We start from the raw sequence: 137,528 nt of genomic DNA, 5'->3' as shown, positions 1-137,528 counted from the left end.
CACTGACACCTTTTCCATGGTTTAAAAGCCGCCCGTGCAGCCAGTGAAGGGGATTGAATGGGTAATGTGCTGCAGGTGGAGGGTTGGTTCCACAGAGGAAAGTTTTCCACAATACTTAGGAGCCAGTCGAATGGTGAGAATGCAGTTGGTATACATTGGACCTGCTACCAGGAGGAACTAGTCCCTGGAGAAAGGGCATCATGCTTGGAAAAGCAGAGCATCGAAGGATAAAGAGGGAGAACTGGATTGACACCGTGGCTGCAACAATAGGCTCAAAGGCAGCCACTATGGTGGGGCTGGCACGGGACTGGGCAGTGTTTGTGCTGGACTGTCCATCAGGTCCCCATGAGTCAGAACAGGCCTCACCGCATCTTCCAACCAGAGAGGAGCCCCAGTGACACAGCGGATATGCTTTGGGCTGATACCTCAAGGTCAGCAGTTTGAAACCACCAGCTTTCCGAGAGAGGAGGAGGCATTGCATGCTTATACGGAGTACAGTCTTGGAAACCCACAAGGGAAAGTCTACCTTGTCCTATCGGGTCACCGACTCAGAATGAACTCCATGACAATGAATAACAGCAAGATCTGTCTTGAAGTAGGAAGCTCATGACCCAAGGACTGCCTGCATTATATAGATGAGAACAACAGAAACCTCACTGCCACCGAGTCAATGCTGCCTCACAGCATGACAAAGCCTCATCTTTCTCTCTCGGAATAGCCGGTGGATTTGAACCGCTGACCTTGCATTTAGCTGCCCAACAGGTAACCGACTACACCAGGACTCCACGCCTATATTACAGAGGAGGGGAAAAAAGAATCATACAGCAGGCATGACACTGAGAAAATGCTGACCTGGGGAAATAGGACACCGACGAAGGGCCAGTGAAGCCCCATGTCCCCCCAGCTGCCCACTTACCAGTGGCCCCACATTGCCGGGCTCCATCCGGACTCCCTCCAGCAGCAGCACCACCTCTTCCCCGTCCCTGAGTGGCTGGCCCTGCAGCCGGCTCAGGAGATGCGGGGGCAACACGCTCAGGAACTGCTCCAGCACCAGCAGCTCCAGCATCTGCTTCTTGGTGTGCAGGGCCGGCCGCAGCCAGTGGACGCAGAGCTCACGCAACCGGCTCAGAGACGCCCTGGGGCCCATGTCCTCCTGGTACTGGAAGCATCGGAAGAGTTGGTGAGCCACTTCGGGCCGCAGCCTGCTCTCCAGGTGCTTGGGGTCCAGCTGGCCAGCCAGCTCTTCATCCTCCAACTTGACCTCGCCCATCTGCTCCTGCTCCTGGGTGACCACACCAGGTTCTGAAAGCATCCTGGTGGCTCTGGAACACCTCGTGGCAACTGGTTTCTGTCACTCTCAGGTCTCTCTCCTCCCACACCTGTGGAGCTGAAGGCTCTGGGTTAGGATCTGGTCCAGGAGTTACAGGTGCGCCCCCCCCCCCACAGGTGGGTGCTGTTTCCTGGATAACTGATGTTCAAACCAGTGGCCGAGGAATCTGTTCTGACTCGTGGGAACCCCACACGTGTCTGTGTAAAACTGCATTCCACAGGGGTTTTAGTGGCCGTCAGTGCCATGATCAGACCTTTCTTTCTAGGTTCCTGTAGGTGGAACCAAACCTCCAACCTTCTACTTAGCAGGCCAGAGCATTAGCTGTTGGCACAGCCCTGGGACCTCACTCGATGCTGCCTCCCAAGGAAGGAAGTGGGCAGGACTGCTTATGAGCTATGGATCACCAAGGGCAATGGAGTCCCAACCTTCAGCTTGGAGAACAGCACCAGGGAGGATGACCCCCACTCCCTGCAGCAGTTAGAGGCGGGCATCCCTTTACCCTGGTGGAGCCCTGGTAGCATAGTGATTCTGAGTTGGGGTGCTAATTCCAAGGTCAGCAGTTCAAAACCGCCAGCAGCTGTGTGGGAGGCAGATGGAGCTTTCTACCCCCGTAAAGAGTTACGGTCTAGGAAACTCACAGGGACTTCTACCTGTCTTACAGGTCAGCATCGGCTTGATGGCAGTGAGTTTGGTTTTGGTTTTACCATTTTACTTCAGTGGGGAAGCTTGCTGTCCACTGAAGATGCCAGGTAGTTTCTGCCTGCTTGCTGGTAGGGGCCGTGGGAAGCACACACCACCAAAAAGGATGGATTCTTAAAAATGTTTCCTCTCTATCTAGTACTGCCCCTAGACTCAGCTTCCGGTTTGAAGAACATCACAAGGAATATATATGTGTGTGTGTATATATATATATAATTTTCAATTGCCTCATAGGCTGGCAAAAGCTGGGCAGCATGAATAAGGGAGGTGAGTTTGATTTGGTCACTGAATGAGGGTGTTGGCAAAGAATATAGAAGAGAGCAGGGACCACTGGGGGGGAGGCGTTGTTCTTGGAAGAAGCAAAGGTAGAAAGGCCCACCGACGGGAGGACAGCGAGACTTGGTCTCAAGTCCTTTGGACGTGCCCGGTGGCCTGGGCAGGGATCTCCTGCCCTGCCAAGTCAGTGAAGAGTGGAGAGCTCTCAGCGAGATGATCGCACAGCGGCTGCACGGGTGGGCTCGCACACAAGGACTGTGAGGCCGGGGGCGCAGGCAGGCAGCAGCTGTGCATGAGAACTGACTAGAGGGGCCCTGGCAGCAGCAGCAACACGGGGAGTACAGAATAAATCCAACATCCCTCAGATAAATGGTTGAGTGACATCGCCCAAGACAGACTATTCTGTGTCATCTAATCAATGGGTACTTGTAGAGGGGACTGCCCTAGAGCAGCGGTTCTCAACCTGTGGGTCACGACCGCTTTGGAGGTCGAATGACCCTTTCAGAGGGGTGGCCCGATTCGTAACAGTAGCAATGACAGTTACAAGGTAGCAACGAAAATCATTTATGGTTGGGGGCGTCACCACCACATGAGGAACTGTATGAAAGCGTCGCCGCATGAGGAAGGTTGAGGAGCACTGTTCTAGAGGCTGGGCATCACGAATAAGGAAGGTGAATTGATTTGGAAGGTGACTGGCTGGAGAGAAGGCACATCTGGAAATCCTACAACCCCTGATGTCACCTTGTAACTAAGTAACAACTTTGCTCAAGAAGGATGGCTGCCATAACTGTTGTGGGTGGTGGGGGAAGATTTATATAAGACCAACTCCAATGCATGCGACCCTACAGGACAGGGTCGAACTGCTCCTGTGGGTTTCGGAGGCTGTGATTCTTTACTAGAGTATAGAGCCTCATCTTTCTCCCGAGGAGTGGCTGGTGGTTTTGAGCTGTTGACCTTGAGATTAGCAGCCCAACTCGGAGCCACGATGTCACCAGGGCTCCTTAGGTGAGATCAATCGATCCACAACCACTTTAAAACAAAGCCGAGAGAGAAAAAACAAAAACAAAAAACAAAGCCGAGACTGTAAGGGGCCAGAATGGATTGACTGACAACAGTGGCAACAACAATGTACTCAAACACGAGATCAGTTGTGCAGCAGGACCAGGTGGAATTTCGTCCTGTGGTACATTAGGTCACTGTGGTAAGAGCCAATTGGACTGCACCTAACGACCATGTGTGTTTCACTAGGTCTCTATCTTCATGCTCCTTGATGGCTGAGAAGGTGGCTCTCAAAGACCAAGGCCACCAAGCCGACCACCTGGAGCTCAGATTCTCCCTCCCATCGCTGTCCTTCCAGGGTTTAAAGTCAGGGGATCAACTGGGCAGCTGGAACGGGGCTCCCCCAAACCCAAGCCCATGCCCAGAGCTCAAACTAGAAGTCACCCAGGGTCGGTTGGAGAAGTGAGTATTCCTGGGATGAAGACAGGGTTTCTGGGGAGCACAGGGGCAGAAGGTCTTGGTTAGATGAGAGAGATGTTCCCAGGACAAGGCAGGTAAGGATCAGATCTGTCCACTCCCGGCATGCAGTGCTTCTGCCCACAGATCTGAACGAGGAAGCACCCACCGGTGGGCGGTGGCAGGGAGGTGGTCATTTCTCTTGCCTCCTGCCTCCACCCCACCCCTCTTTCTGGAATCCGTCGACCCCCATGCTTCTTCTGAGGAGCCCTTTCTCCCCAAACCCTTGGAGTCTAGCCAGCATTGAAGTGTTTCTAGCTGGCCACCAGGCGGCGCTGGTTCCGTGCTGCTGACACCTCTGCTCCAATCACCCCAGCACTGGGCTGCGGGGGACTTCTCTCCACCCCTCCTTTACAGAGCAGTCAGTTGGCCTCAGCTTCAACCCCACTTGCTGGGAGGAATTCATTCCTTCAACCCCTCCCGGAGCCTTACACGGTGAGAAACAGACTTGTATTGTTGTGATAGGTGCTTTTCTTTTAACTTGGACATTCAGCACTTCACAGTTTGCCGCCCTTCAAATCCCAGTGGATTCTCCTCTGCCCTGTTGGGTCACTGCTAATAGCACCAGGCCTCCCGTTGACCCACTGTACAGCTGAGGACAACAAGGTTCAGAGGGGCTAGTTCATGAGCCTGGCTGAGAGCTTGCAGCTGTTTGGTGAGGCCCCTTGAAAGGCGGGTAGGGTACTCTCTGAATTCCTCCCCTTCTAAGTGTGTGTGTGTGTGTGTGTGTGTGTGTGTGTGTGTTGGGGTAGAAAGAGAAAGGCAACTTGGTATTTAAAATTATGTCACCTCAATTATATGCCAATAAAATGTTTTTTAATAAATAAGTACATACATTTAAGTAAATAAAACCTTACCACCCCAGAGAAAACACACTGCCATCGAGTCAGTTAGGGTTCATGGTGACCCTATAGGGCAGGACAGAACTACCCCAGTGGGTTTCCAAGACGGTCACACTTCAGGGGATAGAAAGAACCTTATCTTCCCACCCCCACAGGACAGCTGGTGGATCCAAAACGCTGACCTTGTGTTAGCAGCCCGACATGTAGCTCACTGTGACCCCAGGTTTCCCACTCTACAGAAGAAATCCCCCCAAAAAATACCACCTCACTGCCATCTGAATAGTTCCAGACTTAGGGTGAGCCCGCGGGACTGAGTGGCTCTGCGCCCTGAGGCTTGTAGAGACTGGAACTCTACATACGCAGACTACCTCCGCTTTCCCCCAAAGACCGGCTGGTGGGTCTGGACGCCAGCCTTTCAGTCAGCAGCCCAGTGCTTAATGCAGGGCACCACACCAGGGCTCCTTCAGCGAAGCCAGAAGCAAACCCAGGGCTTGGGCCTAATTCCTGACCACTGGCTCGGCCCCTCCCCGCTCCCTCAGCAGCTCCCTGACTCTCCCTCCCCCACTAAACCCTCCTCATCTTCCCTCCCGCCCCCCGCAGGTAGCCACGGAGGCAGATCTAAGGTATGGCTGAATGACACGTGTGCTGGGCGCCTTTGGAAAGAAAGAGCAGCGTGGAGGTCTGTCACCCACTGTGAAGATTCCCCAAGTCCAAGTCTACCGCATCACCTAGCTCTGCTGAGTATAGAAAGATTAAAAAAGAAAAGGAAGGAAGGAAAGCAAAGAGAGAGAGAGAGAGAGAGAGAGAGAGAGAGAGAGAGAGAGAGAGAGAGAGAGAGAGAGAGAGAGAGAGAGAGAGAGAGAGAGAGAGAGAGAGAGGAGGCAGGCTGTGGAGCTCATCAGCATGCACCTTTTATGAACGAAAAAGGGACAAGGGACAGATCATGAACTTGGCCAAAGATGAGCCAACTGGAGTTGTGGATTTGAACGAATGGGCAGGAAGGCAAAGTTATCTAACAAATAGATGCCTGGACAAGGTGGCAATTTCAGAGCCATCTCCCATCTCCTCAAGGTCTGCCCCACCCTCCAGGGGGCTCTGCGCCCCTGGGCCTTTATTTTGCGATACCTATTCCTTTCACCACATGTGGGCAGGGGGCCTCCCGTGGGCTCTACCTCGCCTGCGACTCCCCTAGGATTCCTGCGAGCTGTCTTCAGCCAGCATCGGTAGCAAAAATCAAAATCAAACCCAGTGGATCCGGTCTCATGGTGACTAGAACAGCCCCAGCGGCTTCCCAAGGCTATCGATCTTTCAGGAAGCCGACTGCCCCATCTTTCTCCCGCAAGTGCAGCACAGGAGCCACCACCCAATGGTTAGACCGGAAACAAGGACACGATTGTGTGTATTGAGGAAGGCCAGACACGTGTCAGGACAGGAGCCCGGTCAGTTTCAAGAGCAGGGGCCTTTGTTTCCTGGTTTTTAAAGTAACAGCAGCAAAATAAGTAGAGGCTCCATTGCGTATGAAATCAGGAACTGTTATTAACAGCTAGCGGGGTCTGGGGGCATCATATGAAACGCAGTGGGCTTTGGTTCCCTTAGTCCCCCCCCTCTCAGTCTACTGAATATTAAGGTCCCTCCTTTTATAAAAAAAATCATTTTACTGAGGACTCTTAAAACAACCCATCCATCAATTATATCCATCGCATGTTGCCATCACCATTTTCAAAGCAGTTCTTTGTACTTAAGCCCTAAGTCCTCAAAGGCTGAGCCCGGTGAAGCTGGGTCATTTGCTCAAGGTAACTCTGGATGGAGCCAGGATTCAGTGAAGACGAGAACCATGAACTTTTATTGACCACTGTGCTAGCTGGCCTTGACGCAGAAAAGGACAGGATTTCTCTCTGGCACCGTGGGAGGGCCCCAAGCTTAGCTAGTATGCCAGGGGCAGTGTGACTCCAAAGAGCAGCCAGTGGGGGACTCCAACCCCAGACCTTGGACTCGCCGGGGAGATTTCACCAAAGGGTTTTGGAGGTGGCATTCAGGGGGAAGGGTGGCTTCAGCGAGCATCTCCCTCCCCCCTCGCTAGTTTTCCAGGACAAAAGCTGTTAATATGCACTCAGTGGGGGTGGAGGAAGGAAGGCTGCCGGGCTACCTACCAGTATGTGAGCAGCTTAATTTAATTTGGAGGCTGGGAGGACGGGGGAGGGAGGCACTGCCCTGCCCAGCTCAGAATGGAGATCTAGCGGCTCCTAGATCCACTTAAAGAGGATTGCCTAGAAGTGGGGGATAGAGGGTAGGGTGGGCAACAACTGGGGTCCTCAGCTAGGGCCCCCCTTTTTTCCCTGGACATGGTTGGTAGGAGCCTGATTTGCTTCCTCTTTGTGAGTTGGGTTCTCCAGTCCCCAGGGGTCTGACTCCATCCAAAGTTCCAAGCTGTGTTTCTCGTAGACTACTCCCCTCAACCCATGGGGCTCACCTCCTCCTAAGGGGACACAAGAAGTCTGCCTTCCTCATCAGTGGGTACAGGAAGCTTAGCGGCAAACTCCTGCTCCCTCTGCCACATCTGCCACATGACCAAGCACTGGATTCCCCAGCACAACCCCCCACCCACATTCCTTCCAGCCCCCCTCAGCCCTCTCAGACAGTGAGGTCTGAGCCCCTCACTCACCCTTATCTCTTGGAACTGCTGTGAGCCGCCGGTTTGGATTCGTCTAGGCAGCCTGCACCTCAGGGGTCCCTCCAATTCACCACGGAGGTCCCACGTCTTTAGTGGGGTCTTAGAGGGGGTCTCTGACAGTCCCAGGACCAGAGCCTGACTCACCCGCCTGGGGGTAGGACACCGAGAGAATGGGACAGGAAGTTCCCAGCTCAGGTCCTAGCAGGTGAAGAGAAGGGGGTGTCTTAGAGTTAACCCTTCACTTCCCAGTTTGGCAGTAGAGCAGAGGAACTGGCTGGCCCAGAGCAGTGAGGAGGAATCCACATGCTAATGCAGACTTACAGGCTGCCCGGGGTTCACCTACCCCACTGAGCAAGGCCACCTGCCCTGCAAGATCAGGATTGACACACGTGCCCCTCCCCCACATTGTTGTTGGCCAGTCTTTTGGGGGGAGAACATTTCACTCTGGATCCACTGCCCTGGAGTTGATTCCAATTCACAGCGACCCTATAGGACGGAGTGGAACTGCCCTATAGGGTTTCCCAGGCTGCAACTCTGAGGAACTGCTCATGGGTCTGAGCCATTAGCCTTGAGATTCCAAGCCGAGTGCTTAATCATGGCACCCCCAGGGACAACGGCAGGCCACATAAAATGTCCACTGTGCGCTTGGCTCTTTGCTCACGCCTTTCACTGATTCCGCAGATCTGAACCAAGGGCCTTTGGTGTGCCTTCCCTGTTAACTGAGCTGAGGACCTGGACCTAGGCCCTGTGGGGGAGCAGTCAAAGGTGGGTGCTGAGGAAATAGATCAGGATGAAGTGTTGGGGGGCGAGAGAGGGTGCTCCACCCCATGTCCACTACCCCCACCCCCAAGAACTCTCCACGCTGGGTTGTGGCTTGTGTCCAGCACTAACCATGAGGACTCAACTGCCCTCTCCAACGAGGCTGGACCCAGCCCAGGCCCCAAAGCCCAGCCTTTCCCTGGCTCTGAGGGGCCTTCTGGCGTCGTGCCCCCAGCCCCCAACACCACCCCGGGCAGAAACCCCAAAAGCCTGTTCTCTGGGGACATCGGCGGGGCCTCTGGCACGTTCAAGCCCCTGGGGCCCTGCCCAGGGCACCTCCCCGGCTAGGGAGCCAGAGGTCACCTACTGGGTGACCAATTTCCCACTCTTCAGACAGCGGTTCCTAGAAGGCGGCTGCGTGGGGTCTGTGTTCACTGGACTACAAGCGTCACCTGGACAGAAGTCTGTCCCGTTGGTCGCTGCAGCACCCACCCCGACCAGCTGAACCATAGCAGACACTGGAAGCCACCCGAGTGGGTCCGGCCGTCGCCTGGGGCGGGGAGGTGGGTGGGGGAGGGTGTCTTAGGCGGGAGGCCTCCTGAGGCGAAGGGGCGTGGCCTGGGCGTCTGCAGCGGGGCGGGGGCGGGACGCTGGGGGTGGGGTGGGGGTGGGGCCGAGTCCTGACTGCAGGAATGCACGGGTGCACGATCGCAACCTGATGGGCGTAGCCCCAGAAAGCGACCGCCACCCCCATTTTGATTCAGAAAATCCTAAAATCGACTATGCCTGGAGGGAGTAACACACAGTCAATCAACAGGAATAACGTGTCGTTCATTGTCAAAAAAGGATATTGCGAAATCAATCATGAAGTACAATGCTGTCTGTGGTAGGAGTCTATCTATCCGCCTTCCAGGAAATCCAATCAATACAACTCTTACTCAATGGACACAAAAAGCTAGTATGAAGATATTGAAGAATTCCCCAATGGCTTCAGTTGGAACTTGATAAAATATGCAATCAAGATGCATGGATAACTATTGACGATTGGAATGCCAACGTTGGAAACAAATACGGAGTAGTGGGGAAAGATGGATTTGGTGACAGAAAAAAGAAAGCCAACATGACCAAGTGGTTTTCAGACACAATTCTCAACATACAAACATGGAAACACATTTTTAAATGTTCAAGTCAAATGCATGACGACAGTGACTCCAAATTGCCATTAAATATGTTTCGTATTAGGGACACAAAAACCACCCCCTATCCCATGGAATGTTACCTTGACACCTGAGACAGTCAAGTCTTTCCACAATTCAACATCCCCTTATTTTCAGGTTGTACCAAAAAATAAACAACCAGGAAATGATTTTTGTCTCAAAAACAAGGCATTTACACTTAAAAAATGTGATGAAGTGGGATTTCCCCCTTCTTAAAAATGTTTCTAGAGCTACTAAAAACTTGCATTTACAAAACAGTGGATAAAAAATATCTTCCTCTGGATTGGACAAGAAGGGAGGTAACAGGACCCACTGATCAGACCTGACTTCTTGTTCCTTTTTTAATCATTTTATTAGGGGCTCATACCACTCTTATCATAATCCATACATACATCAATTATGTAAAGCTCATTTGTGCATTCATTGCCCTCATCATTCTCAAAACATTTGCTCTCCACTAAAGCCCCTGGCTGATGCTCCTCATTTTTTTCCCTCTCTCCCCACTCTCCCCTCCCTCAGGAACCCTTGTTAATTAATAAATTATTATTTTGTCATATCTTACACTGTCCGATGTCTCCCTTCAGTGAAGGGCCTTCACCCACTTTTCTGTTGTCCGTCCCCCAGGGAGGAGGTTATATGTAGATCCTTGTAATCAATTGGTTCCCCCTTTCCAACCCATTCTCCCTCTTCCCAGTATCACCACTCTCACCACTGGTCCTGAAGGGATTATCCGTCCTGGATTCCCTGTGTTTCCAATTCCTATCTGTACCAGTGTACATCCTTTGGTCTAGCCAGATTTGTCAGGTAGAATTGGGATCATGATGGGGGCGGGAGGGAGGAAGCATTTAGGAACGAGAGGAAAGTTGTATGTTTCATCGGTGCTACACTGCACCCTGACTGGCTCGGCTATTCCCCGAGACCCTTCCGTAAGGGGATGGCCAATTGCTTGGCTTCTTTGTCTCCTGCTTCATTAAAGACAGCACTCTTCTCGTTTTTTTCCTTTCTCCATTTTCCGCAGGCAACTCTTCTCTAGCTTCTCGATTAGCTTCTTCAGCCTGTTTCCCCCTTGCTCCCTCTTTCCCATTGGGTTGCACTGCATTGTCGGAAGATTTATCTTTTCCTGCTGCCTTTTTTGATTTGCACAAAGACATCTTTAGGATTTTGAAAAGCAAAGAGGTGACTTTGAACGCCACCCTCTCACACTGCTGGCTGCCCTTTCCTTGCCCAGCTCCTACAGGTGCATTCCAGGTATTGTTACACATCCCCACTCCTGTCCCGCCTGAGCCATTGCTCAGGCCACACCCCTGTGATTCCTGGGGCTGGGGCTTTTCCAGGCTTTAATTTCTAAAATTCCGTATTATGGATTATCACGTATTTGCCAGCACTGTCGTTCAAATACATGGGTTCTTCTTCCGCCTTCCTTATTGGGGGTCCAAGCAAAAGAAATCCTTAGCCACTTCAACCTGTCCTCCGTTTTTCATCATAACGTCACCCACCCATTGCTCCCATTGTGAGGAGTTTTTGTTAATTGTACACTGAGCTGTGGTCCATTCCGAAGGCTGCAATCCTTGCTTTTCATCAGCATGTGCTCCAAGTCGTCCTCCTCGCTCTCAGCAAGTCGGTGCATTTGAATGACGGTGCTGGAGGAGAATATTGGCAGTGCCTAAACAACAACAACAACTACACACAACAAATCCATCTTAGAAGTACAGCTAGAAGGTTCCTTAGAAGCAAAAATCACGAGACTTCATCTTATGTACTTACGTTGTGGGATCATCGCAAGGGGTCTGAGAGGAGGGCTGTTCCCATAGCCCAAAGAGACCAGGTTGATCTGAGGAATTCCAAGGTCTTTCCTGCCCACACCTGCAGGAGGGACCTGCCTCGGGTCTCCTCTGAGGTGTTTCCTTGATCAGTCCTGGCCCAGCAAGTGAATACACCACAAACAGATTTCTACAATGCTTCTAGGAAGAGATTAGCAGCAGGTGTTTTTTTTAATTTTCTGTTTTCCTATTTATTTTACTATTTTTAATCATTTTATTAGGGGCTCATAGAATTCTTATCACAATCCATACATACATCAATTGTGTCCAGCACATTCATACATATGTTGCCATCATCATTCTCTAAACACCTGTTTTCTACTTGAACCCTTGGCATCAGCTCCTCATTTTTCCCCTCCCTCATTGCTCCCCTCCCCCCTGAATCCTTGATAATTTTATTTTTTTATAGATCATGAACCCTTGATAATTTATGAATTATTATTTTGTCATATCTCACACCATCCGACGTCTCCCTCACCCACTTCTCCGCTGTCCGTCCTCGGGGGAGGAGGTTATATGTAGACCTTGTAATCTGTTCTCCAGCAGCAGGTTTTTACAATGTCACAGGATGCAATTAACACTCTAAGGAGCCCGGTTCTACCATGAGCATCCGGCAATTTTGTGGATCTATGTTCCTCCGGGATCAGTAGATCACCATCCCCTGAAGCTTCATGGGCCCTTGTTCATCCAGATTGCGGTGATCTGTCATGCCTGACAACTTTTCTGACTGATCTTGTTAGCTTCCTTCCCAAATTGGAACATCCCTGCTGCGTAAGTTTAAGAGGAAGTTTTACTGTAAGGGAGGGGACTGTTATGTTTTGAATTTTTAACAAACTAAACCTTAAATTCTATTTCTAGTGTTGATTTTCTCCAGATTACTTGGAGCCTGTTATTGAGAAGAACCAGTCCCTGGAGAAGGACCATCATGCTTGGCAAAGCAGCTGCACAATGAAAAAGAGGAAGACTTCTGAAAGATGGATTAACACAGTGGCTGCAACAAGGGGCTCAATTGTTGAATGTCAGGACGGCGCAGGACCAGGTGCCGTTTCACTCGTTGGGCACAGGGTCTCTATGAACTTGAACCAATTGAAGCACCTGACAACAGCCCAGCCTCTAGCCTACCAGGTGCATGAGCTGTATTCGTTCATTCATGCTGGAATTGCTCAGCTTTCCTACTATGTACTTGATAACCCCTAAATGGGATTAGGGGGCCCCCTGGTGGCGTAGTGAGTTACATGTTGGGCTGCTAACCAAAAGATCAGCAGTTCAAAAGCACTAGTCTTTCTGTGGGAGAGTGTAGTAATAAGGGATGCCCTTATGAGGCGAATGGGTGAAATAGGAGGCTTTCTACTCCTACAAAGAGTAGAAACTCCTACCCAAAGTTCAGAAACTCACAGGGGCAGTTCCACCCTGCCCTACAGGGTTGTTAGGAGTCAGAATTGACTCCATGGCAGGGAGTCTGGAGTTATGGGACTTATGAGACTGCGCAAGACCAGGTCAGCAAATCAGGGTTTCCTTTTGGCTTTTTATTAATTCCGGTTATTTTTCAGCTGGGAAGGGTGAAAGAAGAGGCGAGATTAAAGGCTTTCCAAAACCAACTGTTTTGAATTCCAAGAGAAAATGACCCTGTTGGGCAGAATGGAACGACCCGATGGGGTTTCCAAGACGTTTCGTGTTACGACTGCAATGAGTCCACATTGGCTGGATGGGGCTTGGTTTCCTTAAGTCTTTACTGTAGCAAGAAAGCCACATCTTTCTCCCCCCAAACAGCTCATGAGTTTGAACCACCTACTTAGTGAGGCTAACGGTCAAATGCAAGGACTCCTTAAAAACTCATCCACTATCATCAAGTGGATTCCAACTCATAACAACCCTCTATAGGTGTGTCAGTCCAGGTAGACTAGAGAAACAAATCCATGAACACTCATATGTATATCAGAAAGAGGTTTATATACAAGAGCAATTGAATATTGAGAAAACATTGCAGCCTAGTCCAGATCAAATTCGTAAGTCCAATATTAGCCTACATGTCCGATACCAATCTAGATCACAGGCCAGTGGGTTGGAAGTCTTGTGGATCCAGTGGTGTTGTAAGCATCTCAACACCAGCAGGGTTCTCCACGTAGCTTCTCCAGCTCCAGAGGGCTGGTTGTATCTGGGTATGTCCATGTGGCTTCTCCAGCTCCCAGGGTTTAGCACCCATGTGTCTTGTCAGTAGAGAGTCTCTCAGGGAGTGAGGAGACAGAGAGGTGTCTCCTACCTACAAGGAGGAAATACAGGAGTTCCCAGAATTCTTAGGAGAAGGCCATGTCCACATAAAGGCCTCATTGGTTATATCTTGATTGACAGGCCAGACTCCACCCCTTCACTCCTAATCCTCTCAAATTGACACCAGATTATGTAACCATCACAATAGGCTTCCTGTGACTGCACATTTTTACAGGAGTAGCTGGACTCTTCTTTCTCCTGTAGTGGGTTTGAACTGCAGACCTTGTGGCCAGCAGGCTTACCCAACAGTGCCATCAGGGTTCCTTGTTGTTAGGTGCCGGCGAGTCAGTTCAGCCCCATAACGATGCCATGAACAGCAGAAGGAAACGCCACCTGGTCCCGTGCCCTCTCACCATTGTTCCCGTGTTCTTGCCCATGGTTGCAGCCACTGTGTCCATCCATCTTGTCCAGCGGCTTCCTCTTTTTTGCTGCCCTTCTACTTCACCAAGCAGGATGTCCTTCCCCAGGGACTGCTCTCTCCTGATCACATGTTCAGAGCTCGTGACCTAATTTCTCCCAAGGGGTCCTGGTGACACCGTGGTCAAGGACTCAACGGCTAACCCGAAGATCCATGGTTCCCAGCCCCTGCCTGCTCCACAGGGGGAAGATGGGGAACTCTGCTGGCACAGGGACACGGGGACGGGAGTTTGGAAAAGCTAGTGAAACAGTAGTTTCTATGAGTCAAACTCATTGGCAGTGGGTTTGGGATTTGTCTTGATTTTGGTTGTTTCTGACCAGCTCTGAGGAGGCCAAGAGAAGGCCTGTGTACCTGAGAGGCGGCAGGTATAGCAGAGACTAGGGCGTATTTGCTTGTATTGCTGAGGGAAACTGAGAGAGCTGTCCTGAACTGAAGGGAGGAAGTGTCCACTTCTGGGAAGCCCTCGGACTTTACCTACATGCTTCCTGATCCTGAGTTGTGGCCTGTTGATCCTGATCCCATGTTACACCCTGTGAATCCCGATCCCATCTCACACCCTTAATAAACCTCTTAATTGTATGTTCTCTGAGTTCTGTGTGGCCATTACAATCTACCACCAAACACAAAAGAGACATATAAAAGAGTGCCAACGGCACACCAACTGGTGTCAGAATTGGTAAAAAAAAAAAGGCTGAAGAGAGGCGGTATGTCTGTTCACCTCACAGAAGTCAGACTGAAGCAGATCTTGAGTCAAAGTATCCTCCCTGGAGTTAGACAGGTTTTTCTGATTACACTCCTCCATTAACAAGCTCATTGCTTCTGTCTAATCCAAGAATCCTATCTAATCCTTTGAGTAGCTATTGTAAATGTGATCCCATATAGATAGATCTTAACGGCTCACTGTGCTAAGGAAGACAGTATTTACTACTTAAGTTAAATGAATGTTTAGCTACAAAAAAACCCAAAAATGTTTATTGGCACATAATCCATATATCATAGGATTCAATAGGTCAATCACATCAAGAAGAATTGTACAATCATGACCACAGTCAATTTTAGAATTTTTTTTACATATTATTTTGTTTTTAAAATCATTTTATTGGGGGCCCATACAACTCTTATCACAATCCATAAATCCATCCATTGCATGTGAAGCACATTTGTACATTTGTTGTCCTCATCATTCTCAAAACATTTGCTTTCTACTTACGCCCTTGGCATCAGCTATCAGGCTCATTTTTAAAGGAAATCCTTCCCTTACTTCCTGTAAGATAAATTTGCTAGGCCTTCTAGCAGCCCATGGTAATTTGAATATTCTCTCCCAACACCACAATTAAAACACATCAATCCTGCTCTGGGCTTCCTTATCCATTTGTGATAGTTAGGTTTATTGTACCAACCTGGCCAATGGGGCCATGTGGGCGGAGACTAACCAGGTCACAGTTTGATTGGAGAGTCAAGAGATAAATGGCTCTGCAAGGCCCATTTTAGATCATTTTCTTCTTTCTTGTACTCACTGTTATTAGCTCCCCATCCTCCACGTCCAGGCCACTACTTAGGTTTGAAGGAATCTGGAGAGATTTTTGTTGGTTTCCTTTTTAAAATGATTATATTGCTTTTAAAATGAGTTGTGTAATCACAATCAGTTCTAGAGCTCCTTCCTTCTCGTGTTTTGTTTTTAAAGAGGCATACTGTATATTTTTATAGAGCCCATCTCAAGGGTTGAAATCAACAACAGTATCCTATTAAATCTTCCATCTATGTGGTGCCCCCCCACATCCTTCCTTCCTCTCTCAATATTCTATCCCTCCCTTCTCCCTGTCCACACCCCCATCCATGGCCTCCTCATTGTCATCAAAGTCTTGTCTTTTTTCTGTTTTTCCTTATAACAATGGGGTTATAACAATGGTATCTCTGTAAGTATTACTGAGTTTGCTAAGCATACTAGTCTCTAGTTTTTTCCATGTCTTGCGGTGTTTGAGAGAGTTGTCATTATTTTTTTGATGCATAACGTTTCAGAATATGAATGCATTGGAGCTTGTTTATCCAGTCCTCCATAATTAGGGTTTTTATTGTCTCCATATTTTTGCTACTATGGAAATTTCTACCATAAACATAGGTGTGCATATGTCTGTTTGTGTTGTATTCTTGATTTCTTTTGGGTATATGCTGGATCCAAAGGTGCTTGTATTTGCATTTGCTTAAGGAGGTGCCATCCTGATTCCATAGTGGTTGTACAAATCTGTAGTCGTACAATTTTACAGAGGAGAAAACTACATCATGGTTTTCTCCTCTGTGAAACAAGGTGAAGAGTCGGCTATTGGGCCTGCCGAAGGCTCATCTCCAAGAGTCAAGTCTGGGCCAGCAATGAGAAAGCATTCCTATCTCTCTGCATCCTTTCCAGCATTTAGTTTTTTGCTTTCTTGAATTTTGCCAAAAGTATCCGGGTAAGATGATAGCTTATTGTTGTCTTAATTTGTATTTTTCTTATTGTAAATGATTGTGAACATTTATTCATATGTTTTGTTTAGTTTTTTAGTACTAACGAGGCCCGACCCTGCTTAGCTTCTGAGATCAGAGGAGACTGGGTGCATTCAGGGTGGTATGGCCGTAGACTCTTCCTATGGTCGTGGGGCTACCTGGATGTCATCTTGGATAAATTGTTTATTCATGTCTGGTGCCCTCTTTTGATTGGGTTATTAATAGAACAGAGGAGAACTGCTTTGGGGTTCTGGGATTATAAATCTTTATAGGAGTTAGGCAGCCTCATCTTTTTCAAGGAATGCCCCACCAAACCCCCAAAATCATCAAGACAATTCTGACTCATAGTGGCCCTATGTGACAGGGTAGAACTGTCTGTAGGTTTCTATAGCTCTTGACCTTCTTTCCGGGAGTAGAAAGCCTGGGGTAGAGTAGAAAGTACTTCGCGGCCTGACACATAGCCATTATGCCACCAGGATTCTTTTACATGTATTATCTGATTTTCTCATCAGCATGCCCTATGGAGATCAGAGCTTCATCCCACTTGATAGAGGAGAAAACTTTACACTAGGTTTTCTCCTCTGTAAAATGAGGTGAAAAGCTGGCTATTGTACTGCAGGTTTTAAAGGGCAGCTGCTAAGCCTGTCTGCAAGTAGAGATGTGGGTCTCATTCCCACCCGTAAAGGATGGCCAGTCCCTGTACTCTCCTTCTAGCCGTGAGCCACTAGAATTGAGGAGTGTGGGGTGTGTTTGAGAAATTGGTCGCGGTCTATTTATATGATGAGATATCCCTTTAACAGTAGTCATTAAAAAGGAACAAAGCAATTCTACATGGTGTTCTCTGTTCTATTATTGATCAACCGCTAAGATGCACTTGTACACGTCTTTCTGCGTGTGTGTCATACACAGAGAAGGCAGGTGAGCACGCAGTATATTCTCATTTTTCACAACAAAACCAAGTCCAGGTGGGAGGAGACCTTCAAGGGGGAGGCTAGCCTAGGCTCAGATGGCTCTTTCTTATCACTCCCCAGGGTCCCTGGTCACCAAGGGCAGCTCCAGCGCTCTCCAGTGACGGGATTCTAGTGACAGGCCTCAGTTTCCCTACAGGTGGAAGCCGACTCAGGGGTGGCCCCTCGCCCCGCAGTCCTCGCGCACTGTCTGCTGGCGGGATCCCGGACCCTGCCAAGAAAACTCCTATGCCCGGGTCTGACAGCCGAGGATCCTCCTGGAAGCCGGGAAAACCGGAAACTGACGGACGGGAAACGAGGGGACACGGGTTGGAGGGGGGCGGCGGAGGATGGCGCTGGGAGGGCTGCCCCTGGGGGCGCGGGCGGGACGCGCGCAGGTGAGGGTGTCTTGGCAGTTGGGTTGGATTGGATGAGGGGCGGGGCCAGTGGTGGACTAACCAATCACTGAAATCTCCGCAGCGGGATGGAGGGGCGGGGCGAAGTAGCGTCGTTGCCTGGGTGACGCGCTCCTGGCAGCCTCTGGTCCTCTCGCCCCGTCAGCAACAAAGCCTGGGCGTCCGGCGGGGTCCGAAGTCTGTGTCTGTCCTCCCGCCTGTGGCCACCTGGGCTCGCGGGCTCGATGCCTGCTACGCCGCCAGTTGTTTCTGCTTTGGCTAGCAGCACTGGTGCTTATTTATCTTCTACCTTAATAAAATATATATATTTAAATTTGATGACGTCCCACTTACCTAACGCTTGCACTAGTTTCCTTGTCTTCATTTATTTCCGATGTTTTAGAGTTGCTCCGCTGTAGAGTCTATATTCTTTTTTTTTTTAACAATTTATTAGGGGCTCATACAACTCTTATCACAGTCCATACATATACATACATCAATTGTATAAAGCACATCTGTACATTCTTTGCCCTAATCATCTTCTTTGTTTTTCTCCTCTTTTCTTTTTTTACATTTTATTAGGGACTCATACAACTCTTATCACAATCCATACATATACATACATCAATTGTGTAAAGCACATCCATACATTCCCTGCCCCAATCATTCTCAAAGCATTTGCTCTCCACTTAAGCCCTTTGCATCAGGTCCTCTTTTTTCCCCTCCCTCCCCGCTCCCCCCGAGTCTATATTCTTTCTCTTGCTCATATTCTTTTCTTTCCCTCCTGTAGTCTCTTTCCTTCTCACTGCTAGATCGCTGCAGTATCCCAGTTTTCAAACTTACTGAACCCCCCAAATGAGTACCAGCTTCGAAATAAAAAAATTCTTCCTTACTTGACATCATTCTGCTTTCTAGTTTTTCTATTCCGGAGTGTCCCTGCAGGCCCTTTTAAAGACACAAGTCAAAAGGCAAATCCTGCTAAGGTTCGACCATGATTTATCTCCGAAATGGGGACTCCTCCCCTTCAAGCTCAATGAAGCTACCAGATACCTGGAGCTGGTATCTGCGCATTGTTTCCCATGCCTGCAGTGTTGCTGGATGCTTTCATCCATGTTTAATTCTTGTGCCAGGCTTGGGAGGTAAGTTTCATCTAGAAATCTGTGGCCTTAACACCTGGTGCAGACAGGACCTCTCCACACAGCTGTGCTACCCCTCTCTTCCTCCGTCTGCTCCAATCCCAAAGCCAGCCCTCTATCTGTGTGTTAGACCAGTTAACTAGAGAAATAAGTCATTGACACTCATATATGCGTAAGAGGAAGCTTCATGTCAAGAAGTAATTATGCATTAATAAAACATCCCAGTCCAGTCCAAATCATGTCCATAGTTTGATATGAGCCCATAAGTCCGATATCAGCCCATGCATTCCTCTTCAGACTCACACAGCCCATGCAACGATGCCAAACGCAGGAAGAACACAGGCCGGTGGGTGGTGAGTCCTGTGGGTCCAATGGCAGTGGACACATCTCCAAGGCTCTGGCTGCCTTTAGCGTGGTGCCATGTGGCTTGTCAACAGGAAGGTGAAATGGAGAGAGTGGCCTGCCTCTTCTGAGGGTAGAATAGAAAGGGGGGAAGTTCCCAGAATTCTCATGAGAAGGCCACGCCCATAGGGAGGGATCATCAGGCAGGCTAGCCACCACCCACCATTCTTCGATCAAGTTGACATGAAATTGTATAACCACCACAGTCTGGACCAATTTCCTCTCCTTCCCAAGAAGGATTTAATATCTGTCGTGTACTCGGTGCTCAACAAGTCTCTTCTGAACAATTATATCTATGTTCAGGCTCCAGGTGGCCTCATTTAGTCAAGCTCCTGTGGAACCCAAATGTTTGCCCAGGAATCCAGATATACCATTTTTGGACTCTGTCCTCTGGGAAGGGCAGGGAGCTGAAGAGGTCCGCCAGGAGAATGAGTTCCTTTATCCTGGCTCTGCTCCTCCTCGTGGGCAGAGAAATGCCCTCAGACTGAACTCTTCTTGGCCATGCGCCCTGTCCTGCTTTTTTTTCGGTTGATAACCTGAAAACGTCTTGATGTTTTTTCACACTGACGTAAGTCCCCCTTCCCCTTGGAGATTACAAATACTGACCAGTGATCTCACCCATCCACTGCCACCTAGTTGATGTTGACCCACAGTGACTCCAAAGGACATCTGAGACTAAACCATTACAGGGGCACACAGCCTCCTCTCTCTCCCATGCAGTGACCGGTACAAATGACTTCATGGCTAGCAGCCAATGCCTGACCACTCGCCCTGGACATCATTTTTCCCTCATCAGAATGATTGCAGAATCCATCAGAATCCTGCTTTTGTTACTGTTAGGTACCACCCAGTGAGTTCCAATCCGTAGTGAGGTATGCGCGACAACACCACGAAAGACTGCCTGGTCCTGAGCCAGCCTCACAGCCGTTCGTAGGTTTGAGCTCAAGGTTGCCAAGGGTCTTCCCCTTTACTTTCCTGACGTCCTCCTCCAGGGACTGGTCTCTCTGCTAACATGTCCAAAGTCTGTGAGACAAAGCCTCACCGTCCTTGCCTCTACAGAGCATTCTGGGTTACTTCTTCCAAGACATATTTGCTTATTCTTTCAGCACTCCGTGGTACGTTCCATAGTCTTCCCCAGGACCATCATTCAAAGAAATCAATTCTTCTTCAGTCTTTCTTATTCATCGTCTAACTTTCACATACTATGAGGTGATTAAGAATACTTTGAAAATACAGCTCTTCAAATACCTACGGTTCTTCAAACACGCTGAACTGGAAAATCAGAGTTGCCACTCAATCGCTGCAAAGGTGGGTAAGGAGTGGGTCCCTGGTGGCTCACAGAACTCTATGTTGTGGCTGCAGCAACCCCTGCGTGGAAGATGGACAGGGACAGTGGCCACCTGGTGGGCACATCCCACATATGGCATATGGCCTTAGTATTTGGATTTACCAAACAACCTTTCCCTCCATGGTTCTGGTAAGCAGACTGGGGAAGATACTGATAGGACCGACCTGTGAGTAATTGGAGACAGGATTCCCCGAAGTACCATCCTGCTGCGTATAAAGTGAAACCTTGGAGGAGGAGGAGGAGGAGGAAAAGGAGGAGGACAGGGAGATCTCAATTCCAGCAGAATCCAGGAGTGGAGTGTCCTCATTCATTCATTTATCCAGATCCTGGATCCAGATGACAGCTGTCCCATCAGGGAGCAACAGCAGAACAATGAAGGGGTCAGAGCGCGGAGCGGAGCAGAGTGACGGACTTCCCAGCCCACACAGCAAGGGACGCGATGTTCAGGAAGCATCTTGTGCAGGTGGTGTTCCTCTGAGCCCTTAATCAGGGCAGTTGGACTTGCTGTCCCACGCAAGTGGAGCTGAGCGCCTTTGGACTGAGGCTTATTGGGGCGGGGTGCCTCTGGGCACTTAATTTAGGGAACTGGTTATGCCGTCCCACGAAGCTTAAGCAGAATGCCTTCTGGTTGAGACACATGCAGTGTAGATAGCAGACTTGATAGAACTTTGTAACATGCCTTGATAAACAACTCAACCCTGAGCATTGCTCATCGGCATTACACCTTGTTAACATCCTTAAGAACCCTTGAGTCACGGCTTTTCTGAGTTCTGTGTGGCCCTCACAATGGAACCTCACTCGCTGCCTCTAATTCGATACTGACTTCTAGTGACTCTACAGGGCCGAGTAGAACTGCCCATGCACATTTCCTAGACTGTAGCTGTTGATGGGAGCAGAGAGCCCTGTCTTTCTCCTGCAGTGCCTGGTGATTTCGAACTCCTGACCTTGCAGATCACAGCCTTGCATCGCCAGGGCTCCTTATAATAGAACCCCGAGAAGTAAAACAGAGAACATTCACGTATGAAGTCAGGGACCAGTAGTGTCTCAGCCTTACTGGGTGACGTGGATGCTTCTCAGAGGATACTGATGGGCTGATGGTGGTGGGCATTGAGAATTACCTAGCGGTGGCTATCAAAAGATATAGCATCTGGGGTCTTAAAGGCTTGAAGGTAAACAAGCAGCCATCTAGCTCAGAAGCAGCAAAACCCACATGGAAGAAGCACATCAGTCTTGTAATCATGAGGTGTCAAAGGGATCAGGTATCAGGTATCAAAGAACAAAAAAATCATATCATTGTGACTTAGGGGAAGTGCAGATTGGGGACCCAAAGCCCATCTGTAGGCAACTGGACACCCCCTTACAGAAGGGTTGCGGGGAAGAGACAAGCCAGGTAGGGTACAGTGTAGCAACGATGAAACATACAACTTTCCTCTAGTTCCTAAATGCTTCCTACTCCCCCCCCCCACTATCATGATCCCAATTCTACCTTACAAATCTGGCTGGACCAGAGGATGTACACGGGTACAGATAGGAACTGGAAACACAGGGAATCCAAGACAGATGATCCCTTCAGGACCAGTGCTGAGAGGTGATACCAGGCGGGTGGAGGGAAGGTGGAGTGGAAAGGGAGAACCAATTACAAGGTTTTACATATAACCTCCTCCCTGGGGAATGGACAACAAAAAGTGGGCAAAGGGAGATGCCAGACAGGTAAGAAATGACAAAATAATAATAACTTATACATTATCAAGGTTCATGAAGAAGGTGGGAGCGGGGAAGAAGGGGGAAAATGAGGAGCTGATACCAAGGGCTCAAGCAGAAAGCAAATATTTTGAGAATGATGATGGCAACAAATGTACAAATGTGCTTGACACATGGATGGATGTATGGATTGTGATAAAAGTTGTTCAAGTCCCCAATAAAATGATTTTAAAAAAAAAGAGAATTACCTAGAGGAATCTTCTAGCAACCTGGACACCAGGATGATGCTCACCTTCCCTTTCTTGACACCCAACCCCCATGCTTGGTCCAGAGGAAATGCGTTCCTCACTCCAGACAGTGGAACACAACTCATGTCCTTCCTATCTGGAGAGCCTCCCTCTCCAGGAAGGGAGAAGCTGAGAGAGGGAATCTGAGCAGACCCAACATGGAGAGTGGATTCATCTGGAACAGTGTATGAGTTCACCCCAAGGCTTGAAGGCAGACTTAGGGCATCCTGAATTTGCACAAAGGAGCGATCACTTTAGCATCTCGGAAGAACTTCTGAAGCTCTGGACACTGGAAAGGGTGGTCCTGCCCCCTGCACACAGTGGGGTGCCAACAAAAATGGAGCAGGAGGTAGCTCTACTAGTGACCATTCTCTCTTGGAACTAACAGATGCCCGGGTGGCTTCCACACGTTGGCTTTCTATTTGCCTTTGTTGGCGTCCCTGTTTGGGAAGCACAGCTGTCCTTCTGAATCGGCCACCCGACCAGGGAGTCGCCTCTGGGGGCTGAGAGCGGGGCGGCCGGCTAAGACCCCAGCGGGCCGGAACCTTGAAGCTGGGAACCCTGATAACTTGCAGCTGCGTGGGGACTGGGATCTAGGAGGGACTTCCTGTTGTCCCCAATCCCAGTCTCCACCCAGCTCCCTGCAGCCACCAGGTGCAGGCTGCAGAGACCCCCCTTCCCTTCCCGGAGGTGTGTGGGGTGGGGCGGCGCCTGAGGTGGCCCCTCTGTCCCCTGCACCTCTGTGGGCAGGGCCTCAAGGGGGGCGCCTGGGTCCCCAGGGGCGGCTGCAGCAAGGGCTGGGGTCAAAGCTGGACGGCTTCGGGCTGTCAGGGAGAGAAGGGCCCTGGATCCAGGCAAGGACAAGGACATCGGACATTGTCCCCTGGGACCTCGAGCAGGTTGGACACCTGGGACCCTGGGGTGAAGACAGCTGGGAGCAGGGAGGATGATGGCTGGACTCGTAAGTGGGCGGAGGGTCACGCCGAGTTCGAGCGCAGGGCAGGGGCACCAGCACCTGTTTGGTGGGGTGTCAGTGGAGCGTTCTGCTCTGGGGACAGAGGTGGGGGTTCAGCACAGGCGGGTGGGGCTCCAGCTGCAGCTACAGAGCTTTCGCATCTCTGAAGAACTTCAGAAGCTCTGGGCACTGGAGAGGATGGTCCTGCCCCCTGCACGCAGTGGGGTGCCAACACAAAAGGAACGCAACCACAGGGATAGCAGGGGCGGGGCACCCCATGGAGTGGGGGAGGCATGGGGGTTTCTTAGGGCCCCTCTGCTGATGTCTTGCTGCTCTTCCAGGGCCTTGGCAAGGACAAGAGGGAGACGAGACTTAGCTGAGATTTCCGGCTCTGAAAGAGACAATGTCTGTGGCCTGCATAGGGAGAGTCCTGGCTACCCAGGACCCCAAGGGAGCCCGAGAGGTATGGCTGGGGGTGTGAGGGAAGGACTTGCCGCACAGTCACATTCTGTGACCCTGTCTGGAAGCAAACTGCCACATCTTTGTCCAGAGGAGCAGCTGGGGAGTTCCAACGGCTGCCCTTCTGGACCGCAGAGGAGGCTCCAGGAGCACTGCGGCGGCCCGGTCACCAGGGAGCTTCAGTGGGGATGGGAGGGAGCATTACAGAGAAGGTGGCATGATGGGAAATAGCTCCCACTGGATTCAGAGTGGCTGAATTCAGTAGTCAGTGACCTGCAAGCCACCCGAGGTAGCAAGGAGCCCAGTAAGGTCCTACTGGTGAAGTTTGCTCCCCAAACAGTACTCAACGCACCCAGGAAAAACACACACTACCCGTCTCTGTCTGGGACCACGCCTGCTCGTCTCCCTGGGTCTGAACCCCCACCTCCCCGGAGCCTCTGGGGTGTATGTAATTACAGCCTTCAGAGGGGCTGAGCTTTGCGTTCCAATGGGGTGAGTCAGGTGCATGACCCTAGGCAAGTCCCCTGGTCTCTCAGAACCTGGGGTGTCATCTGTGAAGTGGGGAGATGTGTCTGCTGTGCCCGCCTGTCTGTCTCATCTGGTCCTTGTGACTTAGGAAGGAGAAAGTGGGCCTGCATGTCCTCTGGAACCTGCTCATCAGCCCTTGGCTGTAAAATAGCAATCCCTGTGAACAAAGCAGGCGGAGTCCTGGTGGCGTAGTGATGACTTGTTGGACTACTAACCGCTAAGTCGGCAGTTCAAAACCACCAGCTGCTCCTGGGGAGAAAGATGAGGCTTTCTACTCCCATAAAGAGTTACAGTCTTGGAAACCGACAGGAGCCGTTCTACCCTATCCTGCAGGGTCTCTGTGAGTTGGCATTGACTCAATGGCTTTGACTTTGGTTTGCGTAAACAGAATCCCCACCACAGCCAGACCTCCCCCAGAGAGACCCAGGTCCTCTTGCTGGCTGGTGCCAGTGCATGTGGACAGCGGCAGAAGTGGAGCACAAGTTTTGCCCTTTTGATAGCTCCACAGATAAATTTCCCATCCCGAGTGGCCATGTACGGATGTCCCTCTGCCCAATGACAGGCCCTCACGCACTCAGACTGCCTTGGCATGGTGGCAACCAGGCCTGCTCTGCGTGTCTCCAGAACTTTCAGGAGCGAGTGTTCTCACACTGCCCTGTGCAGGAGGCAGAGCAGCTGCATCTCAGGCAGGCGGCCTGGTGGCACCCAGGGCTGTGTCCATCCTGTGGGATGATGTGGCCTCGCCAGAGGCCTCCGACCCAGCCCACTGCCATCTGGTCGCCTCCAATCCCTAGTGATTGTCTCTAGAGTTTCCTGGCCTGCAGAACTTCATGAGAGCAGGCTGCCTCATCCTGCTCCCACAGAGTTGAGGGTGGGTTTGAACCACCAGCCTTGTGGTGAGAGGCAAAGCACTTCATCAAGTGCACCCCCAGGGCTCCTTGGGGCGCCTCCCCGGGCCTCAGGAAATGAGTTAGCTCTTGAGGGAGTTACGTTTCTTTGCCCAAAAGTGCCAGGAAGGATAAAATGTGGAGCAGAAAGGAGGGCCTTGAGTCCCAGGAGGACTGGGTAAGGCCCTGCTCCTGAAGGACTGAGCGGGGCATCATCGGTGCCACTGGCGCTGCCCTTGGATCAGGTGTGTGTACCGACACCTTTGGTTTCTGCTGTTACTGTGGGCAGTGTTGCCAGGCAGAGCTGGAGTGGACTCTTCCTGCCTGGTGCTGACCTGACAGGGCTGCCTCTCCTAGGTGCCATGTCACCAGCATCCTAGTGGCGACAAGCTTTCCGAGTCAGAGAAGATGGTGCCTTTGGGAGCAGCCCAGAAGTCACCTCTTATCAAGATGGAAGCTGAAGAGCAACTCCCTCAGGTGGTGTCGGCACCAGAAGAGACTCTGCACACTCGGTGGTGGGGCCCCCTGAGCCATGGTCCCAAGGAGAAGGCTCTTCTGCCAGGCGGAGGTGAGGGGGGTTGGGGGCGAGCAGAAAGACAGTGGTGGGGGCAGGGAAGCTCAAAGCCAGGACCATGGTTGCCACCCCCTACCTGGCAGAGGTCTCCTCTTGCGGCCTCAGAGCGCAATGTCCTGAACTGAGGCTCAGGGGAGGTGGAGTTGGAAGGGTTCTGGAGGTGCCAGAGGCCAGGGCTGGGCTGCTTGGAGGTAGCAGGACCCAACATGGGAGCTGGCCCCTGAGGACTTCTTTCTCCGCCAGCCCACCCTTCCTTGAAGGCCCCGGCCATTTCCTGGGAGGGGAGAACTCAAGACCGCCAGATGGCTGCAGCGCTCCTCACCGCCTGGTCCCAGGTAAGTGGTCCCTCTGCCCTGAGCTCAGGAGGGTCCCCCTCCCTGCTCTATGCTGGGTGCCCTGCCCCTGCTCGCTGCCTTGTAAAGGCCCGAGCCACCGACCTGCCCTGAGGAGTTGGCACACTGCTTCATACCCCCTGCAGGGCATCTGGGCACTCACCCTTCATCATGGTGCCCTCTTGTCCCTTCCTTGGTCCCTCTGCTGTGGCCAGGACAGTGATGTGATTGCATCTGTTGTTTCAGATGCCAGTGACCTTTGAGGATGTGGCTTTGTACCTCTCTCGGGAGGAGTGGGGCCACATGGACCACGCTCAACAGAGCTTCAACAGGGAAGTCCTGCAGAAGAGGAATGGGCTGACTTTGGGTGAGTAGCCTCAGGGACATCCCGCTTGCCTTCAGCATTGTTTATCTGGAAGGCTGTCTTGTAGGACTTTCTGGATTGGTGAAAAGGCTGTTCAGCTGCACTAATACGGTAGCTGTTGGCCAGATGTGGCTGCTGTGCTTATGAAATTTACTCAGAGCAACTGGGCGTCTCATTGTATTCGATGGTCATCAGTTCTAGGTGAGGTTTCAGTAGCCGGAGGCTACAGCATTGGGCAATGCCAATGGGGTGGGGTGGGGGGGAAGACAGTTCCCCAGTGCTGATTTCATCCTGAATTCCCACTATCCTCCTGGAAGCTCCCATTACAGAGGTGTTTAACCAGAAAGCCTGGGCCCGAGGTTTGAGGCTGCGTGGCTTGGGTGAGAATGGCCCCGGCTAACCTCCCCACTCCTGTGTCTCTGTTCTCTTTCCAGAGGGCCTCTGTTTTCCTAGACTCTAGTTTCCAGGAGGATCTCATCAGGCTTACAGAGGATTCAGAGCATGAATGCTTTCATCTGCCCATTACCCACCCATCCACTCTTCTATCCATCCATCCATCCATCCTTCCTTCCATCTAACATCCAACTACCCACCCATATATTTACTTATCCATCCATCCACCCATCCACTCACTCTTCTATCCATCCACCGACCCACCCATCTTCCGCACTTCCTTCCATCGTTCTATCCATCACCCACCCACGGCTCCATCCACTCTTCCTTCCTTCCACCCATCCATCCACTCTTCTGTCCATCTATACATCCATTTATCCACCCACCCAGCCATCTACTGATGCCCAGGAAGGCTGCCTGGATCTGGTAGGCTTGGTACCCTTGAGTTGGGCGGGCTGTGGCCCTCCATATCCTTGTAGCCCTGACGGGTCCCAGATTCACAGCTGCTGTCCACTCACCCCTTACATGACCTCAGCGGTGCTCCCAACACATTAACATTCTAGCAAGCCTCGGCAAGTCCTGGAAAGATCACCGGGCCTTGGCACTCCTGAGGGCCTCACACTACACCCTAACCTCCTAACCCTCGGACCCTCCCGCTGCTTGATTGGTCTAGCCATAGAAATTGCTTCTGAAGAGTAATAGACTTCTTGGTGAAAGGGATCGGAGGAATGTTTTCCTTACAGTTCAAATATCCACCACAAAACACACACCAATTAGACAGGTACATATGTCATTCCAGGGACATCGTTTATAATCTTTAAGTCTACAATCATGCTGTCTTTAAAATTTTATAGATAGTGATTTAAGTGAAAGTTTCAGAGCAAGTTGGTTTTCTACTCAGCAATTCATACCCATTTTGTGACACTGTTTGCAGTCCCACAATGCAACAGCGCGCTTCCCACTTCCACCCTGTTCCCTTTGCCCTTTCCTGCTCCTTCCTGCCTTCTAAGCTTTATCCCTGGGCAAATGCTGCCCCTTTGATCTCAGAGGTTGGCTGTTTGGGGGAGGGTGTACCTCCCTAGTGAGACTCTCTCTCCTCTGGCTGAAAGTTCAGCCATGGGGGTGAGGTAAATTCCAGACCAGACCGGTGTCTGAGGGCCATAGTCTTGAGGGTTCCACCAGTCTCTATCAGACCAGGAAGCCTGTTTTTTTTTGCTTTTTATGATTTTGAATTTCCACATCTTTTCCCCACTCTACCCAGGACCTCCTTTAGGGTTCCTTTCTGAGTGGTGGGCAGTGGTCACCTGGCACCCTCTCATTCTTCTGGTCTGGGTGTCCTGGAGGCTGGGAGTCATGTGCCCCATCTGTCCACTGGACTAGTTGCTTCCTTACATCTTGGATGTTCTTCACTCTGTGCTCTGGACAGGGAGTCTTTAGAGTCGTTTCTAAATCACTCCACCACCCTGGGCAAGGACTCGGTGCTCTCTGCAAAGTGCCTCTTTGTGCCTACTGTGTTATACCCTACCTTCCCAAGCCATACCCAAGTCCTCCCCAGTTTTCCCCATCCCTTGTGGGGGGTGCTTGTCTGCAGCTGGATGGTCCAGTGTCTGAGCCTGAGTTTCTCTCTCTCCCAATAGGCTTTCCCATCAGCAGGCCTCTCTGGGCCTCCCAAAGGCAGGGGAAGGTCGAGGCCTTCACCTCCGGACTGCAGAGAGGAGATGAGGAGGAGAAGATGGCCGAGTGCACAGGTGAGGTTAGGGGAGTGGGGGGAGGGGAGGGAGACGGACACTGTTATTCCCAGGACAAGGCCAACCACAGGCTGTCCCTAGGCTGGCCACCGTTGCCCTGCTTTGTAGAGCATGGCTCTCCCTCCCAGAGGGCCTGCCTTTTCTTGTCCTTTCTTATCTCCCAGAACCAGCCCCGCACTTAGTTTGGCCCCCCTCTTCCCTTGGGCCCCTCACGGGACACCCTCTTTCCCCAGAAGTCGTGAAGGTGGACACCGGGACCTCAGCCCCAGCCACCCTTGGGGACATGAAGCCCTTCAGAACCCTGGCGGACAGAGCCCCGGGGGTCGCCCTGCAGTCTGGGCAGGCGGCAGGTGGCAGCCTGGGCTCAGGACAGGCTGAGGCCGAGGGTCCACCCGGGCCTCAGGAGCAGAGACAGTCCCAGGCAGCCTCGCTGGCCTGCTGGGCTCCGGAGACCCAGCCAGGCGGCGCCCCGGAGCAGCTCAGCCAGGAGGAGGGCGGCCCTGCCCCTGGCGCCCAGAGCAGCGCAGAGGGCCTGGCCGCGGAGGGCGATGGCAGCAAGAAGACCTACCGGTGCGAGCAGTGCGGCAAGGCCTTCAGCTGGCACTCGCACCTGGTGACGCACCGGCGCACGCACACGGGCGAGAAGCCCTACGCCTGCACGGACTGCGGCAAGCGCTTCGGCCGCAGCTCGCACCTCATCCAGCACCAGATCATCCACACGGGCGAGAAGCCCTACACTTGCCCCGCCTGCTGGAAGAGCTTCAGCCACCACTCGACGCTCATCCAGCACCAGCGCATCCACACCGGCGAGAAGCCCTACGTGTGCGACCGCTGCGCCAAGCGCTTCACGCGCCGCTCGGACCTGGTCACCCACCAGGGCACCCACACGGGCGCCAAGCCCCACAAGTGCCCCGTCTGCGGCAAGTGCTTCACCCAGAGCTCGGCCCTGGTCACCCACCAGCGCACGCACACTGGCGTCAAGCCCTACCCCTGCCCCGAGTGCGGCAAGTGCTTCAGCCAGCGCTCCAACCTCATTGCCCACAACCGCACCCATACGGGCGAGAAGCCCTACCACTGCCTGGACTGCGGCAAGAGCTTCAGCCACAGCTCCCACCTGACCGCCCACCAGCGCACCCACCGCGGCGTCCGACCCTACGCCTGCCCGCTGTGCGGCAAGAGCTTCAGCCGCCGCTCCAACCTGCACCGGCACGAGAAGATCCACACTTCGGGGCCCAAGGCTCTGGCCATGCTGATGCTGGGGGCGGCGGCGGGGGCCCTAGCAGTACCCCCACCCGCGCCCACTTAGGGGACCAGGAGAGGAGGCAGGAAGCCAAGGAGAAGGGCAGCAGTCTGGGAGCCAGGAGCGCCTGCAAAGGGAGGTGGGAGGCGGCTGGCATGGGGTGGGGCATGGCATCGTGGGAGGAGAGGCACCAGAGGGACTAGCTCCTCAGCTGCAAATTAAAGGCCTTGGAATCGAAGGGATGGCCCGCAGCTCTGTCTCAAGGGCCCTGCGGGGACATGGAGCATGGGGACACCTGCCTGGCCGCAGGTCTTCACCCAGGAGCCGCTGGGTCACACTCCCTTCCCAGACTAGAACTGCTTCCGGGACCCTCTGACAATGTCCAGCCCAGAATGTTGGCCGTGTGACGTCCATCCGCGGCTGAGCTACCTGGATGCACAGGCTTCCCCCGGGAGGCCGGAATTGTGGACCCCGGAAGGGCTGTTGTGGGTCACGTACCCTTCACCCCGGGACAGTTACATCTCCCTTGGCTCCTGTGGATACGTGGGGCAGGGATGTGCCATCTTGGAAACTCAGGTTTCAATGTATGTCACCCCTCGCCCACCTTGCCGCCTGCCTGGCTCTGGGGATTCAGTTGGTTGGGCACTCTCCATCTGCGTCCCCCGCGGCCCAGCCACATCCAGTGAGCAGTCCCCACTCCCGGTCCATTGCACGCTGGTGTGTGCTTTCGCCTCCACTTCTCTCTCTGCCTCGTCACACGTGTCCTCTTGTCCTTTGCCCACCCAACCCTGCCTGTTTCCCGAGTCTTCCCGCCCAGTCTCCACCTCTGCAGCTTCCGGTTTCCGTTCTCTCCCTTCCTTCCCGGGGAGCGGTGGGAGCAGCTGCTCATCCCAAGACCCGATTTCAAGGGGACGCCCGTTGACCTGGAGACCTCTGCACTAAAGAAGCCACTGTGGGTCATAGGGTCAGAAGATACACATTTCTGGTGGAAAGTTCAGATCATACGCTAACCTGGCAGACCATCATTCAGCATTCAGGCTTCGCTGACGCTAAGTCAAACAAATCCGTTGCCACTGTCAATTCGAATTCATAAAGATCCTCTAGGGCTGAGCCGAACTGTCCCATAGCGTTTCAAAGGCCTTCGTCTTCACAGAAGTGGACGCCCGCATCTTTCTCCACTGGACCAGCTAAAGGCCACCAATCTTTCAGATACAGCAGAGCGCCAGTCCCTGTACCATCAGGACTCCTAAGGTCCAGCAGTGAGCCAAACGATTACTTCTGAAAAGGAGAGTAATAATCAGTAGAGGAGGGTGTGATTTTGATTTAAAATTTCTAAGCGTCTATGTTAGATTCAAGGACCATTGAATCAGCTAGGTCATCTGACCCCAAGGAGGAAACAAGCCCATTCAACACTGGCACATCTTGGCATCATTGAGCAAATGGGGTTACTCAGGTTGTCCTGTCGAGGGGTCTACATAGTGAGGACCTGAGGTCTGTCAGCAAACAACAGCCATGTGAGTGAGCCCCTTGCCAGTGTATCATAGAAACCACTTGTATTACTGAGGATTAAGTACCTGCGATTTACTCCGTCACGTACCTGCGATTTACCCCATTTAGATAGACTGTACCAAATGAAAGCTGGTTTGTAGATGAACATGGGAAATAACTATCAGTTGGAAAGAGAACCTTTGCCTTTAGGGTTAGGGTTGCAGTTTTACTTAATCAACATCCAAGTTTACAACCTGAACTTTGTAAATTGACTGAAAAAACCCTGTATGGGCCCAGAGTAGCTTGAATAATGCCCTTCCCCCCAAATTACTAGGTGGTGATCTCTGGAAACATAAGGAATGTTATAAAAAAAAAACCCCACAAATGTAGATGACTAATGATCGTGATACTGGAAGATTATGCTGAGTTATCTGCAAACTGAACCAAACTCATGGTGGGGTTGATTCCAACTCTTGGCTCTTATAGGATTTCCCTATATGGTTTGCAAGTCTATATCTTTTCAAAGCAGACTACTACATATTTCTCACAGGGCTTAAAGAGTAGCACTTTAGGTTAGCAGGTGAGCACTTACCTAATGTGCCACCAAAGCGCCTTTGGGTTATCTCGCTGTAATTCCCAGACTCTGCCACTGAGTAGATCTTTATCAAGGCTACGTAGGACAGAACTGCTGCCAGATCCTGCGACATCCTCACAATGATTGCTGTGTGAGTCTACTGGGGCAGCTGCCGTGTCAGTCCATGTCCTTGAGGAGCTGCCTCTTGGTAACCGATCCTCTGCATTACCAATGATGGCCCCCCTCCAGGCACTGGTCCCTCCTCTCCACCACATGGAGCATGAAGTCTCGCCATCTTTACTTCCCGAGAGCATCTGGCTGTCCATAGTACATCCAATATTTTCCTAGATGTGGTCATTCTCCCCGAAGTCTACAGTGTTCACTATTTTTCATCAACACCATAATTCAAGTGAACTAGTTATTCCTCTTTGGAACTTGATTTTATTTATAAATGCTGAAAGGTAAAGAGATTTCTCAGAGACTAGTGAGTCTGAAAATATATATAGCTGGACTCCCGCTTTCTATGAAAAAATATATCCAAAAAGAAAAAAAATTCATACATCAAAGACTAGAATATGAATAGTGCTTCTCTCTGGGTTAGGAATATCTTTTGCTTTCATTCATTCAACAAGTACTTACTAAGTTCCAACCTTGTGCCAGGCACTACTTAGGTCAGCAGTTCTCAACCTGTGGGTCCGACCCCTTTGGGGGTCAAATGACCCTTTCACAGGGGTCACTGATTCATAACAAAATGACAGTTGTGAAGTAGCAATGAAAATAATTGTATGGTTGGAGGTCACCACAACACGAGGAACTGTATTAGGATGGTTGTGGGCTGGGCTGTAAAAACTGTCTGCCCACATCGAGTTTATAGTTGAATAGGAGACAACTATTACACAAATATATGTGTGTGTCTACACACATATTCTATCAGATACTATCAGTTAAGTGATACATATTAGGAAGAAAACAGGGCATGGTGGGGGACCGGTTTACACAAAATTTGGGAACTTCTTTTTGAGGAACTGCATTTCAGAATACTGAGGGAGCTGGCCTCGTAGATTTCAAGAAGGAGATTTTTATAATATTGATGCATTCTTCCTTTTCCACACTATGTGTACAATTCTTGCATAATCCAAGATACAAAAACAAGAGAGCACTTTCTGAACAGGTAAGGTATGACGCCTCTAGCAGCCTCAGAGGGTAGGGGTAAAGAAGGCAGGAGTTGAAAAGAGAATCGGGCGTTTAGCGGATGTGGCCCTCATTCTCCAGATGACCTCCTGGTTTAGAGACCTGGGACTGCACCGCGCTCCTCTCTGCTGCTGGTGGACCGCGGGGGTCCTTCCGGGTCAGCAGTCTCACCTGCCTCAGAACTGTCCAGTTCACCTCCGACCACCCAATGTGACGGCCCCTTAGGCTGTAATCACTACAGACATAGATCGCCATATCTTTTGTGCCCCGTTGGGTGGGTTCCAACTGCCCACTTGCCGCTAAAGACTTGGGGCCAGACGGAACCCAAGAAGGTGGAAACGGGTGTCTCGGGACCAAGCTCGGGGCCTTCCCGGCCTTTGACACGCTCCTTGGAGCGGACCCTGAACGTGGCGGAAGGAAGGGTCACCTAGCGCGTCCCTTCCGGCGAAGCAGCCACTCCTTGTGGCTCGCGCAGTAGTATCTGCCCACAGTGCCAAGCTCCGACTTCCTCTGTTAGCCCGCAAGGAAAAGGGGAGACGCAAGGTCTCCAAACCCCAAAGTTAGCGCTCCGGGAGTGGGGCATGAGTGTGACGCAACACCGGGCTCTGCCTCCTGATTGGCTCACCTTGGGAATCTTCGGCGTCCATTGGCTGTATCTCGAGCAGAGGGCGGGCTCGACAGCAAACGGCCTCCTGGCGCGTGCGGCCGAGATTGCTTGGTGTGCGCATGCGCCCCGCCCCCTCCCGCGATGCTCGCGAGCGTTTCCGGCGACGGGGCCGGGCGACGGAACTGGGGGCGCTTTGCGAGCGCAGGGTCCAGTCCCGAGGACCCCGGGGGCGCGTGCGGGGCTCCGGCTCGGGCGGGCGCCCCGAGGTGGAGGCCAAAGGCACGCACACCGTTGGGAAGTGCCAGGAGGGGTTTGGGGGCGCCCCTGCTCGCTCGGCTGCTGGGGAGACACTCCAAGCGCTGCCGTCGCCCCTCGACTCGCTGCTGGGCGGGCACGGGGCTCCGCCCGAGCTAGCGTTCCCCGCTGCCGCCTCTGCTAAGCGGCCCTGGTGAGTCCCCAGTTTCGCGGGAGCAGGAGGACTGCGTTGGGGGCGTCGGGGATCAAAACACACGGGTGCTCCGCGTGCTCTCTCGGGAAGGTGTGTGGACCAGCGAGATACATCCCCAGGGAACTGGCGCTCTCTGCCTCTTGGGAGCCTCCTGGCCCCAACCGTGAAGGAAGGGTGCTAGGGAGGCGGTTCAGAGGTCAAGCCGAGGAGAGGGGGCGGTCTCGCAGCCATGAAGTGGGAGGCTTTCCCTCTGTTCCTGGTTGGGGGTACTGGTGAAGCCTCGCCAGCCTTGCATGTTTGAGCTTCCAGCCTTCCGAGGGGCACCTCCAGAAGTAGCCCTGGCAGTGTGACGGGCACGAAAGCCCAGTGGAACAGGTGCCCCTCGCGGGGAACCACGGTGGTTTGCATTGTCTGGACGGTGGCTGTCTCCGTAATTTAGCGTTACCGGAACAGACACCCCACAAAGGGCCGGCTTCAACAAACAGGTGTTTTCTAACATTTTAGGAAGCTCCACTCTTCAAATGCAGGGCTCCAGGAGAAAGTGCTAGGGCTTTGTCTCCTCCATTTGCTCTGGTGAAGGTTCTTGTCCCCTTTCTACCACTGTTTGTGGGAAACCTCTCTGTGTCTTTACCTCAATCATACCCTGGTCTAGAAGGTTCTCAGCCCAGGGACCCACTGATCCAACGGACAGGCTCCACTCTCTCTTGTAGTAATGAGGTCCCTGTTGGCATAAAGCTAATGAAGGCCACACCCCAGGAACCCCCCCCCCTTCAGCCCCATCAAGAGTTGTGAATACAGTAATTGTGTTTCATCCCATTTTCATCCCCTTACATCCTATTAGCCGTTCACATCCGATCACATCATGAGGGATGATCACACCATTCCATAACTGATCATCTTGAGGCAACTCGATTGACACATCTTTTGGGAGGAGCATCCCTCTGTGGCAGCAACAGCAGCAACACGTGTGTGTACTGTCCCAGGCAGCCTTCCCGTTTGCCATTTCTCCTCCAAAAAAAGATATTTTAAGGAAAATCCACTGTACAGACTATTGAGGGTGATTGGGAAGAGTAGCAATTTAAGGAACAAGTGCATGTCATACGTTCAGAACTGAAAACAAAAGACAAACACACTACCATCGAGCTGATTCCAATGCATAGCGACCCTGTAGGACAGGGTAGAGCTGCCCTGTGGTTTCTGGCGCTGTCTCTTTTGGTGGGAGTGGAAAGCCTTGCCTTTCACTCGTGGTAGTTTCCAACTGCTGACCTTGTGGTTAGCAGTCCACCCACTATGCCACCCAGGGCTCCCTACCGTCAGAGCACCTTTTGGCTAAATGGCTTAGATTTATGTCTGGGGTGAGCCCATCTCAGAAAATAATGTGTGGAACCTGAACATTCTCAGATTTCAGGAAGAAAATATAGTACCCCAACTCCAACAGGATTTGGGGCCGCGGTCAGTAGTCAAACACGTCCATCACAATCATTTACCGACAGGTAATATATAAAGTGTAGGGGCGGGGCTCCATGGGACTGCCTCGTGTTCGCTGGATTTCCCAGGCTCCTCACTGACTGTGCAGTCTGCCTCTTCCCGAGTGATGACTGTTGTAGAGTATATTTGAGCTTTCTGTCTCTGACCAATTTCTGGCCGGCACAGGTCTTGCTCTCAGTACAGGAAACGCACAGATCCTAAGTCCAGCTTGATGAGTTTTAAGGACTGAACAACAGCGAGATTTCTGTCCCCAAGATATATGACCATTTACATTCAGGGTGATGAACGAAGACTGTATATATTCTCATTTGTTTTTTCATATTGTAATGCATTTTTTCCTCTGCTTTAAAAAATTAATTGTGAATTAATACATGCATCATTCCATAGTTCAATCATGCTACCGCAGTTTCCAAATATTCTTTAAAAAAATTTTTTTCCCCCAAATATCCTTTTTCTTCCTGGACTCATTGACATCATCTCCCTTTTATGTCCCCCCCATCACTGTAACTTACCCCCTAAAAAAACACTCAAACCTTATTCTACTTTCTGTCCCTATAGGTTTATCAACCCTGGGTTTCATAGGCCGAAACACAGAAAAGCACATAATGCAATTCAAGAGGGTGACCTTCAATAATACAAACCTCTGAGATACACCCTAAGATGAACAAACAAAAACAAAGCAAATAAAAATGACAGAAAATGTTGAAAACCAGATCAGGTCCAGCATGCTTGCTGGGGTGAGGTGGGAGTGGGGGCGGGGAATTAATTGACAAATTTTTAATTGTTCCACTGAGATTTCTGCCTCTGATCTTATCTACTCATCTCTCCAATGCACTCTGTTTAGTATCCACTTTCCTGCCATCCCTCAATTGAGGACAGAAGGAATTCCCAGGAGGCTTATTTCCTATGTGGTCACCACAAAGGAATCTTGGGCTCCCAATATTCCCATTTTAGAAGGTCCAATAGGGCTGGCAAATGAGTTAGCTTAGATTTGGCTGTCCATCAGGCCCAGGAAAAGACCAGGACAGGACAGGGGTTTCAGAGCTGAGGCTGAGGGTGGGCTGCAGGTCTGTGTTAGAAGGAGGACTAAAGGGGCTTTGGTGTCCTCAAGGGCTGAGAGACAGAGTCCTAGGAGAAGGCTGGTAGCCCCGGTTGGTCTATCTTAGCGTCATGCTGAGCAGCAGGTAGAGCTCAGGCTGTGGGTGGCAATGTGCCCCCCCCCCCCCCGGCTCTAGGGAAATGGTTCCTCCTAGCTGTTACGGGCACAGGTCACCCTTCTATTAAAAAGAAGATCCGCTAAATAGATGAAGGCAAAAGGAGCTAAGAAAAGAAGTCTGTTTCTCGGTGGGTGGTAGGTGGGGCTTCTGAGGCACTCCTGAGCCCTTCAGGACTGGGACTGGCCGGAGGGACAGTCATGAGGGACCCAGTTAAACGGCATTGAAATGACAAGTCCACGTGTCCACAAGACCACTGTGGTGCAGTGAATTACTTGAGATGGCTCTTCTAGCCATAAGTCGGTATAAGACATGTTTTCCTGATGGGTCTGCGTAAGAGAAGGGGAGGGCTGGTGGCTCAGAGGGGATATGATTCACGTGTGAGTGATCGTCTGGTTGTGAGTGTGAAAACTTGGGGCTTGAGATGATGCCAAGGGCTCAAGCAGAAAGCAAATGTTTTGAGAATGATGATGGCTATAAATGTGCATAACACAATGATGTATTGTGGATTGTGGTAAGAGTTCCCAATAAAATGATTTTTAAAAAAACACAAAGAAAACTTGGGGTTCCAAGGAATGAGGATTGGTCAGTTTTGCCATCCTACTGGGTATACAAAAAACCCTCTCAGAAGCAGGAGAGAGAATGGCACCACCAGCCAGAGAAAAGAGCCAAGACTGGAGCCCGTCCCCGGGACCGAGATTCCTACGTGCTCACGCGTCCTGATCCAGAAGACTGCCGTGACCCCAGAGGAGTGGCAGCTGCAGAACCAAGAGCAGAAGGCAGCAGAAATGCCTTCAGGCGGGAGTGGGTGCCTCCAGCCACTGAGTGGGGGCGCTAAAACTGAGCACCTTATGACAGAGTGGCATGCCTTATGGGCATTAGCAGCAGCGCTAAAAGAACGTTGTAATATTGTCCAAGCAGGGCAAACATCAAGAGGCAGAAAACCAGAGAGGAAGAAGCCTGCCCTTGGACGTGTCTGAGAAGAGACCGTCCTGACCAGAGAACTGTATCCTGAGCATTTCTGAACCCGAGTTGTAGCCTGTGGACTCCCTGAATAAGCCCTGTCCTTGTGAGTGTGCTGTGTGAGTTCTCGGCGGCCAGGCAGGGAATTTCTGGACCTGGCAGAGAGGGAGAGTGCTATGAGAGAGACAGTAAGGAAGGGTGGGGGCCGTAGAGATCGGCTTGGGGCAGCTGGTTCCGTTGGCGGCGATTTTCTCCCTTGTGAAGGCAGAGGTCAGCTGAGACCCCTTAGACAAGCACCTCTGGAGGAGGCCCTGAGGGGCACCGTGGCTCTGATGAGAGCTGCTTAGGGCTGACAGTTGGGGGATGGAGGTCTGGCTTCTGCCCACCCCAAATTTTGGGTCTTTTCCTCACCCTCCTGGCAAGATGTGAAGGAGAGGGGGTGACAGTGGACCCTGGTGATAGAGGACCCTGGGAAGCCCATGGTGCTGAGGTGGGAGTGACCTGGCCAGAGAGGAATTTTCCTTCTAGCCAATCAGGATCCAAGGAGAGGCCGGAACAGTTAGTGTCCCCTCAAGCCTTTTCCTTCCTCACAGAGTGCTTCCAGTGCGAGGTCCAAACAGACCCAGGCTCCAAAGGCCTGCGGCTGAGTTATACACCCACCAACACTGCCCCCTGCCCCCTCCCCCCCCCCCACACACACACCACCTTCCAGAAACGGTGGCCTGGGGAACAGTGCAACCCAACCGGGGTCAGGTCTCCTTGAATGGAAGTCTTTGTCCCGCATAGCCATGTGCCCTTAGCCGGCCTCTAGTCCCTCTGCACCTGCCTTCCCGAGTCCATGGTCCCCGGGAGACAGCATGGCATGGAGACATGAGGACTCACTGGGACACAGCTGGCTTGACCTCCACTGCCACGCAGAGGGTGGTGGTTCGCACCCACCAACAGCTCCACAGACTCAAGGCCTAGCACTCTGCTTCAGGCAAGGTGACAGGCAAGACAGCTCCACAGAGCAGCTGTCGCTGACCCATAGGGCTAGGGCTACCCTGAGCTGGAACCAACTGGAGGACAACAGTCTCTTTTCTGTGGGGACACCCCCTCTGGGCCCCCGGCGCCTGGGCTGTGGGCAGGCTGGATGCAGCTGTGTCTTCTTCCGGGCTTTCCTGTCCTTGCTGGGAGAGCCAGATACTCAAGAGTCCTTAGGGAGCAGAGGCCCAGAGTGGGGCAGAGCTGCCCTGGGCTCTGGTGTGCGTTCGTCCTGACACCTTCGGTTGCTGTGGCTGCCGGCACCCCTCCCCCCCCACCCCCAGTGCCGACAGGGCTGCCTCTCCTAGGTTCCAGGTCCCCATCATCCTTGTGGAGAGATGCTTTCCGAGTCAGAGGAGACGGTGCCTTTGGGAGTGGCTCAGGAGTCACCTCAGCCCAAGAAGGAGCCTGAAGAGCCACACCCCGAGGGGACATCCCAGGAGGAAGGGGCTCGCAGCACTCGCAAGTGGCCGCCCCTGAAGCGTGGCTCCAGGGAGAAGAGCCTCCTGTCTGGCAGAGGTGGAGGAGTGGGGTGGGTGGCGGGTGGTGAGCAGGTGGGGGCTTGAGCGAGGGGTGAGCAGAGTGGCTTCCCAGGGGGTGGGGAGACAAGGGTCCTGGCTCGTGGGCACCCCTGCCTGGCAGAAGTCTCCCTGCATAGCTTCAGAGTGCAGTTGGAGGGGCTGTGGAGGTCCCAGGAGGCCAAGTTGGGGAGTCCTTGGATGGGGTTGCAGAGCCCAGGTGGGGTCCCCTGTTGTCCCTTCCTGTCTGAGGCTCCCTGTGCTCCCCCAGCCCGCCCCTCCCCGCAGGCCCCGGCCCTTTCCCGGGAGGGGAGAACTCGAGACCGCCAGATGGCCGCAGCACTGCTCACTGCCTGGTCCCAGGTGAGTGTGCCCTCTGCCCCAGCCATGGGGGCCCAGCTTCTCTCCCCTCCCCCCACCCTCCGCCCACAGTAAGTGCTCAGTCCCTGCTGCCTTCCCTGAGAACACCCGGAGCCACCAACCTGCCCTATGGTGCAGAGCCTCCCAGAAAGGGCAGAGACCCCCTGGAATGTGGAGAAATCCCTGAGTCTTGCTGACAAGGTTAGAGGGAGGGAGGGAGGGAGAGGGAGTCTGTGAGAGCATGTGCACGCACACTCCACCTCATTAGGTTGGAGTCTGGCCTCTCAGCACCCAGCGTGACTCCATGGAGTCCCTTTCCCCATCCCCATGCTGTGGCCTGGACCGTGATGTGACCGTTCCTCTCTTTCAGATGCCGGTGACCTTTGAGGATGTGGCTTTGTATCTCTCCCAGGAGGAGTGGGGCCGCCTGGACCACGAGCAGCGGCGCATGTACAGAGATGCCCTGCAGAAGCGGAGCAGGCGGGGTGAGCGGCCTGGAGGGCCCAGCTTCCCTTCTCATTGTTCACCTGGGTAGTGCTGCCGGTAGACCTTTCCAGTGTTGAAAATGTTCCTCACCCTCCCCATATGGCAGCCACTGGCCAGATGTCACTTTTGAATTCTTGAACTGCGGCCAGTGTCCCTGACTGTTTATTTGCACTTTGTTGTCATCACTTCGTTCAGGTTTCAGTGGCCACTGGCTGCTGGCTGCAGCCTCGGGCAGTGCCGATGGGCGGTGATTCCCCGGGGCTGATTTCTCCTGTGTTCCCACTGTCTTTCTGGAGCTCCATTGCGGTGGTTTTGAGCAAGGCGCCTGAGTTTTGGGCGCTGCCTGTCCTGGGATTGGTCCCGGCTGAGCCCGCTCCCCAGGAGCCTCTGTTCTCATAGAGTGTTTGTTCCTGGCCTGCGTCAGCCTCAGGGCTCTGGCACATGTACTTCCAGAGTCTAGTTTTCCTGGGAGGAGTCTCCATGGCTTATGGAGGATTCAGAGCTTACGTGCCCTCACCCACCCATCCACTCACTCATTCACACCAACCTCCCATCCACCCACCCATCCACTCACACACCCTTTCACTCATCCACTCACCCATCCACACCTACCTCCCATCCACTCACCTACCCATCCAGCCCTAATCTCTTGATACCCAGGATGGCCAGTGGATCCAGTGGGCTTGGCACCCATGATTCGGGCAGTGCCATGGTGTCAGAATCACAGCCACACCCCTTTCCTGATCTGAGACAGCCCCACGTGCTATTAGTGTTCCAGGGAGTCCTTGGGAGGCCGCCCCATGGCAGACCTCACCACTCCAGCTCTCCAGCTACACACTCACTTACCCGTTTCCCCCGTGGAGCAGGCGCAGCAGGCAACCAGGCTGTGCTCTCTCCCAGCCAAGGCCAACGGCACCCCTGGGTGTTCTGCAGATGGGCCTGTGGGCCCTGGCTGGGTGGTTGCCAGCACCCTGGTCCTTGTTCCCAGCTTCTCACATGGCACACAGGGTGGCCCCCTGCGTGGCACATAGTTCACCTGGAATGCCCACGGGCACTGATGGCCACCTCAGCTTTTAAAAAGGATTGTTCTTGGGTTCAAGTGCCTACGAGAACATGCACCAGGTCCCCAGCTTCGCCATGTGCCCTCCAGGGACACAGACACGGCTTCAAAGATCCTTCCTTCCTATGCCAAGTCATGCCACCATCCTGGACAGGAGCTCAATGCCCCTCCCAACAGTCTCCCTCTGTGCCCTCTCTTCTATCCCATGATTCCAAGTTACACCTCTCCCCAGCTTACCCCACCACTTGGGGGGGCTCCTGTATTGTTCTGGTAGTCCCACAAGTCCCGTGGCTGAGCTCGTGTATCTCTCCGGCTAGGCTTTCCCATCAGCAGGCCTCTCTGGGCCTCCCAAGGGCAGGGGAAAGGCGAGGCCTTCAGCTCCGGCCCGCAGAGAGGAGACGAAGAAGAGAAGGCTGCCGAGTGCACAGGTGAGGTCGGGGGGTGTGGGGGGGAGACAGGACTGGCATCTCCAGGGCAGCGCTATTCACAGGGTGTCCCTGGGCTGGCCGCTGTTGCCCTGCTTTGTAAAACATGGCTCACCCTCCCAAGGGCCCTGTCTTTTCTTACCTCCCCAAACTAGCTCCCCACTTAGTTTGGCCTTCCTGTGCCCCTGGACTCCTCACTGGACACCCTCTTTCCCCAGAAGTCGTGGAGGTGGGCAAGGAGGCCCCAGCTCTGGCCACCCGTGGGGACGTAAAGCCCTTCAGAACCAGGGTAGGCAGAGGCCGAGGCCTGGGGCGTGGCCTGAATTGTGGGCAGAAGGCAAGCGGTAGCCTGGTTTCAAGACAGCCAGAGGAAGAAGAGGGGCTTCCCAGGTCTCAGGAACCCGGACCCCCAAAGCCATCCCCGCCAGTGCCCAGCCCTCAAGAGAAGCAGTCAGGTGGGGCCCCCAAGAAGCCCAGCAAAGAGACACGTCCTGTCACAGTGGCGGGCAGTGCAGAGGGGCAGCAGGCCACCCTTGCCGGGAGCCAGGAGGGCAAGTTCGCCATCATCGTGGAGAGCGGGGCTGAGCGGCGCCTCACCCTCGTGGAGAGCAGCGAGGACGCAAAGCGCGCCGCCCAGGGTGGGAGCGGCCAGCCCGGCCCCGCAGCCCCCGGCGCCGGCCCCAAGAAGACCCACAAGTGCGAGCAGTGCGGCAAGGACTTCAGCCACCGCTCCAACCTCAACGCCCACCGGCGCATCCACACGGGCGAGAAGCCCTACGGCTGCTCCGAGTGCGGCAAGTGCTTCAGCCACAGCTCCCACCTCACCACCCACCAGCGCACCCACCGAGGCATCCGGCCCTACTCCTGCCTGCTCTGCGGCAAGAGCTTCACCCGCAACTCCACGCTCATCCAGCACGAGCGCATCCACACCGGCGAGAAGCCCTACGTGTGCGACCGCTGCGCCAAGCGCTTCACGCGCCGCTCGGACCTGGTGGCCCACCAGAGCGTCCACACGGGCATCAAGCCCTACAAGTGCCCCTTCTGCAGCAAGTGCTTCACGCAGAGCTCGGCCCTGGTCACCCACCAGCGCATCCACACGGGCATCATGCCCTACCCCTGCCCCGAGTGCGGCAAGGGCTTCAGCCATCGTTCCATCCTCATCGCCCACAACCGGATCCACACCGGCGAGAAGCCCTTCCACTGCCTGGACTGTGGCAAGAACTTCAACCACAGCTCCCACCTGACTGCCCACCAGCGCACCCACCGCGGCGTCCGGCCCTACGCCTGCCCCCAATGTGGCAAGAGCTTCAGCCGCCGCTCCAACCTGCACCGGCACGAGAAGACCCACACCACGGGGTCCAAGACCCCGTCTGCACCAGTGCTGGAGTCAGCAGGGGGGTCCCCGGTGGCCCCCACATCCCCGCTGGCTAAGGAGGCCGGGAGATGGAGCCAGAGCATGGAGGAGGAGCAAAGGCCCCAGAAGCGAGGAGGGCGTGGGAAGGGAGTCAGGGAGGCTGCTGGCACGGGGCCAAGCCTGAAAACAAAGGAGGAGCCGGCCCTAGCTGCAAATGAAAGGCCTTAGAATTCAGCGGTGGCCCGCAGCTCCGCTGTCTCGGGCCTCTGCCGGGGAGCCAGGAGGCATCCGAGGTACCTGGCTGACTCTGGATCCTCACTCAGGTCCCCCTTGGTCATTGCTTTCAGGGTGCCACTCTCCCATCCGAGCCTGGGCCCCTCTGGCAAAGCCCTTTGCAGAGTGGGGATTGAGCTGGCTGCAGAAGTACTGGTGCACGTAGGCTTCCAGGCTTGAAGGACTCCAGCCTCCAGCCCTGCCAGGACAGCAATGGCTGATCCTGGTGTAGACAACTGACTCCCGCTCTCTGCATCCTGGGAACATTGCTTTCAGCACCCATGCCTCGCTCAGCCTGCTGTCCTCGAGACCTAGCTGGGAAACTCATGCTTCACGTGACACCCCCACCCCTCCTCTCCCCTTGGCTTGCTCTGGGCATCCTCCATTGTGTGAGTGGGTACCGAGTGGGCACAGTGACCCCGCCACATCCTGCGAGGAGGCTCCACTTCTCAAGGACCCTGTCTCCTGGATTGGTGGGAGCTTCCTCCACCTTCTTGCCTCCCTGGCCTTGTCACATATCTTGTGTCACTCTGCCCACCCTTCCCTTCTCTGGCTCCATCACTCCCCAGTCTTCCCCCTGGGTTTCCACCGCTGCTGCTTGTTTCTTGTTCTCTGTCTTCCGTCCTGGGGAGGGATGGGTTCAGCTGCTGCTTCCCCCAGGTGCTTGGCTCAGACATCAACTGACCTGGAGACCATCTGCACCTGGGAAACTACTGTGGCTCCACCTGACCTCATGGGTCACAGGGCCAGCAGGTGAAGTGTGGTGAGTCAGACAATACAGGCTTTGATGAGTTCAAGCCATAGGGTAATGTGATGTGGTTCGGCTTTCAGTCTGCATTAAGGCCCAGGAAACCCAAAGGCCAAGCTGCACCACCGCAGTAAGCTAAAAGGTATTTCCAAAGAGGAGTGCCCTAATCACAAGCAGGTCGTGTGGACTTGTTCCAAAATTCTAAGGTTTGTTGCTTCAGAGGCCTCCTGGTGATGCTGTTAGTTGTTGGACTGCTAACTGAAAAGTCACTGATTCAAATCCACCGAAGTGAAGAGGATGAGGCCACCTGCTCCTGTACAGCCTCAGAAACCCTGGGTGGGGTCACCTTGAGTAAGGAGCACTTCTGGGGCAGTGGGGTATGGGGGCGTTCTGATTCTTCCGTAGGTAGGACCGTGCCAAAGGCCCTTCAAGTGCCACTGAAGCACCTGGGTCACAAGCCCCAAGGAGCAAGGCAGCACACTCAAACCTGGAAGGTTTTTTAGGTCATTTGCCAAATGAGCTAGTCAAGCTGCCCTATTGTAATACCCATGTGGGAAGGAACTAGGGTTACCTGCCAGCAGGCACGGGAGTGAGCCGCCATCTCAAGGTCTCACAGATGCAAATCGAGACCACTCTGGCCCATGCGTAGCATCCAGGCTCTAGTAGACTGCACCCTGGACAGGCTCTGCTAGACGAACACTGCAATGGCTATCATGTTAAATAATGCAATTGTTTAACAGTAGAGATTTTGAACTGATCTACTCCCTTCCAGCTTGAAAAGACCCTGTGTGGGCCAGAATTAGTCTGGATAACGGCCCTCAAAGCTATCAGGTGCTAATCTCTGGAACCTTCAGAGAAAATGTTACCTACCCTCTAATGAAAAGGGGTCTTGTCACATGACCAGCCTGCAGAACACTGGGCGATTATCCTTGTTTAGCCCAAAGCAAGCCCATTCCCATTTAGTTGGTTCTGACTCACGGTGACCCTGTAGGACAGAGCAGAACTTGCCCATAGGGTTCCCAAGGCTCTGAATCCTTACAGAAGCATCTGTCACTTTTCTCATGGCATGACTGGAGGTTAGTCGCCATGTGCTTCTTGACCACCGAATCACCAGGACCTTTTGGCTTACTCCCCAAAATAATCCCCTAAATTCACAACTGGCCAGTCAATTCTGACTCATTGCCATCCTATGTACAAAGCACTGAAATCCAGCCCAGCCCACCATCCTCGCTCTCCTCGCTGAGTGAGCTCATGGTTACCCACTTTTTGTGAGTCCATCTTATGGAAGATCATCTTCCCTTCTGTGGAATCTACTGAGGATGATGTCCTGATGACACGCGATGTATGTGACTCGCTTTTAAGGAGCATTCGGGCGGTTTGTCCAAGACTTGTTCATTTTTCTGGCACCCCTCGTATTGTCAATATTCTTTGCAGCCACCCTAATTCAAATGTATCGGTTCTTTCAAACTTGCAAAGCAGAATTTTATTTATAAATACTGGAAAAATATCTTCGTCAGACTAGTGAGTCAACAAAACACTACTTGACTCTAGATTTGTATTAGAAGTATATTCATAGATGTAAAACTGCGAGAGCACAATAAAATATTAATAGTGCTTTTTTTTTTCCTTCCTGGGTTAGGAATGTCTTTTGCCTTCATGCACTCAACAAACTCAAGTCTTTCCCTTATCCCTGGAGCAAAAAAATCTGCCATCAGGGAGTCTGTGGGAGAAAAGCATAACATAGGTATGTTATCAGGCAGTGATGTACATTAGGAAGCAAAAGTGCAGGACGGAGACATGGGGAGCTAATTACACAGGGTTGGGGGACATCTGAGCAGTTAGGAGCTAGAATTTTTCACACGTTCCCAATTCCCTTTTCTAAATGGCACCAAACAACATAGTAAGCATCATATATGTATAAAATCAAAGACAAAGAAGGTCTTTCTGATCATAAACGGGAGCTCCAGGTCTTTGGGTGGGGATGTGGACAAGGTAGGAGTGGGTCCAAACACATAGAAAGGCGAGCTTCTCGAATAAGGCCTTTCTCCTGCAGAGCTCTCCAGACTTGGGAACACTGCCGCCCTTTCAGCTCCCGAAGGGTCGGCTAGTGGGGGCCACGGGGGTCCTCCCTGGTCAGCCCACCGCCCGCCAGACCACGGGAAATGGCAACTTAGCACCCCCACGAGTGACACTTTCCAGGGAGCTCTTCGCTCCTTTGTTCCCTCGCCATTAATTTTCCGCATACAGCAACCAAAGTCACAGAGTAGCCCTGTCCCGGGAGAAGCGGATAGCTGTGTCCTCTCCGGGAGCCCTACACGGGTTCCACTGCCCACTTGCCGCGAAGGCCTTGGACGGCCCGAAGGCTGGAAGTGGGTGTTCCCCAGAGCGAGCCGGTGGCAGCGGCTGGCCGAACCGAAAGGGCGAAGCAGCAGCTCCTGCGGCCGCGGCACGTACGGCCTCGCCTGGACAGGAAGTGGGCGACTGTCCCTCCCGCCCCTCGGGCCCGGCGACGACTTCGGGGGACACGGAGGCGGGCGTGACGCGCACGCGTCGCGGGGTCCTGATTGGCAGGTCCGGGGAGCCGTCCGCACGCACTGGTCCTGCCTGGGGACAGGGCAGGCTCCGCGTCGGGGTGGGGGGGCAGGTGGGCAGTGTGGTCGTCAGCCTGGGCTGCGGCGCATGCGCCTTGAGGCTTCCCAGCTGCCCCCGCGTCGGTTTCCGGCGCCTCGATCTGGCGACGGAACTGGGAACGCGTGGGCGACTTTGGGAGGTGAGTGTCCCGGCGCGAGGGCCGGGGAGGGGGCCGCGGTGCACGGAGAGCGCGCGCGGGCCGGGACCCCGAGGCGGAGATCCCAGCCGGCACGCCGGCGGGGAGTGCGGGCCGAGTCGGGGCGTCCCCTGCGCCGCGTCGGGCGGACACCCCGCTGCGCGTCCATCCTCCGCCCTTCGACTGGCTGCTGGCGGGGCGCGGGGCTCCGCCCGGCCCGCGTCCCCCGCTGCCGCGTCCGCTCAGCGACCCTGGTGAGTCCCCGGCCTCTCGGGAGGAGGAGGACAGCGTTGGGGGCGACGGAGATGGAAACCCACGGGGTGCTCAGCGTGGCGTAGGGAAGGTCTGCAGACGAATGAAATGCACCCCTTGGGGACCGGCTAGGGAACTGGCGCACATCCCTGTCTGCCGGGCGCCTCCTGGCCCCACCTTGCAGAAGCGGTGCTAGCAAGGCGGGTCAGATGTCACACTGGAAACAGCTCTCTGCGGGTTTGCAGCCACAACGGAAATCTCACAACCGAACTCAATCCCGGCCCGCCACCCAGTGTAGTGCTTCTGAGATCGCCAGTCTTTCCTGAAGCCCGCCCTCTCAGCCTTCTGGCCAGCGCCTAACCCACAGCGCCACCAGGCCTGCGACATACACAGCAGGAAGCTTTCCTTTTTCAGAGGCTGGGTTGTAGAAAGGGCTTGATGCCCCGCTCACTAAACGTTGGCCTTTCCAGCCCACTAGAAGTACCTGAAAAGACAGGCTTGGGGATCCCCTTACAAAAGGCTTGAAAACCCCGGGGCACAGTTCATCCACTGACTTGCCAGGTGATTGAGTTACCCAGGACTGCCTGTAACATGCCACAGGGGGTCACACATTCAAGGTCTCACATTAAAGTAGCCAGAAGTCCTAGCATCTGTGTGCTCAGCAGTTCTTGGCATCGATAACCCCTTGGCTTTGTCTAGAAAGATACTGGTAGAGACCCCTTGATTGCTATACTTTCTTGGTTAAAAACGAAGCCCCTTTTTCCATGCTCTTTTGAAGTAATGGAGGCCATGCCACAGGAAGCTGCGTGGCATCACTGTGTGGCCTGAACAAGGGGGTTGCATCCCACCCTAAACTCCTGAGAACCGAGTGACCACCTCCTCTGGGATGTTTGCCAAGACTCAAAACCAATCTCTGTCATCTGGTGCACAGTGACCCGCTATAGGGACTCTTCACAAGAGTAGAGTGACTCGTCTTCCTCCTGGTGGCCTTGAATCACCTAACATGCAGTGCCACCAAGGCCCTTTCAGGATGGTTACAGGGGACAGTTCAGTCCTTAACAGAAACTAACAATACTAAATTTCTGTATTGCCTGAGCCACTCCCCCTACCACCACCTCCGTTTGTATTTTTAAACTGTAAGATAAAAGTGGTGTATTTGAAAACCCAAAATCCATGCCATTCACGATGATGGGAAGGGGTAGTGACTTAAGGAACAAACATGGCTCGGACAATTGGGGCCTGATCCATTTTCGAAAATAGGCATTTTGAGATTTCAGAAAGATCTTCTCAGTCTGAAATGGGATCTGGGGCAACACTCCCTAGTCAGACACGTCAGGACAAGTGCTGTGTGAGATGACGTCTCTGAAGTCCAACATAGACTTGCAGACCAAAGGGAACAGACTGGAGGTTCCCAAGGGCGGGTGGATGGGTGGGTGGGCAGGCAAGGGTGTGAGGATGAAGAAGACCAGAGGCCGGACAGATAGCAACTTCAGTGAATGGGCTGCTAGAGAGCCCTGAGAAGAAGAGAGCGAAGGAAAGAGGTGGGGTAGACTATGGAGTGGGGCGCTTTGATGAGTGATTTCAACTGGTGACTGCAGTACTGATGGACTGAATTGTCAGCCTCCTGCCTAATGCACAATGGAAAATTCCCTTTAAGAAATAGACACCTCTAATAAAATAAAATAAAAGAAATAAAAGAAATAGACACCTCTACTAAACAGCCGTTATGGAAGTGTCCGGTGAAGCTGGACCTCAAGAACCAGCCTTGTCTCCACCTTCGACAGGTGCACTCTTGCCTCTTCTCAAGGCAGTGCTCCTTTTAGTTGAAAGAGCCTCGCGTTTTCTCTCTAACCCGCTTCTGCCTGACGAAGCTTCTGACGTTCACAGGTCTGACTTGTTTTTAAATGTGAATTCGGCGAAGGTTTGCATTTCAGGTCATCCAGTGTGTATTCGACAACTTAACCTGTTATCAACCTTCCCCACAGCTTGCTCTGTAATGCAGAGAGAATCCCATCTATTGGAAGTACCGCTCGATGGCTTTTTCCAAGCAGAACAGACATTACTATCTCTGTCCAAAAATACATGGCCCATTGCTGTTGAGTGGGCTGAACGGAAAGTGTAAATTTTCTCCTCTGAGAAGGGCAGAATGGGGCTGCCAGATGAGTTAGCTTCGATTGGGTGGTGCAGAGAGGCAGGGATAAGCCTGGGATCGGGGCTTCGGGGCTGACGCTGAGGGGCTGGATCAGCAGGAGAGACGGTCCCATGAAAGCCATGCTCTGAAGGACGAGGGGGGAGAGGTGCTAGCCGAAGGCGCTCTGCCAGCCCAGCTGGAGCCCGATGCTGTGGCCTCACGGAGAAAGGATTCTTAATGACTCTTGAAGGAATCACTTGTTTTTCTGGTTTCTGGCCCCAAAACCATGCAAAAAAAAAGATGTAAAAGGGATGGAGAGAAGAGAGTGGTAAAGGGGGCTGCATCCTGGGGTGAGGGTATCAGGGCAACTTGCCAGCCCCGACTGGACCCAGGAGGAGTGACCAGGGCAGAGCTAAAGAAGAGCCAACCACAGGAAACCTGCCTCCCAGGGACACCACCCATGGAGTAGACACTGATGCTGTCCGTCGGATGGGAACTGGGGTCTGCGAAGAGACGGTGCCTGCTCAGGTTGACCTTTGGCCTGCTGCTAGTCTCCTGGTCTGGAGTTTATTTTTCGCCTTCCTGGGTAGGAGGGAAAGACACAGGGAGGGCCCTGGGAGCACTGGAGAGGGTAAATGCTAAGGTGGGGAGACCAGACCTCTGAGGAGTTTTCTTCTGTCCAACCTGGGTCTCAGGTAACTCCTGGTGTGCCAGCCAAACAGACTCAGGCAGGCGTTCCTGCCCGAACCAGCAGCCTGGGCAGCAGTGGTATCCGAGCGCCTGGGCTGAAGCCCTCACCCAGCACAGCTGTGTGCCCTTAGCTGGCCTCTAGTCCCTCTGCACCTGCCTTCCTGAGTCCATGGTCCCTGGGAGACAGCATGGCATGGAGACATGAGGACTCACTGGGACACAGCTGGCTTGACCTCCACTGCCACGCAGAGGGTGGTGGTTCGCACCCACCAGCAGCTCCACAGACTCAAGGCCTGGCACTCTGCTTCAGGCAAGGTGACAGGCAAGACAGCTCCACAGAGCAGCTGTCGCTGACCCATGGGGCTACCCTGAGCTGGAACCAACTGGAGGACAACAGTCTCTTTTCTGTGGGGACACCCCTTCTGGGCCCCCGGCGCCTGGGCTGTGGGCAGGCTGGATGCAGCTGTGTCTTCTTCCGGGCTTTCCTGTCCTTGCTGGGAGAGCCAGATACTCAAGAGTCCTCAGGGAGCAGAGGCCCAGAGTGGGACAGAGCTGCCCTGGGCTCTGGTGTGCGTTTGTCCTGACACCTTCGGTTGCTGTGGCTGCCGGCACCCCTCCCCCCCCACCCCCAGTGCCCACAGGGCTGCCTCTCCTAGGTTCCAGGTCCCCATCATCCTTGTGGAGAGATGCTTTCCGAGTCAGAGGAGACGGTGCCTTTGGGAGTGGCTCAGGAGTCACCTCAGCCCAAGAAGGAGCCTGAAGAGCCACACCCCGAGGGGACATCCCAGGAGGAAGGGGCTCGCAGCACTCGCAAGTGGCCGCCCCTGAAGCGTGGCTCCAGGGAGAAGAGCCTCCTGTCTGGCAGAGGTGGAGGAGTGGGGTGGGTGGCGGGTGGTGAGCAGGTGGGGGCTTGAGCGAGGGGTGAGCAGAGTGGCTTCCCAGGGGATGGGGAGACAAGGGTCCTGGCTCGTGGGCACCCCTGCCTGGCAGAAGTCTCCCTGCATAGCTTCAGAGTGCAGTTGGAGGGGCTGTGGAGGTCCCAGGAGGCCAAGTTGGGGAATCCTTGGATGGGGTTGCAGAGCCCAGGTGGGGTCCCCTGCTGCCCCTTCCTGTCTGAGGCTCCCTGTGCTCCCCCAGCCCGCCCCTCCCCGCAGGCCCCGGCCCTTTCCCGGGAGGGGAGAACTCGAGACCGCCAGATGGCCGCAGCACTGCTCACTGCCTGGTCCCAGGTGAGTGTGCCCTCTGCCCCAGCCATGGGGGCCCAGCTCCCACCCCCCCCGCCCATAATAGGTGCTGCCTTCACTGAGAACACCCGGAGCCACCAACCGGTCCTATGGGGCTGGCCCATTGCAAGGCCACCCAGGAAGGGCCGAGGCCGTCTCCAAGTGACCTCCCTCTTTAGTCTGACAGCTGGGAGGACTGTGTGTGGCGCTCAGGACTGGAGGTGTGGCCCCAGAGGACGCTCTGTACCCTCTTGTTCTGCACAGCCACCATAGTTCTCATCCCTCCTCATGTGTGCACGCGTGAGCACATGCACACACATGCGTGCACACACGCACAGCGGATGCTTTGAACGCCTGTGTCCACATCTGGGGGTAGGCTCTGTTCAGTGCGTTTGAATCTGGGCTTTCACCACCAAAAGTCACACCATGGGGTCCCTTTCCCCATCCCCATGCCGTGGCCTGGACCGTGATGTGACCGTTCCTCTCTTTCAGATGCCGGTGACCTTTGAGGATGTGGCTTTGTATCTCTCCCAGGAGGAGTGGGGCCGCCTGGACCACGAGCAGCGGCGCATGTACAGAGACGCCCTGCAGAAGAGGAGCAAGCGCGGTGAGCGGCCTGGAGGGCCCACTCTGCTTACATAGCTTCCCCCAACCCCACCTGCCCCCAGTGCATCTCTGGAACTTTCTGGGTTAATGACCACATGTTTCTCACTAATGTGGCCCCTGCTGTCCAGATAGGCTTTTGAATTCTTGAAATATGGCCAGTGAAACCTAGGGTCTCCTTGTATTTCATTGTCGTCAGGTTTCAGTAGCCACACGTGGTTGGTGGTGGGCACATTACTCCAATACTGACTTCATCCCGCCTTCCCACAATCCTCCTGGAAGCCGCATTGCAGATGTGTCTGCCAGAGCAGAAATCCTGGCCTCAGCCCCAGTCTCGGAGCAGCGCCTCAGCCCCTCTCACAGGCTTTTGTTCCTGGCACCGTGTCAGCCTTGGGCTCTGGACCACAGAGTTTCAGATTCACGTCCTAGGCTGGCGTGAGGTTGATGGGGGATCTTGAGTATCTTCCTCTGCTCAGCGCTCCTGGGGCAGTCAGGGACAGGGCAGTCCCTGTGGTGGGTTGCACAGGCTCCTGGCCCTCCAGCTACCCAGTAGGGCCAGCCTGGAGAGTATCTCTGAGGAGGACTGCCGTCCTGCTGAAAGTGGTGTTTAAAAAGATGCTTTCTGGTGGGTCCAGTGGCCACAGCAGCAAAGCGTAGGCTATCACAGTCTTGTCTCCGCCTGAAATCAAGGGGCTGGATTTGTTCTTAAAGCTCTGCAGACATGCTGTCTTTTTCCCAAATCAATGCCCCCAAGACAAAGCCACCCTGGAAAGGGACTTTCTGCTCCTCTGTCACCATGCCCCCTTCAATTTGTGTCTCACCCTTTGTGGGTGGGGCTTCTCTCTGGTGCTGGGTGGTCGCACAAGTCCCATGACCGAGCCTGTGTCTCTCTCCGGCCAGGCTTTCCCATCAGCAGGTCTCTCTGGGCCTCCCAAGGGCAGCGGAAGGGCGAGGCCTCAAGCTCCAGCCGGCAGAGAGGAGACGAGGAGAAGGCAACCACGTGCACAGGTGAAGTGTGAAGGGGGTGTGCTTATCCTGCTCTGTGCCCTAGAACCCACCTCCCCTTTTCTCCGAACCCCTCACTGGATGCCCTCTTTTCCCAGAAGCCATGGAGGTGGACAAGGAGGCCTCAGGTGAGGCCTCAGCCGACCTTGAGGACATGAAGCCCTTCAGATCCAAGGCTGGCAAAGCCCTGGAGGGGGCCCTGAAGTCTGGGCAGGCCACAGCCAGCAGCCTGGGCTCAGGGCAGGCCGAGGACGAAGGGCCGCCTGAAACTCAGGGGCAGGTGAAACCCACCTCGCCAGCCCCCAGCTTCCCAGAGACGAGGGAAGGTAGTGTGGCCAAGCAGCAGCTCAGTGAGGAGCAAGGCTCCCCCTCCCGCCCTGAGAACAGTGAAGGTGAGGTGCTCACCACCATCGTTGGGGAAGGCGAGGAGGCACTGCAGGGCCCGCTTGGGGACCACCTGGAGGAGGAGAAGCGTCTGGAGGAAGAGAGCAAGCCACCCCCCCCTCCCAGGAGCAATGCCAAGAAGATCCACAAGTGCGACCAGTGCGGCAAGATCTTCAGCAACCGCTCCAACCTCAACGCCCACAGGCGCATCCACACGGGCGAGAAGCCTTACGGCTGCTCCGAGTGCGGCAAGTGCTTCAGCCACAGCTCCCACCTCACCTCGCACCAGCGGATGCACCTGGGCATCCGGCCCTACTCCTGCCTGCTCTGCGGCAAGAGCTTCACCCGCAACTCCACGCTCATCCAGCACGAGCGCATCCACACCGGCGAGAAGCCCTTCGTGTGCGACCAGTGCGCCAAACCCTTTGCCCGCCGCTCGGACCTGGTGGCCCACCAGAGCGTCCACACGGGCATCAAGCCCTACAAGTGCCCCTTCTGCAGCAAGTGCTTCACGCAGAACTCGGCCCTGGTCACCCACCAGCGCATCCACACGGGCATCATGCCCTACCCCTGCCCCGAGTGCGGCAAGGGCTTCAGCCATCCCTCCAACCTCCTGGCTCACATCCGCATCCACACCGGCGAGAAGCCCTTCCACTGCCACTGCGGCAAGAACTTCAACCACAGCTCCCACCTCAGTGCCCACCAGCGCACCCACCACGGCGTCCGGCCCTTCTCCTGCCTCATTTGTGGCAAGAGCTTCAGCCGCCGCTCCAACCTGCACCAGCACGAGAAAACCCACGCCACGGGGGCAGGGGCGCTGGCGGCATCCCCAGCTTCTGCAGCCAAGGAGGCTGAGAAAGGGAGCCAGGGTCCGGAGGAAGAGCCAGAGCAGAAGGAGCAAGGAGGGCCTGGGGAGGGCAGCGGGGAGACAGCAGGCCTGGCATCCAAGGTGAAAACCAAGGTGGAACCGGGGCTGGAGGAGCCAGAGGAGGAGGAGCTGGGGCGAGAGGAGCACACCCCTTAGTTCAAATGAAAGGCCTTCGCATAGAAGAGGTGGCCTGCGGTGTGTCTCAGGGGCCCTCTGGGGAGGTGGAGCATGAGACCCTCGGCCTTTGCTTGCAGGGTAGCATCCTCCCCTCCAGCCTTGAGACCCCTCTGGAGCCCCTTCCAGAGCGAGGGGATCAGGCCCCCCTGCAGAGGCATCTATGCATACAGGCTTCCAATCAGAAGCCAGCCCATCCCTGCCAGGGCAGGAGTTGGGGACCCGGAAAGGGTCCTGCTTGCACCCACAGCCCTCACCCTGGAAGCGTATCGAGCCCAGGCCTTCCCTTGGCTCTGCTCCTTGGAGGAGATGTCATCTTGGAAATGTCCCTATTTCAAGTTAACCACCTCTCTGTCTGCCTTGCTCTGGGGACCCCATTGTGTGAGTGGCATTGTCCATCTGCGTCCACTCTGACTTGGCCACCTCCTGCGAGGAGTCTTCATTGCCCAGGGTCACTGTCCCTGCTGGCCCATCCTAGGCAGCTGTGAGCTTCCTCCACCACTTCTCGGCCTCATCCCACGTGTCCTCTGTCATTTGCTTACCTGCCCCTGCCTGGCTCCGTCACTTCCTAGTAGTCCCTTGGGTTCCCACCGCCGCAGCTTGTATCCCCTTCTCTAACTTTGTACGTGTGCAGGGTGCATTCAGCTCGGACACCAACTGACCTGCAGAAAACCTGTACCAGGGAAGCCACTGCGGCCCCACATGTCCCCAAGGGCCACTGAGTCAGAAGGCCCAAGGATTGGCCAGAACCCTGTTTACTGGCAGTTCTTGCTGGCACAGTAGCTGGAAGAGGGCACCGCCGAGAATAGCACTAACAGCTGTAGACCGAGTTGCGCAGCAGCAGGTAGAGGGCCGAGAACTGCCTGTGGGTTGCCCCTGGTGTCCACACAGCTGTGGTCTGTGCGGGTTATCATCCCAACTGTAGATAAACAGGTGAGTAAGCCAAGACCCCACCCCACCCCCCAAATCATTCGCTTGGAGCAGTGGAAGCCGACATTTGCTCCAGGTCTGCTGTTCAGTCCTGGAGGAATGTGTGGAATACTGGTGCCTGCGCTCCGGGACACCCAGCTAAGCTCCCTGCTGTTCAATAAAACGTTCTTGCAGGCAAAGGTCTGGACCTTCAAACACTGGCTGGGGTGAGGGCTGTGGACACCAGGAAGCCTGTGGGCTGAGTGGAGCCTGGGAAGTCTCATACATCTAGGGCTGGGGAGGAAATTGGAGAAGTTGAATTAGGGGGAAGCTTCTCCCAAGAGGCCAGAAAGTATCCCACACCCACCCTCTAGGTTGTCCTCACAGCTTCTGGCATGAGGGGAACCTGACCATAGCACAGAAGGTTGATGTTCAGGAACTCCCAGAGAGGAGCAAGGTAGGAGGGAGAGCTGCTGAGGAGCCTGGAGGCCTCCTGGGGTGCAGTTGCCTCCTGTATCCAAGTAAATGACAGTTGAAAGCCTTTGCCAGTTTCCCCTCTGTGCCTTGGGCTACACATGGGCCACTGGCAGGGACCCAGTGTCATCACTTGAACTTGGACTAGGATCGGAGTGGCTGCAATGCATGGCACAGATCTGCCCCCAGCTGATGGTGCTCAAGAGGGAAAGTTGCCCTTTGGGGAACTTTGCCCAGAGCAAGTGAGGCCTGGGGGGAGGGGTTGGGGAGGAAGGGGAGATAGCTGGCAGGCCGCTGGGTTGAGAAGTGAGATGACTTGGGTCCCAGACCAGATCTCTGTGGAAAGGGTATGAAGAAGCCGCTGGGTTTTGCTCACCTGGAATCCCAGCTTACTGACTGGGGACGACCAGACCTGGTCAGCAGTCGGGGAAGTGTCATCGACTTAAAAGGACAAACGTCTTGGAAGTATTGCTATTGTGCTCCTTAGACTCTTAGAGGTAAGCATGGCAGGACTCTGTTTGACACCGGATAGACTGTCCCTGGAGAGGAACGTGCTTGGTGGAGTGGCAGCAAAAAGAGGAAGGGTCTCCTTGAAATGAGCTGAGCGTGCTGGGACAGTGGGCTCAGGCATGGGAGCGACTGAGAATGACAATCGAAAGGATCGGTATCCTCTAGAGGGCACTGCTGACTGGGCTCCGGCTTTTGACTACCAAGGATTCTGCCCCTGTGTGACATTTCCTCCCGGCTGTTGGGCCTCTGCTGGTCTGTCAGCTCTGGTCTAGGGCTGCAGCCTCCCTGAGCGGGCCCCAGCAAAAAAACTTGAATACATTGGTGGTCCCCAGATCTGCCCTGCCGACTAGCCCAAAGTTATTCTAGTAACTGCTGAGACAAGCAGGTTCTGAATTTTTACTTCCCCATTCGTTGCCACAGCAACACACCATTACCACCCACCCCCGGAGGCTGAACGTCTGGGTTCATGGTCAACATCAGAGTTAGCACAGTCTGAGGCCTTGGGCCTCCTGCTCACAGCCCAACCACAGGGACCCCAAACTTCTTGAAGACAGTGCTCAAATTAGGATATACTTCTGGCTTCGCGTGGTGGAACCTCGATGCCAGAGCTGCCCACAAGGCCCAATCCTCGTGCCACATCTGTTTTTAACACCGTAAGCCGGGAGGACCTATGGCGCCTGCTGCTGTCCTTAGGACCACACGTGTTTGGGTGGTGACTGCACATGCAGGATCAACTGTACGCCAGGCTCAAATTCCTCCTTCCTCTCATGGACTCTGCCTTCAGGACCTGCTCAGCCCCAATCACATATGTTCCACTTCCATGAGATGCTGCTACCCATAGCCCACTTTTTGATAGGTACTTCAATGGTAACTTGGTGGCCAGCAGTAGGAAAGAAGATACTTCTCAGGGAGCAGTCATCCGATGAGGATGGCATTGTGTGCTCCATATTCTAAGGGGCTGTGTCATGGTTCCTCCATGACCTGGACCAGTAGCTCCCACAGTGGATTCAAACAATGACGCTTGTGAGGGCAGCTCTGGACCAGACATTGACACACAGGGTCGCTGAGTCAGAACCAAGTCGATGGCACCTAACGTCATTCTGAGAATTTTGGAGCAAAACCACAGGACAACCTTGATGGGTAGTGGGTTACGCGATGGGCTTTCTCGGCTCCGGTAGAGGTGTGCAACCTTGGAGAACTCCTGGGGGCAGTTCTGCTCTGCTCCTTAGGGCCACAATGAATCAGGATCAGAACGGAGCCTGTGGCAGTGAGCTTTACTGCTGCTTTTAAGAAATAGCGCAGGGGAGAAGTTTTAGCAAATATGCATTTATTTGCTTACCGTTTAGGAGGCTGGAAGAATACAGGGCACCAACTCAATTTGTATCGAGGGTAAAATTTTAGATATTTCATATATCTGTACCATATTTTTAAAAATGGCATATAGGCAAACACTGGAGTTTTAATCAGCTGCAAAGAGATTATTTGCCTTTAGAGCTCCCAGTTTAATCAGTATTAGACGCTCCAAAATGACTGACGGACTGCCTATGCAGTTTGAAAAGACCCCCTGGCTAGGGACCATAACAAAGGGAGATTGTCCTGCGTTATTCCCAAACCAAACCCGCTGCCACTGAACGGGTTGGGTCTCAGTGATGCTCTAGAACAGAGTAGAACTGGCCCCTGAAGTTTCCAGGGTTATCCTTTTTAAGGGTGCGGATCGCCACGTCTTTTCTGGCACGGAGCTGTGGCGTGGATTCCAACTGCCAATCGTAGGAGTTACAAACAGGCTGGGGCGGGACCTAAGAGGTGACTTAAGTGATTGGTCTCCCTGGACGCACCGCCAGGATCTCCGTCTGCGCAGCCCTTTAAGCCGGAAGAGACAGACAGCATAAAAGCTTGTCTCAGCGCATCCCTTCCGGCTCATCAGACCAGACACGGGTTTTCCTTTTGTGCCCTTTACAAGGGAAAGATACAGAGAAAACGAAAAGAAATCCGAAAGAGGAGGCGGGCATAGAGGGTGAAGATAGAGATTTCGGCTTTTCATCGCGAACACACCCAGGAAACCCACCGCTACCTGGTGATTGGCCATCCTTGCGAATCTTCCCCTCTCTCGGGCCGTTCTCAGCGGAAGTAGGTCGACGTAACCGGCCAACAGCCTTCTGGGAAGTGTAGTTCTGAGTGCTTGACGTGGCGCATGCGCACTGCGGATTCCCAGCGATCTCAGCGCGGTTTCCGGGCCCAGGATCCCGCGACGGAGCTGAGTAAACCTGAGCTGCCGCGGGTTCTGGGAGTCCCGGGGGCGGGGACCGGCCGCTTGGACCGCCACGCTCCGAGGGCGCGAGCGGGGCTGTGCGCTGGGCCAGCGCCCCGAGGTGGAGGCCAAAGGCGTGCACACCGCTGGGAAATGCCGGGAGGAGTTCGGGGCGCCCCTGGATCACCCGGCTCTGGAGCGACCCCTTGAGCGCACCCACCTCCCCTCGGCTCGCTGCTGCCTGCCGTCCCCCGCTGCTGCGTCCGCTCAGCGACCCAGGTGAGTTGGACCTTGGGGACGTCGGAGGCCCGAGCACACGAGGTGCTCAGCGTATCACAGGGAAAATCTGGAGCTGCGTGAAATGCATTCTTAGGGGACCGGCTCGGAAAGTGGCGCACATCCCTGACCATCAGGAGCCTCCTGGCCCCAGCAATGCAGAGTCGGTCCTGCGAAGGCTGGTTAGATGTCACGCTGTGATCAGTCTGCTCTTGCAGCCAGAGTGGGAGGCTTCTTTCCTTCTGAGCCTGGGTGGTGAAAATGGTTAAGGCTCCAGCCTTCTAGGTGTTGGGGCGTCCACCTGACGCAGGGGCGCCTCCAGAGGTAGACCTGAGAATTTAACAGGCATGAAAACCCAGCGGAGCCGTTCACCTGTGGGGCCCCCATGAGTGAGTATCAGCTTGAAGGCGACAGTTATCAACCCGGAAATACCCACGTGGGTGGCATCAACAAATTTATTCTCTCACAGTTGAAGGCTGGAAGTCCAAATTCAGGAGTGCAGCTCCTGGGGAAGGCATATGCTGATTTAGGGGGCGGGGTGGAGGGATGGATCCTTGACTCTTTTCAACATTTGTGGGCTCAGCATTCCAAGGAGATCTGGACATCAATCTCCCCCTGGGTCTAGGAGCTACTTATCGTAGGGGCCCTGCGTCCAAAGGAGGCTGTCTGCTACTGAGTCATCATCTTTCCTGGTGGTAATGAGGTCCCTCTCTTATCTCACATAAGATAAAGGTGCAAGGTGTGACCTAAGTAAGAGGGAACCCCTTACAATGGACTGGTCACATCAGGGCACATCATGGTGGGTGATATCATCAACACATGACCCACAAACCACTAAGTAGGATGACCCAGTTAGTTTGACATATATTTCTATGGGACACAATTCAGTTTCTGATGATAACTCAATATGCAGTTATTTTACTATCATTATTAGTAAAAGATCATTTTATTGGGGGCTCTCACAGCTCTTATAACAATCCACACATCAAATGTATCAAGCATATTTGTACAAATGTTGCCATCGTCATTTTCTAAACATTTACTTTCTATTTGAGCCCTTGGTATCAGCCCCATTTTTTACCCTCCCTCCCCCCTCAATGTGTATTTCTAATGAAAAGAGGCATCTGGGCTATTGAAGGACAGGAGCCAGGGTCCGTGGGAATCCCTGCAGGTGATGGTTATTCCTGTGCCCCCTCCACTCTCATCCTGTTCTTTTCAGGAGCACGTGTCCAGATGTTGGCCCAGCCACCACAGGGGAGTCCTCTGGGAGACTGAGGGGCAAGCTCAGGCCAGGTTGAGACCAAAGGCCATGGCAGCCCCCCTGGAGCCCCCGGACCAGGCCCCTGGAGAGGGAGCAGGGCTTCTGATCGTAAAGGTGGAAGACCCCTCCTGGGAGCAGGACTGTGGCCAGCCTGAGGACAGCAGGGATGCCGAGACCTGCCGCCAGCAGTTCCGGCAGTTCTGCTACCAGAACTCAGGTGGGCCCCAGGAGGCCTTCAGCCAGCTGTGGGAACTGTGCTGCCGCTGGCTGCGGCCCGAGCTGCGTACTAAGGAGCAGATGGTGGAGCTGCTGGTGCTGGAGCAGTTCCTGGATATGCTGCCCGGGGGCCTGCAGGGCCGGGTGCGCGAGAGGCACCCAGGGAACTGTGAGGAGGCTGTTGCCTTGGTGGAGGATCTGCAGAGGCAACTGGGGAAAGCTGGACAGCAGGTGCGGAGAGGTCCTTCTGGGGACACTGAGGGAGGGCAGCCAAGGGGCCCAGGAGAGCAGGTTCCCGCTGCATGTAGGGTCTACCAGTGCCCATCATGCTTTGCTCTAGGCCAGGCGCTGGGATACAATGACTCGTATGACCAGAGCTGCAGAGGGTCCATCTGAGAAGGTAGAGCTGTCCGTGGGAGCCTCTGTCCTATGGGGTGGTGGGTTCTTGGGGACAAGTGAGCAGCTGGAGGTGGGCTATGCTGCCTGCCAGGCTGCTGTGAGCTAGCTTTGGGGATCTGGCTCTGGTGGATGGTGCGGGTCTGGGCGCACAGCACGGTCAGGGCTCACACTCCATCCACCCTGCATCCTCTGAGGGTGGCCCCATGTGTCTCCTTCCCAGGGATAGGCCTGTCTGCCCCATTCTGGGCTCCGTGCTGATGGGCATGTTGTGGTTCCTGCACAGGATGTGCCCCAAGGGGTGCTGGAAGCCAGGGCTGCAGTTCAAGGAGCCCAGGGGCCTCCCCCAGAGGTGGGGGCACAGAGCCAACCGCCCCGTGAACAGCCTAGCCACAGTGGTAAGTTGGCCTCAGAATGCAGGCCGCGTGGGTGTGTCTGAGTGTGTGTGCATGTGCACACGCACAATGGGGGTGGGTGAGGGTGGGTCTGCTGTGGTGTTCGTGGGCGTCTTTGGGTGGGTGGGTGTCAGGCATGTGTGTGTATGTGTGTGTCTGGGTGCGCACATGGGGAGTGGGGGCAGGTGCAGGTGCGGGTATGTGAGTCTGCTGTGGCGTCAAAGCGCGGGTGCACGTGGGCATCTGTGGGTGAGCGAGTGTCGAGTGAGGATCTATTGCCTGGGCCAAGCAGGGCATGGCGGCCCCATCCAGCCTGGCTTGGCTTCCCTGAGGCTTTGCTCTCTCCTCCCAGCCCAGCTCGCCCCCAAGCCCCCTGCCTTTCCTAAAGAGGGGCGTTCCAGAGAATCCGTGGGTGCCCACCTTACCTCCGGGGTCCACGTGAGTACTAGCCTGAGACCCAGTCCCTGAAATGAACCATGGCTTTCCTCAGTCCCACTCCTGCCAGCTGGCCCCATGCCCACCCCCACCCCCACCCCATCCCTCCGCAGCCTGGAGACTTGGGAGCAAGGCGCCTCCAAACCGATCTCATTCCAGGGGGCTGTGACATTTGGAGATGTTCCCTTCTACTTCTCCCAGGAAGAATGGGGGTCCCTGGACCCTGCACAGAGGGATCTCTTCTGGGACATCAAGCGGGAGAACTCAAGGAACGTCAGCCTGGGTAAGCAGAGGTCAGAGCCTGGGCTCAGGTCCAGCAGAGAGCCCCTGGTGTCTGCTCTGCCCTTGGCAACTCCCATCCCCATGCCTCCAACCACTGGAAGCCAGCAGCCCTGGTGCCAAGCATGTTTCCGTCGGTGCCCACCAGCCAGTGCAGAGGCAGGCCAGCCAGGACTGGGTGGGTGCTGGCAGGCAGAACTGAGCCTTCCTCACCTTTGGTGGGGACAGGAAGGGCCCACTCTGCCCAGTGGGGCAGCAACACATGGTGAACACTCATCCTGCCTCATGCTAACTGGACCCCCCTGGGTAGGGTATCTTCTCAAGCCAGGAAAGGTTGTGGTGGCATTGCTGGTTAAAGCACTCAGCTGCGCCACAGAGAAAGATGAGGCCATCTGCTGCCTGGAAACCTTAAGGAGCAGTCCAGTTGGGTCCTCTAGTGCCACTGGGAGTCGGGAGCGATTCAAGGGCAGTGGGTTTTCCTTAGGTTCCTCAGCCAGGGCTGCTTATGCACTCCTGGTTCGGGGGGTCGGGGCGGGGGCGGTGTCAACCTGTTTCCTCTGTGTGTGATCAGATGGGGCAGGATCTCTCTCTCTCTCTCTCTCTCTCTCTCTCTCTCTCTCTCTCTCTCTCTCTCTCTCTCTCTCTCTCACACACACACACACACACACACACACACACACACACACACACACAGCGTTCTTGAGTTTGGACACCAAGAGGTAGTGTAGTGAGGGAAGCCGCTTTGGGTGAGACTCTTTGGTTCCATAGTTCTGGAGGGTGGTAACGAGTGAGAATTTCTGTACTTTTAGAAATTTATCAGAGTCTATTCCTGTTTCTTTCTCTTTTTACTTTCTCTCCCTCCTTCCCTCCTTCCCTCCCTCCCTCAACCCCACCTTTTCCCGCCTTCTGGGCTTCCTCCTGGCCTCTGTGGCTGATTGTTCGGAGGAGGGCGGACCTCCTTGGTGTGGGGGTTCACTTGAGAGGCTGCTCTGTTGTTCCGCTGAAAGGAACCCCTAAATCACTTTATTGGAGACTCGTACAACTCTTATAACAATCCATCCATATATCCATTATGTGAAGCACATTGGTACATTTGTTGTCATCAGTGTTAAAAACATTTTCTTTCTACTTGAGCCCTTGGTATCAGCTCATTTTCCCCTTCCTCCCTGTCCCCCCTCCCTCACGAACCCTTAATAATTTATAAAGTAGTATTATTTTGTCATGTCTTACACTGTCTGACATCTCCCTTCACCCACTTTTCTGTTGTCCTTCCCCCAGGGAGGGGGCTATATGGAGATCCCTGTAATTGATTCCCCCTTTCCACCCCACCCTCCCTCCACCCTCCCCGGAGCGCCACTCTCATCACTGGTCCTGAAGGGATCATTCATCCTGGATTCCCTTTGTATCCAGTTCCTGTCTGTACCAGTGTACATCCTCTGGTCTAGCCAGATTTGTAATGTAGAAGTGCAACAGAACAGCAAGAGGAGCAGAACAAGGAAGTCCTGAGGGAATACCAAAAATAGACTTTGAGGCAAGGTATGGCACCCCATCAGATTCGACAGGAAAACACTCCTAAAGGTCAACAAACAGACCTTGAACTATTTACAGGCCTTTCTCTTTTTTTAAAAACAAATCATTTTATTGGGGCTCATGCAACTCTTATCACAATCCATACATACATCAATTGTGTAAAGCACACTTATACATTAGTTGCCCTCATCATTCTCAAAATTCGCTTTCTGCTTGAATTTCTGAAATCAGCTCCTCATTTTCCTTTTTCCCCTCCACCTCCCTCCCAGCTTCCCCCTCCATCTGTTTTTTCTTGTCATTGGTTTTTTGGTGTTCTTGTTTTGTTGCTTGGTTTTGCTCTGTATTGTTTTTGTGCATATTATCTCTGCAGGTCTGTCTAAATAAGATAGGCTAGGTAGGATAAACAATCTGGAGGAGAAAACAACAGGACTGACGGTTCTGGGTTCCTGGGGGACATGGAAGAGGGGGAGGCGTGGGGGGAAAGGAAGTGGGTGTTAACAAACCTAGGGACAAGGAAACAACAAGTGATCCAAAATCAGGGTGAGGAGCGTGTAGGAGGCCGTGGTAGGACTTTATCAAGGGCAATGTAACTGAGAGGAATTACTGAAACCCTAATGCAGACAGCATGATAATGGGACAGAAGAAAGTAAAAGGAAATAGAGGAAAAAACTAGGAGGCCAAGGGTATTTATAGATGTCTAAATATAGGCATGTACATATGTAAATATATTTATATATGAGGATGAGGAAATAGATTTATGTGCATATATTTATAGGTTTAGTAATAAGGAGCAGATGGACATTGGGCCTCCACTCAAGTACTCCCTCAATGCAAGAACACTTTGTTCTATTAAACTAGCATTCTATGATGCTCACCTTCCCTACATGATGGCTGAAGACAAAGCGGGTGCATAAGCAAATGTGAAGAAAGCTGATGGTGCCCGGCCATCAAGAGATATAGCGTCTGGGGTCTTAAAGACTTGAAGGTAAACAAGCGACCATCTAGCTTAGAAGCAACAAAGCCCACATGGAAGAAGCACACCAGCCTGTGTGATCACGAGGTGTCTAGGATCAGGTATATCAGGCATCAAAGAACAAAAACTCATATCACCGTGAATGAGGGGGTGTGCAGATTGGGGAACCAAAGCCCATCTGTAGACAATTGGACATCCCCTTATAGAAGGATCTCTGGGAGGAGACAAGCCAGTCAGGGTGTAGTATGGTGCCAATGAAACTTACAGCTTTCCTTTAGTTCTTTAATGCCCCCCCCACCTATCTGACCATCAGTTTTATATTCAACAGCTCGTACACATTTTATTTCATCCCATCCAGGTCAGTCTCTCAGTGTGCTGTTCCTGATCCTACATTCTCCCCGGGTTCCCCCTTTCCATTCCTCCTTACCTAGCCCTCTGAGCTTCCAGGCCTGATGGCTGACTAAGGGCCAGAGTCCGGGGTGTGTATGAGTGTGTGTTGTCCAACAATTAATAAGCATGGTCTCTTAACAACTTTGAGTTCTAGTACACGTTTTTCTCCCACTCTATCCAGTACACTGTGATGGAAATCCTTTTCAAAGTATTGGTACTGTAGCTGGGTACCATCTTGTTCATCTAGGTCTCAGGGTTGTGAAGACTCGTTTGCATAGTCTTTAATCCACTAGGCCAATTGTTTCCATGAGTCATTTGATTTTCATCCCTTTCCTCTGGACGGGGAGAGGCAAATCATTCCACCTCAGATCACAGCTCACGAGCTTCTAAGGCTCCAGTTGTGACTTGCCAGAACAAGACGCAATCCATTGTCTTTGGGAACCAAGTTATGCCAGCTGACCTTGGTGTCCCCGAGATGACGATCCTGAGCCCCCAAACCTAGTACTGTGGTTATGTCTAGGTGGTTTTCTTAACTCTGCCTCTTGTATGTCCCACCACAGTCATGAACATGTTTGAAGCATGTACAAATATCCTCCATCAAGCCCGGAAGTATGGTTCCTGGCTGTACGCCCACCCCCCCGCCCCACCTGCTCAGCCCACACGTCTAGCAAGCCTGGACCTCTTATTATTTTACATTGTGTTCCACGTTTACCTCCCACCCTGCGGAAGAGAGTCACCTGCGGAAGAGAGCCAGTCCTGCCTGGGAGTTGCAATAACTGGGCTTCTGTTGGTCCCTTGACTTGCCCAAGCCCCTGGTATCCTACCGGGCTGGAAGCTCGGGACTGCCCCGACCTGCAGTTATTTTGTGGAAGAGACAATGAAGCTCGGTCCACTCTGATCCAGGAGCTAGCCCAGGGTCAGCTGTGGGCACCCAAACCCAGCGAGACTCAGAGCCCCCCCCCCCTCTTCCCCCAGCAGGTTTAGGGCTCAAAAGTCAGAGCGAGCCATCGCAGCTGGAGGAGGTGGCAGTGGCGGTGGCGGCAGCGTCCCCTGGCCAAGCCGGTGGTGACATGGCTGTGTTCTGGAGCTCCGAAGAGATCGCGGGCTGGGAGAGCGAAAACAAGCCCAGGGAGGAGCCCCGGGGCCGGGCGGGGGCCGCGCGCCGGGGCCGGCCCCCCGTGCGCCGGCGGCAGTTGCGGGAGCTGGCGGCCGAGCGGCCCCACGGCTGCAGGCAGTGCGGCAAGCGCTTCCGCTGGGGCTCGGACCTGGCGCGCCACCAGCGCACGCACACGGGCGAGAAGCCGCACAAGTGCCAGGCGTGCGAGCGCAGCTTCCGCAGCTCATCGGACCTGGCGCGCCACCAGGGTGTGCACACCGGCCAGAAGCCCTTTGCGTGCCCCGAGTGCGGCAAGAGCTTCAGCCGCAGCGCCTACCTGGCCGACCACCAGCGCATCCACACGGGCGAGAAGCCCTTCTCGTGCCCGGACTGTGGCAAGAGCTTCTCGCTGCGCTCTTACCTGCTGGACCACCGGCGCGTGCACACAGGCGAGCGGCCCTTCGGCTGTGGCGAGTGCGACAAGTGCTTCAAACAGCGCGCCCACCTCATCGCCCACCAGAGCCTGCACGCCAAGATGGCCCAGCCCGTGGGCTGAGCTGGCGCCCCCACTAAGGGGGCGCCCCCGCCGAACCTGGACAGCACTCCAGCGCCGCACCTCCCTTCTCCTCGCAGAGGCCATAGATGGGTAGTGGGGGGCGCAGACAGGGCTCTGATCCGTCTGTCTGAGACTACTACTGCTGCAGCCACTTGGCCCTGGTCACTTTCTGGGGGTGCATGGCCGGGCCCTTTGTTCTAGCCTGTGCCTTCCTAGTGGGGGTGGAGGATGTGGGGCAGTCCTGTGCCCCTCCGGCCCCCTGCCCCCCCGCAGAGTCTGGGGTCTGGCAGTTTCCCTGTGGGGGTACAGGAACTCCTTGTCCCTGCCCCTCCTGTGACCTCTGCCCTGCCCTGGAGACACTGCCATTGCCTGTGTCGTTCTCAGCACTGTGCCCAACTGTGCCCCAAGGGCTTCCCACTAACCAGTGGGCAGAACGGCCCCTCAGGCACTGCGTTGCCGCAGCATCTTGGGCAGCTTTTTGTAGTGGGACAGACCTTGGAAGGCGTTGGGCCAGGAGGGCTTGAATAAACATGAGTGCCTGGCTCCAGCTGCTCTTTGAGAGGGGTGGGGTGGGCCTGGGCTTCCTGGCCTGGTGGTCCCATGACACTGAACCCCAAAGAGTGCAATACCCTGGCCTAGAGGCAGCTCACATCCTCCTTGGCATGACAGGGCTGGGGGGCCGGGATTCAGGAGGCTTTGCATCTAAGCAGTCCAGCGGGGCGGTGGTCTTCCCCAGGCCTGGAGACTCCCCGTGGCAGCATCAATCAGGTGTTCAGCCATACAGGGGTCTAAGGACTGCTCCTGCCTTCAACCTGTGGAAGAAGATGTGCTCAAACCCAGCCCACCCTGCTCCAGGTGGTAGCCTGCCTAGTGGGTGCTGGTTGGGTGCAGCGCCCGGCTCTGGCCACCAAAAGCAGCCCCTCCTTTCCCCTTGCTGCCCCTCCCTGAGCCTGGGGTGGGGGTGGCAGGAGACAACATGTTCCTGCCCTTTAGTACAGGGCCTGTGATTGGCTGCTCCCTCCCATGCCACCCTGAGGGCTCTATACCGCTGCCCACCTTGAGCCCAGGACCTGTGCAGGCAACCTGCGGGGCTGGCAGCGCCCAGGGGAGCAATCAGGTGTAATGAGATCAGATAGGAGTGAGCCAGCGTGGGCCAGGAGCTAAGAATAGGACCAACTGGGACGTACCCTGGAGCAGGGCTCCCGAGAGCAGGGGACAAGAGTCCAGCCCAGCCCATAAACAGAGCTGATAGGACTCAGCTTTGGAAGAGGGCAAGGGTTGGAACCTGGGGCTGGGGCCAGAGGGGAGCTTGAGGAAGCTTCGCTGGACCATGGCCTTCCTGGTGGCTGGGACCCTGCGAGTGGCCGCACAGATGGCAGACACTTGGGACAGCCTGGGCAGAATGGTAGCAAGAAGATTGCCCTGGGGTGCCCCTGTCTCCAGGCTGTGCCTGGCCCAGCCCAACCATGGCCTTGCCTCCCCAGGGAAGGTACAACATGTTGGGCCCCAAGGTGGCCCTGATGCTGAGCAGCCCAGGAGTGCCGGCCACCACTGTCACCGCCCTGGAGGGCCTGCTGCAGGCCCTGGGCTTTGAGCGTCTTGAGCAGAGGGAAGCCTCCGTTCAGGTGAGCCCTCGCCCACCACCTGAAACCTGGCGCCTAGCACCCTCCTGAGCCCTGAGGCAGGTCTTGGACTTGCCCCCAGGACTTTCTGGAGGAGGTAGCTCGATTCCGGGAGCAGCTGGACACCCTTGGGAGCCCCATAGGGTGTGCACTGGTGGCCTTGGTGATCCCCCGAGGGCAGCTGAAGCGGCCCCAGAGGCTGGCTCAGGAGCTGAGTCACTGTGAGGCCCTGCAGGGCCGCCCCAAGCTCCTCCTGCGGTTGACCAGTGCGCTCGGGGGTGAGTGGACTGCGTAGGAACCCCTGGCTCTTGGGTAGGGAGTGGGTAGAACCAGGGGCTCTCTGAGTCCATTCCTATATATTATCTGGTCCCTAGTTGCTGTGGAGCCTGGAACCTTCCTTCAGAGTCTGGTTGAACTCAGTGGCTGCTGCCCTCACTGGTCTCTGATGCAGCTGCTGACAGAGGTGGGCACTCCTGGGTCAGCCTGCCATTCCTTCCATTAAAGCATCCTAATCCTCCCCTCCCATCCTACATGGCACCCCCTCACAGTCCCCTACAGGTCGGTAATTCCAGTTATGAGCAACTTGCCCTTCATCCTGTCCCTGCTCATGCAGGCTCCGGCTCACAGGCAGCTTCCATGAGCTGTTATGAAGGGCAGGTGGGGACCTGTGCCAGGTCAGCCTGTCCTAGGGAGCTGCCACCTTGTGCACACTGTCCACCAGGCCCAACCCAGCCTGTGACCTCGAAATGGGCCTCTCAGTTCCATCGTCTCATCTTGCCTTTCTCACTCCCTGTTTTGGGGATGACTTCAAAGAGACAGCCATGGCCATCACTCCCTGAAGCGGGGGTCTGGCCTTCCCCTGCCTCCACAGAGCAGCCACCTGAGGGGCCCTCTGGCCCCATCTCCCAGGTCTTCCACAGGGTGACCAAGGAGCCCACAGGAATCATCTGCCCAGTCTTACGCAGCTCCTTGCGGGGGGCGCTGTACCTGGGAGACATGCAGGCTAAGAGGCCTGAGGTGAGTGGGACGGCAGTAGCTGCCAATCCTGTGGCTGCAGCTGAGACAGACCCCGAGAGCAGAACAGCCAAGGGGGAGGGACAAGGCTTCTTCCGAGACCACTGTGGTCAAACCTCCACCCTCACTGCAGCTCGTGTCCAGTCCTGGGGTGCAGTATGACCTGTCTGGGGCCCGGGTGGCCCTCCTCCTGGCCGTGCTCCAAGGCCGGCCCGGGGCCCAGTGTGACATGGCAGTTCTGGAAGACCTATGTCAGACCCTGGGCTTTGAGACCACCGTAAGGACAGATCCCACGGCCCAGGTGAGGGGGGAGTTCTGGAGGGCAGGGGGCTTCTGATCTAGAGGGCAGGAGTTCACCCAGAAGTCTAGCCTCTATCCTTGCTGCATGCTATGCTAGACCCCGTTGTCTCCCACACCATTAGTTCCCTTGCTGCCAGCCAGAGCCCCCGGCTGATCCCTCAAGGTCGATTGATCTCTCAACATTCCGATTTCCTTCCTGGACACCCATCAGTCACCGCTCTCTCTTTGAGCCTCTTAACTTTCTGGCCGCTTCCCTGAGGGTGCCAGAGAACACCAACTGAGGCTGGTTCAGCGCTGGCCTGACAACGGAGGTGGCTGGTTCAAACACCCTCTGCTCTGCAAGAAACAATGGGGCATTCAGCTTCTGTCAGGGTTGACAGCCTTGTAAACACTATGGGAGAGTTCTGCCCTGTCCTACAGGGTTGCTATGGGACCACATCGACATGGAAGCCATGAGTAAAGAGGTCAGGCCAACCCAGCCCTGCAGCAGGGTGTGGGAGGGTGGACTAGGGCAGCCAGGGTCGCAGATGGGAGGAAGCCTCTTTCCCCTGCCAGCCTCGAAGTCCTTTCTCGGTACTCCGATCTCAATCTCTGCCCCTGTCCTGCCCAAGGCATTCCAGGAAGAGGTGACCCAGTTCCGGAAGCAGCTGGATGCCCGAACAGGCCCTGTGAGCTGTGCCCTGGTGGCTCTCATGGCCCATGGCGGTCGGCAGGGGCAGCTGCTGGGGACAGACGGACAGGAGGTGCACCCAGAGGCCCTGGTCCTGGAGCTGAGCCGCTGTGGGGTGTTGCAAGGCTGCCCCAAGATCTTCTTGCTTCAGGCCTGCCGAGGGGGTGAGAGGGGCTAGGATCACCTGCAGACTCACCTGGGCTGGCCTCAGGGGAGAGCTGCCTGCCCTGGCTTTCCCACACCAGCCCTCCTTGACCTTCCTGCTATCCTCTCCTGCCTCCATGCCCTTGAGCACATGACTCTCAGCACATGACCTACATTCTGGATATTTCCAGCCTGCGGGCCTATCCTGAACCCAGAGGTCTGGGCTCACGTGGATGCCACAGTTCACATGGGCTCAGGACCCACCCCTGAAGGTTGTGCTTCTCCCCAGGCCTCAGGGACTCTGGCATGGGGCCTGCTGCCTTCTCGTGGTTCTGGCGCTGGCTGCGTGCACCTCCGACCGTCCCCTCCCACGCCGATCTCCTCCAGGTCTATGCTGATGTACAAGGTGGGTTCTATGTCTTGAAGCCTGATGCAGGGCTGGTAGTGAGAACCTTCCAGAAAGCATCTCCTTATTATAAAGAGGAGGAACGAACGGCAAGGCTTCCTAAACTGCCAAGCTTCTCCCACTTGAGTCCTGCTGGCAAGAAGGCGAGGCCACTCTTCTGTGGCCACCCAGCTTGGGTCAGGAGCAAAGCTGGGAGCTGAACTCGGTTTTCCCTGGGTTATGAGATAGGCTGCTCACCTGAAGGTCTGCAGTTTGAACCCACCAGTTGATCCATGGGAGAAAACGGAGGCATTCTGCTCCCGTAAAGACTTGTAATTTGGGAAACCCACAGGGGCCTTCCTACCCTGTCTTATAGAGTTACTGTGAGCCAGAATCAACCCCTGGCAGTGGGGGTGACTCTGTCCACTGCTCCCGAGCCAGACATAGTGTATTGGCCTCCTACTGCACCATAAGCTCCAGGAGTCCAAGCTCAGGGTCAGCAGGGTGATTCCTCCGGTGGCTTTGAGACATGCTGTTCTCACCCTCCCTCCCAGTTTCTGCTGGCTCCCAGCTGTTTTTAGCTTGCAGCTGCAGCTTGGCACAGAGTGCATGCCTCTGCCTGCCTCTCTGGGTCCCTCCGTCTCCTGTATAAGGATACTGCTAAGGAACCCTGGTGGCACAGTGGTTACGCATTGGACTGCCAACCACAAGGCCACCATTTGGAAACCATTGGGCACATCATGGGGAAAACAACGAGGCTCTCTACCCCTATAAAGTGTTACCATCTTGGAAACTCATAGGGACAATTCTACCCAGTTCTATAGGGAGGCTCAGAATCGACCTGATGACCGTGCGTTTGTTTTGTTTGGTTTTGCCCCATTGTGACCTTATGTTAACTGACGATATTGTCAAAGATCCCATTTCCAAACCAGGTCGCATTCACAGACACCACTGGTTGGGACTTCAGCACCATTGGGGTGGACGGGGACCACACACTGCAATTCAAAACAAGTAGGGAGACCCTGTAGGGGGCTGGTGGGGTCCCCGGATGCTAGGTAAGTGGCGTTGACTCCTCTTGCAGGCAGCTCCTCTGGGGTGCCCCGTCCTGGGAGTGCTGACCACGCAGACATCCTGATGGTCTATGCAGCGGCTGAGGGTAAGGGACATGTCAGCAAGAGGCCCACGTTCCCACAGGGCCCCACTCCCTCATCTAAAATCTGAAGTGGCTGCAGGGCTGGCCAGGGTTGGGTTGTTGGGGTGCAGGGGTCACCGGTTGGGTTGCAGTTAAGCTGTCTTCCTCCCGTGGCTTATTGGTGACTATGTGAAAGTGCCTTGCCTGCCCCATTCCCACTGGACTAGGCTGTAAGCTCCAGGAGGCAGGGTGGGTCTGTTGGTCCCAGGACCCCACCCAGAGCCTGGCACGTAGTAGGTGCACAGTTGGTGCTTGCTCAAACATCATATCCTTCCATATGCTCACTGGACAAATCCTGAACACCCACATGTCCCAGAATCTGATTCCCAAAGTAGGCAATACGACCCCTGTGAGGACAGTGATCCAAACCAAAAACAAACATATAAGGTCATTTGGTGGTGGAAAGAAAGAAAACGGGCAACTACAGAAAATAGCTTTAAAGGCTTATTTTGGAGTGCCTGGGCGAGGTTCACCGGTCCCTAGTTGGGGCCAGAGAAATCACACTGCCAGGGACGGAGGGGAAGGGTTTTATAGTACTGGTCAGACATAAAGGCAATTGGGGAATTTCCCATTGCGGTCTGGCTGTTTCGGAAGGTGGTCAGTAACAAAGCAACGCTGTACCAGTGCTTCTCCGGAGCTGCTGTCCATCTGCACCCGCGCTTGAAGGGCCATCATCAGGAGTTGTTGCATGCCCTTGCTCATGGACTTCAGGGCACTGCTCCGCTTGCAGGCCCCACCAGTTCCCGTTTCTATCTAACACAACTCACTGCTGATGACGGCTCATAGCAACCCTATAGGACAAGTAGAATTGTCCCCATGAGTTTCGAAGACTGTAACTTTGTATGAGAGTAGAAAGCCTCCTCTTTTTCCCATGGAACAATTGGTGTTTTCAAACTACTGACCTTGCAATTAGCAGCCTGCTTTATTTTTTTTGAATTAAAGATCACTTTATTGGGGGCTCTTACAGCTCTTATAACCACCCATACATCAATTATATCAAGCATATTTGTTTTAAACATTTACTTTCTAATTGAGCCCTTGGCATAAACTCCTCTTTTTCCTTAAAAAATCATTTTATTAGGGACTCCTACAACTCTTATCACAATCTAGTCATACATCCATTGTGTCAAGCACATTTGTACATTTGTTGCCATCATCATTCTCAAAACACTTTCTACTTGAGCCCTTGTTATCAGCTCATTTTCCCCCTCCCTCCCTGGACCCCCTCCCTAACAAGCCCTTGATAATTTATAAATTATTATTTTATAATATTTTACACTGTCCAACATCTCTCTTTACCCACTTTTCTGTTGTCTGTCCCCCAGGGAGGGGGTTATATGTAGATCCTTGTGATTGGTTTCCCCTTTTTACCCTCCCCTCCCTCCACCCTCCTGATATCTCCACTCTCACCACTGGTCGTGAAGGGATCATCTGTTCTAGATTCTCTGTTTCCAGTTCCTATCTGTACCAGTGTACATCTCTGGTCTAGCCGGATTTGTAAGGTAGAATTGGGATCATGATAGTGGGAGGAGGAAGCATTAAAGAACTAGAGGAAAGTAGTGTGTTTCATCGTTGCTACACTGAATCCTGACTAGCAACCTGCTTTCTATGGAATGACCCAGTGGGGCTGTAAAGCAGATACCAACCTACACTTTATCCAGTTTTTGGGGTTATAGTAAGAACATTTTCCCTTGCTAGGTGGGTGCTGAGTCTTTTTTTTTTTTTTTTCCTGAAAAGGGGCTGGTGGACCATGTAAGTTTGAGAACCTCTGTTCCAGGTGCAGTCTGTCCTGGTCCTTACCCCTCCCCTAGGGCTGTGTCTGCTTGCCACCCCAACCACCACCAACCAGCGTAGGGACTGGAGGCCCCAGAGGGAAGAGGGGTCGAGGGCTGAAAGTCAAGATTATTCTGGTCCCCTTGGCCTAGGCTGTGTGGCCTATCGGGATGAAAAGGGTTCAGACTTTATCCAGACGCTGGTGGAGGTGCTCAGAGCCGACGTCTCCGGGGGAGACCTGCTAGAACTGATGACTGAGGTGTGTGTGTGGTGGTGGTAGGGGGGAGGGAGGGGGAGCAGGGGTGTAGAGGTAGGGGATATAATAAAGGGAAAGAGGGTGGGTGACAAGAGGCTGGATTCCCACTTCCCTGGAAGCCTGGAGGAGGCCACGGTGGGAGCCCTGGGCAGTGACGAGCGCTGTCCTCGCAGGTCAACAGGCGAGTGTGTGAGCTGGCCGTGCTGGGCCCCGACTGCAACCAGCCCCGCAAGGAATGCCTGGAGATCCGCAGCTCGCTGCGTCGCCGCCTCTGCCTGCGGGCCTGACTCCCAGTGAACGCGATCCCGTCCGGGCGGCGGACCCCCAGCCCGCTCCCCGGGTGTGGCTGCAGGGCACCGTCCCGGGGACACTTTTTGCTCTCAGAGAGGCGAGGTCCACCCAGTGGCTGGATGTTCCGAAATTGACCCCCCGGGGGTCGGGAGGTGGGGAGGAGCATCGGGTTTCCACCAGCTCTGCACATGCTCTTGCCCTCTGGGTGGTCTGAGTCCTCTAGACCTACGGACCCTGGGACTGTTGCCCGGGACGATGAGGGACGTGCAAAGCATGGGGGAGCAGCTGGAGCTCCTAACCCGACCGAACGGAACGAGCTTGCGGGAGTTGGAACCGATGTCTGCCTCCCTGGGGCTCGAACTCGCTTTCACAGACCCTCAGGCTAGCGCTCCAACCCCTCCCTGCCCCGCCCGGGGTTTGGGGCTCCGCCTATAAGGTTCTCTGATGGGCGCAGCGCCTCTCCAGCCGGGCATGCGCATTGAGACGCAGTGAGGCGCCTGCGTAGACTTTATGAGGCGAGCTGAGCAGCTTGCTTTCGTGGGGCCGCGTGGCCTAATGGATAAGGCGTCTGATTCCGGATCAGAAGATTGAGGGTTCGAGTCCCTTCGTGGTCGTTCCTGTTTTTTCTTGGTTTTAAATATTTTCTTTTCCTGTTGAGCTGGATGGGTATCCCCGCACTATCCTCTCGGAATCAGGAATTCAGATCAGGAGTCAGCGGGACCCCAGCTCCTGCCCAATTCGTTTCTCGCGGAAACGGGGGCCCCAGAGTCCAGCTCAATTCGTGTGACCCAGGAAGGGGTGTCAGACCAGGAGCCTCCCGCCCCAAGGTGAGCTACCTCCGTCCTGGGCAGACCCTGGACAGGGTAGCCGCGATGACACACAGATAAAATTTGGGGCCACTTCTTTAGAATTCAGTATGACCTTTGACCGCTGGCCTTTGACTCATCAATTCCCTTTATGAGGAACGTTTTCTCAAGCCTGGATGTTCACCTTCGCGCGGGGCAAACGTTGGAAACCAGTGTCGCGTTCCCCTCCTTTTCCACATAAATACTAATGGATCGACGAGGTGGCGGGAAGTTGTCCCTTGGCATAAATGGTGTTACAAATGTATCTTTTAATGTGTACTTTTAGACAGTGTGTCCAGGATTCCGTCGTCGTTAGTAACAACAACAACAGCAACAATGAAAAGCCTCTGCTTGCTGAACCGGGATTTCTCTGAGCCTGCTGTGGTCAGGGGGCATGGCCAGGGGCCAGCGCAGGGACACGTCTCCCGTGGGGCTGAGTGCTCCGAGAGGTGGGTGGGCGCTGACCACCAGAGCCCACTCGGGAGCCCCCTTATCCTTGACTACCTCTGTGACGTTTCCACTGAAACGTTTATTATTATTTTATTTGCTGTTTTGTTACTGCTTCGGCGGCCTTCCTTTCCCCCGCCCCACCCCCCGCCCGCACCGCTCCCCGGGTTCACCAAAGGTTTGTAAATAGCAGGAAGGCAAACTGGATGGGGGTAAACAATTCAAAGAACAGCGAGGAGGGAAAAGGGTAAATTAAAAAGTAGCCAATCAAAATGAAACAAATGTCTTAAAAAAAAAAAAAGAAGCAAGGTAGGATTAAAAAAAGAAACGAGTGAAAACAATAAACAAGGCTAAAAGGAAGTAGACGCCCAACGTGGGGCTCGAACCCACGACCCTGAGATTAAGAGTCTCATGCTCTACCGACTGAGCTAGCCGGGCTTCTTGTGATTAATTCCAGGAGGACTCTCAGGTCAGATACTGAAAAATAACAGTCTGCCAAGAATATAGAGACCTGATCCTGGAGGCAAAGGAAAACAACCGCCCTTGACAGTACGCCCTTTCCACATCTCTGACATCCTCATCACAAACGTCTTTGCCACTGAGATTACTCATGCTCTCCTCCCAAAAGGTGCCCTAAAGAGCTCGGCCGCGACTTGAGCCCGTGTATATCTCTTTAAGTCCCTCAACTTTAAATGAAAACCATCTCCCCAGATCAAGGAGCCACTTCCCTATGCCAATTGTGGTAGGACAAGTGACTCTTGAGCAGTCCTTGAGGCTCCTTGTGCCTAGGGTCCATGGACAGCCTAGTGGCAGGTGAGGTCTGAGTGGGCACATTGGTCCAATATAGATCTTAGGGAGTCGCAAAGAAGGCCCGGATGGTACCAAAAATTTCTGCTGTAACCCGTGGGAGAAGGGGGAAATCCTGTCTACCATCAGTGAACACAGTCTTCCATCAGCCCCGGTGGCCTAATGGATAAGGCATTGGCCTCCTAAGCCAGGGATTGTGGGTTCGAGTCCCACCCGGGGTAATAAGGGTTGTTTTAGGTTCTCTAAACAAACCTGGACTCGGCACGTGCTAACCACACAATATATGGACCAAACGGCACTCCTAGGTGAAAACATCACTAAAATGTAAGAAAAATAATCCTTCTCAGCTTTCCCAAAGAGAGTGGCTGGTGTCCTTAGAAGAGTAATTGTCTAAAGCAATAATGATTTATTTTTCTAATTCTAGTATATAATCAGAAAACAAAGCAACAAAATCTCTGCCATCTAAGCTAATTCTGACTCATAGCAAGCCTTTTGGACAGAATTAGAATTGTCAGGGTGGGTTTCTGAGACGTAAATCTTCACGAGAGTAGAAAGCCTCATCTTTCTCCCACTGAGAACTGCCCAATGCCCACTACGCTGTCATAAATACATATATGAAATTCTAACCTTTAAGAAATATGCACTAGTTGGGTAGTGACTGCATTCCATGACAGCTGGTTTCCTTTAAAATAATGGACTGAAAAGGAAATAAAATAAAACAATGAGGAGGAGCTGATATCAAGGGCTCAAGTAGAAAGCAAATGTTTTGAGAATGATGAGGGCAACAAATATGCTTGACACAATGAATTTATGTGTGGATTGTGATAACAGTTGTATGAGCCCAATAAAATTATTTTTTAAGTGAAAAAAAAAAACACGTGACAAGACGTGTCAACACTCCCTTCACCTTTCTTAACTTCATCTAGAAAAAAAATACAATGGCAAAAAAATAAAATAAAATAATGGGCTGGGTGAAGGTCTACACAAGACATGTTTATGTCAATGGACTTTAAAAAGATCATGGAAAAATGAAATGAAAATACTGGATTTTTTCTTACAAATTATTGGCTACCCCTGGCACATGAGTTGACAATGGTGTAAGTTGGGAGACAGGAGGAAGCCTAATGCAATTTATCTTGCTTTGCTTTATGTATGTCTGAAATAGTCCATTAAAAATTTTGTTTTTTTTAAAAATTGGTTTGTTTTTAAATCCATGTAACACCTGGATTTCATCATCCTCAACATAAACATTTCCAACACCTAATGACATGGTATAGAGTAAAATCAGAAAATTTCCAATTTTCCTATGCCTCTCCATAGCTGGACCACTGTCATATTTATACATAAGACTATAGTTCTTCTTTATCCTTAAAAAAGGAAAGAAAAGCCAAGAGCAGTAAAAGAAGAAAAATAAGATAAACTTGACTTCACAAAAATTTAAAACTCAGAGCAGCCAATCCACAGAGAAGACCACATGGCCAGCCCCACTATGAGACACGACATCCCTCACTGACCCTTAGTCTTACAGGAGACAACACTGGAGACACAGTGTGGGAATTCCACCAGATCTGATCCCACCACACTGAGAGAAAACACTAAGGGCGTGGAACAGAATTGCAAGGGGAACAGAGCAACAAGTCCCCAGGGAATACCAAAAATAGACTTTGGGGCCAGGGTTTGGAGCCCCAACCGACTGGACTGGAAAACATTCCTAAAGGCCAACAAACAGTCCTTGAACTAACTACAAGCTTTTCTTTCTTGTTGTTGTGCTTTGTTGTTTTTTTCCCATTGTTCTGTTTTATTTTGTTGCTTGGTTTTACTCTGTCTTGCTTCTGTGCATGTTATTATCTCTGCAGGTCTGTCTAAATAGGATAGACTGGATGAACAATCTGGAGGAGAAAACAACGGGACTGACCATTCTGGAGGGACAGGGGCAAGGGGGAGGTGGGAGAAAAGGTAGAGGTGTTAACAAACCCAGGGACAAGGGAACCACAGTGATCCAAATCAGTAGTGAGGAGGGTGTAGGAGCCCTGGTAGGGCGTGACCAAGGGTAATGTAACAGAGGAATTACTGAAACCCAAATGAAGGCTGAGCATGATAGAGGGACAAAAGGAAATAAAAGGAAATAGAGGAAAGAGCTAGGAGGCATTTAGAGAGAGCTAAATACAGGCATGTACATATGTAAATATATTTATATATGAGGATGTGGAAATAGATCTAAGTTCTTATATGTATAGATTTAGTATAAAGGTAACTGATGGACATTGGGCCTCCACTCAAGTACTCCCTCAATGCAAGAATGTTCTATTAAACTGGCATTCCATGATGCTCACCTTCCCGACACAATCACTGAAGACAAAGCGGGTGCATAAGCAAATGTGGTGAAGAAAACTGATGGTGCCTGGCTATCAAAAGATATAATGTCTGGAGTCTTAAAGACTTGAGAGTAAACAAGCAGCCATATAGCTCAGAAGCAACAAAGCCCACATGGAAGAAGCACACCAGCCTGTGTGATCACGAGGTGCCAAAGGGATCAGGTATCAGGCATCAAAGAACAAAAAATCATCATTGTGAATAGGGGAAGTGCAGGCTGGGAATCCAAAGCCCATCTGTAGGCAACTGGACATCCCCTTACAGAAGGGTTGCGAGGAGGAGATGAGCCAGTCAGGGTGCGATGTAGCAATGATGAAACATACAACTTTCCCCTAGTTCTCCCCTATCATGATCCCAATTCTACCTTACAAATCTGGCTAGACCAGAGGATGTACACTGGATAGGAAATGGAAACACAGGGAGTCCAGGACAGATGATCCCTTTAGGACCAGTGCTGAGAGTAGTGATACCAGGAGCGTGTAGGGAGGTGGGAGGGTAGGGTGGATAGGGGGATGGACAACAGAAAAGTGGGTGAAGGGAGACGTCGGACAGTGTAAGATATGACAAAATAATAATTTATAAATTATCGAGGGTTCGTGAGGGAAGGGGGAGTGGTGAGGGAGGGGAAAAATAAAGGAGCTGATGCCAGGGGCTTAAATGGAGAGTAAATGTTTTCAGAATGATGAGGGCAAGGAATGTACAAATGTGCTTTACACAGTTGACGTATGTATGGATTGTGATAAGAGCTGTATGAGTCCCTAATAAAATGATTTTTAAAAATAAATAAATAAATAAGAAAAGAGGGGAAAAAATTAAAACGTTAGTGCACAAAGCTCATGAAGAGAAGGTCAATGGTAAGAGAGAGAATATTTGGTAACTGTGTTACCATCAGTGCCCAAACCAAAGGATGTACTGCATTGGGCACATCTGTATAAAACCTCTTGAAAGTGATGAAGAAGAAGGAAGGACACCACTTTGAAGACCAAGGTGCCTTGGCCTCACGCCATGGTGTTTTCAGTCACCTCATCTGTGTGACAGTTGGAGAGTGGAGAAGAGAAACTGAAAAAAGAACGGATGCATCTGAATGAAGGCTGGTGCTGGTGAAGACCATGGGAGGTACCGTGGACTGTCGGAACAAACAAGTCGGTCTTGGATGAAATAAAACCAGAATGCTCCTCAGAAGTGAAGCTGTGGGGACTTGGTCTCAAGTACTTTGGACATGTGATTAGGAGAGACCAGTCCTTGGGAGAGAACAGCATGCTTGGTAGAGGGTTATTGGACAAGAGGAAGTCCCTGGAGGAGATGGACAAACATTGGCTTCTACAGTGGCCTGGAACAAACAACGATGGTGAGGCTGCCCTGGGATCAGGTGGTGCTTCATTCTGCTGGACATAGCCTCGCTTTGAGTCGGGACTGACTCAATGGCAGCTAATAACCACAAGAGCTTAATATCCAGAGCATATAAAGAACTCCTACAATATAGCAACCATCAGGCAAAACAAGCCAATCTAAGAGGGCCTCTCAATGACAGCATCTGTCCCTGTCATCTTTGGGTGGCAGAGGAGGCCCATCACTGAGATGTTCAAGGACCCTGAGGCTTCTTTCACTGTTTCCTAATGACTTATTGAAAAGAGAGTCCTCTGGACCTACTTAGAGAGGGTCCAGCATTTCCCACTCACGCAGTATTAGGATTTCTCCCTCCAGGTTACGTCACAGACAATCTGGCTTCTAAATTTCAGGCAACCAACCCGAAGACCTGGCGGAACCCTGTTCAGCAAAAGGTGATAGCAAAGGCTCTTTGGGAAGTGCTTGCCAACCAATACATTCTCCAGACACAAAATCCCACCCCAGTCTCATTAAAATCCCACCCCAGTCTCGTTAGTCTACCCTTAGAGCTATTCCCCTACATTTCCCTCCAGAGTTTTGCTGGCATAGATTAGCAAAGGCTTGCATCTCATTGTGCTGGATAAATTATTTCCACTTTCATCCAGCTGTCCCAAGTCCAGTCCTTCCTAAGCCCTGCCAGATCTCCCACATGGAAGAGGTAATGAGATGGTGAATTAAATTCACAGTGTGATTCTGCAGCACGCATAATTAAATTATGTGTTCATTTCCCCCTGCAAGTATCAGCTCTTCAGTTAAAAGAAATAAATCCCTCCTTTGGGCTCTGATTTTCCTCTAGGGCCTCCTATGGACAAATCCTAAGAAGGTCCCAGCTGGTCAAGCAGAGGGCAGAAGGGTGACTTTGAAGTGAAAGACAAGAGCTTAAGTAGGGGCACACACTTGCCCCATGGTGTGTCTCTGGCTTCTTCTTTTAATAAAAGATCATTTTATTGGGGGCTCTTACAACTCTTATTACAATCCATACATCAGTTGTATCAGGCACATTTGTACAGATGTTGCCATCGTTCTTTTCTAGACATTTACTTTCTGTTGAGCCCTTGGTATCAGCTCCCCGCATCTTGCTCCCCGACCTTCCCCCACCCGCCTCTAGCTTCAGGACAGATGCCTCCCGGCAAAGTTCCCTTAATGGATTTCTTGTATAAGAGCTCCATCTTAGACTTGCTTCTGGGGACCTCGTTTTAGGACAGTTGGCACCAAAAGTCGCTCGATTCTAGACTCTAGAGACCAGAGTGAGGACGGGACTCTAAAGTTGCTAGGCCGCCCGGCTGGCTGGCTGGCTGGCTAGTCGGCGGCCCTCGCAGGCTGTGGCTGTGCAATCGTGCAGACTCGCCCCGGGTCGAGCTGAGACGCCGCAGAGGGAAACGAAGGAGGGGCAGGCTCTCTGTCTTAGGCGAACGTTCCATTAACTGAGGACAGGCGCTTTCCTCCGCTGGGCGATCAAGGAAGGCTCTGGTTGGGAGAAGGGGGGTCCTATGTTGAGTGCGGTTGTTAACGTCCCAGTTGAGCCGCTTAGATGGACTGGGAGGCCGAGTGGTCCTCGCGTTGCAGGCGGGGTGTTGGGGAGCTTCTGTCCTGCAAACCCTCCTCCCTTCTTAGACTGGAAACCGAAACTTCTCTCCAGCTGCGCGCTCAGAGGACGAGGGTGGAGCCTCGGGTCCTGGCCACCAAAAGGATACGTCAACCATTCTCCCACGGGTGGCTCGTTGGTCTAGGGGTATGATTCTCGCTTTGGGTGCGAGAGGTCCCGGGTTCAAATCCCGGACGAGCCCACTTTTTTTCTTTCTTAAAGTCCCTTTACTCTTGGGGTTTCCCAGTTCAGACGGGTGCTGAGAGCGAGTCCCCAGTGCCCTGGGTGCGCACACAAGCCCGTTACCGCCTGCCGGCCATTTCGCTGCGGCCTGATGTTTGAATTTTGTTCATTTAAATCGTCGTTGTTTTTTTTAATTTTTAATTTCACCTCCTTATTTTATTACTTCACCTCCTTCCTTGCAATCCCTTCAATGGGGCACCGCTCATCCTTTCCCCCCACGTGTCTCCGGTTTCTCTCCCGATCTCCTTCCTACCCTTCTGAACTTCGTCCTTGGGTAAAGACAGTGCTTTGAACTCAATCCCCTTCCCGCAGCGTTGGGTGTGAACCGTGGCCAATTCACTCCCCACACGCCGGGGTACTGGGAGGAACCTTCCAGAACTCAAGGGGGAAAGGAGTGGCTGCAGGGAGGGTTGGGGTCTCCTTGCTGCCGCGAGGGCTCGGCGCCCGAGTCAGGGTTCTGGGGGGCGCGCGCGGACCCCTCAAGGGACCTGCGCGAAACTGTCCCCTGGTTGAGTCGCTTCTTCCCCGTCTCCTGGTCCTCTCGCTCGTTTGCAAAGACCCGAGCGGGGACATGGGTAGGCGACAGACCCCTGCCATCTCCTTTTCCTGCGCCCTAAATAGCTGGACCCCCGTAGACCAGTATAGCCTCCACTGAGAGAGGGGTCCTTTCCCAGCGCTGTCTCGTCTCTCCCTCCCCACCCGCTTCCCGCGGGTCCTCGGGGTGTACGTGCAGCCCACGTCCAGATGGGGGTCCACCACCACGTGTCCGGTGCGTGCAGAGTGGACAGTCCTTGCGGTGAGCACCGGTCCGGAGCGAGGTCACTCTTCCTTCATTTTCAAACCTCAAAAGAACGCATATTTTGCCTTGTCTCCTGTTTTAGGGGCGCCAACTGGTGTCCACCCCTGGACTGGTCAGTGGGTGGGACAGAGTAGGGGCCCGGCATCGTGGTCCCAGATCCCAGCTGGTGCTGAATGAGCAGAAAAACGAAGAAAACTCACTGCCATCAGGCCAATTCTAACTCACAGCGACCATATAGGACAGAGTAGAAGTTCTCCTGTGGGTTTCTGAGACTATAAATCTTGTTTTAAAAATCGTTTTATTAGCACTTTATCCACCGGTCACACAATTCAATAATTCAGTCGTATCAAGAAGAGGTGTACAATGGTCACTGTCTGGTAAAAGCATGGACACCCTTCCCCCAGACTGAGTTTCCCAGAGACGGGCTAACTCTGCGAGCAGCTGCGCGCTCTGAAAGCACAGCCCGCCCATTGCACTCACTTTTCCTACAACCAGAACAGGCTGACCTGGTACAGCGAGCAAACAGGCATGCACGCCCCACTGAGCAAAACCCGCACCTACCGTCAGTGGAAAGTGCCTAACTCTCCAGAAGCTTCAACAGGCGGGTGTGTGTGGGGGGATATAAAAACCCCTCAAGCGCTCCCGGGGCGCGGCGTCCACAGCTTCGCTTTACTGTAGGCTGTTGAACCCGTCCGCTTGTCCCCAATAAAGCCTGCTTTTAAATCAGTCCTCAGCGAGTATGACCGTCACTTCTCGTTTCATGCCTCAGTTTACCTAACAGTCACCATATTCAATTCTGGAACATTTTCTTCTTCCTTGTACTCATTGTTATTCATGTAATTAGATTTTGTCTAATGGTGACAAAAGCATACACAACAGAACATTCTCCAATTCCACCAATTTCACAACATCTACTGGTATAATTCAGTGATATTGAGGATAATCTTCGTGTTGTACAACTATTATTGATACCCTTTTCCAAATTATTCTACCCCCTTGAAATAAACTCAATGCCCCCTACCCAGCACCTCTTCTTGCTCCTTCACTATGGCAACCATTGGTCCAGTTTGGTTTCTTTCTTTCTTCTTCGTTTATCCCCTGGGGTTTTCTTGATAGAGTACTCACATATCATACACTTCCATGTCAAATCACTTTTAAAGTGAATTGTATATAAAAAGAAGAAAGAAAAAAGAAAAAGAAAAAATAATAAAATGAGTTGTATATACATCATCACAATCAATTTTAGGGCTCCATTCCCCTCCTTCATTCATTGTTTGCTCCCCAAATCCCCTCTCCCTCCCACTGCCCCCACATTCCCAATAAACCATTGCATCAGTTATCATCTCTGCGCATCTCCTCATTCTGTGCTTTATCAACTGGGAAACCCAAGAGAGGCAATAAAAAAACAAAACAAAGTGGCAAGGATAAAATAATAACATAAAGATTAAAAATACAAATAATGAGTAAGAAAGGAAAGACTACCATCAATATTTTAAAAACCTGGGAAGAAATTTTGGGGGGGGGGGGGAAGAAAAATAAATTTTGGAACAAACAAGAAATACTTGAGCCTGAAACAAAGTCGGGTTGTGTCAAGAGGGAGGTCAACTGACCAAGTATCGAGTTTGATCCAGCATAATCAAGTTTACAGTGATCTCTGTCTGATAGCAAAGCTGTTCATGTAAATCTTTATGGGAGTGGAAGACCTCATTTTCTCTCTAGTAACCAGATAGGGTCTGGAATTGAGGCTGACTGTGTAGGTGACTCAGAGGACCAGGAAGTAGTGTCCTAGGGTGGCAACTCAGGTCTCGCTGAATTTACACACACACACACACACACACACACACACACACACACACACACACACTCAAATCTTTGCAGAATCCCTAGAGGGCTTCTGACTTCCTGTCTTTTTACACACATACACGCACCCTTGCACAATCTCTGGAGGGCGTCTGACGTGTCCTTTTAACACACACACACCACACACTCACACTCTTGCAGAATCTCTGGAGGGCTTCTGACGTAGTGTTCTTTTTACACACACACATCCTTGCATAATATCTGCAGGGCTTCTGATTTCGTGTCCTTTTTACACACACACACACACACACACACACACACACACACACACCACACACACACACCCTTGGTTCAAGCCAGTGACCTGCTGGCCTGGGAACCCAGAGGTGGGTCATGGGAGAGGGGGAGTGATGAGTCCTTTCCTCTGCAGGAGGTCCAGGACTGGGTGACCTTGAGAGTGTAGGGCCCCCAGGCAGCATGTTGGGCAGGGCCTCCTTTACTGGAGTGTCGGGTAAGTGGAGGCGGGTTAGGAGCCTTGGGGAGATGAGTTGTCTTTAATAGTCTTATCTGGAGATGATGGGACACCCCCAAGCCCAAGATCTTCATTTTCCAGGGACAGAAGGCAGAGTGGCAGAGTGGTTGGGCACCAGGATCGCCCTGGAGGCACTAAAGACCAAGACCAACCCCTCACTGCCATCTGGTCCATTCCATTCATAGTGACCCCAGGGGCCAGGGTAGAGTTACCCCTGTGGCTTTCTGAGCAGAAAGCCCCTTCTTTCTTTTGAGGAGCGGTTGTTGGTTTCAAACTGCTGACCTTGCTGTTTGCAGCGTAACATGTAACCCAAGGAATAATCACCATCATCATCATCATCCAAATTCACTGCCTTGGAGTTGATTCTGATTTATGGTGACCCTATAGGACAGAGATGAACTGCCCAGTGGATTTCCCAGACTCCTAACAAATAACCCGGCTGGAGGGCTGCCTCTCTGGAGTCGCTCCCGCAGGTGATGCTGAAGCTCTTCATTGCCTCCTTCTCTGTGGGTCCTGAAACAAAAGTGTTCCTGGTTCCACATTGGGCAATGGGACGGATACTGTAAAGCTGGGATTATCCTAGACCAAGCGGGCCTGAGATTTGCATAAACTCACCAAGGCTTATTAAAGAACCCAGTGGCATATGTAGGCTCGTTGGTCTAGGGGTATGATTCTCGCTTAGGGTGCGAGAGGTCCCGGGTTCAAATCCCGGACGAGCCCACCTTTTATCCGTTGTCGTGGGCCTCCGCAGCTGTCTTCAAGTCTCGAGAAATTGCAGTTCCCAGTGAAGATGACCAAATCCCCTGTACAGAGAGGGATACCTGTCATGGGGCCCAAAACCACGACTCTGAGGTTAAGAGCCAATTGACCGGACATTTGGAAGTGAAACAAAGAGACCCCCAAAGCTGATTGTGGCAACAATTGCATAATTCTTGATTGATCGAATTATTGAATTGTATGATATGTTAATTATAGCTAGTTTTTAAAACGCACACACACCTACACAAAGACCTCTTTAAAGTATGAAGAAGAAGGATGTTACTTTGAGGACTAAGGTTCGCCTGCCTCAAACCATGATCTTTCCATTTGCGTCCCATGCATGTGAACGTTGGACCAAAGAAGAATCGATGCAATTGAATTATGGTGCCGGCAAAGAACCTTGAAGGTACCTCGGCTTCCAAGAGAACAAAGAAACCTGTCCGGGGAGAAGTACAGCCAGAGTGCTCTCAAGCGGCAAGGATGGCAAACATATCGTCAGGAGAGACCAGTCCCAGGTGAAAGACCTCATGCTTGGCAGCGAACAAGAGGAAGGCCCTTGAGAGAGATTGACACAGTGGCTGCAACGATGGTGCAGGACTGGGCGAGTTTCGTTCTGTTGTCTATAGGATCGGAACCAATCTATGTGTCGGAACCAAGTGGACAGCATCTAACAATTACAGGAGGATATAAATTTGGGAGGGAAAAAAGAGGGCTCGTCTGAGATTTGAACCTGTGACCTCTTATACCCTAAGGGAGAAGCAGAACCCTAGATCAAAGAACACCCCCTCTCTCCCCCCCCCACACGCACGTGAGTCCCCCTGCTCACGGATTAACCTCAGGTCCCTCTCATTTCCCCAGTCCCCAGGATTTCGGATCGCAGCCAGGGGGGCGCCGGTCTAAGGCCAGAGGACAGGTTCAGGCGAGCAATACTGCCGCATCAGCATCAAGGTCTTGGGACTGCAACTTTGGGGTTCCCGCCCTTCTGGCACTCTGCGCCCCAGAAACCTGAGCCTCAGTAGGAAGGGAACACGCCCGCTCCGCTCCCCCTCTCCACCGCCCGGGCATGCCCGCAAAACTGGCGCCCCGCTGGGACAGGTCTTGAGACGTCCCAGGGTGGGGAGGGGGGTGGTGGCGGCGAGCAAGGCTGGCATAGTGGGAGGTGGTTGGGCGCTGATTCCTTTGAGTGGAGGTCCCAAGACCAAGCGGGGTCCTCCTGTCCCCGTCCATTAGACCCATCAGACCCTGTCTTCTACTTGCCACTCGGTCTGTGTCTCCCGGCGCACACCCTTTCTCGAGGTCCCCAATGTTTGGACCTAGCTGTGGCGTCCCCTCACTGTCCTTTATGCCGAAGTTCTGGAAAGTGGGGCAAGGGGCATATTGGATGAGTTGGGCAAAGGGTCTTCAGTTTCGCCACCCTTTGACCAGATTGCCACAGTTCCCTCTGGCACAGCAGCCACTGGGATCTTTAAAGAATTTGCCATTAGCAAGCGTTCTGCACTTGCCCGGCTAGCTCAGTCGGTAGAGCATGAGACTCTTAATCTCAGGGTCGTGGGTTCGAGCCCCACGTTGGGCGCAACTTTTGTCAAAGTCAGCAGTTCACCACCAACATCCACCTCTCAGTTCGATAAAAAAAAGTTCTACTGGGACACAGGGGGCAGTTCTTACAGACTAATCTGTTGATTGGCTGGACTTTGGGAGCTTGGTGGATAAGCGTTGACCTGTATGTCGCAACGTTGCGAGTTCAAAACCAGCAGCTCCTTTGGGAGAAGGATGGGCGTTTGGACTCCTTAAAGAGTTACAGTATTGGGTTATGCGGTCGATTCGTTGGCAGTGGTATTTTAAAAAATTGTTTGGCTTAAAATGACCCACAGGCTGAGTTCTGCTCCAGGACTGAAGGGGACCCGAGGAGCCTCATTTCCTTTTGCAGGAACAAGAGGACCAGCGCCGTCCCCAGCGAGGCACTAAGATTTCCTCCGTGCCGGCCCGCGTCTCTCCCCTGCTGCCCCGCCACAGCTGCCCCCACTGCCACAGCCCGAAGGCCCTGTCCTCCTAGGGATCAGTTGCTCCCCGCCTAGGTGACCTCTGGCTCAGGAAGGCACTTCATGCACCCCACTTGCTGTCCCCGCGCTGATGAGGCTGAGCGGTTCGACACGCTTCCTGCCTCTCTCTTTTCTTGCTGGGCTCCCTCGCGGGATGGGGTGGGTGGGTGGGGTGCCTCGCGGCTATGACCCCGGGTCTCCGTGCGCCGCTTGGCTCCGAGAAGGAATTCCAGCAGAATGAAGTTGAGCGTGTGGCGACCGGGATGGGAAAAGGAGGAGATCTTTTGTGTGGCTCGTTGGTCTAGGGGTATGATTCTCGCTTCGGGTGCGAGAGGTCCCGGGTTCAAATCCCGGACGAGCCCAGGGTGCGGTCTTTTTGGGTCACTTTTGCACCCTCCTGCCAAAATCATTTGACGCACGGGGACTTGGGGGTCTCAGAGTTCAGTCCTTGAAACGTCCGCTCTGTCTCCCCTCTGTGTCCAGTCTTGTTCGCGCCTGTCCAGCTCCTCTAGCGCCCAGTGACCTCAGGTGGACCCAGCCTGTCTGTCTCCTCTGCGGCGCAGAATGGACAACCAGAGGCGGATCTATGGGAGGGCAGGAATGGGACATGCCCTTGGCGCTCCTGAGGATTTTCCAGCTATGAGAGATCATTCAACAAATAACTATCACCAGCTACGAGAAATATTATTCAACAATAACTATCACCAGTTACGAGAGATCATTCAACAAATAAGTATCAGCAGCTACGAGAGATCATTCAACAAATAAGTATCAGCAGCTACGAGAGATCATTCAACAAATAAGTATCAGCAGCTACGAGATATCATTCAACAAGTAACTTGCCCATTTGGGAACTTCAAGGCCGATTGTGATCTTGCTCCGCTGCAGGTAGACGGAGAAGAAATGGGAAAGGATGGCTACTTGAAGTCCATCAGAGACCCGCTGAGATCTCTGAAAGCGGGAAAGGTGCAGCTGTGTGCGCCTGTCATTTTATGTAGCGCCATCTCGTGTTCATTGAAAGAAGAACACAACCTTGACTTGTATTTTGAACCGATGGGGTGGTAAAGCCAGGCGTTTTGGACAAGCGCTGTTTTCTGAAGCTCTTCCTATGAGGCCGGGTACTTCCATGCGCTGAGAAGGCTGCAACAAATGCTTTAGAACAAAACACCTCCCTGCCCTGCACCGGCCTCACAGTCGTGACTGTGGGTAAGCATACTATTACAGCCACTGGGTCAGTCCATCTCCTCGAGGGTCTTCCTCTTTATCGTTGCCCCTTGACTTTATACCAAGCTTGATGTCTTTCTCCACGGCTGGTCCCTCCTGATGACATGTCCAAAGGACGTGAGACAAAGCCTGTAAGGAGCAGTCAGTCTGTTTTTCCTCCAACACATATTGGTTTATTCTTCTGGCGGTCCAAAGTATATTTAATATTCTCTTAAAAATCATTTTATTGGGGGCCCATACAACTCTTATCACCATCCATCCATCCATCCATCCATCCATCCATCCATCCATCCATCCATCCATCCATCCATCCATCCATCCATTGAGTAAAGCACATTTGTACATTTGTTGCCATCATCATTCTCAAACATTTGCTTTCTACTTGAGGCCCTTGTATCAGTTCCTCATTTTTGTCCCTCCCTCCCCACCCCTCCTCCCTCATGAACTCTTTTTTTTGAACTCTTGATAATTTAGAAATTATTTTTATTTTTTTCATGTCTTACATTGTCTGACGTCTCCTTTCACCCACTTTTCTGCTGTGTGTTCCCCAGGGAGGAGGTTATATGTAGATCATTGTGACTGGTTCCCCCTTTCTCCCCCACTTACCTTTACCGTCCTTGTATCCTACTCTCATTATTGGTCCTGAGGGGTTTATCTGTCCTGGATTCTCTGTGCTTCCAGCTCTGATCTGTACCAGTGTACATCCTCTGGTCTAGCCAGATTTGTAAGGTAGAATTGGGATCATGCTAGTCAGGGGGTGGGAAGGAGGAGAGGAAGCATTAAAGAACTAGAGGAAAGTTGTATGCTTCATTGGCACCCTGACTGGCTCCTCTCCTCCCCGAGACCCTTCTATAAAGGGATGTCCATTGCCTATAGATGGGTTTTGGGTCCCCAATCTGTACACCCCTTCATTCACACTGATATGATTTTTTTGTCTTTGATGCTTGATACCTGATCTCATCGACACTTTGTGATCACACAGGCTGGTGTGCTTCTTCCATATTTAATATTCTTAACCAACGCCACACTAAAGCACCATTTCTGTGGCCAGACCCAAGAACCCGCTGAAGGTTATTGAAGCCAAGGCTGAACTCTGTTCCCAATGTTTTGGCATGGCCTCTGGGTCCATCAAATGTCTGAGATTCCAACTCAAAATCTCTGCCACTCTCAGTCCTAAAGAATTCGGACCAGCAATTTTGGAGGGTTCAATGACATAGCTCAAACTCAAGACTGCCTTCACGACCACCCACCAGGACTCTGGCTTTGTCTTAGAGAGCCAACAAAACAAAGTATTAAGAGTTTTCTTGTTATCTCAGTTAGTAGAGCATGAGTCTTTTGATTTCAGAGTTGTGGGTTTGAGCCCTGCTTTGGGTGCATGGTCAACCCCCAAGAGTCATAAAAACATCTGGTTTCCTGTTCTTTGAGGCATTTCTTCCCTTCTCTTCATATTTAAGACTACAACCTACCATGACTTGGTTTCTTTGTATGGTGTGAGGCAGGGCCTAACATTTAATTTTTTTGGAGTCAGGATTGCATATTTAAAAGACCGTTTCACAAACCAAGAAGGCAAATTCAAATGGTTCTATTTTTGGAAAGTTTTGTACCACAGTTTCCTTGTGTTAAAACCAAGTTAGTTTTATGATAAATTTGACATCCTGGAGTGTATAGATCCCCTTGACTTGTTTCAATTCTTGTTTGCATTTCTGTAAAGGAGGTCTGGTGTCACATGAGATTAAGTGTCCCAGGTTCAAACCCACCAGCCTCTCTATGGGAGAAAAGTGAGGCTGTCTGCTCTTTTGGAAACCCTAAGGAGAAGGCCGACTCTATTCTGCTGAGTCACTAAGAGTCAGAATCAACCTAATGACAGTGAGTTTGGTGGTTTCACTTGCCAGCATTAGATTCAGCTTGTCAATTCACACAAAAATAGCAACAAGGATTTTGATTTCATTCTTCTGTTGATCAGTTTAGAGTGATTCGACATTATTAAAAACATTGAATATTCCAACTAATGAACATGCTATATTCTTTTTAAGTTTTTAAAAAACTTATCACAGTAATGTCTTATATTTATTGCAGATAGGACTTGCACCTTTCATTATAATTTTTTCTGAGTACTTGATGTTTTGGATGCTAATATAAAAATGTTTGAGTATAATTTTCTATTTTTTTCAGATCTATGAAAAAGCAATTGATTCTGTCTGTTTGTTTGAACTTGGCATGGATTGGCTATTTACAGTAGTTTGTAAAAAATACATGATAACAACTGCATGAGGTTGTTTCTACATTTAATGCCGTGACAGACAGACATACCCATTTCACCTGCAAAAGTGCAGAAACACTAATACTGAGATACAGGTAACTAAAGGTACCAAAGCAACCATAACCAGGAGTCGTCGTCGTCGTCGTCACCATCATCACCACCACCACCATCATCATCATCACCATCATCATCATCACCATCATCATCACCTTCATCATCACCACCACCACCACCATCATCATCACCATCATCATCAAGATCATCTGGGCAAACAGCACACACATCTCGTCCCTTGTTGTTATGATTTGCACATATCCAGCTGCGTGAGGCATCCTTTATGCCTTTTTGCTGTCTCAGCCATTTGAAGCGAGGTTGCTCTGTAGATGCTCCTGACCTTGAGACCTAGGTTTCAAAGTCCGTCTTCCGGTTAATGACTGCTAATGCAGTTCCACGCCAAGCAGCTAGAACTGTGGATACAACTACGCCTTTGTGTATCCCAGCCAAGGAATGGATATTTTTTTTTCTTTAAAAAAATCATTTTATTGGGGCGCTCATACACTCGTATCACAACCCCTACATACATCAATTGTTTAAAGCACATTTGTACATTCATTCCCTCATCATTCTCAAAACATTTGCGTTCCAAGGAATGGATGATTTTGCAACGATGTGAAGAAAGACACCTTTTGTGGCTTCTCATCTATGAACCAGTTCCAGGCACCAGTAGCTGCGCTACAGTGTCCAGATACCACGATACGTATTCTCCATGGTCAGTAGCAGGTTGCAAACAATGAATATATTCAACCAGTCTTATCTCAAAAGCCTTGAGATCTTCTGACTGTTCTGGTGGTTCACTTCAGGAGATAGTTACGGTCATGGTCATGGCCTATGCCCCCACTGCATCACACCTCCCCAGCCTCTTCCTGGCCTCAGAGCCAACCAAAGCAATTGGTTTTTGTATTTCAATCTTGGATTCTGTCACCTTGGTATTCACTAATCACACCTGATCTGTGCAGCTTCCTACATATTCAAGTACATCATCTGGAAATATTAAAAATAAAAGGAAATATTAAAACTTTAAGTATTTTAAAGATGCTTAATCCTTATTTACACTTTGTAATTAATGTCCTTGCCCCTCATTGCTCTATTACAAGTGCAGTGATATTCTTATTTTGTTATAGAATTCAGGAGGGGGAGGAACTTTCAAAATTCTATCATGAAATAGAATATTATTGTCACCTAAAGCATAGCTACCATTTATCCATTAGCATTACTGTGTAACAAATATTCCTGTCTAGAGTCATAAAACCACTCTTATGTTCACAAAGTCTGTGGTTCAGGAGTTCAATGGGAGAATAGCAACAATTGAAGATTGGGGGCAGCTAGAGAACTGGAGTCCCTTTTATTTATTGATCCGTCATCTGACTGCGAGGAGTCAAAGTGCCACGGAGGTTCGTGGGAGTGGGTCGTATCGGTAGTTTTCCAATAGAGCTAAACCTTCACTCGAAAGTATTACTAAAACTATCAACCCAGTGACTCGACCTGCCAAGAATTCAGATGCCCACGCCAGTGGTCGAACTATGAGAACTGTCACATTGAAAGTGTCATAGTGAGTAGGCTCGTTGGTCTAGGGGTATGATTCTCGCTTTGGGTGCGAGAGGTCCCGGGTTCAAATCCCGGACGAGCCCTCCTTTTCCTTGATTGTTCATCGACCTGATACCTACAAGGTTAACAAGTGATCCAACATCTATGGCGAGGAGAGTTTTGGAGGACTGGTAGGGCTTGATTAAGGGCAATGTAACCGAGAGGAATTAAATGAAGGCTGAGCAAGATAGTGGGAGAAGAGGAAAGAACTTAGAAGGCAAAGGGCATTTATAGAGGTCATGGGAATGTACATATGTAAACATATTTATATATGACGATGGGGAAATAGATCTTTGTGCATATACTATAGGTTTAGTATTAAGGTATCAGATAGACATTGGGCCTGTACTCAAGTACTCCCTCAATGTAAAAACACGTTGTTCTATTAAACTGGCATTCTATGATGCTTACCTGGCCAACAGGATCGCTGAAGACAAAAGCGGGTGCATAAGCAAATGTGGTGAAGAAAGCTGATGGTGCCTGGCTATCAAAAGCTATAGCATCTGGCGTCTTAAATAAAGGCTTGAAGATAAACAAGTGTCCATCTAGCTGAGAAGCAACAAAGTCCACATGGAAGAAGGATACCAGCCTGTGTGATCATGAGGTGCCAAAGGGATCAGATATCAGGCATCAAAGAACAAAAAATCATATCATTGTGAGTGAGGGGGAGTGTGGAATGAGGACCCAAAGCCCATCTGTAGGCAACTGGACATCCCCTTATAGAAGAGTCTTGGGGAGGAGATGAGCCAGTCATGGGGCAGCATAACATCAATGAAACACACAGCTTTCCTTTAGTTCTTTAATGCTTCCTCCCTCCCACTATCATGATCCCAATTCTATCTTACAAATCGGGCTAGACCAGAGGATATACCCTAGTACAGATAGGAACTGGAAACGCAGGGAATCCAGGACAGATGAACCCCTCAGGACCAATAATGAGTGTAGCAATACCAGGAGGGTAAGGAGAAGGTGGGAGAGAAAGGGGGAACTGATCACAATGATCTACATATAAACCCCTCCCTAGGAGACGGACAACAGAAAAGTGGCTGAACGGAGATGTTGGACAGTGTAAGACATGACAAAATAATAATAGTTTTTAATTAGCAAGGGTTCGTGAGGGAGGAGGTGAGGTGAGGGAGGGGCAAAAATCAGGAGTTGATACCAAGGGTGCAAGTAGAAAGCAAATGTTTTGAGACATTTGTACGAAAGTCCTTGACACAATGGATGGATGGATGGTGATAAGAGTTCTATGAGACCCGAATTAAAAAAAAAAGTTATAGTCTCGGAAATGCACAGGGGCATTCTACCTGTCCTATAGGGTCATTATAAGTTACAACCAGAAGTTCGTTGGTAGTGAGTGGGGGTGGGGCGGGGGTTGGGGATCGTGGTCACGTGTTGGGTTGATCAGCTCCTGGAAACCACCACATGCTTTGCGGAGACAGACTACTCCTGGGGAGAGTTTTCCGTCTCAGAAACCCACAGGGACAATTTCACAACGCAGTTAGGGGTGTTAGGAGTCGGAATCGGATCGATGCAAGTGAATTCGGAGATTTGGGGTCTTAGTGAGACATTTTCACCTTTCCAATGGAAGGCGGCACTCCCAGAAGGTTGCAGGTTCCAGCTGCCAACCCCTGTCGGGGGTGGACGTGCTGTGCGGGAGCCTCTGGTAGCCGGGACCCGGCAATCTGACCACGGTCTGGGCCACACACCCATAGAATAAGGAAACAGGTTTATTCTGTGCGGGCTGGTTGGAAGCCCAAGGAGGATTGATCTTGGTGGGTTCCCGAGTCGAGACCACCTGGTCTGGATCCCAGGAGATGCGCCTCACCCTCGGGGAGACGCAGGAGAAGAAAGCTCTGTCGTCCCAGGGCAAGGGGACGGTGCGTCCTCACTGACCGCCTTTTGGTGATCGGAGGGCATTGGGCGGCCACATGGAAGGACAGAGCAGCTGTGGGTGTCCTGGATCTGTCCCTGATCCCTGGACCCGCAGACCGAGTTCTCAGTGGTCCCCTGCCCCGATGGCAGGTGCTGCTGTGTCCGTTGGGCACCTGATGGGGGAAGGGCATCACAGACCCGCTTCCGATACTAGGAATTTGGGGGCTGGACGCACTCCCTCCAGGGCCACAGCTACGGTCTCCACGCCTACCCTGCGCATCGGGAGGAATGGCTGCTGCTGCCCGCCTGGTTCACGTCTAGGCCCGGGACTCTAGCCTCATCTCCGTGGGGTTGAGTCCCTACGTGGGTAGCTCGTTTCTTAGTTTCGGCCTCACAAGGAGCGGGGTGCAGGGGTAGGGGCGTAGGGGTGCTGGGCTCACAAAACAGACGAGGTGGGAAGACGGCGGGATCCGTCACACTTTGGGGGAGGCCTTTCGCCGCCGGGGATTTGGAAGTTCATCTGCCCGCTGGGTCGGGAGCTCCCCGGAGTTTGTGTGCCCAGGGAGCTGGCGAATTTCTGTGAATTAACAGAAGGGCCAGCTTACGTGGCGCCGAGGGCACTGATGCCGCCCGCGGTCCGCCTTCCTGGGCGGGCCTGAGGCTGTCCGCGCGCGCAGTGGGGGGTGGGGGGGCCGGGCGGGCCGGGCACCCGGGCGCAGCGGCTGCCCACCGTTTGGGCGTCTCGCAGACGCGGGTGTGGGGCTCCCTCCGGGGATGTCCCAGTTCCTCCCAGGAGCCAATTCCCGAGTCTCCTCCCTCGGGCACTGGCCCCACCCGTCTCTTTCCAAGTGAAGCCATTCTCAAGGACCGTCTGAAGACAGAGCAGAGGGTGGCTCGTTGGTCTAGGGGTATGATTCTCGCTTAGGGTGCGAGAGGTCCCGGGTTCAAATCCCGGACGAGCCCTTTGTTTTTCTCATCCATCTTACTTTAAAGATTCTATTTGGTAATCTCACTTTTCAAATTTTGACCCCCCCCGGAAGTCACCCTGTATTTAAATAACAAATTATTATATATGACATTTTAATGTACAAACATTCATTTTATTAAAATATAAACGTGATATTTGTCTATCGTATACCTATGTATATAATAAATGATATGCATGTATATTATATATAATGGGAATCATCTAAAGGGACTGAGCTTCTTTTTAAAAGTCACCTGTTTGAGACCAGAGGATTGCTCACCTGGCTTTGGAACAGATGAAACACTGAGCAGGAGGCGGGCAGGGCGACTAGAGGAGCGGAAAGGAACCGCTCCAGCTTGGATAAGCAGGAAGGTGACGTCAGGATGCCGTTGGTGCTGGGGCAGAGCAGGGTCACGCGGAGCGATCTGCTCCCTCCACTTGTGGTTTTGCTTCAAGTCATATGCATTTCATCAAGGAGTCCTGGCAGAGGCCCAGGCTCCCACAGCATGCTCCGCCATGACACACGTGACAACTGAGCAGGACACACAGGGGCCTGGTTCAAAATGAGACCCGACCGGTGCAGTCAACCTCTAAGTGCGGCCTCTGCAACAGGGACAGCGGGTGGCCTGGTTGGCTGGGTGTCCAAGAGGTGAAAGATGTACCAAGAACCCATGTCTATTTATACCCTGAACAATGCCATCCTCAGTGACTCCACCAGTCACTAGAAACACCGGCAGCTCTATGTGCCTGGCTAGCTTAGGTGGGCATTGTATTCTACTGTCTTAAGATAGCCCTACTATGTCATAGTGAGTATGCCTACCTATATAGGATGGGCACGGGAGGCATGCCCGAGGAGAGAGCAGCAAGGCCAATGGTCCTGGGGAGACCTGGGAGGTGAGGGTGGTGGGGGAAGAGGGCGGTGAGCAGGCTGCACTATGGACAGGGGAACAACGGGTGTTGGAGTCAATAACAAGGAGGAGATAGGGATCCAACGGAGGGGGGTGTCAGAGAAACAGCAAACTAGTTAAGAGGAGGTACCAAGAGGCGGAAATAAGGGGAAAGTGAGAGTGGGGCAGGAAGAAGGTAAAAGGAAACAGAGGAAGGACCTAGGAAGCAAAGCAATGGATAGAGGTATAAACATAATGATGTACATATGCAAATACATTAATCCACAAAAATAGAGGTATTGACCTATATACATATATTTATATGGCAATACACTGAGGGAGGGAATGGGACTTTGGGCCTCTGCTCATACCCTCCCTTAATACAAGAACACTTTGTTTTAACAAATCTGCAGTCTGAGATATTCACCCTCTGGACATATTTGTTGAAGACAAAATGGGTGCATAGGCAAATGTGGTGAAGAGGTGGATGGTGCCCAGCTATTAAAAGATAGAGCATTTGGGGTCTTAAATGCTTGAAGTTACACAAGCCGCCATTCAGCAGGGAAGCAACAAGTCCACATGGAAGAAGCACACCACCGGTGTGATCATGAGGAGTCATTGGTACTGGGTCATAAGCATCAGAAGACACATAAAAAACAAAAACATATTGTTGAGAACGAGGGGTGCTGGAGAAGAGACCCAAAGCCCATCTGTAGACAATGGAACAATCTCCCCACAGAGGGCCCACAGGGAGGCGATGAGTCACCAGGGTGCAGTAAAGCATCAATGGAACACACTATATTCCTCTGGTTCCTTGAGGCTTCCTCACCCCCCACTACCATGACCCCAGTGCTGCGTCTCAATTCAGACTAGACCAGAACATGTACACGGGTATAGATAAGAGATGGGAGCTCACGACACAAAGAATCAGAAACAGGAGTGGGAAGAGTGATACCAAAAGGGTAGTGGGAGGAGGGAGAGAGGAAGGGAGAAAGGTGGAACCGATTGCAATGATGGACATATAACCTTACACCCCTCTACAGGGGGAAGAACAAGAGAAAACCTGGGGGAAGGGAGACAGCTGTCGGTGTGAGAGATGAAAACACTAACAATGCACAATCTATCAGGGTTATCAGGGTGGAGGGGAGGGGGAGGAGGAACAAAAGAAGCTGATACCAAGGGCTCAATAGAAAGTAAATGTCTAGAAAAGAATGAAGGCAACATACGTGCAAACATGCCTGATACAATCGATGTATGGATTGTGATAAGACTTGTATGAGTCCCCAATAAAGTGATTTTAAAGAAATGAAAAGTTATCATCACAAGAAAATAAAATGATGACCCGATAAGGAAGCCCGGCAACAGCAAGCACTACATGGAGGGTCCGAAGCCAAGGTCAGCATTTGGAGCTGACCAGCCCCTCGGTAAGGGAGGGAGCCTAAGCTCTCTGCTCCACTCCAGTAACTATCTGTGAATGGAACAAGCGATTCGACATGGGTTAAATCTTCTCCATCATAGCCAATCTGGGCAAACCATCAGAGAAGCTGCACTATGGGAAGATGAGTGCCGCTCCAGGATTGGAGGAAGGCTGATGAACAACCTGTGATATGCAGATGACACCACCTTGCTTGCTGAGAGTGAAGGGGACTTGAACTTCCCGGTGACGCTTCAGGATTGTAGCCTTCAGTGTGGATCACAACACAATGAAAAGAAGATCCATATCCACATGTGACCTCCTCCCTGGGAGATGGACGGCAGAGAAGGGGGGGAAGGGAGACTCCGGATGGGGCAAGATATGACAAAATAACAATCTATAAATTATCAAGGGATTGTGAGGGAGGGGGGAGCAGGGAGGAAGGGGGTAAAAAGAGGACCTGATGCAAAGGGCTTAAGTGGAGAGCAAATGCTTTGAAAATGATTAGGGCAAATAATGTACGGATGTGCTTTATACAATTGATGTATGTATATGTATGGATTGTGATAAGAGTTGTATGAGCCCCTAATAAAATGTAAAAAAAAAAAAGAAGATCCACATCCTCACAACAGGGCCAATATGCTAAATGGAGAAAACATTGAAGTTGTCAAGGATTTCATCTTGCATGGATTCTCAATGAAGGTTCATGGAAGCAGCGGTCAATAGAACCCACAACGCACGGCATTGGGTAAATACGTCTGCTGCACAAGATCTCTTTAAAGTGTTGAAAAGCAAGAACGCTACTTAATTTGTTTTGTTTTTTAAACCCAAACCATCCTATTTTCAGTGGCCACATATGCATGTGAAAGTTAAACAACGTGAAAGGACGACCGACTGAAGAAGAACGGGCGCGTTTGAATGGTGGGGCTGGGGAAGAACAGATCTGTCTAGGAAGCAGTACAGCCAGAGTGCTCGCAGAGGCAAAGCCGGCGAGACTTCTTCTCTCAGTATGTTTTGGACAGACCTTGGAAAAGGACATCATGCTTGGTGAAGTAGGACAATGAGAAAGAGGAAGGTCCTTAACGAGGTGGCTGTAACCTAGTGTCGGAAACCATGGCCTCGACCATAACCGTGACGGCGGGCTGGAGCAGGACGCGGCAGTGTTTCAGGTTGTTGCGCACAGGGTCGCTGTGAGTGGGAACCGACTTGAGGTCACCTAGCAACAACGACAACGATTTGGAGGCTCAGAAGCCCCCAGGGGCTGTTGTGTTCTAGAGGCTCGCCAGGTGTCAGAATCGACTCGATGGCAGTGAGTTTTGGTAGTAAGAGAGTCACTTAACACACTCCCCTACAGAGCTGCTTCTGTCACTTCCGTAGGAGTGGGTGTGGCCTTCCCCCAGAGGGCATGTTCCAGGGGCTCTTGTGGCTTCAAGACCCAGCATGCAATCCCTGCTGGAGGCAAGATGTCTTAGGGACAGAACTCCGGATAAACTGGCAAGGGACCGGGACAGTAACTCCGATTCTAGCATCTCAAAGAGGGTCCGAAAGCTGGACTCTCCGAACTCCGAGCGCCCCCTAAACTCATCTGGACACCTGTCCCCTCCCTGCACAAGAACTGGCTCTATGCCTGAAGGTTTAAGTAAGGAGACGTGGCTCGTTGGTCTAGGGGTATGATTCTCGCTTTGGGTGCGAGAGGTCCCGGGTTCAAATCCCGGACGAGCCCGGTTTTCTTTCCCTCAGTGATGTAGTTCTTGTGCGTTGGGTCGCCATGTACAAGAATGGGAGTTCCAAACTAGACCGGACTCGGAAGCAAACAGGAGCAGTTCTACCCTGTCCTTTCCTCATGGAGGGGGTAGAATTAAGACAAAGGCGCTGCTATCCAGGCATAGGAGGCTTAGCACTGAGCAGCTAGCCCACCAGCAGCTTCATGGGCGAAAGACTAGTCTTTTTTCTTCTTAAAAAATCATTTTATTGGGGCTCATACAGCTCTTATCACAATCCATACATCCATCAATTGTATAAGGCACATTTGTACATTCGTTACCGCATCATTCTCAAAACATTTGCTCTCCACGTAAGCCCCTGGGTAAGACAGTCTTTCTGTTCTGGTAGAAATTTGCAGCCTCACAAAACCACTGGGGCAGTTCTACTCTGTCCTATAGGGTCACTTTGAGCCGGAATTGACTCAGTGACAGTGAGTTTGGGGATACTTCGTGTTAATGAGACACTTTCACCTTTAGTGGAAGATGGGAAACCCAGAAAATTTCCAGTTGTGGCAATCCAGGGAGTTGGGAGCTCCTGACTCCTGGGACTAGCTTTTCTGCTCTGGTAATGAGACCCAAACATCACCATCAACAACAACACACAATCCTATCAGTTTCTGAGAGTCTTTATGGAACTAGCGAGCCCCTTCCCCTCCCCCAAAGAAAATCCCACCTTCCTCCCACAGAGCCACCATTGGTTTTGAACTGCTGATCTTGCAGATTGCAGCCTAATATACACCCACTATATCACCAGAGCTCCCAGTGATGGAGCCACTGATCAGAAATGTTAGGCAGTGTCAGTGGGATTCGAACCCACATCCCAAAGCTCTCAGCTGGGTTCCTAGGTGGTGGAGGTCATATATAATAAGCAAATAGGCTTGGTGGTAGTTACCTAATTTCATGTCAACTTGAAGATATATAACAGTGTAGGGGTGGAGTTTAGCTTGTCAATCAAGTCACAGCCTGCTGGTGACTCCTTGTAGGGGTGGCCTTCTCAGAAGGAGGGCCCTGGGAACCTCCCCTCTCTCTCTGTCACACGTTCCTGATGGCTGATCCTGGATTGCTGCCAGAGCCACTGCCATTGGATCCACATGTCTTTGCACCCACCATTCTGTGATCTTCCTGCATTCTGTATCATTGCCTGTGGCTGCGTGAGTCTGAAGAGGGACTTATGGACTAACATCGGACGCAGGGACTTGAGTTGGACTGGGCTGGGATGTTTTCCTGATATATAATTACTTCTTGATATAAAGTTCTCTCTTACACATATCTAAGTGTCGCAGGATTTGTTTCTCTAGTCAGCCTGGCCTTACACAGGCTTATTCTGCATAGGCTGGTATGTGTCCAGGGCACATCATCCTTGTAGGGGTTCCTGGACTGCCTGCTACATCTGGATGAGCCCTGTTTTTACTTCACAAGTCGAATTTTAGTGGAAAGAGAGGGAGGAGGTCACGTGTCTTCCTTAGTGGCCACAAATTGGCGTCCTGCGGGCTGTCCTGGGTCCTAGGAAATTCACCTGAGTCATGAGGGGACACAAGAGCCCAAAGGCCTGGCTTCAGAGGATGCAGGAGGAATCCTTCCTCATCTGCTGGATTTTTGGGGATCAGACAGCGCTGGCCACACTGAAGGGCCAAACTGCGGAGCTTAGCGTGAACCTGACCCCAATCCCTGGATTCATGGATCCATGCACCCACAGGCCCTTTCTTCAGCCCTTCCTACGTCTTGGGTGATGGGAGCAGCACTCTTAGCGAGGCACCTGGCATGGGGAGGGTATCATTGACCAGACCCTGATACTGGGACAGTTGATGGCTGGCCCCACTTCCTCCAGAGCCGCAGCTGCGGCTGTGGACCTTCCATGCGCTCGCCGGGGTACGGCTGGTACTGCCCGCCTGGCTCACTCTGGAGCTAGGGCCTCCTAACCTAATTCTCCGGGGTTAGAGACCCCACGTGGATAGTTCGTGTTTTGGTTTAGGCCTTGATGGAAAAAAAGAGGGCTGGGGGAGGCAGCAGTCCGCTTGGATAGTGGGGTGGGGTGGGGGAAAGACAGAGGGACTAGTCTTTGGACATCCGGGCTTGTGTCATAGATGCCGCCCACGGTCCTTCCTGAGGTCTGGGGTTGTCCCAGCGAGTTAGTGAAGGGGATGGGCTGGGGTCCAGGGCTCAAGGGCTACTTTGTGCCTCTCCCAGAGGTGGATGTGGGGCTCCTTTGGGCGTTCCACCTCTTTCCAGGGGTCAGGTCCCAACAATGACGACCTGCATCTTTTTTTTTTCCCCCAGAAGAGACCTCCCTCCCCCAACTCCCTCTCCCTCTCCCACCCACCCCCAAAAGCTCATTTGTTATTTAGCTACAGGATGGCTTCAGCAGGGTGGAGTTTGAAGAACTAGCTCTTTAAGGGTGAGAGGGAGAGATGGGTCGATTGCGTGGAAATGAAAATTGGAACGTGGGCCCTCTTGCACTCTAAGCAAGAACCCTAACCCTTAGACCAACAAACCACAGCACGAGGAGCTCCAGGCGGGTCGCTGTTACTCCCCCTGCCACCTCCCCATCCCACCCCCCGGTTCCTTGCTAGTCTTGGGCAGGGAAAGATGGGGACAGGACCGGACGAAGGAGACTCGGATCTGACAGTCGGGAGGAGCTGAGACGCCCGAGGGAGCCCCACACCCTCCTTTCGGAGACGGACGAAGTTGGGGCAGCCCCTGCGCCCTTGACTCCGGCCCACCCCCTCCACTGCGCGCTGGAACAGCCTCGGGTTTGATTAGGAAGGGGGACCGCGGGTCGGTGTCCTGGTCGGGGTCGCGAACGCGTTCAGGTTCAGGATATGCTCCGCTTTTCTGTCTTTTCTCATGGCCAAGGGTGACCCGATCCCGAAGAATACAGCGGATGCAGATGGACTGGTGTCGGCATCTGGAAAGCCTGCCCTTCCCTGTTCCAACAGCCTCGCCCCCGCCCCCGCCCCCAGTCAAACCAGAGGAATTTCCTGGGAGCCAGACCTGCCGGGAGCGCGATCCAAGTTCTGAGACCAGAAAGAAGCCCGAGTCGCTTCGCTCCCTCACTCCTTGGAATTCAGCTGAAATGCTATTTAAAATCCGAGCAGGGCTCGTCTGCTCTTGGCAGGGGGGGGGGGGGGCCTCCGGAACCTACGCGGGGATGATTCCCCAAGGGCGTGCACCCAACTGACACAGAAGCTAATTTCCTTACTCCGCGGGCGCACCTTTCGGACCTTGGCCTCATTACCAGGACAAGCCAGCTAGTACCAGCTGTCACAGGCTCCGTCCACCCGCCACCAACAGCTGAAACCTGGGTCTACGGCCTTGCACTCAGAAGGTGAAAACGTATCCAAAAATCTCCAACCTGGATTCTGACTCACAAACGACACCTGCCCATTTCTGAGGTGGTAAACTCGAACTGCCAAAAGAGCAAACAGGTCTGCCTTGGGAGAAGTATAGTCAGAATGCTTCTTTGAAGCAAAGACTAGGGACACTTCATCTCATATAATTCGGACGTGTTGTTAGGAGAGACCAGTCCCTGAAAGACATCTTACTTGGTAAAATAGAGGACCAGCACAAAAGAGGAAGGCCCCAAGGAGATGGACTGACACCCACCGTGGCTGCAAAAATGGGCTCAAACATAACAATTGTGAGGATGACCAGCACCCAGCAGGGTTTCCCTTCAGTTATATTTTGGGCGCTAAGTATGAGTCGGAACTGTATCAATGGCACCTAACAACAACAACAACAACAACAAATCTTACCAGCCTCAGCTTTCTTCCTGGAGCAGCTGGTGGTTCAAACTGCTGACCTCCTGGTTAGCAGCTCAGCGTGCAGCATTTTATGCTAGGAGGGAAGAAACTGGACCTTCTCTTGCCCAAAAGCAAGAGTCTTGAGAATAATGAGGGAAACGAATGTGTAAATGTGCTTTACACAATGGATGTATGTATGGATTGTGATAAGAGTTGTATGAGCCCCAAATAAAATGATTTTTAAAAAAAAGCAAGAATCACACTGCTAGACCAACAAGCTACACCAATAATTGCTTTTTTCCTGCCTGCAGGAAAGAGCCAGTCTTTGTGCTGGCAGCAGACAGGCACCCAGATAAGAATAGGGGGAACCCCGAGGGATTCCAACTTCGGGGTCCTCTCTGCATGTGGTGCAAGAAGTGGGGTGCTGTCCTCATACAGTGCCAGTGTCTCAGGGAGTTCTGTCCCCAGGGTATTCTGTCTCTGGGAGGAGGTGGGGTAGGGCTTGCATGCTGGGTCTGGGAGCCAGAACCCCTGAAAAACTCCCTCCTTGAGAAGGCCACACCCACGGGGTGCTATCCGTGCGACAGAAATAACTTTAGAGGTGCAGTGTGTAAATAGCCATCTTGCTACCAAGATTCAGTACCCAGTGCCCCTCAACAATGGGGTTTGGAGGCTCAGCTCAAAACCCACTGTATCACTACACTGTTGCCCCTTCATACCCCAAAAGCCACAATGGAGTTATATCCGATTCAGCGGGACTCATAGTCCCAGAGGCTACTGGGTAAAAATGTAACGCCCAACGTGGGGCTCGAACCCACGACCCTGAGATTAAGAGTCTCATGCTCTACCGACTGAGCTAGCCGGGCACTTGGAAACCATTTTGACATGGAGTCACTGGTGAGGTCACCTGAGCGTGGCGCTGCCCAGGGCATTAATCCAATGTGGGTCCCACAGATGAATGGTACAGCTTTAATCTTAACACCCAGGCAACCAGGCCACCAGCCCTGCCTACTGCAGACTGGAGAGGCTGTCTGACTCCAGACCAGAACCGAGTATCCTAAATCTTGTTTCACTCATTGTCACAGCCAGCCATGGGCAGAGCATGTGGCAGAAACCAGGGCCTCCCTCCTTTCTTTGTTGAAATGCAAACGACTTGGGGTAAGAAGACAGCTGGTGCGGGGAGGGGCCACATGCTTGTCCAAAGGCCTAGTCACTGCCTGAGAGCAAGGAGCTGGTGCTCACAGTGCCCACAGCAACCTTAGTCCCCATCATCCCCTCCACACACACAATTCAAACCCCCAAAGCTGATTTGTCCTGTTGCTGCTTTATCGAGAGAGAGAGAGAGAGAGAGAGAGAGAGAGAGAGAGAGAGAGAGAGAGAGAGAGAGAGAGAGAGAGAGAGAGAGAGAGAGAGAAGAGAGAGACCTCATGCCTGCTGGGGTTGGTTCTCCAAGTGATGGTCCAAGCTGTCCGGACCTCACTGAGGACACCCAACCCCCAATAAGCCTCCACTATGCAGTCTCCCAGGTTTCAGGATCTATGCCTTCGAGGTCTTTCCTCAGCCCCCTGGGCCTCCAACCTGGGCGCTATGGCTCAGGGGAACTGGATGTCCAGGACTGTCCTTGCCGCAGAGAGGAGAAATCGCGGGGGGGGGGGGTTGGGAAGGGGATGGGGATGACAAGTGGTGGAGAGCGCGGATTATCTCCCCCAGAGGGAACAATTGGACCCTCGCGGAGCCCTCCCGGGGCACCGTGAGAGAGAGGCTTCCCGACACACCTGCTCTCGGGACTGGGCCTCCCCCTCCCACAGCCCCACCGCGAACCTGATCGGGCCCGTCCTCCTTACTGCCCCTCTGCTGGTTCGTTTCCAGCATCCAGTCTCCCTGCCTGCTTCGCTCCTCGGCTTTGTTTGGAAGTCACTGTGGCTGGTCCCTACGCCTCCCCGCCCCCCCGCCCCGCATCCCGCTCTCTTCCTCTGAGATTCCCAAGGGAGGGCAGGTGAAGCAGGAGGCCCAGAAGGTTGATCGGTGTCTACAATGTCTACGATGTCTACGGGGCAGAAAGGGAGCACAGAGAAACCAGGGAGCCGGTGGAGGAGCCTAGAACACCGGGCTGGGGGTGTTGGTGTTGGTTTGAAAAGCTGACATACCTCCGTTGGTGGTATGACATATGACGCCCCACCCCCACCCTTCACAACACAAAATTCATTTTAAAAAACAAGCATCATACAATGCTCAAATCATTTTCATTTCATTTTTAAGTTTGAAGCTTTTGTTTTCCGAGAATCATTGATGAATTTTAGTTTTTTAAAAGAATTTTGTTCTTTTGGCGTGTGTTTAGTTCATTATGTGTTGAATTATTTTTCAATTGTATTTCAGTCAAGTTCGACAGCAGTCGCTCAGCTTTGGTCCGCTCCGCGCCAGGCGCCTCCGTCGCTTACCTGACCAAGCTTCGCTTCTGTTTCTGCTGACTTGACTTGTGGTCTGTTCTGTCCGTTTAGACTCCCTGCCTTTTATCTTGGTTTGAAAGTGACGGTGGACCGTCTGGTCTCATACAGGTGATTTTTATTTTTAAAAGACTCGATATTTCCATAAGAATTTCAACTTTTTTTTTGAGTGACCCGACCCACCCTGTCTTTTTAAGAAGTTCATCATTTTGAAAAAAAGTTAATATGCTAGTTTAGCTACAGAGTGGACCCAAGGGGCTCGAAGTTATGAATTAGATCTCTGAATAGAATTCGCAAGGGCTGTGGGAGTTGGGAAAACGAAGGGCTCGTCCGGGATTTGAACCCGGGACCTCTCGCACCCTAAGCGAGAATCATACCCCTAGACCAACGAGCCACACCACACGTACTTCCAAGGGTCTCCTTGTGGCCTTTTAGATCTTGGGTGGTACCGATGGAGTCATTACAAGAAGGAGACTCAGGATCTGACGCCGGGGAGGAGCTGGGACGCCCAAGGGAGCCCCACACCCGCCTCTCCGAGACGCACAAAGTGGGCAGCCCTTGAGCCCAGGACCCGAGCCCGCCCTTCCACTGCGCGCTGGCACAACCTCCGGCCCGCCCAGGAAGGCGGACCGCGGGCGGCATCAGAGCGCCTCGGCGCCACGTAGACCAGCCTTTCAGTCACTTCCCGGACATTCGCGAAGCCCCGAGCGTGCTGTGGACACAACCCCACCCCGACTAGTCCCTCCCGCGTCTCTGAGCCCGCTGCCCGACCTTCTGTCTTAGTAAGGTTGAAACCCAGACAGGAGCCGCACCCCCGCACCCCCCTTTGGAGCTCGAACACAGGAGATTGAGGTTAGGAGGCCTGGGCTCCAGGGGTGAGCCAGGCGAGCGGAGCCAGCCATGCCCTCCGGCGCGCAGGGATGGCCTGGCCACCAGAGCTGCAGCCCGGAGGAAGTGGGCGAAGCCATCAACTGTCCCAATACCAGGGGCCGGTCAGTGGTGCCCTCCCCACACCCGATGACAAGTTGAGACTGCTGTTCCAGCTACGCAGGCCCTGGGGAGGGCTGCGGACACGGCCTGCCTGTCCAGGGGTGCAGGAGTTAGGGGTCTAAATCAGGTTCAGCTCACATGGTCTGATCGTGATCCCCAAGAATCCAGTGGGTGAGGATGGAGTGGTCCCACACCCTCTGAAACCGGACCTTCCGCCTCCTCCCAGCGACTCCGGCGAATTTCCTGGGACCATGGAAGGAAGACCAGTGGCCTCGCTCTCTCTGTTTCAGCTACAAGGAGAAAGCAAGTAAAAGCAGGGCTGGTCCCGACCGCAGGTGGCCCTCAGGAACCTGGATAAGCCTATTTGTTTATTTTAAATGACCTTTCGGGCCCAGGATCCCAGCACAGGTCTATGGGCTGTGGGCTGGCCTCTTCACCAGGCAGGTGCCCTAGGCTCAGGTATCAGGGGCTTTGGACCGGAGGGGGGCGTCCCCAGCAGTTGTGGCAGCTGGAAGAGTCATCTTCTGGGTCTCCTGTCTTCCACGGAAGAGGTGAAAACGTCTCACTGAAACAAAATACCTCCAAACACATGGCTTCCTCGTTTTTGTTGACTCAAAATGACCCTATAGACAGAACTGCCCCTGTGGGTTTCCTAGGCTGTACATTTCTACCGGGGGTAGGGGTGGGGTGGGGAGAAAGCCACATCTTTCTCCCATGAAGCAAATGGGCTGAAACCACGCGCTGTGCGGTTAGCAGCAGTGCGTAGCCTCCTAGGTCAGGACAAACTCAGCTGCTAAACCCAAACCTAAACCCAAATTCACTGCCATCGAGTCAGTTCTGCACTCCTGGCAACCCTGTAGGATAGTGGGTTTGGATAGGCCTAGGATAGGCCTCGCCTGGAAAGTTTCTAGGACTGCAAGTCTTTATTGCTGTTGCTACTGATCTGACTCACAGCGACGTGTGCACAGCAGAAGGAAACACTGCTGGGGACCCTGCGCCATCCTCACAGTGGCTCTTATGTCTGGGCCTACTGTTGCAGCCACTGTGTTCATCCATCTCCTTGAGGGTTTTCCTTACTTTTTGATGCCCCTTTTTATTTTAACCAAGCATGATGTCATTCTCATGGGACTAGTTATTGTTGGGGTGAGGGGGTCCCCAACACTCGAATGGGTCTTCAGGAGCGAGTTTGCGATGATCAAAAATGATAGAGACAGATAGACAGACATCAAGGCACAGGGGCTCCTCGTCCCATGTCAGGACTGAGGAAGTGAATGCATTTTCCAAGGGGGCTTACAGATCTTTCAAAGGGATGCACACACACAGCTAACATATTCAAGAGGTGACATCAGTGGGTAACATAATAAACAAGCAATAAACAACTAGGTCACCATTGACCTAGTGCTAGTTGTCCTCAAAGGTCTCTGAGCCCTCTCCAGAGGCAGTAATCTCTGATCAGCAAGAGATGTCGAAACAGAGTTTGCTACATTTTGCAGTGCATTGGCCGTAGACCCTGATTTCTCTTATCTACAGAAAACTCAGGCATAGCAAGTAGCCAGACACAGGTATGAGACATCTTTTTTGTAGCCCCCTTATGACAGTTCCTTTATTGGGGTGGGTTATTGGAGGTACTGTGTCCAGTCATGAGACTGTGTATTAAGATTTTTTCATATCTCATAACCGTGAAGATCTTCTCCCACTGGAGTTTGCTTTCCAGACCTCTAGAGGATTTAGCTGCATTACATTTTCATCCAGTCCCTCAGTTTAGCACATGTCCAAAGTACACGAGAGATGTCTCACCATTCTTGTCTCTAAGGGCATTCTGACGGTACCTCCCCCAATATAGTTTGTGTATTCTTTTTGGCAGTCCACAGTATTGTCAATATTCTTCTGCAGCACCATAATTGAAACACAAAGATTCTTCTTTGGTCTTCCTTATTCAATGTTCAACTTTCACATGCATGTTGGACAATTGAAAATATCAAAATTTGAGTCAGGGCACACACCTCAGTCCTCAAAGTAACCTCCTTGCTTTTCAACACTTTAAAGAAGTCTCGGGGAGCAGATACACCCAACGCAATGCTTCATTTAATCTTTTGACTGCGGCTTCCATGAGAATTGATTATGGATCCAGGCAAGGTGAAGTAATTAACAACTTCAATCTATTCTGATGATCATGTTGTCACCTATTCATTCAGTTGTGAAGATTTTGGTCTTGACATTGAGTTGTAATCCACACTGAAGGCTGAAATTCTTGATCTTCATCAAGCGCATGCTTCGATTCCTCCTCACTTTCAACAAGCAAAGTTGTGTCATTTGGTTGTGAATAAGCTTTCCTCCAATCTTGATGCTGCCTTTTCCTTCGTATACTCCAGCTTCTCGGATTATCTGCTCAGCATACAGTTTGAGTAAGTATGGTGAGGGGATACAACCCGGACACACACCTTTCCTGATTTTCAACGATGCAGGAGTCCCTTGATTTGTTCACCCAACTGGTACTTGATCCAGGTACACATTCTGCATAGCCACAATGAAGCTTTCTGGAATTCCCATTCGTCTACAGGCTATCCATAGTTTATTATAGCTCACACAGTCAAATGCCTTTGAGTAGTCAACAAAACACAAGTAAGCATCTTTCTGGTATTTTCTGCTTTGAATCAAGATCCGTCTGATGTCAGCAAAGGATCTCAGTAAAGCAACTCCCAAGGTTGACACGTCATCTTAGGAGTGAGGGGGTTCAGGAGCCTGTCCTGCTGATGTATGGGCTTGCTGGCTATCTGATCAAGGGTCCAAGCTGCCCAGACCTCATAGAGCCTCCGCCACCCAGCGGCACTCAGGTTTCAGGATGCTAATCTTCAAGCGTCTTCTCTCTCCGTGCCCCACCAACTCCCACTCCTGCCTCCAGCCTGGACTGGAGAACACCTGGGTCCTCTGGCACCCACCCTGTGAGACCAGAGCCTCAGATCAACAAGGCGTCCACTGCTGTTATTTCACTGTTTGGATCGGTCCTTTTGCGGAGCTAGTGTCCCCCCCCCCCCCCCCCGAGTTCCTTGCCTGGGAGTCTCTGGAAAGTGGTCTGGCTCCCTGCTAGAGCAAAGGAGACGCCCCTCCAGGTGGGCGCTGGAATTCAGCATCTAGGTATAACGCTCGCCTGCGGCCCTGGGCGCGGGGACTTCTTCCTGATCTGGGGCAGGGCCTAGAGGAGCCCAGGAGGGTTCTGAAAAGAAGGGAAGGGGCTACAGAAGCCTTTTTCAGGTTCCCCAGGGGCCAGCTCCCTAACTGATCAGCTCTGATCTCCTTGGCTTAGGCCTTCTTCAGGCGAAGGACGCCCTTACGGTGATGAGTCTTATTGCAAGACGTGGGTGTTTCTGACTCGAAAGGACTCGCCTTTTCTCCCTCCGCGCTGCTCACCGCCAGGACCAGATTGGGCAAGCACTCTGGCAGCAGGACTCCAATGAAAATGTTTACAAGCGTCCACAGCAGCTCTTTAAACAAACAAACAAGCCGGAAACTTTAAAACAACGGACGAGTTGTCCCTTACAGGGACAATGTAAACCTCGGGGCCTGGGGCAGTTGTTAGTTTGTGCATCAGAATCCAGGTTGGAGAATTCAGGAGATGTTTTCCCCTTTTCAGCGCCAGACGGGAGACCCAGAGAGGGCAGGTTCCGACTGCCACAGCTGTGGGCGGGGCGCAGGTGACAGCTGGGACTAGCTCACATAACGAGGCAATGAGACCACGGTCCTGAAAGGCGAGGCGGTGAGAGTGGGAGGGGAACCTATGGGATTAGGAACGAGGGTTCTTCTGCGCCCGCTGGGCGGAGGCCCAGGACAGTTCATCCTCGTGCGGGTCCCCGCGGTCCGCCAGCCAAGTGCAGACCAGCCCTCCTCGGATCTTAAATCGCTTTTCAGCTGGACGCCAGGGAGCCAGGTGACTTCGTTCGGGTCGCAGTACTTGAATCGCATACCCGCTGGTCTAGGTCCTAGGACGTTCACCTGAGTTGGCAGATGTGTGTGTGTGTGTGTGTGTGTGTACAACCAGATCATCCGCACCCGCCCGATTCTTTGCGATCCAATCACCCTTGGCAATGCAGGACAGGAAGGTAGAACGTGCCTTTCACCTAACTCCAACCCTAATCTCTGGACTCCGGGCCCCGCGGGCCCCATCTGCAGCCCTCCCCATGACTTGGTGGCGGGAGCAGCGGTGTCAACTAGGCGCCCAGAGTGGAGAGGGCATTTCAGTGACCCGCTCTTGGCACGGGACAAGGAGGCGGCTCCGGTTGCCGGAGTTGCCCTGTGCGCTCAAGGGCAAGGGTTATGTTGCGCCCCTGCCTCACCCGTAGGGAAGCTCAGTTCTGCAGGTTCGACCCTCCACGGGGGCAGCTAGCGTTTTGATTTTGGCCTTGCGAAGGGGTTGGGGTGGGGGTGGGAGAGGCGGGGTCTTTGGGCTCAGAGAAGATGGAGGGACCGGTCACAAGGTGAGGGAGGCCTTTCCGAGCTGGCAGGGTCCTAGGGATTTCGGTCCGCAGTCCAGAGTCGCCCGAGTCTTTGGAGGTTCGTCTTCAGGCTGAGCTGGGACTTCTTCCAGTTGTATTCCCAACAGCGCGCTTGCGGTTGCGAGGAATAAAAGTGACCCAAGGGCCGGTCTACGTGGCGCCGAGGCGCAAAGATGCAGCCAGCAGTCTGCCTTCCTGGGCTGGCGCGAGATTGTCCCAGCGCGCAGTGGAGGGGGCGGGTCGGGGCTGGGGCACAAGGGCTGCTTCTACTTTACGCGGGACTTAGGCATCGTGGCTCCCCCCGGGTGTTAGATTTCAAGTCTAGTCCTCCCGGCGTCGCTTCCGGTCAACTCCAAGTACAGTTGGTCTCAAGGACCCATCTGACGGCACCTAACAAGTGGCTCGTTGGTCTAGGGGTATGATTCTCGCTTAGGGTGCGAGAGGTCCCGGGTTCAAATCCCGGACGAGCCCTTCCTTTTCCCCCCAAACAGTCCATCCAACCCTTCTGCTTTGAAGGATTCTTATTGGATATCTAATTCTTCAACTCGACAGCGAAGTAACAAAGTGAAAACAAAACCAAAAAGTGTGTTTTTGGAGGGTCAGAGCTCCTTTACAAATCCGCAAGGTCAGCAGGCTGAACTAGGCAGTTCCGCGGGAGGAAGACCGGCTTTCTGCTCCGGTGAAGAGTTACAGTCTTGGAAACTCCTGTCCTCTTGGGTCGCTCATAATTGGCACCGACTCCATGGTAGTGAGTTTCTTTGTATTGGATGAGACCAGACAGTCCACCTTGACTTTCAAACAAAGGTGAGTAGGCAAACAGGCAGGGTGTCTAGACAGACGGAAACGTCCAACCTGAGCAGACACAGGAGGGGGACGAGGATCAGCACTTTCGGGACACTGTGCACTGCAGGCCAAAGCCACTGAGAATCTATTGAAGGGGTTACTTAAATTGCGACGACAACACAATAAAATATTTTAAAAAGAATTGAGCACACACAAAAAATGAGTAGCTGATACCAACGGCTCAAGTAGAGAGCAAATGTTTTGGGAATGATGATGGTAACAGATGTACAGATGTGCTTGACACAATGGATGTATGGATGCATTGTGATAAACATTGTACGAGCCCCCAATAAAATGATTCAAAAGAATATGAGGTGGTTGAAAATACAAAGAGAGAGAGAGAGAGAGAGAGAGAGAGAGAGAGAGAGAGAGAGAGAGAGAGAGATGAACACAATAATAAATGAAGATTGAATATAACCAAACAAAAAAGCTTCGAGCTCTTTTGGTTTAAAAAGCTGACTCTCATGTCATTGGAGGTCACCCTCTGGCAGTTGCGTTCTGTTTTTCCGTTTTTTGATATATGAAACCCAGGATTGATGAGCAAGGGTTTCCGGGGAGGGAGGACTTAGTGATGGAGGGGGAGGGAGGGGTGAAAGGTAGACGTCATGGAGTCCATGTAGAAAAAGAATGTTTGGAAACTGGTAGCAATTGACGTGATTGAACTATGGAATGATATGATACATATTAATATAGTATATTAATATAAGATATTAGTAAAAACAATACAAAAGAAAAAGCTGTTACTGACGCTTTAAAAATCTAATTGGGGAGGGAGGGGAAAAAGAAGAATTGATACCAAGGGCTCAAGTAGAAAGAAAATGTTTTGAAAATGATGATGGCAACAAATGTACAAATGTGCTTGATACAATTGTATGGATTGTTATGAGAGTTGGAAGAGCTCCCAATTAAATGCTTTATATGTATAAAAAAATCCAACTTGGAATAAAAAAAATTTAATTCGGAAGAAAACATCTAACTGGGTCCCTGTCACCGGAGCGCATGCGGAGTCCTATCCCCTGGGTGAGGTGCTCGAACGCGGAGGGAGAAAGACGGAAGCCTTTCTAGTTCAATGACGTGGTGGTTATGTGTCTGGCGGCAGTTCTAAATCAACAGCGGCTCCGTGGGAGAAGGTTGAGGCTCATTACTAACAGTAAGAGTTACAATCTCAGAAAGTCGCAGGGACAATTCTACTCTGCCCTATAGGGTCCCTAAGAGTCGGAATCGACTAGATGGCAGTGAGGTTTAAAAAAAAATTGTTTTTTTTCTGGTTCAATAGGACCCATGCGATCTAATTAGACTCGTCACCATCTGGGAGCCGTTCCAATCTCAGTCCAGGACCCAGAAGGGGCTGGAATCTTGGGCAGCTGGGAAGGGCCTTTCTCTCGTAGGCCCCTCCTTTCTTGTCGGCTCCCTTTTGGGGCCCTCATGGAACTTCTTGCCGCCCCTGCCTTGGTTAGGGAAGGCAACAGGGCTGCGGGTGCTCACGCTGCCCCATAACCAGGATGCCGCCTTTCAGCACCCACCTGGAGGGGCGTTTCCACGCTAACCTGCCCTTCTGCTGTGTGTGGGCCTCGGATCGCCTTCCAGAGTCTAAACGGACACAGAGACCCCTGACACGGAACCCCTGTCTAAAGCGGTGGGGAGCAAGGGCTTGGTGGTGGTGGTGGTGGTGGATGGTGAGGTGGGGGGTGGAGGGGTGTCCTCTGTGATATCTCAGCATTCTGACCACCATGAATTCTGGCTCAGAGAGCCAGTTAAGTCCCTGCGACAGCAGGATAGCCCCCAGGCCCTGGGACGATATAAAGCTGGGACAGCGAGGCCCCTGCCAGTCCTAGGGCTGGAGAAGAACAACCGACGCTTGGAGGCCGGGGTGGGGTGGGGTCGGGCGCCCGGGGACAGAGCTGAGCCTGGGACACCGTGGGCTCCGTGGGGTTCGGGATGAGAGTCGCGCTTAGGACAGTTGGTGTCTCTCGAGTTGTCTTTGTATTTCAAGTCGCCCGTGGCACGCTGAGCCCACGGCCAGCTGCGAACACACGTATGACACGCCGCTGGAGGAAGGAGGGCCTGGTCTGGAGGCCGAATCAGCCAGTTCCAGTCCGGACTCCTTCGTAGCAGGGACAATGGCCTGGAGGTTGGGTGTTGAAGAGATGAAAAGCCGAGCTGTCCCTGAGACCCACATCGGAATCATTCCCCAAGTTATGTCACCCTCAAGTGACATCACCAGTGAGTAAATACTTTCTAGGAAGAGCGTGTGCCCGGCTAGCTCAGTCGGTAGAGCATGAGACTCTTAATCTCAGGGTCGTGGGTTCGAGCCCCACGTTGGGCGTTGTATTTTACACGGCAAACAATGGTGGCATAGTGGCAACAAGTTGGCTTGCGATTCTCAATGTCTCCAGTTCGAAACCAGCAATCATTCTACCAAAGAGAGTGACCTTCTTGGAAACTCACAAAGCGTCTAGTTTATAGAGCTACTCTGAGTCGCCATGGATTCGATGTCCTTTCCTGTTTTTGAGTTGAAGAGGATTCTGGTGGAGCCCTGTTGACGTAGAGTTCCGTGGTTATTGTCAGTGAGCAGTTCGAATTCACCAGTCACTCCGAGAGAGGAAAGAGGCATTTTGCTCCGGTAAAGACTTCCAGCTTCGGAAACTGTCCCGGGGAGAGTCCTACACTATCCTGAGGGTGTCTAGGAGTCAGAATTGACCGATGGCAGGGTTTCGTGGATTCCCTTGATCCAGCAGGGGCGATAGTAAGCAACAGTTGGTGTGCCAGGTTGCTCTGGAAGAAGGAGGGCCTGGTCTGGAGGCCGAACCAGCCAGTTCGAGTGCGGCCTCCTCCGTAGCAGGGACAACGGGTGGCCTGGCTGGGTGGGCGTTGAAGAGATGAAAAGCCGAGCTGTCCCTGAGACTCACATCGGAATTATTCCCCAAGTTATGTCACGCTCAAGTGACATGACGAGTGACTAGATACTTACAAGAAAGTTCATGTGCCCGGCTAGCTCAGTCGGTAGAGCATGAGACTCTTAATCTCAGGGTCGTGGGTTCGAGCCCCACGTTGGGCGCAATATTTTACATGGCAAACCTTGGTGTTCGCAGGGCTTACGAGTTGGGCTCTGATCTTCTAGGTCGCAGGTTCGAAACCACAAGCATTCTACATGAGAGCTTCACCCTCTTGGAAACCCAAAGGGCGTCAAGGTTATAGAGCTACTATGAGGCTCTGTTTTTGAGTTTAAGAGGTTCCAAGTGGAACTCTGTTGGCATAGAGTTCTGTAGGTGTGGTCAGGTCAGCAGTTGGAATCCCTAAGTCACTTGGAGAGAGGAAAGAGGCTTTTTGCTCCGGTAAAGACTTTCAGCCTCGGAAACTGTCCCGGGGAGAGTCCTACACTATCCTGAGGGTCGCTAGGAGTCAGAATTGACCGATGGCAGGGTTTCGTGGATTCCCTTGATCGATCAGGGGCGACAGAAAGCAACAGTTGATGTGGCAGGTTGCTCTAGGGCAGAGGTTCTCAATTTGTGAGTGGCGGCCCCTTTGGGAGGTCGAACGACCCTTTCACAGGGCCACCAGATTCCTAACACTAGCAAAATGATAGCTATGACGTCGCAACGAAAATAATTTTATGTTTGGGTGTCACGACAACATGAGGAACGGTATTCAAGGGTGGTGGCATTAGGAAGGTTGAGAACCTCTGCTCTAGGGATATGGCACTCACCTAGAATGTGAGAAATCTTGGGTGGGAATTCCAGACAAATCCTTGGGTTTTCACCAAATAATTTCTGTTCATAAAGATGTGATCAAGGTCAGCACCACACATAGTTGTCAGGTTCTTGCATAACTTAATTGGTAGAGCATGGAGTTTTAAGTTCCAGGCTTGTGGGTTTGGGCACACACCATGTAAAGTGTTTTACCTTCTATAAGTCCGTTTTCCATGAACTAGAGCTACTCTTTTGCTGAAAGAGACACAGAATGCAGGGTGTTTAAAACAAACAAATGGATCCCACAAGAATCGAGAACTACAGACCGATATCCCTAATGAACATTGATGCAAAAATCCTTAACAAAATACTAGCCAACAGAATACAAAAGTATATAAAACAAATAATTCACCATGACCAAGTGGGATTCATACCAGGGATGCAGGGATGGTTCAACATACGAAAGACCATTAGTATTATTCGTCACATTGACATGAAAAAGTATAAGAATCACATGATAATATCAATAGACGCAGAAAAAGCATTCGACAACATCCAACACCAATTCCTGTTTAAGACACTAGCGAAAATAGGAATGGAAGGAAAGTTCCTCAAGACAATACAAGCTATATATGAAAAACCAACAACCAACGTGGTAGTCAATGGAGAAAAGACTAACACAATCCCACTGAAAAAGGGGACCAGACAAGGATGCCCCTTGTCTCCACTCCTATTTAATATCGTGCTGGAGGTTTTAGCTAACAGCATAAGGCAAAGAAGTGACATCAAAGGTATTCGTCTGGGGAAGGAAGAGGTGAAACTATCGTTATTTGCAGATGATATGATTTTATATATGGAAAATCCCAAAAGTTCCACAAGGGGAGTCCTGGAAGCAATAGAAGAGTTTGGCAGAGTGGCAGGATACAAGATCAACAAACAGAAGTCCATCGGACTGTTATACACATCAGATAAGACCACAGAACAAGAGATCAAAAAGGTGGTACCCTTCACAATAGCCAAACACAAACTGAAATATCTAGGGATACACTTGACTGAAAAAACAAAAGATCTATATAGGGAAAACTATAGAACACTATTACAAGAAACCAAGAGCGACCTCAACAAATGGAAGAATATTCCATGCTCTTGGATTGGGAGACTTAATATAGTTAAGATGTCAGTTCTGCCAAAGGCACTATATAAGTTTAATGCTATCCCGATACAATTACCATCATCTTTCTTCAAAGAAATGGAAAAACTGATTACCAACTTCATATGGAGAGGGAAAAAGCCCAGAATTAGCAGAGAACTCCTCAAGAAGAAGGACACCGTGGGAGGGCTTGCTTTACCTGACTTTGGCACATACTATACAGCCACAGTTCTCAAAACTGCATGGTATTGGTACAATGACAGATACTCAGACCAATGGAAAAGAACTGAAAACCCAGAAATAAAAGCATCAGCATACACACAGCTGATCTTTGACAAGGGCCCCAAAAAGATCAAATGGGAAGCAGATGCCCTCTTTAACAAGTGGTGCTGGAAAAAATGGATATCAACATGCAGAAAAATGAAGCAAGACCCTTATCTCACTGCATGCACAAGAATAAACTCAAGGTGGATCACAGACCTTGAAGTTAAACCCCAAACTATTAGGGCCATCAATGAGGGAATTGGGACCAACTTGAGAACTTTGGCACAGGGAATACACAGGCTATCAGAAATAGGGAAGGACACAAACACAGAGGAGGCACATATCGACAAATGGGATATACTGAAGATAAAACACTTGTGTACATCTAAAGAATTCACCAAGAGAGTAATAAGAGAGTCCACAGACTGGGAAAACATCTTTAGCAATGACACATCAGACAAAGGCCTTATTACTAAAATCTACAGTACTCTGCTAGCTTCCAAAAAGAAAAAAACCAATAGCCCACTTGAAAGGTGGGCAAAGGACTTAAACAGAAGTTTCACAGGGGCAGAAATCCGAATGGCCAACAAACATATGAGAAAATGTTCCCGATCTTTAGCCAGAAGAGAAATGCAAATTAAAACAACAATGAGGTACCACCTGACACCCTCAAAGGTAGCCCAATTCAAAAAATCAGAAAGCAACAAGTGTTGGAGGGGCTGTGGGGAGACAGGAACTCTCATCCACTGCTGGTGGGACTGTAAGTACGTACAGCCACTATGGAAATCAATCTGGCGATACCTAAAACAGATGGAAATAGAGTTACCATATGACCCAGCAATCCCCCTACTGGGCATATACCCAGAAGAGGCAAGAAACAAACCAAGACCAGACATCTGTGCTCCAATGTTCATTGCGGCACAGTTCACAATTGCAAGGAGTTGGAAGCAACCCAAATTTCCATCAACTGACGATTGGATTAAAAAACTGTGGTATATACATACAATGGAATACTACGCATCACTAAAAAGCAGTGATGAACGTATGAGGCACATAGCGGCATGGGAAGAACTGGAGGAAATCATGCTAAGCGAAGTAAGTCAGGCACAAAAGGACAAGTACAACATGAGTCCGCTGAGGTAAGAATTAAAAAATTTTTTTAAAAAAAAAAGCAAAAGTGGCATAGGGAAAAAAGCTACAGTATACAAACATTTTAGGGGGGAAGACGGTGTAGTATGGAAGAGACCAGACCAAAACCAGGGATGTACATGGTAGACAATGGTGGAGGAGGTGGGGAAAGGAAAACAAAATGATGAATACAAGGAAGAAAAGGGTAGTGGGGTCATGGGGCATTAATCCACCCAAGGGGAGGGTATTGTTTATATCTCCACAGGGAAAGTGGGACCAGACATTAACCCAGTGTCGCAAGGTGTGAATGCAATATCCCGGCGTGGAGGAGGGAACCGGTGGAGAGGTCTGGGAGGCTGGCTCCAGCACCATAAATTAAGTGGATTCCTGCCCCTCCCCCAAAAAGAATTTGTTCCAAAGGACGACATTGACTCTGCAGCTCTGGGAGATGGACATATTTGATCAGAGCACACAGGAGCAGATGAAGGGGCAGGAGGAGAGAGTGGAGCACAGCCTGGCCCACCAGGCCGTGATGATGATGTTCCTGAGTAGAGCAGCCAGTCCACAGAGAGAACAACATGGCTGGCCCCACTATGAGACATGATGCCCCTCAGTGACTAAGGGCGATACAGGGGACAGCACCGGAGACACAGTGTGGGAATTGCACCTGACCTGATCCCACCACACCGAGGCAAATCACTGGGGGAGTGCAGCGGAACAGCAAGGGAATGGAGTGGAAAGGTCCCCAGGGAATGCTGAAAGTGGACTTTGGGGCCAGGGCGTGGTGCCCCAACAGAATGGACTGGAAAACGCTCCTAAGGGCCAGCAAACGATCCCTGAACTAACTACAAGCTTTTCTCTTGTGAACTGTTTTGTTCTGTTCTTTGTCAGTGGTTTGTTTTTGTTGTTTTGTTGTCTGGTTGTATACTGTTGCTTTGTTTTCCTCTGTCTAGTTTTCGTGCATGTTAGTGACTCCACAGGTCTGTCTGAATAGGACAGGCTGGATGAACTATCTGGATGAAAAACAACGGGACCGACAGTTCCGGGGGGACTTGGGGTGGGGGGTAGGGGAGGTAAGGAAGTGGTGTTAACAAACCCAGGGACAAGGGAAAAACATGGGACCCCAAATGGTAGAGAAGGGGGAGTGGCAGGCCTGGTGGGAAATGATCAAGGGTAAGGTTGCTTAGAGAAGAGGTATACTCTAGCCCAGGTGGCGATGAAGCATGGTAGTAGGGCAGGAGGAAAGTCAAGGGAGATGGAGGAAAGAGCTAGGAGACAAAGGGCATTCATGGAGGTCTAGACATAGACATGTACATGCAAATATATATAGGAGGATGGGGAAATAGATCTATGTGTCTATATTTATAGGTCAAGTATTAAGGTGGCGGAAGGACCTTGGGCCTCTACTCAAAAACTCCCTCAATGCATGAATACCTTCTTTTATTAAATTGGAACTCTATGATGCTCACTCTCCCGACACAACGGCTGGAGCCAAAGTGGGTGAACAAGTAAATGTGGTGAAGAAAGCTGATGGTGCCCGGCTATCAAAAGAGATAGTGACTGGGGTCTTAAAGGCCTGAAGATAAACAAGCGGCCATCTAGCTCAGAAGCAACAAAGTCCACATGGAAGAACACACCAGCCTGTGTGATCGAGTGGTCCCAAAGGGATCAGTTACCAGGCATCAAAGAACAAAAAATCATATCATTGACTGCACACCTCCATGATAGGATCGCTGAAGACAAATGGGTGCATAAGCAAATGTGGTGAAGAAAGCTGATGGTGCCCGGCTATCAAAAGAGATAGTGTCTGGGGTCTTAAAGGCTTGAAGGTGAACAAGCGGCCATCTAGCTCAGAAGCAAATAAGCCCACATGAAAGAAGCACACTGGCCAGTGCGATCACGAGGTGCCCAAGGGACCAGGTATAAGGCATCATGCAAAAAAAAAAAAAGATATAAGTGTGTGTATGTATGTGTATATGTATATATGTATGTGTATATATGTATATATATATCATATTAAATGAAGGGGGAAGTGCAGAGTGGAGACCCAAGGCCCAAGTGTTGACCAATGGAGATCCCCTCATAGAGGGGTTTAGGAGAGGAGATGGGTTAATTAGGGTGTGAGGTAGCATCGATGAAGAACACAGCTTTCCCCCAGATCCTGGATGCTTCCACCCCCCAACTACCATGATCCGAATTCTACCTTGCAGGGCTGGATAGGACAGAGGCTGTACACTGGTGCATATGAGGGTTGGAGGTACAGGGAATCCAGGGTGGATGATACCTTCAGGACCAAGGGTGTGAGGGACGATGCTGGGAGAGTGGAGGGTGAGTGGGTTGGAAAGGGGGAACTGATTACAAGGATCCACATGTGACCTCTTCCCTGGGAGAGGGACAGCAGAGAAAGGGGGAAGGGAGACTCCGGATAGGGCAAAATATGAGAAAATAACGATGTATAAATTACCAAGGGCATATGAGGGAGGGGGGAAAGGGGAGGGAGGGGTGAAAAAAAAGAGGACCTGATGCAAGGGGCTTAAGTGGAGAGCAAATGCCTTGAGAATGATTGGGGCAGGGAATGTATGGATGTGCTTTATACAATTGATGTATGTATATGTATGGATTGTGGTAAGAGTTGTATGAGTCCCTAATAAAATGTAAAAGAAGAAAAGAGAAAAAAATGATTAGGGCAAAGACTGTACAGATGTGCTTTATACAATTGATGTATGTATATGTATGAACTGTGAAAAGAATTGTATGAGCCCCTATAAATTGTTAAAATAAAAAAAAACAAGAAAAAACAAAAACAAATGGTTCTCAAATCCTCTCGTGGGACAGACAGCTCCATCCCTGATGTTCAAAGTCCACTGATTTGGGTGCCAGTTCACCATGACTCATTCTAACTCTGGTGAAGTGTCTATGACTCCTCCATTGACCCCAACTATATGGTCTACACATTCCATGGCAAATTCAATGGCACCATCAAGGCTGAGAACGAAAGGGTGTCATCAGTGGGATACCCATCTCTGTCGTCCAGAGCTGCCAGCATCCAGTGCGGGTAAAGCTGATATGAAGTGCGGGTATGCTGCACAGTCCACTGCTGTCTTCCCAACCAGACGGGCTGGGGTTCCCTTGAAGGAGGATGCCAGAAGGGTGGTCATCGCTGTTATCCTGCTGATACACCAATGCTTGGGAAGTGCATGAATTGGGAGAAGTATGGCAACTCCCTCAAGGTGGTCAGCAATGCTTTTACACCACCAATTGCATGGACATCCCTTTTATCAAGGTCACCGTGACACCTTTGCTATTGTGGAGAGACTCATAACCACTGTCCATGCCATCATTGCCACCCAGAAGACTGTGAAAGGTGCAAAGGCTGTAGGTGTGCCCAGGACATCATCCCTAAACCTACTGGAGCTGCCAAAGCTACCTCGGATCTGAATGGGAAGCTCACTGGCAAGACCTTCCGATGTCCCCACTCCTGATGTGGGGTTGTGGATCTGATGTTCTATCTGGAGAAACGTGCCAAAGACAATGAGATCAGGAAGGTGGTGAAGCAGGTATCTGCTGGTTTCCTAAAGAAAGTCCACTGTGGTCCAGGTTTTCTTTTGGGACTTCAACAGTGACACAGAGTTAATTAGTTCATTGTGCCAAACTGGCCAATAAAGACATGAGTGGTTAATTGAAGGGTGGAGGAATAAATGACTGGGTGAGCCTGGCCTTTCTTGTTCTTGAGTCTCTTGTTTTCTGATGGTGGGACCAGAGTGCAGTTGTATTAGCCCGTTCCCTGCATTAGCTGGCAAGGCTCACTTCCTGCAAGACATCCCTTAGGAGAAGCCACATGTACCTATCCCGATGCAGCCCTGGGTGCTGGAGCAGCCCTGTGGAGACCCCTGCAAGGGCTGAAATGCTTACACAACAGAGATGAGGTAGCAATAATTTATAAATTATCAAGTGTTAATCAGGGAGTGAGGAGTGGGGAGAAGGGGGAAAGCTGAGGAGCAGTTGCCAGGGGCTTAGGTGGAGCGCAATTATTTTGAGAATGATGAGGGCAATGAATGTACAAATGTGCTTCACACAATCGATGTGTTTATGGATTGTGATCAGAATTGTATGATCCCGTAATAAAGTGATATATATAAAACAATAACAACAAAACAAAGCACAAAAAATAGATGTCATTATTCTGCAGTTCAATGTTAAAGAGCTGACTGGTTATTCTCTCCACCCTAAGCGTTCCTTCCCCAGTCCTGTCTTACCCTCCTCATGGAGCGACTCTAAGGGATCATGGTAACACATGCCAACTTAAGGACATCTCATAATGACCAAGGTCACACAATTCTCTCATGATTTTTTGTAATTAGCATCATGACCCCTGGCCCGCCCCCTTCCCTCCACCCCCTGGTCCCACACTTTGAGGAAGAATGAATAAATCTTGCTGCCTGATAGTATGCTTGGTGGATATCTGAGGGTTCATTGTTAATCCCGAGGCTGTTATCTTGAGTTACTGGGCATATATAAGTGACATTTACATATTATGAACAATCAGAAAGTAATTATTCTTTTTTTCTTCTTTAGGTCCTTGTAGATCCAAAACTGATATTAAAGTCCTGTCTTCCTAGTTATGTAATTCTTCGGAGACTAGTTATAGGAACATTCTGATGTCCAGAGGACAATGTTTCCCCCTGAAGAATACAACCACTTCTTCTGGCCTAGTTTGCATGGCATTTATGTGTAATTATTTATTATTACCACGTCAGGAAAGCAAACTTTACAAGGCAGACCTTTGTAGACACATTAAAGCCCAGCCTTGCTTTGAACTACAGAGGGAAATTCTTGAAGTGTGATGTGATATCTGATGGACTCAGGACTTCTCTGTTCTTCATTGCTGTCCTTGTTCTACCAATTTGGAAACGGACACTTTAAGAGTTCCTATCTCTACTTCGTTTGCCCAAACACTAAAATATTGAAGATAAGAGCTTGTCATCTGGTCCCTTATAAAAATGGTTATTGACATACAAACAATATATATCCAGAGCACAGGTGATTGCACAAAGAGAGAAGGATATACAGGTAATTGATATCCTTAACCTTCACCCAGCGGACATCGTCCCGGCCCAGTTCTCTGATGAGGTGAGGACTCATGGAGGGCTTAACACAAATTTACTTCAGTTAGTCTTTGTGATTCTACAAGGGCAAAGATAATTATCCTTTCTATACCTGGTGAACTGTTGTGATTTGGTTGCTGTGATAGGTAGGTTTATTGTGCCAACCTGGCCAATAAGAACATGGGGGATCCATAAGGTCGCAATTTGATTGGAGGGCAAGGAGACTAATGGCTCTGCGAGCCCCACCTCCCTGGCTCTTGCTCACTGGTGATCGGACCAGGGCTGAGCCTGGGACACCGTGGTCTCCGTGGGGTTCGGCATGCGAGTCGCCTTTAGGACAGTTGGTGTCGCTCGAGTTGTCTTTGTATTTCAAGTCGCTTGCGGCACGCTTTGCCCACGGCCAGCTGCGACGATACCCGTGACAGCGGAGCTGGAGGAAGGAGGGCCTGGTCTCGAGGCCGAACCAGCCAGTTCGAGTGCGGACTCCTCCGTAGCAGGGACAACGGGTGGCATGGCTGGCTGGACGTTGAAGAGATGTAAAGCCGCGCTGTCCCTGAGATTCACATCGGAATCATTCCCCAAGTTATGTCACGCTCAGGTGACATGACGAGTGACTAGATACTTACTGTGATGGATATGTGCCCGGCTAGCTCAGTCGGTAGAGCATGAGACTCTTAATCTCAGGGTCGTGGGTTCGAGCCCCACGTTGTGCGCAGTATTTTACATGGCAAACCTTGGTGTCCGTAGTGCATTCGAGGTTGCCTCTGATCCTCTAGGTGCAAGTTCGATACCACAATCATTCTACATGTGAGCTTCACCCTCTTGGAAACCCAAAGGGCGTCAAGGTTATAGAGCTACTATGAGGCTCTGTTTTTGAGTTTAAGAGGTTCCAAGTGGAACTCTGTCGGCATAGAGTTCTGTAGGTGTGGACAGGTCAGCAGTTGGAATCCCTCAGCCACTCTGAGAGAGGAAAGAGGCTTTTTGCTCCGGTAAAGAATTCAGCCTCGGAAACTGTCCGGGGGAGAGTTCTACACTATGCTGAGGGTCCCTAGGTTTCAGAATTGACCGATGGCAGGGTTTCGTGAATTCCCTTGATCTATCAGGGGCTACAGAAAGCAACAGTTGGATTACAAGGATCCACATGTGATCTCCTCCCTGGGAGAGGGACGGCAGAGAAGGGGGGGAAGGGAGACTCCGGATAGGGCAAGATATGACAAAATAATTATGTATAAATTACCAAGGGCACATGAGGGAGGGGGGAGCGGGGAGGGAGGGGAAAAATAAAAGAGGACCTGACGCAAAGGGCTTAAGTGGAGAGCAAATGCCTTGAGAATGATTGGGGCAGGGAATGTATGGATGTGCTTTATACAATTGATGTATGTACATGTGTGGATTGTGATAAGAGTTGTATGAGTCCCTAATAAAATGTAAAGAAAGAAAAGGAAAAAAAAAGAAAATGATTAGGGCAAGGAATGTACAGATGTGCTTTATACAATTGATGTATGTATATGTATGGATTGTGATAAGAGTTGTATGAGCCCCTAATAAAACGTTAAAAAGAAAAAAAAAAGAATATTAAAAAAAATGAAAGCAACAGTTGGTGTGGCAGGTTGCTCTCGGGCAGAGGTTCTCAACCTGTGGGTCGCGATCCCTTTGGGGGGGGGGTGGAACGACCCTTTCACAGGGGCCACCGGATTCCTAACACTAGCAAAATGACAGTTATGACGTAGCTCCCAAAATAATTTTATGGTTGAGGGGGTGTCATCACAACATGAGGAATTGCATTAAAGGGTGGTGGCATTAGAAAGGTTGAGAACCACTGGTCTAGGGATATGGTTCTTGCCTAGGATGTGACAAGTCTAGGGTTGGAATTCCAGACAAATCCTTGGGTTTTCACCAAATAATTTCTGTTCATAAAGATCTGATCAAGGTCAGCACCACACATAGTTGTCAGGTTCCTGGATAACTTAATTGGTAGAGCATGGAGTTTTATGTTCCAGGCTTGTGGGATTGAGCACACACCATTTAAGTGTTTTACCTTCTATAGGTCTGTTTTCCATGAACTAGAGCTACTCTTTTGCTGAAAGAGACACAGAATGCAGGGTGTTTAAAACAAACAAATGGCTCTCAAATCCTCTCGTGGGACAGACAGCTCCATCCCTGATGTTCAAAGTCCACTGATTTGGGTGCCAGTTCACCATGACTCATTCTAACTCTGGTGAAGTGTCTGTGACTCCTCCATTGACCCCAACTATATGGTCTACATTCATGACAAGTTCAATGGTACCATCAAGGCTGAGAACGAAAGGGTGTCATCAGTGGGATACCCATCTCTGTCGTCCAGAGCTGCCAGCATCCAGTGCGGGTAAAGCTGATATGAAGTGCGGGTATGCTGCACAGTCCACTGCTGTCTTCCCAACCAGACGGGCTGGGGTTCCCTTGAAGGAGGATGCCAGAAGGGTGGTCATCGCTGCCCCTCCTGCTGAGATGCCCATGCTTGGGAAGTGCATGAATTAGGAGAAGTACGGCAACTCCCTCACGGTGATCAGCAATGATTTTGCACCACCAATTGCATGGACATCCCTTTTGTCAAGGTCACCGTGACACCTTTGCTATTGTGGAGAGACTCATAACCACTGTCCATGCCATCATTGCCACCCAGAAGACTGTGAAAGGTGCAAAGGCTGTAGGTGTGCCCAGGACATCATCCCTAAACCTACTGGAGCTGCCAAAGCTACCTCGGATCTGAATGGGAAGCTCACTGGCAAGACCTTCCGATGTCCCCACTCCTGATGTGGGGTTGTGGATCTGATGTTCTATCTGGAGAAACGTGCCAAAGACAATGAGATCAGGAAGGTGGTGAAGCAGGTATCTGCTGGTTTCCTAAAGAAAGTCCACTGTGGTCCAGGTTTTCTTTTGGGACTTCAACAGTGACACAGAGTTAATTAGTTCATTGTGCCAAACTGGCCAATAAAGACATGAGTGGTTAATTGAAGGGTGGAGGAATAAATGACTGGGTGAGCCTGGCCTTTCTTGTTCTTGAGTCTCTTGTTTTCTGATGGTGGGACCAGAATGCAGTTGCATTAGCCCGTTCCCTGCATTAGCTGGCAAGGCTCACTTCCTGCAAGACATCACTTAGGAGAAGCCACATGTACCTATCCCGATGCAGCCCTGGGTGCTGGAGCAGCCCTGTGGAGACCCCTGCAAGGGCTGAAATGCTTACACAACAGAGATGAGGTAGCAATAATTTATAAATTATCAAGTGTTAATCAGGGAGTGAGGAGTGGGGAGAAGGGGGAAAAGCCGAGGAGCAGTTGCCAGGGGCTTAGGTGGAGAGCAAATGTTTTGAGAATGATGAGGGCAATGAATGTACAAATGTGCTTCACACAATCGATGTGTGTATAGGTTGTGATCAGAATTGTATGATCCCATAATAAAGTGATATATATAAAACAATAACAACAAAACAAAGCACAAAAAATAGATGTCATTATTCTGCAGTTCAATGTTAAAGAGCTGACTGGTTATTCTCTCCACCCTAAGCGTTCCTTCCCCAGTCCTGTCTTACCCTCCTCATGGAGCGACTCTAAGGGATCATGGTAACACATGCCAACTTAAGGATATCTCATAAAGACCAAGGTCACACAATTCTCTCATGATTTTTTGTAATTAGCATCCTGACCCCTGGCCTGCCCCCTTTCCTCCACCCCCTGGTCCCACACTTTGAGGAAGAATGAATAAATCTTGCTGCCTGATAGTATGCTTGGTGGATATCTGAGGGCTCGTTGTTAATCCCGAGGCTGTTATCTTGAGTTACTGGGCATATGTAAGTGACATTTACATATTAGGAACAAGCAGAAAGTAATTGTTCTTTTTTCTTCTTTAGGTCCTTGTAGATCCAAAACTGATATTAAAGTCCTGTCTTCCTAGTTATGTAATTCTTCGGAGACTAGTTATAGGAACATTCTGATGTCCAGAGGACAATGTTTCCCCCTGAAGAATACAACCACTAGCTCTGACATACTTTGCCTGGCATTTATGTGTAATTATTTATTATTACCACATCAGGAAAGCAAACTTTACAAGGCAGACCTTTGTAGACACATTAAAGCCGGATCTTGCCTTGAACTACAGAGGTAAATTCTTGAAGTGTGATGTGATATCTGATGGACTCAGGACTTCTCTGTTCTTCATTGCTGTCCTTGTTCTACCAATTTGGAAACGGACACTTTAAGAGTTCCTATCTCTACTTCGTTTGCCCAAACACTAAAATATTGAAGATAAGAGCTTGTCATCTGGTCCCTTATAAAAATGGTTATTGACATACAAACAATATATATCCAGAGCACAGGTGATTGCACAAAGAGAGAAGGATATACAGGTAATTGATATCCTTAACCTTCACCCAGCGGACATCGTCCCGGCCCAGTTCTCTGATGAGGTGAGGACTCATGGAGGGCTTAACACAAATTTACTTCAGTTAGTCTTTGTGATTCTACAAGGGCAAAGATAATTATCCTTTCTATACCTGGTGAACTGTTGTGATTTGGTTGCTGTGATAGGTAGGTTTATTGTGCCAACCTGGCCAATAAGAACATGGGGGATCCATAAGGTCGCAATTTGATTGGAGGGCAAGGAGACTAATGGCTCTGCGAGCCCCACCTCCCTGGCTCTTGCTCACTGGTGATCGGACCAGGGCTGAGCCTGGGACACCGTGGTCTCCGTGGGGTTCGGCATGCGAGTCGCCTTTAGGACAGTTGGTGTCGCTCGAGTTGTCTTTGTATTTCAAGTCGCTTGCGGCACGCTTTGCCCACGGCCAGCTGCGACGATACCCGTGACAGCGGAGCTGGAGGAAGGAGGGCCTGGTCTCGAGGCCGAACCAGCCAGTTCGAGTGCGGACTCCTCCGTAGCAGGGACAACGGGTGGCATGGCTGGCTGGACGTTGAAGAGATGTAAAGCCGCGCTGTCCCTGAGATTCACATCGGAATCATTCCCCAAGTTATGTCACGCTCAGGTGACATGACGAGTGACTAGATACTTACTGTGATGGATATGTGCCCGGCTAGCTCAGTCGGTAGAGCATGAGACTCTTAATCTCAGGGTCGTGGGTTCGAGCCCCACGTTGTGCGCAGTATTTTACATGGCAAACCTTGGTGTCCGTAGTGCATTCGAGGTTGCCTCTGATCCTCTAGGTGCAAGTTCGATACCACAATCATTCTACATGTGAGCTTCACCCTCTTGGAAACCCAAAGGGCGTCAAGGTTATAGAGCTACTATGAGGCTCTGTTTTTGAGTTTAAGAGGTTCCAAGTGGAACTCTGTCGGCATAGAGTTCTGTAGGTGTGGACAGGTCAGCAGTTGGAATCCCTCAGCCACTCTGAGAGAGGAAAGAGGCTTTTTGCTCCGGTAAAGAATTCAGCCTCGGAAACTGTCCGGGGGAGAGTTCTACACTATGCTGAGGGTCCCTAGGTTTCAGAATTGACCGATGGCAGGGTTTCGTGAATTCCCTTGATCTATCAGGGGCTACAGAAAGCAACAGTTGGATTACAAGGATCCACATGTGATCTCCTCCCTGGGAGAGGGACGGCAGAGAAGGGGGGGAAGGGAGACTCCGGATAGGGCAAGATATGACAAAATAATTATGTATAAATTACCAAGGGCACATGAGGGAGGGGGGAGCGGGGAGGGAGGGGAAAAATAAAAGAGGACCTGACGCAAAGGGCTTAAGTGGAGAGCAAATGCCTTGAGAATGATTGGGGCAGGGAATGTATGGATGTGCTTTATACAATTGATGTATGTACATGTGTGGATTGTGATAAGAGTTGTATGAGTCCCTAATAAAATGTAAAGAAAGAAAAGGAAAAAAAAAGAAAATGATTAGGGCAAGGAATGTACAGATGTGCTTTATACAATTGATGTATGTATATGTATGGATTGTGATAAGAGTTGTATGAGCCCCTAATAAAACGTTAAAAAGAAAAAAAAAAGAATATTAAAAAAAATGAAAGCAACAGTTGGTGTGGCAGGTTGCTCTCGGGCAGAGGTTCTCAACCTGTGGGTCGCGATCCCTTTGGGGGGGGGGGGTGGAACGACCCTTTCACAGGGGCCACCGGATTCCTAACACTAGCAAAATGACAGTTATGACGTAGCTCCCAAAATAATTTTATGGTTGAGGGGGTGTCATCACAACATGAGGAATTGCATTAAAGGGTGGTGGCATTAGAAAGGTTGAGAACCACTGGTCTAGGGATATGGTTCTTGCCTAGGATGTGACAAGTCTAGGGTTGGAATTCCAGACAAATCCTTGGGTTTTCACCAAATAATTTCTGTTCATAAAGATCTGATCAAGGTCAGCACCACACATAGTTGTCAGGTTCCTGGATAACTTAATTGGTAGAGCATGGAGTTTTATGTTCCAGGCTTGTGGGATTGAGCACACACCATTTAAGTGTTTTACCTTCTATAGGTCTGTTTTCCATGAACTAGAGCTACTCTTTTGCTGAAAGAGACACAGAATGCAGGGTGTTTAAAACAAACAAATGGCTCTCAAATCCTCTCGTGGGACAGACAGCTCCATCCCTGATGTTCAAAGTCCACTGATTTGGGTGCCAGTTCACCATGACTCATTCTAACTCTAGTGAAGTGTCTGTGACTCCTCCATTGACCCCAACTATATGGTCTACATTCATGACAAGTTCAATGGTACCATCAAGGCTGAGAACGAAAGGGTGTCATCAGTGGGATACCCATCTCTGTCGTCCAGAGCTGCCAGCATCCAGTGCGGGTAAAGCTGATATGAAGTGCGGGTATGCTGCACAGTCCACTGCTGTCTTCCCAACCAGACGGGCTGGGGTTCCCTTGAAGGAGGATGCCAGAAGGGTGGTCATCGCTGCCCCTCCTGCTGAGATGCCCATGCTTGGGAAGTGCATGAATTAGGAGAAGTACGGCAACTCCCTCACGGTGATCAGCAATGATTTTGCACCACCAATTGCATGGACATCCCTTTTGTCAAGGTCACCGTGACACCTTTGCTATTGTGGAGAGACTCATAACCACTGTCCATGCCATCATTGCCACCCAGAAGACTGTGAAAGGTGCAAAGGCTGTAGGTGTGCCCAGGACATCATCCCTAAACCTACTGGAGCTGCCAAAGCTACCTCGGATCTGAATGGGAAGCTCACTGGCAAGACCTTCCGATGTCCCCACTCCTGATGTGGGGTTGTGGATCTGATGTTCTATCTGGAGAAACGTGCCAAAGACAATGAGATCAGGAAGGTGGTGAAGCAGGTATCTGCTGGTTTCCTAAAGAAAGTCCACTGTGGTCCAGGTTTTCTTTTGGGACTTCAACAGTGACACAGAGTTAATTAGTTCATTGTGCCAAACTGGCCAATAAAGACATGAGTGGTTAATTGAAGGGTGGAGGAATAAATGACTGGGTGAGCCTGGCCTTTCTTGTTCTTGAGTCTCTTGTTTTCTGATGGTGGGACCAGAATGCAGTTGCATTAGCCCGTTCCCTGCATTAGCTGGCAAGGCTCACTTCCTGCAAGACATCCCTTAGGAGAAGCCACATGTACCTATCCCGATGCAGCCCTGGGTGCTGGAGCAGCCCTGTGGAGACCCCTGCAAGGGCTGAAATGCTTACACAACAGAGATGAGGTAGCAATAATTTATAAATTATCAAGTGTTAATCAGGGAGTGAGGAGTGGGGAGAAGGGGGAAAGCCGAGGAGCAGTTGCCAGGGGCTTAGGTGGAGAGCAAATGTTTTGAGAATGATGAGGGCAATGAATGTACAAATGTGCTTCACACAATCGATGTGTGTATAGGTTGTGATCAGAATTGTATGATCCCATAATAAAGTGATATATATAAAACAATAACAACAAAACAAAGCACAAAAAATAGATGTCATTATTCTGCAGTTCAATGTTAAAGAGCTGACTGGTTATTCTCTCCACCCTAAGCGTTCCTTCCCCAGTCCTGTCTTACCCTCCTCATGGAGCGACTCTAAGGGATCATGGTAACACATGCCAACTTAAGGATATCTCATAAAGACCAAGGTCACACAATTCTCTCATGATTTTTTGTAATTAGCATCCTGACCCCTGGCCTGCCCCCTTTCCTCCACCCCCTGGTCCCACACTTTGAGGAAGAATGAATAAATCTTGCTGCCTGATAGTATGCTTGGTGGATATCTGAGGGCTCGTTGTTAATCCCGAGGCTGTTATCTTGAGTTACTGGGCATATATAAGTGACATTTACATATTAGGAACAAGCAGAAAGTAATTGTTCTTTTTTCTTCTTTAGGTCCTTGTAGATCCAAAACTGATATTAAAGTCCTGTCTTCCTAGTTATGTAATTCTTCGGAGACTAGTTATAGGAACATTCTGATGTCCAGAGGACAATGTTTCCCCCTGAAGAATACAACCACTAGCTCTGACATACTTTGCCTGGCATTTATGTGTAATTATTTATTATTACCACATCAGGAAAGCAAACTTTACAAGGCAGACCTTTGTAGACACATTAAAGCCGGATCTTGCCTTGAACTACAGAGGTAAATTCTTGAAGTGTGATGTGATATCTGATGGACTCAGGACTTCTCTGTTCTTCATTGCTGTCCTTGTTCTACCAATTTGGAAACGGACACTTTAAGAGTTCCTATCTCTACTTCGTTTGCCCAAACACTAAAATATTGAAGATAAGAGCTTGTCATCTGGTCCCTTATAAAAATGGTTATTGACATACAAACAATATATATCCAGAGCACAGGTGATTGCACAAAGAGAGAAGGATATACAGGTAATTGATATCCTTAACCTTCACCCAGCGGACATCGTCCCGGCCCAGTTCTCTGATGAGGTGAGGACTCATGGAGGGCTTAACACAAATTTACTTCAGTTAGTCTTTGTGATTCTACAAGGGCAAAGATAATTATCCTTTCTATACCTGGTGAACTGTTGTGATTTGGTTGCTGTGATAGGTAGGTTTATTGTGCCAACCTGGCCAATAAGAACATGGGGGATCCATAAGGTCGCAATTTGATTGGAGGGCAAGGAGACTAATGGCTCTGCGAGCCCCACCTCCCTGGCTCTTGCTCACTGGTGATCGGACCAGGGCTGAGCCTGGGACACCGTGGTCTCCGTGGGGTTCGGCATGCGAGTCGCCTTTAGGACAGTTGGTGTCGCTCGAGTTGTCTTTGTATTTCAAGTCGCTTGCGGCACGCTTTGCCCACGGCCAGCTGCGACGATACCCGTGACAGCGGAGCTGGAGGAAGGAGGGCCTGGTCTCGAGGCCGAACCAGCCAGTTCGAGTGCGGACTCCTCCGTAGCAGGGACAACGGGTGGCATGGCTGGCTGGACGTTGAAGAGATGAAAAGCCGCGCTGTCCCTGAGATTCACATCGGAATCATTCCCCAAGTTATGTCACGCTCAAGTGACATGACGAGTGACTAGATACTTACTGTGATGGATATGTGCCCGGCTAGCTCAGTCGGTAGAGCATGAGACTCTTAATCTCAGGGTCGTGGGTTCGAGCCCCACGTTGTGCGCAATATTTTACATGGCAAACCTTGGTGTTCGCAGTGCTTATGAGTTGTGCTCTGATCTTCCAGGTCGCAGGTTCGATACCACAATCATTCTACATGAGAGCGTGTCACCCTCTTGGAAACCCAAAGGGGTCACGTTTATAGGGCTGCTATGAGGCTTTGTTCTTGAGTTTAAGAGTCCCCAAGTGAAACTGTGTGGACATAGAGAGTTCTGGAGGTGTGGCCAGGTCAGCAGTTGGAATACCTCAGTCACTCTGAGAGAGGAAAGAGGCTTTTTGCTCCGGTAAAGAATTCAGGCTCGGAAACTGTCCCGGGGAGAGTTCTACAGTATCCTGAGGGTCCCTAGGAGTCAGAATTGACCGATGGCAGGGTTTCGTGGATTCCCTTGATTGATCAGGGGCGACAGAAAGCAACAGTTGATGTGGCAGGTTGCTCTAGGGCAGCGGTTCTCAACTTGTGGGTCGCGAACCCACATGGGGGGTGGGGGAGTTCCGAAGGACCCTTTCACAGGTGTCACCAGATTCCTAACACTAGCAAAATGAGAGATATGAAGTAGCTATGAAAATAATTTTATAATTGTGGGGGTGTCATCACACCATGAGGGACTGAATTAAAAGGTGATGGCATTAGGAAGGTTGAAACCACTGGTCTAGGGATATGGTTCTCGCCTAGGATGTGAAACGTCTATGGTTGCAATTCCAGAAAAATCCTTGGGTTTTCACCAAATAATTTCTTTTCATATACACGTGATGAAGGTCAACACCACACACACTTGACAGGTTCTTGATAGCTTAGTTTTTAGAGTCTGGAGTTTTAAGTTCCAGTGTTGTGGGTTTGAGCCCACACCACATACATTTTTTTTTTACCTTCTAAAGGACCGTTTTCCATGAATTAGAGCTACTTGCTCGCTGAAAGAGACACTAAACGTACGCTGTTTAAAACAAACAAATGGCCCTCAAGTCCTCTTGTGGGACTGACACCTCCATCCCTGATAGTCAAAGTCAACTGATTTTGGGGGCTAACTCTGGCGAAGTGTCTGTGACCCCTCCATTGACCCCCAACTACCTGGTCTACATATTCCATGGCAAGTTCAATGGCACCATCTAGGCTGAGAACGAAAGGGTGTCATCAGTGGGATACCCATCTCTGTTATCCAGGGCTTCCAGCATCAAGTGGGGGTAAAGCTGATGCTGTATATGCTGCACAGTCCACTCTGTCTTCCCACCATACAGGCTGGGGTTCCCTTGAAGGAGGATGCCAGAAGGGTATCATTGCTGCCCCTCCTGCTGAGACGCCCATGCTTGGGAAGTGCATGAATTGGGAGAAGTATGGCAGCTCCTTCAAGGTGGTCAGCAATGCTTTTGCACCACCATCTGCATGGACACCCCTTTGGTCAAGGTCACCGTGACACCTTTGCTATTGTGGAGAGACTCATAACCACTGTCCATGCCATCATTTCTCCCAGAAGACTGTGAAAGGTGCAAAGGCTGTAGGTGTGCCCAGGACATCATCCCTAAACCTACTGGAGCTGCCAAAGCCACCTGGGGTCCGAATGGGAAGCTCACTGGCAAGCCCTTCTGCTGACCCCACTCCTGATGTGACATTGTCATGTGATCTGCTATCTGGAGAAACTTGCAAATACAATGACATCAGGAAGGTGGTGAAGCAGATATATGCTGGTTTCCTAAAGGAAGTCCAGGAAGTCCATTGAAGCCCAGGTTTTCTTTTGGGACTTCAACAGTGACACTGAATTAATCAGTTCATTGTGCCAACCTGACCCATCCACACATGTGGCTTATTTGAAGGATGGAGCGATAAATGGCCCGGTTAACCTGGCTTTTCTAGTTCTTGGGTCTCTTGCTTTCTGATGGTCAGACCAGAGTGTAGCTGCCTTAGTCAGTTCCCTGCATTAGCTGGCAAGGCTCACTTCCTGCAAAACATCCCTGAGGAGAAGTTGCATGGACCTACCCTGAAGCAGTCCTGGCTGCTCGAGCAGCTGTGTGGAGACCCTTGTCTGCGCTGAAATGCTTACACACTCACTGACTCAACTTTCCTCCTGCAATCAGCATTATAGTGTGTGTTTTGTGAGATCTAGGAGGACTTGTGGATTGGTGTCAGACGTATGGGTTAATGTTGGACGTGTGGGCTTGGGCAGCAATGGGTAGGGATGTTTTCTTGATGCACACTTAATCTTTATATGAAACTCTCTCTTATACATGAGTTTCTGTGCATTTTTTCTTTAAAGTGCCCAGACTAACACATACACCCACTCTTCCACCTGTGAAACTTGGGCTGGCATTGCCCTCAATGACCACTGTTTTAGGGTTTCCTAGAGAAACAAATTCATAGAAACGGATATGTGCATAAGAAAGGTCTTTACCCCCTTTTAAAAGCACTCATTGGGCCTTTTGCCAGTGACCCTCTGAGCCGTCAAAAAGGGCAGATTAAAAAACACCACTTATGGGTGAAGCGGCAACATGTTGTGTTGTTCAGCTTCAATCGGTGATGTGACAAAAGTACAAAAAAAAGAAAAAAAAAGAAAAAGAAAGGTCTTTATTGATGCCAGGGGCTTAAGTGGAGAGGAAATATTTTGAGAATGATGAAGGCAATTAATATACAAATATGCTTTACACAATTGATGTATGCATGGATTGTGATAAGAGTAGTGTGAACCCCTAATAAAACGATTAAAAAATAAAGAGCTTTATATAAAAGAACAATTGCATATTGAGAAAACATCACAGGCCAGTCTAGATCAAGTTCATAAGTCTGATATTAGTCCATAACTCTAATACCAATCTGTATATTCCTCTTCAGACTCATGAAGCACATGCAATGATGCCGAATGCAGGATGATCACAGGCCAATGGGCGGAAAGTCTTGCGGATCCAGTGACAATGGAAGCATCTCAGTGCTGGCAGGGTCTCCACTTGCTCCTCATCTCCAGGGTCCTGTTTCCATCAGTGTCGCTCCATGGGTCTTGTCAGCAGGAATGTCTCACAGGGAGTCTATGTGTCCTGCCTCCACGGAGTTTTTAATCTCCTTAGCACCACTAAAGAGGCCATCAAACTGTGACCTCACTGGCAGGCTAAACTTCAGCTTTTCACTCTTCATGGTCTCAAGATGGCAACAGTCCAGCTCATTTCCTGGCACGACAGTAACACTTTTGGCTGCACTATCAGAGTGGTGGCCCTTGTGGTCCACATGGCATCCAGGGAAAGCTTCTGGACAAAACGCTTTCAACATTGCTGATTTGGTGTTATTTTTTTATTTTTTTACTTTTTAGTATTTTATTTTATTTATTTTTTTCCCTCTTCTTTTTTTTTCTTTTTCTTTTTAACAATTTACTGGGGCTCATACAATTCTTTTCACAGTTCATACATATACATACATCAATTGTATAAAGCACATCTGTACAGTCTTTGCCCTAATCATTTTTTTCTCTTTTCTTCTTTTACATTTTATTAGGGACTCATACAACTCTTACCACAATCCATACATATACATACATCAATTGTATAAAGCACATCCATACATTCCCTGCCCCAATCATTCTCAAGGCATTTGCTCTCCACTTCAGCCCCTTGCATCAGGTCCTCTTTTTTTGGTGTTATTTTTAAAGAAGAACTAGCTCTGATGAACTTCAGATGCATGGTGACAGACAGGATAGACGCTGAGTGCTTTCTTTTTAATTATTGATTTTTTTTACTTCCAATTATATTATCATTTCATAGATTTTACCACATCAAGTGGCTATGAAATCTTATTCCTTTTGATGCTCAAGTTGCACTAAATTTGCTGTGTGAGAGCCCTTTCAATCTGGAGCATGCGTTCCTTAAAAAGGAACAAAAACTATGATTATTTTTACCTTTGTATTTTCAAACTGTTTACAAAATTTCAAAACCCAAAGAAAAGTCAAAAGAATAGCGCATTACATACGAAAGAGATGCAATGGTTCATTTGATATTTTTCCTGTCCCAGATCTGGAGCCAGCCATTTCTCTAAGGAATCTGATTTCATTTTTTTTGGAATTGGTATTTAGAAATGAAGATCTGGGTGGTAAAGGAGCCCGTTGATACTAGGCTGACATTTGCCTATGGGGTCCCCCTCGTAGCCTCCAGCTGACTGTAGCTTTCAAGCAGTCTACTGATTCTTCTCTGTTCCTAAGTGCGTCTTCTCCAATCCTTTCTTTATCCTGCTGAGGGAGTGATTCCAGTGGGTCATGGGAACAGAGCCTTTCTTCACAGATTTCTCTTCTTTCTATTCTTCACATCAGTTTGAGAAACTCCTCTCCTACATCATTTGGTTCTGCAAAGATGTACATCACTGGGACAACCTCCTGCCATGGAGGTGGCTTATGACCCAGGCTCCCCTCCCATCCAGAATGGTTAGTTAAGGCCTGGGAATATGACTGTAGTAGTTACATACTTTCATGTCAACTTGATATATAAAAGTGTAGGGGTGGAGTCTAGACTATCAGACAGGTCACAGCCTCATGGTACTTCCTGTAGGTGTGGCCTTCTCATAAGAGGGGCCCTGGGACCTCCCCCCCTCTCTCTGCCTTCACCTTCTTGTTCATGAACCGTGTTGAGA

General features: G+C 51.4%; 5 protein-coding genes and 19 non-coding genes across 36 annotated transcripts in view; 20 read left to right on the top strand and 4 right to left on the bottom strand.

The window, feature by feature from the left end:
• The window catches only part of ZSCAN10 (zinc finger and SCAN domain containing 10), a 5,283-nt gene extending 4,136 nt beyond the window's left edge, over window positions 1-1,147 (bottom strand). The window contains exon 1 of the mRNA XM_075528270.1: window positions 917-1,147. Coding sequence (XP_075384385.1) covers window positions 917-1,147 — 231 coding nt within the window. The remainder of the gene's footprint in view (window positions 1-916) is intronic.
• A 22,128-nt stretch (window positions 1,148-23,275) lies between these two features.
• LOC142462477 (transcriptional repressor RHIT-like) lies at window positions 23,276-45,841 on the top strand. Of its 8 annotated transcripts, none has more exons than XM_075564395.1 (8): window positions 23,276-23,411; window positions 23,809-23,930; window positions 25,699-25,909; window positions 26,159-26,250; window positions 26,494-26,614; window positions 28,642-28,752; window positions 28,989-34,300; window positions 37,924-38,070. In XM_075564395.1, exons 2-7 carry the CDS (start codon window positions 23,871-23,873, stop codon window positions 30,056-30,058), a joined length of 1,665 nt encoding a protein of 554 aa, XP_075420510.1. In that variant the 5' UTR covers window positions 23,276-23,411; window positions 23,809-23,870; the 3' UTR covers window positions 30,059-34,300; window positions 37,924-38,070. The 8 variants fall into 8 exon arrangements, with proteins under 8 accessions (XP_075420510.1, XP_075420507.1, XP_075420508.1 ...); XM_075564392.1 differs by having other exon boundaries at window positions 28,986-34,300; XM_075564393.1 differs by having other exon boundaries at window positions 23,342-23,473; window positions 28,986-34,300.
• Window positions 45,842-46,865: 1,024 nt separating this feature from the next.
• LOC142462478 (uncharacterized) lies at window positions 46,866-55,418 on the top strand. Of its 3 annotated transcripts, none has more exons than XM_075564397.1 (6): window positions 46,866-46,982; window positions 50,709-50,919; window positions 51,190-51,281; window positions 51,768-51,882; window positions 52,779-52,886; window positions 52,985-55,418. In XM_075564397.1, exons 2-6 carry the CDS (start codon window positions 50,739-50,741, stop codon window positions 54,289-54,291), a joined length of 1,803 nt encoding a protein of 600 aa, XP_075420512.1. In that variant the 5' UTR covers window positions 46,866-46,982; window positions 50,709-50,738; the 3' UTR covers window positions 54,292-55,418. The 3 variants fall into 3 exon arrangements, with proteins under 3 accessions (XP_075420512.1, XP_075420511.1, XP_075420513.1); XM_075564396.1 differs by having other exon boundaries at window positions 52,982-55,418; XM_075564398.1 differs by lacking the exon at window positions 46,866-46,982 and adding an exon at window positions 46,989-47,233 and having other exon boundaries at window positions 52,982-55,418.
• Window positions 55,419-58,044: 2,626 nt separating this feature from the next.
• Window positions 58,045-66,796, top strand: ZNF213 (zinc finger protein 213). Of its 4 annotated transcripts, none has more exons than XM_075564400.1 (7): window positions 58,045-58,729; window positions 59,946-60,434; window positions 60,544-60,603; window positions 60,886-60,997; window positions 61,347-61,432; window positions 61,589-61,712; window positions 65,580-66,796. In XM_075564400.1, exons 2-7 carry the CDS (start codon window positions 60,036-60,038, stop codon window positions 66,251-66,253), a joined length of 1,455 nt encoding a protein of 484 aa, XP_075420515.1. In that variant the 5' UTR covers window positions 58,045-58,729; window positions 59,946-60,035; the 3' UTR covers window positions 66,254-66,796. The 4 variants fall into 4 exon arrangements, with proteins under 4 accessions (XP_075420515.1, XP_075420514.1, XP_075420517.1 ...); XM_075564399.1 differs by having other exon boundaries at window positions 65,577-66,796; XM_075564402.1 differs by lacking the exon at window positions 60,544-60,603.
• A 3,085-nt stretch (window positions 66,797-69,881) lies between these two features.
• LOC142462211 (putative caspase-16) lies at window positions 69,882-74,148 on the top strand. Its single transcript, XM_075563889.1, has 5 exons — window positions 69,882-70,023; window positions 70,293-70,409; window positions 71,470-71,544; window positions 73,506-73,612; window positions 73,783-74,148. Exons 1-5 carry the CDS (start codon window positions 69,882-69,884, stop codon window positions 73,894-73,896), a joined length of 555 nt encoding a protein of 184 aa, XP_075420004.1. The 3' UTR covers window positions 73,897-74,148.
• Window positions 74,149-74,441: 293 nt separating this feature from the next.
• TRNAR-CCG (transfer RNA arginine (anticodon CCG)) lies at window positions 74,442-74,514 on the top strand. The gene has a single exon. It is a non-coding gene; the product is annotated as a tRNA-Arg (tRNA).
• A 1,043-nt stretch (window positions 74,515-75,557) lies between these two features.
• TRNAK-CUU (transfer RNA lysine (anticodon CUU)) lies at window positions 75,558-75,630 on the bottom strand. The gene has a single exon. It is a non-coding gene; the product is annotated as a tRNA-Lys (tRNA).
• A 517-nt stretch (window positions 75,631-76,147) lies between these two features.
• On the top strand, window positions 76,148-76,220 carry TRNAR-CCU (transfer RNA arginine (anticodon CCU)). Its single transcript has one exon. It is a non-coding gene; the product is annotated as a tRNA-Arg (tRNA).
• Window positions 76,221-81,473: 5,253 nt separating this feature from the next.
• Window positions 81,474-81,545, top strand: TRNAP-UGG (transfer RNA proline (anticodon UGG)). The gene has a single exon. It is a non-coding gene; the product is annotated as a tRNA-Pro (tRNA).
• A 3,820-nt stretch (window positions 81,546-85,365) lies between these two features.
• On the top strand, window positions 85,366-85,437 carry TRNAP-AGG (transfer RNA proline (anticodon AGG)). Its single transcript has one exon. It is a non-coding gene; the product is annotated as a tRNA-Pro (tRNA).
• Window positions 85,438-86,976: 1,539 nt separating this feature from the next.
• Window positions 86,977-87,049, top strand: TRNAK-CUU (transfer RNA lysine (anticodon CUU)). The gene has a single exon. It is a non-coding gene; the product is annotated as a tRNA-Lys (tRNA).
• Window positions 87,050-87,805: 756 nt separating this feature from the next.
• On the top strand, window positions 87,806-87,877 carry TRNAP-CGG (transfer RNA proline (anticodon CGG)). Its single transcript has one exon. It is a non-coding gene; the product is annotated as a tRNA-Pro (tRNA).
• Window positions 87,878-92,615: 4,738 nt separating this feature from the next.
• On the top strand, window positions 92,616-92,687 carry TRNAP-UGG (transfer RNA proline (anticodon UGG)). Its single transcript has one exon. It is a non-coding gene; the product is annotated as a tRNA-Pro (tRNA).
• A 2,722-nt stretch (window positions 92,688-95,409) lies between these two features.
• On the top strand, window positions 95,410-95,481 carry TRNAP-AGG (transfer RNA proline (anticodon AGG)). The gene has a single exon. It is a non-coding gene; the product is annotated as a tRNA-Pro (tRNA).
• A 3,956-nt stretch (window positions 95,482-99,437) lies between these two features.
• Window positions 99,438-99,509, top strand: TRNAP-UGG (transfer RNA proline (anticodon UGG)). The gene has a single exon. It is a non-coding gene; the product is annotated as a tRNA-Pro (tRNA).
• A 4,573-nt stretch (window positions 99,510-104,082) lies between these two features.
• TRNAK-CUU (transfer RNA lysine (anticodon CUU)) lies at window positions 104,083-104,155 on the bottom strand. The gene has a single exon. It is a non-coding gene; the product is annotated as a tRNA-Lys (tRNA).
• A 1,900-nt stretch (window positions 104,156-106,055) lies between these two features.
• On the bottom strand, window positions 106,056-106,127 carry TRNAP-AGG (transfer RNA proline (anticodon AGG)). Its single transcript has one exon. It is a non-coding gene; the product is annotated as a tRNA-Pro (tRNA).
• A 5,485-nt stretch (window positions 106,128-111,612) lies between these two features.
• TRNAP-AGG (transfer RNA proline (anticodon AGG)) lies at window positions 111,613-111,684 on the top strand. Its single transcript has one exon. It is a non-coding gene; the product is annotated as a tRNA-Pro (tRNA).
• A 2,625-nt stretch (window positions 111,685-114,309) lies between these two features.
• TRNAK-CUU (transfer RNA lysine (anticodon CUU)) lies at window positions 114,310-114,382 on the top strand. The gene has a single exon. It is a non-coding gene; the product is annotated as a tRNA-Lys (tRNA).
• A 659-nt stretch (window positions 114,383-115,041) lies between these two features.
• TRNAK-CUU (transfer RNA lysine (anticodon CUU)) lies at window positions 115,042-115,114 on the top strand. Its single transcript has one exon. It is a non-coding gene; the product is annotated as a tRNA-Lys (tRNA).
• An 8,918-nt stretch (window positions 115,115-124,032) lies between these two features.
• TRNAK-CUU (transfer RNA lysine (anticodon CUU)) lies at window positions 124,033-124,105 on the top strand. The gene has a single exon. It is a non-coding gene; the product is annotated as a tRNA-Lys (tRNA).
• Window positions 124,106-128,448: 4,343 nt separating this feature from the next.
• TRNAK-CUU (transfer RNA lysine (anticodon CUU)) lies at window positions 128,449-128,521 on the top strand. The gene has a single exon. It is a non-coding gene; the product is annotated as a tRNA-Lys (tRNA).
• Window positions 128,522-132,865: 4,344 nt separating this feature from the next.
• TRNAK-CUU (transfer RNA lysine (anticodon CUU)) lies at window positions 132,866-132,938 on the top strand. Its single transcript has one exon. It is a non-coding gene; the product is annotated as a tRNA-Lys (tRNA).
• A 2,377-nt stretch (window positions 132,939-135,315) lies between these two features.
• Window positions 135,316-135,451, top strand: LOC142423657 (small nucleolar RNA SNORA21). The gene has a single exon (XR_012779262.1). It is a non-coding gene; the product is annotated as a small nucleolar RNA SNORA21 (small nucleolar RNA).
• Window positions 135,452-137,528: the final 2,077 nt, after the last annotated feature.

This window comes from Tenrec ecaudatus, chromosome 12 (assembly GCF_050624435.1).
Source record: "Tenrec ecaudatus isolate mTenEca1 chromosome 12, mTenEca1.hap1, whole genome shotgun sequence".
In the NCBI taxonomy this organism is placed as follows: domain Eukaryota; kingdom Metazoa; phylum Chordata; class Mammalia; order Afrosoricida; family Tenrecidae; genus Tenrec; species Tenrec ecaudatus.
The sequence above is the reverse complement of the archived record's forward strand: the minus strand, read 5'-3'. Positions and strand labels throughout refer to the sequence as shown.

Excerpts from the sequence above, each read along its gene's own strand:
- LOC142462478 (XM_075564396.1), top strand. The coding sequence starts at position 50,739 with ATGCTTTCCGAGTCAGAGGAGACGGTGCCTTTGGGAGTGGCTCAGGAG. Across the intron at positions 50,920-51,189 it reads GAGCCTCCTGTCTGGCAGAG|CCCGCCCCTCCCCGCAGGCC; the intron begins GTGGAGGAGTGG and ends GTGCTCCCCCAG. Across the intron at positions 52,887-52,981 it reads GAAGGCAACCACGTGCACAG|AAGCCATGGAGGTGGACAAG; the intron begins GTGAAGTGTGAA and ends CTCTTTTCCCAG.
- LOC142462211 (XM_075563889.1), top strand. The coding sequence starts at position 69,882 with ATGGCCCATGGCGGTCGGCAGGGGCAGCTGCTGGGGACAGACGGACAG. Across the intron at positions 70,024-70,292 it reads GCTTCAGGCCTGCCGAGGGG|GCCTCAGGGACTCTGGCATG; the intron begins GTGAGAGGGGCT and ends GCTTCTCCCCAG. Across the intron at positions 70,410-71,469 it reads GGTCTATGCTGATGTACAAG|GCAGCTCCTCTGGGGTGCCC; the intron begins GTGGGTTCTATG and ends CTCCTCTTGCAG.
- ZNF213 (XM_075564399.1), top strand. The coding sequence starts at position 60,036 with ATGGCAGCCCCCCTGGAGCCCCCGGACCAGGCCCCTGGAGAGGGAGCA. Across the intron at positions 60,435-60,543 it reads TGGGGAAAGCTGGACAGCAG|GCCAGGCGCTGGGATACAAT; the intron begins GTGCGGAGAGGT and ends GCTTTGCTCTAG. Across the intron at positions 60,604-60,885 it reads CAGAGGGTCCATCTGAGAAG|GATGTGCCCCAAGGGGTGCT; the intron begins GTAGAGCTGTCC and ends GTTCCTGCACAG.
- LOC142462477 (XM_075564388.1), top strand. The coding sequence starts at position 39,327 with ATGCTTTCCGAGTCAGAGGAGACGGTGCCTTTGGGAGTGGCTCAGGAG. Across the intron at positions 39,870-40,236 it reads TGCTCACTGCCTGGTCCCAG|ATGCCGGTGACCTTTGAGGA; the intron begins GTGAGTGTGCCC and ends CCTCTCTTTCAG. Across the intron at positions 40,352-41,729 it reads GCAGAAGCGGAGCAGGCGGG|GCTTTCCCATCAGCAGGCCT; the intron begins GTGAGCGGCCTG and ends CTCTCCGGCTAG.